The following is a 144,179-nucleotide window of genomic DNA, read 5'->3' as shown; positions in this document are numbered from 1 at the left end:
CTGTGAAAAGCAGTTTGGCAATCACTCAGAGAACTTCGAGCAGAACTAGCATTTTACTCAGCAATCTAGTGGGTATACTCCCAAAGGAATATGAACCTTTCTGCCATAAAGTCCAGTGCATACATATGTCCCTCACATTACTATTCACAATAGTAAAGACATGGAATCAATGTAAGTACCAGCAATGGTAGACTGGATTTTAAAATGTGGTACATAGACACCATGAAATACCATGCAGCCATACAATAGAATGAGATCACGTCTTTTGGGGCAATATGAATAAAGCTGGAGGTCATTATCCTAAGCAATCTAATGCAGAACAGAAAATCAAATACTGTATCTTCTCACTTATAAGTGACAGCCAAACAATGAGTACACATGGACAGAAAGAAGACAGGAACAGACACCAGGGCCTACTTGAGGGTGGAGTGTGAGAGGAGGGTGAAGATAATAAGACTACCTGTCAGATATTATGTTTATTACCTTGGGAATGAAACAATCTGTACAGTAAACCCCTGAAAGACTCAACTGACCTATATAATAATCCTGCACATGTACCTCTGAAATAAAAGTTTAAAAAAAAACTTAGGCCAGGTGTGGTGGCTCACGCCTGTAATCTCAGCACTTTGGGAGGCCGAGGCAGGCGGATCACCTGAGGTCACGAGTTCAAGACCAGCCTGACTAACATAGGAAAACCCTGTCTTAAAAAAAATAAAACATAAAAATAAAATACCAAGAATTTTCTAATCAGAAAAATTTTCTCTCAACTTAAAGGTGATCACTGGGAAAAGTGACTCTTGCCTGTAATTGCAGCATTTTGGGAAGCCAAGCAAGTTAATCGCCTGAGGTTAGTAGTTCAAGACCAGCCTGATTAACATGATGAAACCCTGTCTCTACTAAACATACAAAAATTAGCTGGGCATGGTGGCAGGTATTTCAATGACCAACTCACCTTAACAAGGTCACAGAATATGAAGTCAATGCAAACAATGAACAACTGAAAAATAAAATTTTAAAAACAGTCCCATTCAGGCTGGGTGTGGTGGTTCATGCCTGTGATCTCAGCATTTTGGGAGGCTGAGATGAGTGGCTCAAGAGGTCTGGAGTTTGAGACCAGTCTGGCCAACATGGTGAAACCCCGTCTCCACTAAAAACACAAAAGCTATCCAGGCGTGGTGGTGGGGTTCTGTGATACCAGCTACTGGGGAGGCTGAGGCAGAAGAATTGCTTGAACCAAGTAAACTGAGATCATGTCACTGCACTCCAGCCTGGGCAACAGAGTGAGACTCTATCTTAAAAAGCAACAACAACAGAGTTTGCTCATCTCCCTTTCTGTCTCAGCTGCCACCATGGCTCCCATGAAAAAGCCTGTGGCAAAGGGGGCCAAAAAAAAGAAGCAGGTTCTGAAGTTCACTCTTGATTGCACCCACCCTGTAGAAGATCGAATCACGGATGCTGCCAATGTTGAGCAGTTTTTGCAAGAAAGGATCAAAGTGAACGGAAAAGCCGGAAACCTTGGTCGAGGGGTGGTGACCATCAAAAGGAGCAAGAGCGAATCACCATGACGTCTGAGGTGCCTTTCTGCAAAAGGTATTTGAAATATCTCACCAAAAAATATTTGAAGAATAATCTACGTGATTGGTTGCGCGTGGTTGCTAACAGCAAAGAGAGTTAAGAATTACGTTACTTCCAGATTAACAAGGACGAAGAGGAGGAGGAAGGTGAGGATCAAATGTCATTTATCTGGAATATTTCGTATGCGTTTTTGAATAAAACTTAGGAACAAAAATGGTGGTTTATCCTTGTATTTCTGCAGTGTGGATTGAACAGAAAATGAAAATCATAGTCTCACTTATTCCCCACTCACTTATTTGTCACTTCTTTTTTTTTTCTCCTTGAAAATTTCAATTCTTGAGGTAATACCAGAGTAGGAGGAGGTGACTTGATGGAACTGACAGCCTTGGGGAGGCAGATGAGGCTGTGGAGGTGTGGGCTGAAGGGAGTGGCTGTTATTTTAAAAACTGTGACTGTCAATTGTATCTGTTGCTGTTCGCAATGATTCAGGATACGAGTGTGCTCCTCTCATTCATTAAAAGAAAACGTGTCATCTTTCTAAGATTCTCTGTGGGGAAAATTGTCAATAAAATACGGGTTTTGGGGTCATTCGTCTTCAGTTTTTTGATTACAAATTTCTCTTGATGCACACAATTATGTCTGCTAATCCTCTACTTCCTAGAGAGAGAAGCTGCACTTCTTCGGCATTGGTGCGTATTCTGTCACTCTCCATAAAGGCGTTGGGGGAATCGACTGTAAAAGTCCCCGGTTCTAAATTAACTACATGTGTACAAAAATGAATGTGTAAGTAATGTTTCTAGAAGTCTTTGCAACAAATTGTCACTTTGCTCTCCTGCAGAGGGAGCTGTAGGAATAGTGCTTCCAGATGTGGCCTCCTGTGTGGGGCCCAGCCATGGGGACCCCAATGCCCACAGCTGTGGAGGCTCTGGTGAAGGGGGCCACAGAGGCAAAGTGACTGGGAAGCCTCCCATACTAAGGAGATGGGAGGTGCCTGGGAAATAGCTGCCCCATGCCATTTAGGCCAAGACTAGATGGAATGTCAGAAGTCATCTACAAACTGGTGTGATGCAGTGCACAGGTTAGAGAACTGGGAAAGGGGCTGCCAAGGTTGGGAAAAGAGTCGCAATTGTTGCTGTGAGTGACTTTGAAAGAATTTTTTTTTTTTTTTGAGGCAGAGTTTCGCTCTTGTTACCCAGGCTGGAGTGCAATGGCGCGATCTCCGCTCACCGTAAACTCTGCCTCTTGGGTTCAGGCAATTCTCCTGCCTCAGCCTCCTGAGTAGCTGGGATTACAGGCATGCACCACCATGCCCAGCTAATTTTTTGTATTTTTAGTAGAGACGGGGTTTCACCAGGATGGTCTCGATCTCTTGACCTCGTGATCCACCCGCCTCGGCCTCCCAAAGTGCTGGGATTACAAGCTTGAGCCACCGCGCCCGGCCCTGAAAGAAATTTTTAAAGGAGCTTACCTTGGCTCCAATTTAACGTTTGGTGCTCTGTGGATTAGTTGAACATGTTGAGGTTTTGCAATTTCACTTGTGTTAAAGGCTCATGTTGAAGCTTTGCAATTTCACTTGTGTTAAAGGCTCTAGCATTTCCCATTGCTATGCAAGTTTCTTTGAAGCAGAATTGCTTGCATATTTCTCTGCCTTCACAGAAGGCAGTTTCTTTCAAACTTCACTGAGGAATCAGTTGTTTTTTGGCAATGCCCCTCACGGTGATTATTAACTGTGAGTTTGTGATTTGAGTTTACAAATTTTACTTGTTTGTTGCATTGATGTTCCCATGTAGAAAGTAATTTTTAGTTTGGTTGTGAAAAACCCTGGGCTGAAGTTACCATTTAAGTTAAAAGAAAAAAATTAGTCCCAGATTTGAAAACTTGTAATAAAATTGAAACTCGAAAAAAAACCAAAAACAAAAACAACAACTCCCATTCACAATAATATCAAAAACATAAAATATTAGGGATAAGTTTAACAAAATACGTGTAAGTTCTGTATACTAAGAACCTCAAAACAACTGCTGAGAGAGATTAAAGAAGACCAAAAATAGGGGGCCGGGCGCGGTGGCTGAAGCCTGTAATCCCAGCACTTTGGGAGGCCGAGGCGGGTGGATCACGAGGTCAATCCTCGTCAACATGGTGAAACCCCGTCTCTACTAAAAATACAAAAAATTAGCTGGGCATGGCGGCGTGTGCCTGTAATCCCAGCTACTCAGGAGGCTGAGGCAGGAGAATTGCCTGAACCCAGGAAGCGGAGGTTGCGGTGAGCCGAGATCGTGCCATTGCACTCCAGCCTGGGTAACAAGAGCGAAACTCCATCTCAAAAAAAAAAAAAAAAAAAAGACCAAAAATAAATGGAGATTAAAGTAGCATATTAATGGTTTGGAGGTTTAAAAATTTTAAGATGTGAATTGTCCCCAAATTGATCTACAGGTTTATCAACACAATCAATATCCTTTTTTTTTTTTTTTTTTTTTTTTTTGTGACAGAGTTTCGCTCTTGTTACCCAGGCTGGAGTGCAATGGCACGATCTCGGCTCACCGCAACCTCCGCTTCCTGGGTTCAGGCAATTCTGCCTCAGCCTCCTGAGTAGCTGGGATTACAGGTATGCGCCGCCATGCCCAGCTAATTTTTTGTATTTTTAATAGAGACGGATTTCACCATGTTGACCAGGATGGTCTTGATCTCTTGACCTCGTGATCCACCCACCTTAGCCTCCCAAAGTGCTGGGATTACAGGTGTGAGCCACCGCGCCCAGCAAACTTTTTTTTTTTATTGCACTTTAGGTTGTGGATACATGTGCAGATCATGCGGGATTGTTGCATAGGTACATACATGGCAATGTGGTTTTCTGCCTCCATCTCTGTCACCCATATCTGGCATTTCTCCCCAAGTTATCCCTCCCCAACCTCCCTACTCCTCCTTTTCCTCTCCTAGTCCCCTCAACAGACCCCAGTGAGTGATGCTCCCCTCCCTGTGTCCATGTGTTCTCACTGTTCAACACCCACCTATGAGTGAGAACATGCAGTGTTTGATTTTCTGTTCTTGTGTCAGTTTGCTGAGAATGATGGTTTCCAGATTCATTCATGTCCCTACAAAGGACACAAACTCATTATTTTTTATGGTTGCATAGTATTTCATGGTGTTGGCCTGAGGGCCCTACATAATCTGCTTACTCTCTACTTCCCTGACACTACCTTAACTACCAACCCAATCTCAGACTATAACCAATGTAGTTACAGTGGCTTTCCTCTTGTTTCAATCAAGGCATGTGTCTTCCTGACTCAGGGCTGGTGCACCTGCTATCTCAGCTTCCCAAGATGCCATGAGCCTATTCCTTATAAAACTGGCCCCTTGAGGCCGGGCACGGTGGCTCAAGCCTGTAATCCCAGCACTTTGGGAGGTCAAGGCGGGTGGATCACAAGGTCAAGACATCGAGACCATCCTGGTCAACATGTTGAAACCCCATCTCTACTAAAAATACAAAAAATTAGCTGCGCATGGTGGCGTGTGCCTGTAATCCCAGCTACTCAGGAGGCTGAGGCAGGAGAATTGCCTGAACCCAGAAGGCGGAGGTTGCGGTGAACGGAGATCGTGCCATTGCACTCCAGCCTGGGTTACAAGAGCGAGACTCCGTCTCAAAAAAACAAACAAAAAAAAACTGGCCCCTTCTCAGTATTGGGTCTTAGGGACAAAAACCACTTCAAAAAGTGTGTCCTGCCTGCCTACTTGAGTTAGGTTCCAAGTTACTCTCAACTGTATCACCCTATGTGCTTACTACAGAGCTCTTGCCATGATCTACACAGTTTTGAGTATTTATTCACTTGTCCTCCCCACTAGAATATAAGCTCAATTAGATAAAAGAACTATTTTGTTGTTGTTGTTGTTCATCACAATACTCCAAAATTTTTGAAAAATGCCTGGCTCATAGCAAGTACTCAATATGTATCTTTTAAGTGAACAAATGATTCAACAATTGAAAGAAATAACTTTACGGCACTCTCTAAAAATACAATTGCCATTTGTTGAAAACATTATGTACTGAGTATTAAGTCTTTTACAAACATTATTTCATTCTATTCTTACAATGAAGTTCTTAGTAGATATTATTATTGTAAACTCAACATACAGATGAGAAAACTGAGGCGTAGAGACTTTTAGTAGCCTGACTCCATAAAGGTTATGCTCATAAGAACTCTGTATTTTTCCAGCCAATACCCTAATATAAAAGAAGTGTTGCGTGTTTGTGATATACCCTCTGACTCAGCTTTGCTCAAGTAGATTTTGGCTGTGTGGCCTTGTAAAAGACACTTCACCTTTTTGTACCTAAGGTTCCTGTTTCATACCAGGAAAGCTAAGGCAACCACATCATATGCCTGGCCTTCCGTGCTCGTTTGCATTACCTTGACCATGCTGACACTATTAATCATGGACCACATTTTGGAACAGGCAGGTAATGCAAATGAGTGAGGAAGGCCAGATGTAAGGTAACAGGGAGAGGAAAGGAATGTACAAGCTGGGAAATCCTCACTTTATCAGCTTAAATGGGGAAACCATTGTACTTCCCTTTCCAATTACTGCCACAGGGGAACATACCTCTACAGCCACAAGAGCTTTCAATTCTACAAATAAAGGCAGTAATCTAGATTTCTATTTAGTGAAATTTCAGAATTTTTTCAAAGAAAGCAGCTAACTTTTAAAATAAGTTATATTTAAGCAAAACAAAACAAAACAAAAGTTGCTATCCCTGTAGCAAATGATGGATGAGGTCACTTACTGTCTCTGGTTTTATGACTCCAGAGTGATTCAGAATCCTAGAGAAGCTGTACAGATGACACAGAGAAACCCAGTAAGTGTCTGGGGAGATAAGAGCTTTCTAGAAGAATTTTGAGATTTTGGAAGGAATTGGAAGATTGAATGCAAAAAGCATTTCACTGGTTAGATGATTGTATTTGAAGGCTTGGGGGTCGGGGGTAGGCTAGTCAACAGCAACCATCAGCTGTGAACAGAGGCGGGTGGTAGATTTCACGTAGGAGTTTAATTTTCATTTGTGGAGTAGTAGCAGCTTTCTAGCTAAGACACAAATTGGTTAAACAATGCTCTATGTGTATGGTCATTTAGTGCTGTCTTATTTGACTTCTACTATTTTAAAGTAACCAGGCATATCTAAAAATAAAAGGTGAATCACCACTGTGGTTTGTGGAATTGTGAGTGTGTGTGTTGCATATGTGTGTGTGTGTGTTGCTAAGAATTCAACAGTCATAGGACTGAATTCCATCTTCATGGAACGCAATATCTAACTAAAAAACTGTTCTGAACTCTAGAAATAAAAAATACAGCAACTGAAATTTGTTAAAACACCAGAAGATAGATACCCAAATAAATTATCCTTTACACAGTGCAGAGGCAAAAACAAAAAGGAAAAGAAAAAAAAAATGACAAAAACCCCTACCTGCCTGTGTAGAATAGTATACCCAGAAAAACTACCTTTTAAAACTGAGGGTGAAATAACAGCTTCTTCAGACAAACAGAAGTGTATCACCTCTCTATAAGGACATTCTAAATGACTTGTTTCAGGCAAGAAAGAAACAATTTCGGGAAGAAAGTTTTTTGACTTAAGAAGGTAGGAAACAGCCAACTTGTGAAGTAGGATTAGTGAAAAGTAAATGCACTAATCATGTGCAAGTCTCAGAAATTTTTTTCAAGGTAGCAGTACCAGCACCTGCTTTCTACTTCAGCCCATGTATTTACACCATGGCAATATCAATCACCAAGGCCATGGACTGCCAGTGTGAGTGTGCAGGGGGCACCAGCTCGAAGTGCAAGCTCCTGCCCTCCACAATCCAGAGATTCTTTTTTTTTTTTTTTTGAGACGGAGTTTCGCTCTTGTTACCCAGGCTGGAGTGCAATGGCACGATCTCCGTTCACCACAACCTCCGCCTCCTGGGTTCAGGCAATTCTCCTGCCTCAGCCTCCCTAGTAGCTGGAACTACAGGCATGTGCCACTATGCCCAGCTAATTTTTGTATTTTTAGTAGAGATGGGGGTTTCACCATGTTGACCAGGATGGTCTCAATCTCTTGACCTCGTGATCCACCCGCCTCGGCCTCCCAAAGTGCTGGGATTACAGGCTGCGCCCGGCCTTTTTTCTTTTAATTGCATTATAGGTTTGGGGGTACATGTGAATAACATGCAAGATTGTTGCATAGGTACACACGTGGCAGTGTGATTTGCTGCCTTCCTCCCCATCACTTATACCTGGCATTTCTCCCCATGCCATCCCCCCCCAACTCCCCACCCAGCACTGTCCTTCCCTATTCCCCCCCAGCAGACCCCTGTGTGTAGTGCTCCCCTCCCTGTGTCCATGTGTTCTCATTGTTCAACACCCGCCTATGAGTGAGAACATGCGGTGTTTTATTTTCTGCCCCTGTGCAGTTTGCTGAGAATGATGGCTTCCAGGTACATCTATGTCCCTACAAAGGACAGGAACTCATCGTTTTTGATGGCTGCATAATATTCCATTGTGTATATGTGCCACATTTTCCCTGTCCAGTCTATCATTGATGGGCAAATCAAAACTACATTGAGATACCATCGCATGCCAGTTAGAATGGCAATCCTTAAAAAATCTGGAGACAACAGATGCTGGAGAGGGTGTGGAGAAATAAGAACACTTTTACACTGTTGGTGGGAGTATAAATTAGTTCAACCATTGTGGAAGACAGTGTGATGATTCCTCAAGGACCTAGAAATAGAAATTCCATTTGACCCAGCAATCCCATTACTGGGTATATATCCAAAGGATTATAAATCGTTCTACTATAAGGACACGTGCACACGAATGTTCATTGCAGCACTGTTTACAATAGCAAAGACCTGGAACCAACCCAAATGCCCATAGATGATAGTCCAGAGATTCTTTTTTTTTTTTTTTTTTTTTTTTTTTTTGAGACGGAGTTTCGCTCTTGTTACCCAGGCTGGAGTGCAATGGCGTGATCTCGGCTCACCGCAACCTCCGCCTCCTGGGATCAGGCAATTCTCCTGCCTCAACCTCCTGAGTAGCTGGGATTACATGCACGCGCCACCATGCCCAGCTAGTTTTTTGTATTTTCAGTAGAGACGGGGTTTCACCATGTTGACCAGGATGGTCTCGATCTCTCGACCTCGTGATCCACCCGCCTCAGCCTCCCAAAGTGCTGGGATTACAGGCTTGAGCCACCACGCCTGGCCCAGTCCAGAGATTCTTAAACATGTTTCAAGAATCCGCTGTTCTACCATACACCCCAGGTAACTCTGATAAAGATCTGAAGAACACTGCATTGTTCTCTGACTACTTATGGGAAGGAATTATTCAGTGAACCCCCAGGGCTCAGTCCTGGGAGGCTCCACCTAAGAACACTATCAAATCTTTGTTCTTTCCACTTCACTGCAGCCCCAGGAGTATCTTGGCCCAGGAGGTCAGCAGTAACCCTGCCTCAACCCTGCTAATCAAGAGCTGCAATAAATTAAAAGTGCATTAAAATATTTCAGAGAAAAGCCTAGAGGTGCTGAAACATTAACTGTGCCACATTCAATCTGTTTTCCTAGAGATTTGAAAAGCCAGATTACCATTCTGGGGGTCATTAGAAAGAATGAAGCTTTCTTCCTTTTCAATTTACATATTTTAAAATGCATGCATTCTGGCAGGGGCTACTAGGTCCTTTTCAATGCTTTCCAAGTCCTGTGGCTACACCAAATGCCACAGTCTAGCCATGGAGTGAGAAGCGTGGAATGCTACCTGGGCCTGCCTTGCTTTTGTCAAGCAAAGGAACCCAAATCCCAGGGCCTGTGGTTGCAAAACAGCTCTGGGAAAACAGGTAGGGGCAGCAACAAAACAACAAGTGATGTTTTCCTGTTTTGTTGTTCCATGTTTATTTTTCCCTGAAGCAAACCCTGCTCCCTACAGAAGTCTGCAGGGAGCTGGAAAGAGCAGCTGTGGTTCCCTGAGGCCTGGAGGTAGCAATCAAGTTGTTTACCAAACACTGCCAGGCACCCGGGAAACAACAGCACTGACAGCATTTGCATCTATTTTTCAAAAAGAACCTCCAAAAGTCTGCCCTGAAACTTGCCTGCATAGCTGAGAGAAGAACTAAAAAATTAAAGAAATGCACTGCACTGAGTATTGGCCCCCATGGCCTAAATATAATCAAGCCTTCCATTTCTATTGAAGAATATCTATCCTAAAAAGAAAGCATTGAGGAACTGCAGAATTCCAAGCAGTGGATTGATATGGACATCATGCTCATCATGGGCATTTCTGAGCATGCCAACAAAGGCTCTCTCAGCAAACTGACATCATAGGCTGAGCTTCCAGCAACTCACAGACATCTTGACCAAGCACCAGAATCTCCAGTGGGGGTTGTAAAACACAGATTGCTGGGCCCCTCCTCCAGTTTTGCGCTCCCGTCGGTCAAAGGTGGGGCCTGAGAATTTCTAGCATGTTCCCAAGTGATACTGATGCTACCATCCTGGGCACCATTCTTTGAGAACCAGTGCTCTAAAGCTAGAAGCTCTGTAGCCACCCTGAAGATCTAGAAAGCAATTCATTTTCCACATTGACCATCCATAGGTTACCTCGGTGAGTTGTGGGAGTCACCTGGCATAGCTGTTTCTAGAACAAAATGCATTGGATGGTTTCCATCTGCTTCTCCAGATGCTCTGCCCACTCTGCCCACCCTGCTCTGTGTCCTGGAAGGCTGCTCTCTGTCCACCCAATGGGAGCTCTCTTCACAGGAGGCCAGAGAAGATGGGGTTCTGATTCCCTCTTTGACCTGCCAGGCAGCTCTCTCCACACAACTACTCTCTCTGGGTTCTATTTTTTTTTTTTTTTTTTTTTTTTTGAGACGGAGTTTCGCTCTTGTTGCCCAGGCTGGAGTGCAATGGCGCGATCTCGGCTCACCACAACCTCCGCCTCCCGGGTTCAGGCAATTCTCCTGCCTCAGCCTCCTGAGCAGCTGGGATTACAGGCACGCGCCACCATGCCCAGCTAATTTTTTGTATTTTTTAGTAGAGACAGGGTTTCACCATGTTGACCAGGGTGGTCTCGATCTCTTGACCTCGTGATCCACCCGCCTCGGCCTCCCAAAGTGCTGGGATTACAGGCTTGAGCCATCGCGCCCGGCCTAGAGGATAGTTTTTAAAAGAATTACTTATATTTTATTCTTTTCAAATTTGCCATTTTGTTTCCATCACTTCTCTTTTTTTGGAATATTGTGCTTCTTTAAAATCACAGTAGAAGAGTGGTGGGGTGGGAGATGGAACTCTCAGCATAAAACATAAAATTAGCTGGGTGCAGTGGCTAACTCCCATAATCCAGCATTTGGGGAGCCTAAGGTGAGAAGATCACTTGGGGCCAGCAGTTTGAGATCAGCCTGGCAACATAGTGTGACCCTGTCTCTAAAAAGTAAACATAAAGGCCGGGCGCGGTGGCTCAAGCCTGTAATCCCACCACTTTGGGAGGCTGAGGCGGGTGGATCACGAGGTCAAGAGATCGAGACCATCCTGGTCAACATGGTGAAACCCCGTCTCTACCAAAAATACAAAAAATTAGCTGGGCGTGGTGGCGCGTGCCTGTAATCCCAGCTACTCAGGATGCTGAGGCAGGAGAATTGCCTGAACCCAGGAGGCGGAGGTTGCGGTGAGCCGAGATCGCGCCATTGCACTCCAGCCTGGGTAACAAGAGCGAAACTCCGTCTCAAAAAAAAAAAAGTAAACATAAAATCTTAGCCGAGTGTGGAGAGACACACACTCTGGTCCCAGCTACTCAGGACGCTGAGGCAGGAAGATTGTCTGAGCCCAGGAGTTAGAGGCTGCAATGAGCTATGATTACACCACTGCACTCCAGCCTAGAGACAGAACAGAGCAAGACCCTGTCTCAAAATAAAGAATTGTAGCACACTCAGAATCCTGGAGTCTTGCTCTGGGTGTCAAAATTGGATAAAGGATCTTTAGCTGAAGTTGCAAAGGGAATTATAAAATAGACCTGGAAAGTAAAAAACAAATGGGTGACTTTACAACTGGTAAAGACTGGCTTAAGTAGGATGCATTTAGCTGCAAATGAAAGAAAACTCTGGCTGGGTACAATGGCTCACACCTGTAATCCCAGCATTTTGGGAGGCCAAGGCAGGAGTATTGCTTGAGACCAGGAGTTCAAAACCATCCTGGGCATCATAGTGAGACCCTGATGCTAAGAAAATTTTTTAAGTGAGCCAGTGTGGTGGCAGGAACCCGTAGTTCCAGCTACTTGGGAGGCTGAGGCTGGAGGATCACTTGGGTCCAGGAGGTATGGCTGCAATGAGGTACGATTGCATCACTGCACTCCAGCCAGGGCAACAACAAAAAAAAAATGAGAGAGAGAGAAGAATAGAAACTATAACCCTGCCAGAAAGAGAGAGAGAGAGAGAGAGAGAGAGAGAGAGAGAGAGAGAGAGAGAAGAAAAGAAACCACCACTAAGAATGGAGTGCCTTAAGAAATAAGGACTTTTGGCTGGGCACGGTGGCTCATGCCTCTAATCCATCACTTTGGGAGGTGGAGGTGGCAGCTCATCTGAGGTCCAAAGTTTGAGATCAGCCTGGCCAATACAGCAAAACCCTGTCTGTACTAAAAATACAAAAATTAGCCAGGTGTGGTGGTGCATGCCCGTAATCCCAGCTACTCAGGAGGCTGAAGTATGAGAGTCACTTGAAACCAGGAGGCAGAGGTTGCAGTGAGCTGAGATCCGCCACTGCACTCCAGCCTGGTGACAGTGAGACTGTCGAGAGAGAGAGAGAGAGAGAGAGAGAAGAAAAAAGAAAGGAAAGGAAAGGAAGAAAGAAAAAGAAAGAGAGAGAAAGAAAGAGAAAGAACTAAGAAAAAAAGAAAGAAAGAAAAAAAAGAAAGAAAGAAAGAAAAAGAAAGAAAGAGGTGATGGGCGCCTGCAGACCCAGCTACTCAGGAGGCTGAGGCAGGAGAATCTCTTGAACCCAGGAGGTGGACGGTGCAATGAGTTAAGATCGTACCATTGCACTCCAGCCTGGACAACAAGAGCAAAACACCATCTCAAAAAAAAATTAAAAATTAACCACACACCTGTGGTCTTGGCTACTTGGAGGCTGAGTGGGGAGGATTGCTTGAGCCCAGAAGGTTGAGGCTCCAGTGAGCTATGATACCACTGCACTCCAGCCTGAGTGACAGAATGAGATCTCCTCAAAAAAAAAAAAATAATAAAAATAAAAATAGATTGCCCATAAGGGGAACCACCCATAGGGCCCAGAAGAATCTCTGTTGGCCTCACCTGCAAGTCCCACATGACAACCACTGTTTCCCACCTCCCTGGCTTTACCTGTGCTGTGCCCTCTGCCTGGCACAGTTTTCACATTTTAGGGACAAATTCCTAATTGTTCTTTGAGACTCATGTTGGGAGTCACCTCCAGGAAGCCTTTGGGTGCCCAGCCTGGGCCAGGTAGGCCTTGGTACCCTGATGGTTCCCTCTCTATGACACATTGGGAACTTTTTTAGAGTCGGAGTCTTGCTCTGTGCCCAGGCCGGAGTGCAAGTAGCCTCAGCTCTCTGCAACCTCCACCTCCTGAGTTCAAGCACTTCTCCTGCCTTAGCCTCCTGAGTAGCTGAGATTACAGGTGCACGCCACCACAACCAGCTAATTTTTATATCTTTAGTATAGCGGAGGTTTCACCATGTTGGTCAGGCAGGTCTCAAACTCCTGACCTTGTGATCTGCCGGCCTCAGCCTCCCAAAGTGCTGGAATTACAGGTGTGAGCCACCATGCCTGACGACACATTGGGAACTTGATGCTCTTTGCCTGCCGCTGTCTCCCTGAGGGCCAGGAGTGCACCCAACTCTTCTCTTTGTCCCTGGCACCCAAGACAGAGTCAGGGTCAGAGTCAGGCCCAGCTCCTGCCTTTGTGGCAGCCTGTACCTACAGGCCCAGCCCCAGCCTCCCAGTGGCCTCTTTAGGCCAAGCCGGTACCTCCCGGTGGCCCTTCTGGGCCCAGTGTTGACTTTCTGAGGATTCAATGAGGCAAGAGGATGCCACTGCATTCCAGCCTGGGCAACAGAGCAAGACACTGGCTCAAAAAAAAAAAAAAAAAAAAAAAAGCGAAAGCCTGAAAAAACACCTCCAAAGGCCAATCTCAGGTTCTGCAACATGATGTAACTTACAGAGTGATTGGGAAAGTTGCAAATCTTGTGACCTCTGGAATAATGGATGAACTCAGGCCACTCTCACCCTCCTAGCTTGGTAGTCTTTTATTAGTTTTAGAGGGGTAGCTTGGGGAAGGGCTTCATTATTTAAACTATGAACTAAATTTCTGATTTCTGTATCTCTCTCAATTTTGCAAAGGCAGATTTGTCAGAGAGGTTAGAACCAGCACAACTCCATCTTGAATAGGGTCTGGGTAAAATGAGGCTGAATCCTGCTGGGCCACATTTCCAGGAGGTCGGGCATTCTTTTTTAAGACATAGCCTCACCCTGTCACCAGGATGGAGTGCAGTGGCACAATCTCAGCTCACTGCACTCTCTGCCTCCCAGGTTCAAGCCATTCTCCTGCCTCAGCAACCTAAGTAGCTGGGACTACAGGCATGCACCACCACACTCAACCGAGTTTTAGTATTTAGAGATGGGGTTCCACCATGTTGGCCAGACTCGTCTCGAACTTCTGACCTCAGGTGATCTGCCTACCTCAGCCTCCTAAAGTGTTGAGATTACAGACATGAGCCACTGCTCCTGTCCCAGCCATTCTTAGTCACAGGATGAGACAGGAGGTTGGCAGGATGGGTGTCACAAGACACAAGTCAGAAAGACCCTGCTGTTAAAACAGGAGGAAGCAAAGAAGCTGCCACATCTCACCAAAATCAAGATGGGGATAAAAGTGACTTCTGGTCATCCTCACTGCTCACTGTACGTTAATTATAATGCATTATTAGCATGCTAAGAGACACTCCCACCAGTGCCATGACAGTTTGCAAGTGTCATGACAATGTCAGGAAGTTTGCTTATATGGTCTAAAGAGGGGAGGAACCATCACCTCTGGGAAGTGCTCACTCTTTTCCTGAAAAACACAAATAATCCACCCCCTGATTAGCATATAATCAAAAATAACCATAAAAATATCCAGCCAGCAGCCCTCAGGGCTGCTCTGCCTACAGAGTAGGAAGATGCTGGCATCTGCCCCCCGGGGTTTTCTCTTTGTCCCTCGGTCCCTATCTTTTTAGAAAGTGAATTATGAAAAGTTGTGAATAAAGGCTTCTGTCTAGTTTGTAAAAAACAAACAAACAGGAATGCTGGGAAGATGGCCGCCTAAGAACAGCTCAGGACTTCAGCTCCCAGTGAAAGTGCAGAGGGTGAGTGAACGCCGCATTTACAGACGAACTCTTATTGCCCACAGACCAGGAGATACCCAGGCAGAGGGGTCGCCAGTGTCGCAGTCCCAGCCAGTGTGGCTGTTTTGGCCCCTGTGGGGCTGATTCCGCCCGCGCGGCTGCTGTGACCACTCCCTGTTGCTGCGGTTCTCCGTACAAAAACCACTGGTCTGGGAGCCCTCTTAGCTGACGAGCAGAGCCCTGAGACGGCAGAGTGGGCCACTCATCTGAAATAGCGAGTCAGGCCAGGAGATTCCTAGGCAGAAAATCCACCAGGAGCCGGCGCCGCAGTTCGAGCCGACTCCCTGAGTCGCAGCACGGGAGATCCCGGCGCCTTTTCAACAAGCGACCGGAACTCGGGGTCGTTCAACTTAAAAGAAAAGACTCGGAGTCAGGGAGCCAGGTGATCAGGCTCGGTTGGTCCCACCCCTCCACCCCCAACAACAATGAAAACAAAAACAGTAATTGGAAACCCTCTGGGTTGAGCCCTTCAAACCAAGCACAGCTGAACCTGGACGGCCCGGCTCGGTGGGGGAGGGGCTTCCGCCATTACTGAGACTCTCCACCGCTAAGGAGGCAGGCTGCCGTTGCCGAGGCAACCTCCCACAACAGAGAGAGTCCGCCATAACAGAGGCGGAGCCACCGTTGCCCAGACAGTTCTAACTACTCCCATATAAAAAGGACCTCAGGGAAGAGCTCAGGGCAGCTGGGCGGAGCCCACAGCAGCTCAGCAAAGCCCCTGTGGGCAGGCAGTGGCTAGGCGTGCTGCTAGCTGGGCGGGTCAGACCTGAAAGAAAAATCAAAAAAAGGCAGTAGTGCAACGGAAACTCATAAAGCTCCAACTCCCTGGGACAGAGACAGACAACAGGTGAATAAACCCACAAAAATGGGAAGAAACCAGCGTAAAAAGGATGAAAACTCCCGAAACCAGAACACCTCTCCTCCTAAAAGGGATCACAACTCCTCACCAGCAAGGGAACCAGACTGGATGGAGAAGGAGAGTGATGAAATGACAGAATCAGACTTCAGAAGGTGGGTAGTAAGAAACTACAGCGAGCTAAAAGAACATGTTCTAACCGCACGCAAAGAAAATAGGAACCTTGAAAAAAGATTGGACGAACTGCTGACGAGAATGGACAGCATAGAGAGGAGTATAAGTGAATTGATGGAGCTGAAAAACGCAACACAAGAACTTCGTGAAGCATGCACAAGCTTCAACAGCCGAATTGACCAAGCAGAAGAAAGGATATCAGAGGTCGAAGATCAACTCAATGAAATAAAAAGAGAAGGCAAGAACAGAGAAAAAAGCGCAAAAAGGAATGAACAAAATCTTCAAGAAATGTGGGACTATGTGAAAAGACCTAATCTACATCTGATAGGTGTACCTGAATGTGACGAAGAGAATGAATCCAAGCTGGAAAATACTATTCAGGATATTATCCGGGAAAACTTCCCCAACCTAGCAAGGCAGACCAATATTCAAATCCAGGAAATACAGAGAACACCACAAAGATATTCCGCAAGAAGAGCAACCCCAAGGCACATAATCATCAGATTCACCAAGGTTGAAATGAAAGAGAAAATGCTAAGGGCAGCCAGAGAGAAAGGTCGGGTTACCCACAAAGGGAAGCCCATTAGACTCACAGCAGATCTCTCAGCAGAAACCCTACAAGCCAGAAGAGATTGGGGGCCAATATTCAACATCCTTAAAGAAAAGAACTTTCAACCCAGAATCTCCTATCCAGCCAAACTAAGCTTCATAAGCGAAGGAAAAATAAAATCCTTTGTGAACAAGCAAGCGCTCAGAGATTTCATCACCACCAAACCTGCTCTACAAGAACTCCTGAAAGAGGCTCTACACTTATAAAGGAACAACCAGTACCAGGCACTCCAAAAACACACCAAATGGTAAAAGAACATCAACACAATCAAGAATCTGCATCAACTAACCAACAAAACAGCCAGGTAGCATCAAAATGACAGTATCAAAATCACACATAACAATACTATCCCTAAATGTCAATGGACTAAATGCCCCAATCAAAAGACACAGACTGGCAAACTGGATAAAATGCCAAAACCCATCAGTGTGCTGTATCCAGGAAACCCATCTTACATGCAAGGATACACAAAGGCTCAAAATAAAGGGATGGAGGAAGATCTACCAAGCAAATGGAGAGCAAAAAAAGGCAGGAGTTGCAATTCTCATCTCTGATAAAATAGACTTTAAAGCAACAAAGATCAAAAGAGACAAAGAAGGACATTACATAATGGTAAAAGGATCACTGCAACAAGAAGAGCTAACGATCCTAAATATATACGCACCCAATACAGGAGCACCCAGATACATAAGGCAAGTTCTCAATGACCTACAAAGAGACTTAGACTCCCACACAATAATAGTGGGAGACTTTAACACCCCACTGTCAATATTAGACAGATCATCCAGACAGAAAATCAACAAGGATATCCAGGACCTGAACTCAGACCTGGAACAAGCAAACCTAATAGACATTTACAGAACTCTCCACCCCAAATCCACAGAATATACATTCTTCTCAGCACCACATCACACCTACTCTAAAATTGACCACATAATTGGCAGTAAATCACTCCTGAGCAAATGCAAAAGAACAGAAATCATAACAAACAGTCTCTCAGACCACAGTGCAATCGAGTTAGAACTCAGAATGCAGAAACTAACTCAGAATCACACAGCTTCATGGAAACTGAACAACTTGCTCTTGAATGTTGACTGGATAAACAATGAAATGAAGGCAGAAATAAAGATGTTCTTAGAAACCAATGAGAACGAAGACACAACATACCAGAATCTCTGGGACACATTTAAAGCAGTCTCTAGAGGAAAATATATAGCAATGAGTGCCCACATGAGAAGAAAGGAGAGGTCGAAAATTGACACCCTATCATCAAAATTGAAAGAGCTAGAGGAGCAAGATCAAAAAAACTCAAAACCTAGCAGAAGACAGGAAATATCTAAGATCAGAGCAGAACTGAAGGAAATAGAGACACAAAAAACTCTTCAAAAAATCAATAAATCCAGGAGCTGGTTTTTTGAAAAGATCAACAAAATAGACAGACCACTAGCCAGATTAATAAAAAAGAAAAGAGAGAATAACCAAATTGATGCAATAAAAAACGATAAAGGGGATATCACCACAGATTCCACAGAAATCCAAACCATCATCAGAGATTATTACAAACAACTCTATGCACATAAATTAGTAAACCTGGAAGAAATGGATAAATTCCTGGACACCTGCACCCTCCCAAGCCTAAACCTGGAAGAAGCCGAAACCCTGAATAGACCAATAACATGGTCTGAAGTCGAGGCAGCAATAAAGAGCCTACCACCCAAAAAAAGCCCAGGTCCAGATGGGTTCACAGCGGAATTCTACCAGACATACAAAGAGGAGCTGATACCATTCCTTCTGAAACTATTCCAGACAATCCAAAAAGAGGAAATCCTTCCCAAATCATTTTACGAGACAAACATCATCCTGATATCAAAACCCGGCAGAGACTCAACAAGAAAAGAAAATTTCAGGCCAATATCCATGATGAACATAGATGCAAAAATCTTCAATAAAATACTGGCAAACCGATTGCAACAGCATATCAAAAAGCTCATCCACCATGATCAAGTAGGATTCATCCCGGGGCTGCAAGGCTGGTTCAACATACGCAAGTCCATAAACGTAATTCACCACATAAACAGAACCAAAGACAAAAACCACATGATTATCTCAATTGATGCAGAGAAGGCTTTTGACAAAATTCAACAACCCTTTATGCTAAAAACCCTGAATAAACTAGGTATTGATGGAACGTATCTCAAAACAATAAAAGCTATTTACGACAAACCAACAGCCAATATCATACTGAATGGGCAAAAACTGGAAGCATTCCCTTTGAAATCTGGCACTAGACAAGGATGCCCTCTCTCACCACTCCTATTCAATATAGTACTGGAAGTTCTAGCCAGAGCAATCAGGCAAGAAAAAGAAATAAAGGGTATTCAAATTGGAAAGGAGGAAATCAAATTGTCTCTATTTGCAGATGACATGATTGTATATCTGGAAGACCCCATCATCTCAGCCCAAAATCTCCTGAAACTGATAAACAACTTCAGCAAAGTCTCAGGATACAAAATCAACGTGCAAAAATCACAAGCATTCCTGTACACCAGTAATAGACTTCAAGAGAGCCAAATCAAGAACGAACTGCCATTCACAATTGCTACAAAGAGAATAAAGTACCTAGGAATACAACTAACAAGGAACGTAAAGGACCTCTTCAAGGAGAACTACAAGCCATTGCTCAATGAAATAAGAGAGGATACAAACAGATGGAGAAACATTGCATGTTCATGGTTAGGAAGAATCAACATTGTGAAAATGGCCATACTGCCCAAAGTAATTTACAGATTCAACGTTATTCCCATCAAGCTACCAATGACCTTCTTCACAGAACTGGAAAAAAACACCTTAAACTTCATATGGAACCAAAAGAGAGCCCGCATAGCCAAGTCAACTCTAAGCAAAAAGAACAAAGCAGGAGGCATCACACTACCGGACTTCAAACTATACTACAAGGCTACAGTAATCAAAACAGCATGGTACTGGTACCGAAACAGAGATATAGACCAATGGAACAGAACAGAGGCCTCACAGGAAAAACAACATACCCACAACCATCTGATCTTCGACAAACCTGACAAAAACAAGCAATGGGGAAAGGACTCCCTGTTTAATAAATGGTGTTGGGAAAACTGGCTAGCCATGTGCAGAAAGCAGAAACAGGACCCCTTCCTGACACCTTACACCAAAATTAACTCCAGATGGATTAAAGACTTAAACATCAGACCTAACACCATAAAAACCTTAGAGGAAAATCTAGGCAAAACCATTCAGGACATAGGTGTAGGCAAGGACTTCATGACCAAAACGCCAAAAGCAATGGCAACAAAAGCCAAAATAGACAAATGGGACCTAATCAAACTCCACAGCTTCTGCACGGCAAAAGAAACAGTCAGTAGAGTGAATCGGCAACCAACAGAATGGGAAAAAATTTTTGCAGCCTACCCATCTGACAAGGGGCTGATATCCAGAATTTACAAAGAACTAAAGCAGATCTACAAGAAAAAAACAAACAAGCCCATTCAAAAATGGGCAAAGGACATGAACAGGTACTTTACAAAAGAAGACATACAGGAGGCCAACAAACATATGAAAAAATGCTCATCATCACTGGTCATCAGAGAAATGCAAATCAAAACCACATTGAGATACCATCTCACCCCAGTTAGAATGGCGATCATTAAAAAATCGGGAAACAACAGATGCTGGAGAGGATGTGGAGAAATAGGAACACTTCTACACTGTTGGTGGGAATGTAAATTAGTTCAACCATTGTGGAAGACAGTGTGGCGATTCCTCAAGGACCTAAAAATAGAAATCCCATTTGACCCAGCAATCCCATTACTGGGTATATATCCAAAGGATTATAAATCATTCTACTACAAGGACACGTGCACACGAATGTTCATTGCAGCACTGTTTACAATAGCAAAGACCTGGAACCAACCCAAATGCCCAACGATGATAGACTGGATAGGGAAAATGTGGTACATATACACCATGGAATATTACACAGCCATCAAAAATGATGAGTTCACGTCCTTTGTAGGGACATGGATGAACCTGGAAACCATCATTCTCAGCAAACTGACACAAGAGCAGAAAATCAAACACCATATATTCTCACTCATAGGCGGGTGCTGAACAATGAGAACACAAAGACACAGGGAGGGGAGCACTACACACTGGGGTCCGTTGGGGGGAAATGGGGGAGGGGCGGGGGGTGGGGAAGTAGGAAGAGATAGCATGGGGAGAAATGACAGATACAGGTGAGGGGACGGAAGGCAGCAAACCACACTGCCATGTGTGTACCTATGCAACAATCTTGCATGTTCATCACATGTACCCCAAAACCTAAAATGCAATAAAATAAAAAAAAAATAAAAATAAAAATAAAAAAACAAACAAACAAAAAGAAAGAAAAAAAAATTAGGCCAGGAGGTACTGGCTTGGCCTAAAGAGGCCACTGGGAGGCTGGGGTTGGGCCTGCAGACACAGGCTGCCACAAAGGCACGAGCTGGGCCCCTGACCCTGACTCTGTCTTGGGTGCTAGGGACAATATTTTATTCCTTTTCTTTTCTTTTTTGAGATGGATTCTCACTCTGTTGCCCAGGCTGGAGTGCAGTGGCTTCATTTCAGCTCACTGCAACTTCTGTCTCCTGGGTTCAACTGATTCTCTTGGTTCAACCTTCTGGGTAGCTGGGATTATAGACACACACCATGATGTCCGGCTAATTTTTGGATTTTTAGTGGAGATGGGGTTTCACCATGTTGGTGAGGCCGGTCTTGAACTTTAAACCTCAGGTGATCCACCCACCTCAGCCTCCCAAAGTGCTGAGATTACAGGTGTGAGCCACCACACCTGGCTTTTCTTGAGACAGGGTTTTGCTCTTGTTGCCCAGGCTGCAATGCCATTGCCCAATCTCAGCTCACAGCAATCTCCACCTCCCAGGTTCAAACGATTCTCACCCTCCCGAGTAGTTTGGATTACAGGCATGCACCCCATGCCCGGCTAATTTTGTATTTTTAGTAGAGACGAGGTTTCTCCATGTTGGTCAGGCTGGTCTCAAACTCCCAACCTCAGGTAACCCACCTGCCTCAGCCTACCAAAGTGCTGAGATTACAGGTGGCAGCCACCATGCCTGGTTCCTTTACTTTCTGAATAATCTGGGTTTCACTCTGTGAATGTCCACCAAATTCTTTCTTGCATGAGATTGAAGAACCTTCTCTTGGGGTCTGGATCAGGACCCCTTTCCAGTAAGGGATTCCCCATCTCTCTAGTCCCATCCCCAGAAACAAGCCTGTCTGGTGATTACCTTGGATTACCTTCCAAAGATGCTGTGTGTGGCCGGGCATGGTGGTTCATGCCTGTAATCCCAGCACTTTGGGAGGCTGAGGTGGGCTAATAACCTGAAGTCCAGAGTTCGAGACAATCCTGACTAACATGGTAAAACCCTGCCTCTACAAAAATACAAAGATTAGTTGGGTGTGGTGGCACATGTCTGTAATTCCTGCTACTCGGGAGGCTGAGGCACGAGAAGCACTTGAAACTGGGAGGCAGAGGTTGCAGTGAGCTGAGTTCACACCCCTGCATTCCATCTTAGGCGACTGAGTGAGATTCTGTCTCAAAAATAACAAAAAAGGCCAGACATGGTGCCTCACACTTGTAATCCCATCACTATGGGAGGCCAACATGGATCAATTAGCTGAGGTCAGGAGTTGGAAACCAGCCCGAGCAACATGGAGAAACCCTGTCTCTACTAGAATACAAAAATATTAGCCAGGCTTGGTGGTACATGTCTGTAATCCCAGCTACTGGTGAGGTCGAGGAAGGAGAATCACTTGAACCCAGGAGGTGGAGGTTGCAGTTAGTTGAGATCATGCCATTGCACTCCAGCCTGGGTGACAGAGCAAAACTGTCCCAAAAACAAACAACAACAACAACAAGACGTTGCGTGCATATGCAAAAACGTGTGCCTATTGTTTAATACATACTCATAAAGCATCTCCTACATTTCAGACTGTTTTCTGCACTGACGAACGTAGCAGTAAATAGCACAAAAATTCTTCCCTATATTCTTCAGATTCCAGTAGGGAGGGAAGGAAGTCAGCCATGTTAACAAATAGCATATATAATAAATATATCCTAGCAGTGTGCGGTGGCTCATGCCTGTAACCCAAGCACTTTGGGAAGCCAAAGAGGGCAGATCACCTGAGGTGAGGAGTTCGAGACCAGCCTGGCCAACATGGTGAAACACTCTCTACTAAAAACATACAAAAAATAAAAATAATAAGCTGGGCATGGTGGCACATGCCTGTAATCACAGCTACTCAGGAGGCTGAGACAGGGGACTTGCTTGAACTCAGGAGGAGGAGGTTGCAGTGAGCCAAGATTGCACCACTGCACTCCAGCCTGGGCAACAGAGCAAGAGTCCATCCACTCCAAATAAAAAAGGTAAAATAAATACATCCCAATGTGATGGTGCACTCTAAGGAGACAGTAAGTAGGTAAAGGACAGAAGAGTGGCTGTGGACACCTGTGCCTCTCCCAGGTCCGCTGAGCACCTGTAGAAGGTGTGCTGTAGGTGGCAGCCCAGGAAGGGCTGGGGCAGTGGCTGGAATTACATTAAGTTTGGCAGGCTCCATTTAGGAAGAACTGGACATTCCTACTGATCTTCCCTTTCAGAACATGTCTGTCTCTGCAGAATCCATCCTCTCATAATACAGTACAGAGAAATAAACTCAATGCAAGTTACAGACCTGAATGTAAGAGCTAAAATTATAAAACATCTGGAAGAGGCTGGGTGCAGTGGCTCATGCCTGTAATCTCAGCACTTTGGGGGGACAAGATGGGCGGATTACAAGGTCACTTGAACCCCAGAGGTGGAGGTTGCAGTGAGCCAAGATCATGCCATTGCACTCTGGCCTGGGCAACAAGAGTGAAACTCCTTAAAAAAAAAAATCTGGGGCCGGGCGCGGTGGCTCAAGCCTGTAATCCCAGCACTTTGGGAGGCCGAGGCGGGTGGATCACGAGGTCAAGAGATCGAGACCACCCTAGTCAACATGGTGAAACCCCGTCTCTACTAAAAATACAAAAAAATTAGCTGGGCATGGTGGCGCGTGCCTGTAATCCCAGCTACTCAGGAGGCTGAGGCAGGAGAATTGCCTGAACCCAGGAGGTGGAGGTTGCGGTGAGCCGAGATTGCGCCATTGCACTCCAGCCTGGGTAACAAGAGTGAAACTCCGTCTCAAAAAAAAAAAATCTGGAAGAAAATATTAGAGAAAAATCTTTGTGACCTTGGGTTAGGCAAAGCTTTCTCAGGTAGGATGCAAAATGTAACCAACACTTACACAAAATAATGGGAATTGGGCCGCTTGAAATATTTAATTTGTGACCGGACATGGTGGCTCATGCCTGTAATTCCAGCACTTTGGGAGGCCAAGATGGGTGAATCATGAGGTCAGAAGATCAAGACCATCCTGGCCAACATGGTGAAACCCAGTGTCTACTAAAAATATAAAAAAATTAGCTGGGCGGGGTGAAGTATGACTGCAGTCCCAGCTACTCAGGAGGCTGAGGCAGGAATGTTGCTTGAACCCAGGAGGCAGAAGTTGTAGTGAGCCAAGATTGCCCCACTGCACTCCATTCTGGTGACAGAGCCAGACTCTGTCACACACACACATATACACACGCACAAGTTTAATTTGCTTTCTAAAAGCAAATGTGCAGAAAAGAAGAAGATAAGCAGCAACACGGAGAAAACATTTGTGAAATGTATCTATGCAGTTGTCCCTCAATACCTACAGGAGATTGCAAGATCCCTGCAGATAACAATGTCAGGGGATGCTCAAGTCCCTGACATAAAATGGTGCAGTAACTGGGCTCAGGCCTATAGTCCCAGCTCTTCGGGAGGCTGAAGTGGGAGAATTGCTTGAGCTCAGGAATTTGAGGCTGGCTTGGCCAACATAGTGAGACCTCATCTCTACAACAAATAAAAATATTAACTGGGTGTGGTGGCTGGGGCTTGTGGTCCCAGCTACTCAGGAGGCTGAGGTGAGAGGATCGCTTAAGCCCAGGAGGCTGAGGCTGCAGTGAGCTGAGAGCACACTATTGCCTCCTACCCTGGGCGACAGAGTGAGATCCTGTCTCAAAAAAGAAAATAAATAAAATAGCAAGGTGTTTGTGTATAACGTCCACACATCCTCCCAGAGACTGTCCATCAGCTCTAGGTCACTTAGAATAACTAATGCAACATTAATGCTATGTAAATAGCTATTATACTGACTTTTAAACTTTGCATTCTTTTTCTTGTAGTGTTTTTGTTTGTTTGTTTGTTTTTTTGAGACGGAGTTTCACTCTTGTTACCCAGGCTGGAGTGCAATGGTGCGATCTCGGCTCACTGCAACCTCCGCCTCCTGGGTTCAGGCAATTCTCCTGCCTCAGCCTCCTGAGTAGCTGCGATTACAGGCACGCGCTGCCATGCCCAGCTAATTTTTGTATTTTTAGTAGAGACAGGGTTTCACTTTGTTGACCAGGATGGTCTCGATCTCTTGACCTCGTGATCCACCTGCCTCGACCTCCCAAAGTGCTGGGATTACAGGCGTGAGCCACTGCACCCGGCACTTGTAGTGTTATTTTTATTGCTTTTTAAAAATGCTTTTTTTTCTCTTCTTTTTAAAATTTTTATTTGGATTACAGGTGCATGTCACCACACCCAGCTAATTTTTGTATTTTTAGTAGAGATGGGGTTTCATCATATTGGCCTTGATCTTCTGACCTCACAATCCACCTACCCTGGCCTCCCAAAGTACTGGGATTACAGGCATAAGCCACCACACTGGGCCCTAAATTTTTTTTTTTTTTGAGACAGGGTCTTGCCCGGTCATCCAGACTGGAGTGCAGTGATGGGATCATAGTTCACTACAGCCTCAACCTCCTGAGCTCAAGCAGTCCTCCTGCCTCAGCCTCCCATGTATCTGAGACCACAGGTGCAGCCACCACATTGGTTTTAGATATGTATATATGTATATGTATGCATTTGAGCCAAAGTCTCGCTCTGTTGCCAGGCTGGAGTGTAGTGGTATGATCTCAGCTCACTGCAACCTCTACCTCCCAGATTCAAGCAATCCTCCTGCCTCAGCCTCCCCAGAACCTGGAACTACAGGCACATGCCACTATGCCCAGCTAATTTTTTTTTTTTTTTTTTGTATTTTTACTAGAGACTGGGTTTCTCCAGGTTGGTCAGTCTGGTCTTGAACTCCTGACCTCAGATTCTCCTGCTGTGGCCTCCCAAAGTGCTGGGATTACAGGTGTGAGACACCGTGCCCAGCCCAAATATTTTCAATTCTGCGGAATCCACTGGTATGGAGCCAGCAAATACAGAACCCAAGGACAATGAAACTGCAGATTCTGAAAACCAATTATACTAATTGTCTCCAGAATAGTTAATTACTTCAATGGGAAAAAAAGCATGATCACCAGAGGGTGCCCTTTTACTCTCAAAATATCCCACTTTGCTGTTCTTTGAAAATATTCACAGGAAGCAAAGAAAATATTTGCTCTGAGTTAAGTGAGGGAATATGGATAAATTAAACACACATGTCTGTACACACACAGAGAACAATAAAGCAACAGAGGCCACAAAAATAGCATGGAGGAAGCACGGGAAAGATACATTCAGGAGTTCTTCGCACTATTCCTCCAACTTTTCTTTAAGTTTGAAGTTATATCAAAGTAAAAAGTTGGGCTGGGTCCAGTGGGTCACACCTGTAATCCCAGTGCTTTGGGAGGCCGAGGCAGGAGGATCGATTGAGCCCAGGATTTTAAGACTAGCCCGAGCAACATAGACCCCATCTCTTAAAAAATAAAATAAAAAAGCCGGGCGCGGTGGCTCAAGCCTGTAATCCCAGCACTTTGGGAGGCCGAGGCGGGTGGATCACGAGGTCAAGAGATCGAGACCATCCCGGTCAACATGGTGAAACCCCGTCTCTACTAAAAATACAAAAAATTAGCTGGGCATGGTGGCGCGTGCCTGTAATCCCAGCTACTCAGGATGCTGAGGCAGGAGAATTGCCTGAACCCCGGAGGCGGAGGTTGCAGTGAGCCGAGATCACGCCATTGCACTCCAGCCTGGGTAACAAGACCGAAACTCCGTCTCAAAAAAATAATAATAATAATAAATAAAAAATAAATAAATAAATAAAATAAAAAATTAAGGCTGGGCGCAGTGGCTCAAGCCTGTAATCCCAGCACTTTGGGAGGTCGAGGAGGGTGGATCACGAGGTCGAGAGATCGAGACCATCCTGGTCAACATAATGAAACCCCGTCTCTACTAAAAATACAAAACATTAGCTGGGCATGGTGGTGCGTGCCTGTAATCCCAGCTACTCAGGAGGTTGAGGCAGGAGAATTGCCTGAACCCAGGGAGGCGGAGGTTGCGGTGAGCCGAGATCATGCCATTGCACTCCAGCCTGGGTAACAAGAGTGAAACTCTGTCTCAATTAAAAAAAAAAAAAAAAAAATTAGCCGGTGTGGCAGAATGCACCTGCATCCTCATAGCTCACTGCAACCTTGACCTCATGGGCTCAAGTGATCCCCCTACCCTGGTCTCCTGAGAAGCTGGGACTACAGGCACATGCCACCATGCCTGGCTAATTTTTCAATTTTTTGTAGGTTGCCCAGACTGGTCTCAAATTCTTTGTCTGAAGCAATCCTCCTGCTTGGCCTCCTGAAGTGCTGAAATTAGAGGTGTGAGAGTCACTGCACCTGGCCTTTTGAGGAATTTTAGAATAGTCTGTTGGCAGTTGAAGACAAGTATTTCAAACAAGGCTGCTAACCTGAATCTCTCAGAAGCGTTTTTTTTTTTTCTGTATTTAATCCTGGATGTTATTCTCAAATTCACTGCAGTACACATTGTAATTGGACAACAACAGGGAAACTCATTCATTTCTCTTTGAATGACCACTGCTTGCAAGCCGCAGCCACTGTATTCATTTATTTCCTTGTTCTGGTTTCTAATGCTATTAGCATCCCCATCTTGACACTGTTTTCCTATTTTATGTCTCTTTCTTCACTGAAATTGTTATTGAGATAATTGTAGAATCACATGCAATTCTAAGAAACAATATAAGCTTGGCACGGTGTCTCACACCTATAATCCCAGCACTTTGGGAGGCTGAGGTGGGTGGATCACCTGAGGTCAGGAGATCTAGACCATCTTGGTCAAGACGGTGAAACCCATCTCTACTAAAAAATAAAAAAATAGTTGGGCATGGTGGTGCCTGCCTGTAGCCCCAGCTACTTGGGAGGCTGAGGGAGGAGAATCACTTGAACATGGGAAGCAGAGCTAAGATTGCTCTGCTGCAGTGGCTGGAGTGCAGTGGTGTAATCATAACTCAAGAGATCCTTCCACCTTAGCTCAAGGATCTCTTGAGTAGTCCCAGCTACTTGGGAGGCTGAGGGAGGAGAATCACTTGAACCTGCAGTGAGCTAAGATTGCACCACTGCACTCTAGCCCAGCAACAGAGCTAGATCCTGACTCAAAAAGGAAGACAGAGAGAGAAAAAGAGAGAGAGAGAGAGAGAGAGAGAAAGGAAGGAAAGAAAGAAAGAATACAAACTAGGTACAGTGGCTCTCATGCCTGTAATCTCAGCACTTTGGGAGGCCAAGGTGGGTGGATCACCTGAGGTCAGGAGTTCAAGACCAGCCTGGCCAACATGATGAAACCTCATCTATACTAAAAGTACAAAAGAAAAATTAGCTGGACGTGGTGGCAAGTTCCTGTAATCCCAGCTACTCAGAAGGCTGAGACAGGAGAATCCCTTGAACCCGGGAGGTGGAGTTGCAGTGAGCCAAGATAGTGCCACAGCACTACTGTACAGCCATGAGGACAGAGTGAGATTCAATCTAAAAAAAATAATGATAATAAAATAATAGTAATAATATTACAGACAGATCTTTTCTATACTTGGCCCAGATTCCTCCAGTGGTGACATTTTGCAAAATTAAGTCCACTACCACATCTCTGATAGTAACACTGTTACAATCTATCCATCTTCTTCCCATGGCCCTATTTTACTTTCTGTGTGTGTGAAGTTAACCTGGGTAGGTTTGTGTATCCATAGCAGTCGACATACAGAAGTTTGTCCACACCACAAGCATGTGTCCTGTGATCCTTTTATAATCACACCCACCACCCTCTAATGCTCCCATCCCCAGAGCCAATCAGAAAGCTTTCTAAAAAGCTATTAGTCTCCTAGGGATCCCCAGATTCTACTCCGCCATCTGCTGAGCAAGAAGCCCAAGGGTGGGGTCAGATAACTGCATACTTAATACGATGCTTAATTGACTCCAGTGCTGAAGATAAGACTGATACAAAAATTGAGCCCAGCTGACTGGACGCAGCGGCTCATGCCTACAATCTCAGCACTTTGTTTTGTTTTTGTTTTTGTTTTGAGACACAGTCTCACTCTGTCACCCAGACTGGAGTGCAGTGGTGCGATCTCAGCTCACTGCCACCTCCGCCTCCTGAGGGTTCAAGCAATTCTCTGCCTCAGTCTTCCAAGTAGCTGGGGATTACAGGTGCCCACTACCACATCCAGCTAATTTTTGTATTTTTAGTAGAGACGGGGTTTCACCATCTTGGCTAGGCTGCCCTTGAACTGCTGACCTCGTGATCCACTCACCTCAGCCTCCCAAAGTGCTGGAATTAACAGGCATGAGCCACTACACCTGGCCTAATCTCAGCACTTTGGAAGGCTGAGGTGGAAGGATCTCTTGAGCCCAGACAGCAAAAGTTCTAGTGAGTTATGATTACACCACTGTACTCCAACCACTGCAACAGAGCAAGATCCTGTGTCAAAAAAAAAAAAAAGAAAGAAAGAAAAGAAAAGAAAGAATAAGCCAGGTATGGTGGCTCAGACCTGTAATCTCAGCACTTTGGGATACCTAAGCGGGTGGGTCACCTGAGGTCAGGAGTTTGAGACCAGCCTGGCCGACATGGTGAAACCTCATCTCTACTAAAAATACAAAAATTAGCTGGGCATGGTGGCAGGTGCCTGTAATCCCAGCTACTAGGGAGGCTGAGGCAGCAGAATCACTTGAACCCGGGAGGCAGAGGTTACAGTGAGTTGAGATCATGCCATTGCACTACAGCCTGGGTGACAAGAGTGAGACTCCATCAAAAAAGAAAGAAAGAAAGAGAGAGAGAAGAAAAGAAAAAGAAAAGAAAGAGAGAAAAGAAAGAAAGAGAAAGAAAAAAAGGAGGGAGGAAGGGAGAAAACCAAGGAGCCTTCAAAAGCCCTCAAATTCCAAAAATTTTGGTTTTACCTCTGGGCGAGTGAGGCCATAGGAGGAGTATCAGCAGAGGAGGGGTGGGATGTTACACCCAATTCTTTTTTTTAGTCTCTACAAAAAATACAAAAATTAGTGAGCATGGTGGTGCGCACTTGTTGTTCCAGCTATTTGGGCGGGGCTGAGGCAGGAGGACAGCTTGAACCTGGGAGGTCGAGGCTGCCGTGAGCTAGGATCATGCCACTTTACTCCAGCCTGGGTGACACAGCAAGACCTGTCTCAAATAAAAAGACAGGGAGTGGGCAGGGAGCCTGGGGGATGGAAAAGAGCTCTGTCCTCTATTATCACATGGAATCACAAGTGTCCAGCATGGTAAATCCAAAAATAGAACGCTGAGCTTTAGTGGGTTTTTTTTGTTTTTTGTTTGTTTATTTGTTTGTTTTGAGACAAGGTCTTGCCCTGTCACCCAAGCTTGAGTTCAGAGGCACAATCTTGCCTCAGTGCAACCTCCGCCTCCCAGTTTCAACTGATTCTCCTGCCTGAGCCTTCGGAATAGCTGGGATTACAGGTGTGCACCACCATGCCCAGCTAATTTTTGTATTTTTAGTAGAGAAGGGGTTTCACTATGTTGGCCAGGATGGTCTAGAACTCCTGGGCTTATGATCCACCATCCTCGGCCTCCCAAGTGCCGAGATTACAGCCAGGCGTGAGTCACCGCAACCGGCCTGAGCTTTAGTACTGAGAGGAGCAACTCTCAAATTGTGGTTCCCAGAGGGGTGGCAGCAGAAGCACCATCACCTGGGAGCTTGCCAGGAATGCACATTCTCAGGCCCGGGCCCAGATTTGCTGCCTTCGAAACTCTTAGGTAGGGGGCCCAAAATCTTAATGACTCCACCCCAGGTATTCTGATGCACGCTCAAATTTAAGAACCGCTGAGCTGGGTGCAATAGCTCACACCTATAATCCCAGCACTTTGGGAGGCTGAGGCTTGTGGATCACCTGAGAACAGGAGATTGAGACCATCCTGACCAATATGGTGAAACCCGGTCTCCAGTAAAAACACAAAACATTAGCTAGGTGTGGTGGCAGCTGCCTGTAATTCTGGCTACTAGAGAGCCTGAGGTAAGAGAATTGCTTGAACCTGGCATATGTTGCAGTTAGCCAGATTACTCCACTGCACTCCAGCCTGGGAGACAGAGCGAGTCTCCATCTTGGAAAAAGCAATTAAGAATAATTGACTTAAAGATATGAAGGTCTCTACCCCATCTTTACAAAAAAAAAAGAAAGAAAAACAGACGATGGACATTCTCTTGGCATTGAAAATTTTCTAAAATTAGATTGTGCTGATGGCTGTGCAATTAGACAAATTGACTAAAAATCATTGAAAGGTATGCTTGAAATGTATAACCTCACCTTATGTAAATTATGTCAATGAAGCACTCATATAACGTTTCACCTATAGAGGGCAGCAGAGATCATAAATTTTATTCAGAACAGATCCTCCCTGCCTTGAAGAATTGGCCAGCTGGGAATTTCCCCTCAACGGCATAAAATGCCTGTTTATCCAACTGTGGCCAAGCTTTGTTCTAAATTTATACCAATTGGCTGGGTGGGCGGGTCTCTTGAACCACAGAACCAGGAGAAGCCACGTCACCCTCCAAGTATCTCTCTCTCTCTCTCTCTCTCTCTCTCTTTCTCTCTCTTTCTCTCCCTCTCTCCTTTTTTAGATGGAGTCGTCTTCCTCTGTCACCCAGGTTGGAGTGTGGTGGTGCAATCTTTGCTCACTGCAACCTCCACCTCCCAGGTTCAAGCGATTCTCCCGCCTCTGCCTCTTAAGGAGCCTGGATTACAGACATACACCACCTCGGCTGGCTAATTTTTGTATTTTTAGTAGAGATGAAGTTTCACCATGTTGGCCAGGCTGGTCTTGAACTTCCAACTTCAGGTGATCTGCCCACCTCCACCTCCCAAAGTTCTGGGATTACAGGAATGAGCCACTGAACCCAGATGGAAGGGATGGTTCTCGCAGGGTAAAAAATGTAAACTAGGATCCATAGCTTGACCTTCAAAAGACCCCAATTCTTCTGGGTACGATGGCTCGTGCCTCTAATCCCAGCACTTTGGGAGGCCAAGGCAGGCAGATCACGAGGTCAGGGATTCAAGACCAGCCTGACCAATATGGTGAAACCTCATCTCTACTAAAAATTCAAAAAGATTAGCCAGGTGCGGTGGCAGCCACCTGTAATCCCAGCTACTCTGGAGGCTGAAGTAGGAGAATCACTTGAACCCAGGAGGTGGAGGTTATGGTGAGTGGAGATCGTGTCACTGCACTCCAGCCTGGGTGACAAAGCAAGACTCCATCTCAAAAACAAATTTTTTTCCTTCTTCCTTCCTGCCTGCTTGTCTCTCTTTTTTTTTTTTTTTTTTTTAAGAGATGGGGTCTTGCTATGTTGCCCAGGCTGGTCTCAAACTCCTGGGTTCAAGTGAGCCTCCTGCCACAGTCTCCAGGGTAGCTGGGACTGCAGGTGTGAGCGTGTGAGCTACCATGCCTGGCCTTGATGGAAACAAGTGCCCCGAGAAAGTGCAGGGCCCTATCAGATCCAGGCATGCCACAGGGCAAAGACAGCGTAGAACTTCCCAACTGAGGAATCCAAGGAAAACAAACACCAAAAGCATGCAGATGGACAGGTTAAAGTACCACCCACTCAGTCATCTCCCAGCATTAATTTACGGAGCATGTCCGGGATAGACAAGGAAGAATGAAACAAGAAAATATCACAGGGTGGTGGGGTGATTAGGAAAACTCAGGAGAGATGGAGTGATTTAAATCCCAGAAGTGTTGGCTGGGCCAAGTGGCTCACACCTGTAATCCCAGCACTTTGAGAGGCCGAGACGGGTGGATCACCTGAGCTCAGGAGTTTGAGACCAGCTTGGCCAACATGGCAAAACCCCATCTCTACTAAAACAAAAATAAAAAAATTAGCTGGGTTTGGTGGTGAGCACCTGTAATCCCAGCTACTCAGGAGGCTGAGTCAGTAGAATTGCTTGAACCCAGAAGACAGAGGTCGCAGGGAGCTAAAATCTCAGCACTGTACTCCAGTTTGGGTGAAAGGGCAAGACCCTGTTTCAAGAAATGAAACTAAAAATAAATAAATAAATAAGAGAAGCATCACTAAGAATTTTTTTTTTTTTTGAGACAGAGTCTTGCTCTGTTGCCCAGGCAACAGAGATCTCGGCTCGACCTCTGCCTCCTGAATTTAAGCAATTTTCTGCCTCAGCCTCCCAAGTAACTGGGATTACAGGCACCTGCCATCACACCCTGCTTGTGTGTGTGTGTGTGTGTGTGTGTGTGTGTGTGTGTGTGTGTGTGTGTTTAGTAGAGATAGGATTTCACCATCTTGGCCAGGCTGGTCTTGAACTCCTGACCTCGTGATCCGCTAACCCTGGCCTCCCAAAGTGCTAGGGTTACAGACATGAACCCAGCCAAGAAGAGATTTGTCACCGCACCCAGCCAAGAAGAGATTTGTCAATTGAGTTCTGAATGACAGAAGGTGTTTGATTGAAGGGGGGCTAAAGAAAGACTCAAATGCCTAGGAGTTCGATATCAGCTTGTGCAATATAGGGAGACCTTGTCTCTACAAAAACAACCAACCAACCAAAAATTAGCTGGGCATGGTGGTAGGGGAAACTGGTGCCAGTTACTCAGGAGGCTGAGGCCAGAAAATCTCTAGGCCCTGGGAGGTTCAGGCTGCTGTGAGTTGTGATCACCCCACTGTATTCGGCCTGTGAGTCTGAGACCCTGTTTAAAAAAAACACACACACAAAAAAATAGAGGCCTGAGCATGAATATTCATCAGTGACCCTATGTTGAACCAACAAAGCTGCCCCCAGATCCTGAACCATCAGAAACTGTAAGATAATAAATGTTGATTGTTTCAACAATTCATGTAAATGGCCCACTAAGTTTAGGGTCAATTTGTGACACAGCAATAGCTAACTAGTATCTCTAGATTTTTTTTTTCTTTGAGATGGAATCTTGCTCTGTTGCCAGGCTGGAGTGCAGTGGTATGATCTTGGCTCACTGTAACATCCACCTCCTGGATTCAAGTGATCCTCCTGCCTCAGCATCCTGAGTAGCTGGTACTACAGGCACACGCCACCACACCCAGTTAATTTTTGTATTTTTTGAGGAGAAGAGGTTTCTCCATGTTGGGCAGGATGGTCTCGATCTCTTGACCTCATGATCCACCCTCCTCAGCCTCCCAAAATGCTGGGATTACAGGAGTGAGCCACCATGCCAAGCCTACCATTGCTACTGATCTTTGTAGCCAAGGATAATTATCTCAAAACAATTATGTCATCCTCCTCAATTCTCCTTTCAAAATCTCTGTCTTCCATTCCCTCCCTCAATATGCACATGGTTTATTTACTATAGCACTCCTTTCCCACTGCAAAGCCTATTTCCAAATAAATATTCCTCTGTTTTAGAAAGCTTCTCCTTGTTTGTTATTTAGGTTGACAATTTCCTCTTTGAGCCTTGTATGGGGTAGAATTTCCTCCCACTAAAGTATCTGTTGAAGGCCAAAAGCCCCCTCCATCCGCTGTACCTGGGGATGTGACGTGATTTGGAAATAGGGTCACTGCAGATATAATGAGTTAGGGCTGATTACAGTGGCTCACACCTTTAATCCCAGCACTTTGGGAGGCCAAGGTGGGTGGATCACTTGAAGCCAGGAGTTTGAGACTAGTCTGGGCAACATAGAGAAACTCCTCTCTACAAAAAAAAAAAAAAAAAAAAAAAAAAAAAAAAAAATAGCCAGCTGTGGTGGTTCACACCTGTAGTCCCAGCTGCTTGAGAGGCTGAGGTAAGAGGATCACTTGAGCCTGGGAGGCAGAGACGGCAGTGACCCAAGATGGTGCTCTGTCACTCAGGTGTAGCCTGAGTGACAGAGCTAGACCCTGTCTCAAAAAAAAAAAAAGATCAGTTAAGATGAGGTTACATTGGACTAAGGCAGGCCACATTGGATTAAGGCAGCTCATAAATCTTTTTTTTTTTTTTTTTGAGATGGAGTTTTACTCTTGTTGTCTAGGCTGGAGTGCAATGGCACAGTCTTGGTTCACAGCAACCTCTGCCTCCCAGGGTCAAGTAATTCTAGGGCCCATCCTCCTGAGTGGCTGTGATTACAGCCACCCACCACCACACCTGGCTTTTTCTTTTTCTTTTTTTTGTATTTTTAGTAGAGATAGTGTTTCTTCATGTTGGTCAGGCTGGTCTCGAACTCCCAACCTCAGGTGATCCGTCCACCTCAGCCTTCCAAAGTGCTGGGATTACATGCAGAAGCCACAGTGCTCTGCCTTTTTCATTTATTTTTATTTATTTATTTATTTATTTATTTATTTATTTATTTATTTTGAGACAGGATCTAGCTCCCTCACCCAGGCTGGAGTGCAGTGATGCCATCTTGGCTCACGGCAATCTCCACTCCCCAGGTTCAAGCAATTCTCGAGGCAGCCCCTAAACCTAATGATTAACATTCTCTTAAGGAGAGGGAAATTTGGACACAGATACAGAGACAGGGAAGAAAGCCATGCAGTGATGGAAGCAGAAACTGGAGTGAAGCCAGGCCACACCAAAGCCTGTCGGCCACCACCAGAAGCTGGAGGAGACAGGCAGGATCCTCCCTGGAGCCTTCAGAGGGAGCGTGGTGGCCCTGCCCACACCCCGATTCTGGCCTCCAGCACTGGGCAAAAATACATTTCTGTTGTCTGAAGCCACGTGGTTTGTGGTCATTCCTCACAGCACTACAGAAAACAAATATCAGCTTCTTTCTACCAGGTGGCAGGAAGCAAACCTCGTTAATCCCAGCCAATTCCGGAAACCCACTCTTCCTGCGCTGGGGGTTGGTATGGAGCCTGAGGGTGGGGTGAAGCTGTCCTCACAGCGTTAACAAGAACTCTGGACAGACATAGTTGTAATTAAGCATTAGGCCGGGCTCAGTGGCTCACACCTGTAATCTTAGCTCTTTGGGAGTCCAAGGTGGGCAGATCACCAGAGGTCAGGTGTTGGAGACCACCCTGGCCAACATGGTGAAACATCCATTTCTACTAAAAACACAAAAAGTTAGCTTGGCATGATGGCGCATGCTTGTAATCTCAGCTACTCAGGAGGCCGAGGCAGGAGAGTCACTTGAACCTGGGAGGTGGAGGTTGCAGTGAGCCAAGATCGCACCACTGCACTCCAACCTGGGCAACAAGAGTGAAACTCTATCTCATAAAAATAAAAATTCATCATTGACAGGGCACAGTAACTCACGCCTGTAATCCTAGCACTTTGGGAGGCTGAGTCAGGTGGATCACTTGGGGTCAGGAGTTCAAGACCAGCTTGACCAACATGCCAAAACCCCATCTCTACTAAAAATACATATGCCTGTGATCCCAGCTACCATGAAGGCTGAGGCAGGAGAATTGCTGGAACCCAGGAGGCAGAGGTTGCAGTGGGTAGAGATCATGCCACTGTACTTCAGCCTGATGACACAGTGAGACTCCGTCTCAAATGATAATAATAAATAATAAAAATTTACAAACAATAATGGGACAGTGGAGGGTTCGTGGGTGGGAAGCTTTTCTGCAGCCCTTTCATGACAGCCCCTCCCTTTCTTCTCACTGACCAGCTGCAAAACCCAGGTTATGTGTAGACATTATCACCTTCAGTGTTTGCTTGACCCAGCATGGAAACCCTCAGTTCCCTGCAGTGACAGAGCACAGAACAGAAAACAGGAGAGTTTCTCTGGCTGGGTTTACAACTCAAGTCAGCAGACCTACCCGGGAGCTTGTGTCACATGGGGAGGCCAGAGGATGGGAGGGTCTCTGTAGGAGAATCCTGACGGCGTTCTCTGCACTGTGAACGTGCAGGGTTTAGAGCCATTGTGGGAGGCTCTTGCCACAGGAGCCACTGAGATTACAAGATTTGCTGCATCCAAACCACATTTGGAGAAAAGTAAAATAAGAAAGAGAGATACAGGCCTGGCAGTGGCACAGTGGCTCGTGCCTGTAATCCCTAGGACTTCGGGAGGTGGAGGAGGGAGGATTACTTGGGGTCAGGAGTTCAAGACCAGCGTGGGCAACATACTGAGACTCCCCTCCACCTCCCCCTGCCTTAAAAAAAAAAAAAAAAGGAAAGCAAAGAAGATATAGGGAAGGTAAAGGAAGAAAGGGTTGGGAGCTGGGTTTGACAGGCGAGGTGATTTCTCTCTCTTTTTTTTTTTTTTGAGATGGAGTTTCACTCTTGTTACCCAGGCTGGAGTGCAATGGCGCGATCTTGGCTTACCACAACCTCCGCCTCCTGGGTTCTGGCAATTCTCCTGCCTCAGCCTCCTGAGTAGCTGGGATTACAGGCATGTGCCACCATGCCCAGCTAATGTTTTGTATTCTTAGTAGAGATGGGTTTCACCATGTTGACCAGGATGGTCTCAATCTCTTGACCTTGTGATCCACCCGCCTCGGCCTTCCAAAGTGCTGGGATTACAGGCTTGAGCCACCGTGCCCGGCCTCTGCTATCCCTTTTATCCCTGTCCTTGGCATCACTGACTCCTCCCTCGGGTCTCAACTCCAGGCCCTTCCTGGAAAGGCCTTCCCTGACATCACAGCACACGTGCCCTTTCCTTGTCTGTTTCTCCCTGGCAGGCTGTGAGCACCAGCAGGGCGGGACCTCATCCAGTCACTGCTGCACGAGCAGTGCCAGAGACAGCCTGGCTCTCGGCCACACTCAATAGCTGCTTCACCCAACCCAGGACCGATCAGGTGCCACCAAGCCCTTGCTCCCTGCTCCTCCACACAGCCCAGCTCACCTGGCCCCAGGGCCCCACCACCCACTGCGTGCAGGGGTGAGTGTTACAGGGCAGCGTGTCGTTGGGTCTCAGTGCCTCCTCGCAGAGGCCTGGCTCCGGACAGGTCACCAGACACTGCTGTTCACCACCGCAACAGGCCTCAGAGCACTGGGGTGCAGGGAAGGAGTCTGGGCACAGCCAGGGTCTGAGGGCACCCCCTCCCCACAACTGGACCCCCAGGCCTCACCTCCCTCCAAGAAGAGATGTACCAGCTGAGGCAGGGCTGGGCCCCACAGGGCCGGTGCGCGTGCGGCTTGGCTGGCCCCGGCTGACAATGGAAGGGTCGCAGCGGCCAGAGGGCCTGTGTGTCCACACACTGCACATCCCGCACTGAGGAGCCTCACCGCAGCTGCGGGAGCACTGGGGATGGAGAGACACGTGTGGACACCTCCCACGTGCAGGCTCACACGTGCAACAATGTGGGGTGTGTGGCAGTGAAGGCATCAGGCCCACGCTCCAGGCAAGGGCAAATCCTTGAAGAGCCCCAGTGAGAGGCCAAGGCTGACAGGCCCCAGGCAAAAGGTGCCCAGCCAGGGGCTGCCATGGGCAGGAACAGACGGAGAAAAGGAGGAACAAAGGCAAGCTGGTGAAAGACAGTCCAGATGGGGTCAGAAATACAGAGAGGAGGAGACAGGCCAAGCCAGACAAAAATGGACTCCCAGGAGATTCAGATCCAGTGCCCTCGGGTGCCCAGATGTGCAGCCCGCAGCCCTCCCCTGCCCTGCTGCTCTCGGAACACAGGCCGTGGGGACCCAGGGCTCCGCCCCGTGCCCTGGGGCTCCCTGCCCTGGCTCCATACTCATGCACCTTACTCCAGCCTCCACCGCAGCTGTGGGAGCACTGAGGATGGAGAGACACGTGTGGACACGAGTGCCAGGTGGCACAGGGCTGCAGGTGGCAGTGATGGACAGGCTGGGGTCAGCCAGCAGGGGCACAGTCCTCATCCCGGCTGGAGCTACAGCGCACCGGCCTCTAGATGGCACCCAGGCCGCAGGTGGTGGAGCACTGCGGGGCATAGACCCGTGAAAGCCAGGCAGACCCCATCCCCGCCAGGCCCCCACAGCCAAGAACTACCCACCTAGGCTAGCAAGACCTCAGCAAGACAGGCCCCTCTCCTGGGCCTCAGTTTTCTTATTTGCAAAATAGACTGCTCCAACCACCTCCCAGGAAGACCGTGAGAATGAAAAGTCAACCTCCACCCCCCAGCAACAAACTGACCCTGCCCACAAAGGACAAAGGGCCTGTGCTGCAGTGTCGCTGGTGCAGAGGTGGGGGAATGGGACCCTGTGGGCACCCCTGACCAGCTATCCTGACCAACCTGCCCCTTCCCACACCCACATTAGGGATCTGAACAGAAGCTTGCTTCTCCTGCAGTGACCATCTGGGGATCCAGGGAGGGGGCACTGGCCAGCTTCTTTCATGCATCACTGCCAAAGGAGGGTGGAGCCATTGAGGGCAGAGCCAGGTGGCAGTGGGCTGAGCCCAGCGTGGAGGAGCCAGGCTGAGCCTCAGGGAAGCGTGCTGCTTTCTGGGCAGGACTGGGCCTGCGGGCCATGAGAGGACCCTGCCCTCTGCACAGCTGTCTGAGTGACTCTGTCCTGGGGTGTGCTGCAGCACTTGCCTCGCTCGTTTCCAGCTTGCCAGCTGGCGTTCCTGGCAGCCAGCAGGTCCACAGGGGGCCCCGTCTCAGCCAGGCTGGGGGCCAGGGGCTGGGTCTCAGGGGCTCTGCGGCTGTTTGCAGGGCTGTCCCTAGCTGGCGTGGACAGCAGCCCAGAGTTCAGGGGCACCTCAGGGCTGAGGGACTCAGGCTGGCCCTCGGGTCCCGGGCTCGGGGCAGGCTCAGGCTCAGGTGTGTGCCCAAGGCCAGTCAGGGTCGTGGGGAGGAAGGTGCCCCACACTGCCACAGTCCACAGGTTCTAGGACCCTGGTCCTGGGGTTGGGGAGTTGGGAGTTCCCAGCTGCAGGGGGCTGTCCCTGCCTTCCATCTCTGGTGGAAGGGCTATGGGAGGAGGAAGGGGAGGAGCCGCCTCCACAGTGGGCCACAGCTTACTGTCCCCTGGTCCCAGGCCACCCTCCAGAGCTGGCTTCCAGGCTACAGTTTCTCCTGTCCACAGCTCCACTACATCAGGACCAGGAGAGGAGTGGGTGCTGCCGACAGGGGACAAAGGGGGCAGCATGGGACTGGGTCTCAGGGGCAGGTGGGGGGCTCTGTAGCCCCTGGGTTTCTCATCATCCTTGGAAACCTCACTGGTCCTGTCCCACCATGGAGGGGGCAGCTGGCGCTGGCTGTCCTCACCAACCAAGTCATTTTGGCTCCCAGGGCGACAGGCGTCTGCACACCATTAAGGGAGACCCTGGGCCAGGGTAGGCTGGGGAGCCCAAGGTCTGGAGCCCCTATGGGGGTGTCTTCCTCAGGCAGGAAATTGACCAAAGAGTTCCCAGGGGTCGGCTCTGAGGGTGGGGGTGGGGAGAGGCCGGCCTGGCTGGGCCAAGGGCTAGGGGACCAAGATCCCAGGGCCCCCTCCTCCGTGGCTGCAGGAGGCTCTGTGGCAGACACGGGGCTACCTGTGGAGGGCACAGCAGGACGGCCGCGTGGTCTGGGCATCCCATCCCCTGTCCCCACCAGGTCTAGATCTGGCTTCTCAAAAGGCCCGTAGGACAGGTCCTCATGGAAATGGATGAAATTGCAGTCGTAGTAGAAGTCGTCCACAAACACGGGCCCTGGCGGGTCCAGCTCCAGGGCCTCCTCGTCGATGGCGTTGCCCATGCTGGCTGGCCTGGGTGCTGAGGTGGGTGAAGGGCATGGGGCCAGGTGGCACGGGATGATGTCAGCCTCGTTGAAGAGCTCGTGGCTGGAGGAGCCGCTGCCTGAGCCTTCAGGCACCAGTGTGTCCAGGGGCCGCAGACAGGGTGGCATAGAATAGGTGACTTGGTGGGCTGGCTGCTGGGCCTTGTCATGGGGGACACCAGTGTCATTGTTGCAGAGGACACTTCGGTGCTGAGTGCCCTCCCCGCATATCACTGAGCACTGTGGGGGAAGCCAGGGTGAGGGGTTCAGGCTGGGAGGTGGGCTGCCAGGGGACGCTGGGGCAAGGCGGGGGCAAGGCACTGTCCACTGCCCAGTGTCAGAGTAGCAGGGACCCCAGCCAGTCCTCTCTGCCCTACCCAGCTCAAGGTCATGGCTGTGGCCATGGCTTTGCAGGGGCTTCCTGATCCCTGAGACTTTAGAGTCAGGTTGGACCCTGGAATGCCCCAGACTCCCTCCCACCCACGGTACCAGGCAGTAAGGGCTGGAGGAAGGCTGTCTGCCTCCCTGTAGCCTGAGACCAAGCGTGGCACTGGAAGTGGCCCCTCCCATCCTGCACTCACCTGAGACCAGTTCCCCACAGCCCAGGTGGCCAGACAGGGCAGGTGGCAGTTGCAGGGTGTTTCAGCCGGGGGCCGGGGAAGGTGTTCACAGGTGGGCAGCTCCAGGGCACTCTGCTCATCCAGCCCCATGCTGAGGATGTAGAGCACGGCCCAGCGGGAGAGGCCCCCAGGCCCCCAGGAGCTGGAGCACAGCTGTCACTCACCTGCCCACCATCTGGCAAGGCCACACAGGTGGCATCAGCAGGCTTACCAGTAGGGATGGCTAGGTCAGGCTCCCAGGCCCTCAGGGTTTGGGCAGAGCTGGGACCAAGGCCAGTTGCTGCTTCTCCAGAGCTCCAAGTCCAGGTAGGTGTCCTTCCCCCTAAGTCTGGTGACAGCCCCTCTGCTCCTGCCACCCTCCCCTCAGGGGAAGTGAGCATGACCTGAGGCCTATTTCCATATCCAGGGACCTAAGGAGGAGGACCACAGGTATCCAGGCTGGCCCAGACTGGAGTAAGGGGTGACCGGGAGCTGGGGCTTCAGCCTTGGGAAGACCCGTGAAAACCTGGCTGCCTGTGCTCTTCCCTGGGGCCTCTGGGGCCCAGAAGTAGGGGTCTGTGGCAGACCCAGGCCACCTGGGGGTGGGGAGTTGGCAGGGGCATAGTGGCGGCTTACCTGGCAGGGCAGGGCTGCTCACTGCACTTCCTCTGGCAGTCATCGGGCTGTCCCAGGGGGGTCACACTGCCCCTCGTCCACAGGCCCTGCCTGCTGCTCCAAGCAGTACACACTCTGCCTCTACACACCTAGGGGCCGTGGGGCTCAGCCTGGGCCTGGTACCCAGGTGCCCACTGCCCAAGACCCAAAGACACCATTTCTGCCAGAACCCTCCCAGAACAGCGCCTCACGGCCCGTGTCAGGATGAAGGCAGATCTCCACGGCTGCCTCCTCCTTGCTGTCCTGCTCTCACCCACCCTCTCCTATGTAGCCTCCCTCTGACTGTCCTTGGAGAGGTGGCACAGTGTGGAGGTTTAGTGGGTTGGGTCCCCAGACCCTCTGCTTCCTAGCTGAGATGCCTGGGTGGCTCATTTGGCCTCTCTGAACCTCAGCGGCCTCCTCTGTGTAGTTGGAGTGACAATCCTGACGTCCTCCAAGCCCCGGAGGGAGGACTGCTTGTGGCCTTGCGTGTGCAGGCTCAGCCTGTGCCAGGCACATCCTAAGAGCTCGATCTGTGCCAGCTGCTGCTAGCATGCAAACCCAGCCATGATGTCAAGGCTGCCCCACTGTCCATGCCCTTCTCAATGGCTCAGAGAACATCTGGAGAAGAAATGCATCTAGGGGCAGGCCCCGCTCCCCCCCCAACACACCAGCCTTGGCATTGCTCCTGTCCTTCATACCTTCTGCCACTGCCTACCCCGGGCTTTTCCACAGCCACACTCCTCACTTAAACTCACTTCCATACTGCCTGCTGAGGCCCAGACTCAGGACCCCCTCTGCTGGTGGCTCTGCTTTCTCTGCTCCCCTGGGGTCTCAAAAGAAAGCTGTCCCCCACTGAGCTGCCAGTCCCATGCCCATCCCCCTTTCCACACCAACAGATTCGGATATTGCTCAAGGTTCCAACTACAGCAATGGGAGCTGCTGAAAACACCCTGAGGCTGCCCCCTCCAAACTCGGGTTTCTGGGACACAGTCCTGGCTGGGGAGAAACAGGCACAAGTCCCTCACTGGGGGTCAGCCCTTTCCCCCTCCTTCTTCCTGCCCAGAACATGGCAAGAGGCCTGGAAGGGAGGATGCCATCTGTGACAAGCAGGAGGGGATGGCTGCCGTGGCTGCAGCTGAGGGACAGTCAGCTCCAGGTCCCGCCAACCTGGACTGTGCACCTGGGACTTCCTGCCCGTCTGTCCCGGCCACTGCAGGGCACTTGCCTCTGCATACACTCCTACACAGTCCACCTGCAAGGCAGCCGATTTGCTGAAAGACAATCCCCCAAATGTCTCGTGCTGCACATGTATTTGTTGGTTTCTCACGTTTGTCTATTTAAAGACACCTGAATTATGCCAGGTGCGGTTGGCTTATGCCTGCAATCAATCCCAGCACTTTGGGAGGCCGAGTCAGGTGAATCACCTGAGGTCAGGAGTTCAAGACCAGCCTGGCCAACATGGTGAAACCCCGCCTCTACCAATAATAAAAAATTAGCCAGGCATGGTAGCGCGTGCCTGTAAAATCCCAACTACTCGGGAGGCTGAGGCAGGAGAATCAGTGGAACCTGGGAGGCGGAGGCTGCTGTGAGCCAAGATCGCACCACTGCACTCCAGCCTGGGTGACAGAGCCAGACTCTGTCTCAAAATAAATAAAATAAAATAAAATAAAGATAGCTGTATTAGATAAAACGGGTTTCCTGGCTTTGAAAGGCATCTACCCAGCTCTCCAGCTCTCATGCTGTCATCACAACAGCATTTTAAGGTTCCCTCTCTTCCCCTGCACGCCCACCCCTTCCCTCACTTCTCCTTTCCCTCCTCCCCACTCCCTCTCCTTCCCTCACCTCTTTCCTCCAAAGAGTAATCATAATTTTTAAATAGCATTTTAAGGAATGCTCAAGTGTCTCTATCTCAGATTCCCGATTCTGAGACCCTGAGGACACTGGGTGTCAACGATGGAAAGACTGAGGGGAAAGGGGAGGACTAAGAGAGCGGGAGACAGAGGCAGGGGGAGACTGAGGGGTGAGCAGGGAGACCCAGGGGTGGGGGAGAGACCGAAGGGCCGGTGGGGGGAGTCCAAGGCGGAGTGGGGGAGATCGAGGGGTGTGGGGAGACGGGGAGGGGGGAGACTGAGGGGTGAGTAGGGAGACCCAGGTGTGGAGGGGAGACGGAAGGGCCGGGGGGGAAACCGAGGGGGGGTGGGGGCGATCGAGGGGTGTGGGGAGACGGGGAGGGTGGAGACTGAGGAGTGAGCAGGGAGACCAAGGGGCTGGGGAGACCAGGGGCGGGAGGGGGGAGACCAAAGGGCGGGGGGTGGAGACCGAGGGGTGGGGGAGACCGAGGGGCAGGGGGGACTGAGAGGCACAATAGGGGGGAGACTGAGGGGTGGGGGGAGACCAGGAGGGGGGAGACCAAGGGGTGGGGGGAGACTGAGGGGCAGAAGGGGAGACCAAGGGGTGGGGGGAAGATGGGGGGGATTGAGGAGCATGTGGGGGAGACCAAGGGGCGAGGGGGAAGACTGAGGGGTTGGGGGAAACTGAGGGGCATGGGGGGGAAGACCAAGGGGCAGGGCAGGAGACCTGAGGTGGGGGGATTCTGAGAGGCAGGGAGACCGAGGGGTGTGGGGGGCACTAAGGAAAATATGGGGAGGAAGAGTCAGAGTTAATGAAACCATCATACTTTTTATATAGTTCAAAGAAATAAGTTGGCATGGTGAGGGGCCACTGGGCTGGCCTCAGAGTGGGGTGGGAAACCTGGCTGCCCCCTTCCCTGCCACCTTCCACTGTTCCCCCTCCTTCTGTCTGGGAAGCCCCTCCTGGGACGGCCACCAGGGAGCCCCAGGCTCTGGACCACTGGAGGGGCTGGAGGAGGGGAGCAGCCCGCCCCGACAGGCCCACGGCTAAGGCTCTGTTGGGGTGGGGTGTCGTCTCCAGGACACAGCAGAAATGCAGGCACGAGACCTGCCGGAGCTGAGCCAAGACAAAATCGAGAGGGAGCTGTGCCCCCTGGATGGAGAACGCTGAGAGCTGGGGCACACTGAGCCCTTGCCGCATGCTGCCCCCACCTGCCTCATCTATTTACCTCCCAGCGGGCATGGGACATGGGGCAATTGCCAGCCTCATTTCACGATGGGGAACTGAGGCTCAGAGAAGCAAACTTCCAGACCCGTGGTGGCCCAGCAGTGAGCTGGAGGCTGAAGCCAGTGTCCCTGTCCAGAGCCAAAGCCCCTGCTGGCGGGGCTGTACCTGCCCCTCTTCTCTTCTCACCTGTGCCGCAGGTGAGCGTGCACTTGGTCCAGGGTCCGGAGTGCCAGGAGAACTCAGGCAGCGGGACCTCGCCATGGCCATCTGCCTCCCTGTGGACGGTGTACTCATAGCGCACCCCGGGGTCGCTCTCCTGGAACAGCAGCTGGGCGGGCGGGCAGGCGGGGCCCCGTGAGCATGAGGCATCCTCTCTATCCACCCAGCCCTAGAGGAGCTGACCCCAGCCACCTCTGAACTGCAGCTACATTATGGGGCCATTTTAAAAGATGGGGAAACTGAGGCAGGGGTTGCAGCAGGAGGGCCTGGCTGAGAGCCAGGTTCTGTGACTGCTCCAGGGCTTATTCCTTCAGGATGAGACCCTGCCATGGCCCTGGGGTCTCCGCCTCTGCTCCCCACTCCTGGGCCTCGGGAAGCGGGCACCTGAATCCAGACAGGCTCGTTGGTGGGCCCTGGGGATGTGAGGTTCTCCCAGTTGCTCCTGCGTGCGTATGTGAAGGTGGTCCCTGTCATCTGGTAGTCCCCGTCCCACTGGATGGTCCAGCCGCCATTGAGGAAGTACTTCTTCGGGTCCTCGCTCCGCAGTGCCAGGAAGTCAGCAGCCTCGGCCACCTCCTGGATGAGGATCTCATGTGCACCAGCTGGGATCAGCCCCACGTCCACATACCCTGCCGGGCACGGGTTGTGTATAGGTCATGCTCGGGGTGACAGGGTTGCCTATCCCCACCTGCTGCCCTCACCTCTCTCCCCACTTGCCCCCCGCCTGCTGATGCCAAAGATTCCACCGGTACCTTAAAAGTCTGAGCTCCCCCTATTGCTCAGATATGTCGTAGGTCACCAAAACCTCACAGAGGCGCCCCAAATCCTGACCCCATGGCCATGCCCCGTCAACCCGCTCCTGGGGACCTAAACTGGTCTCATCACAAGGCTGGGTCCACCCAACACTCAGGGCCAGCTGGCATTCTCTTTCTAAAATGCCAGCATGCTCAGACCTTTCTCCTGGGTCACCCTCCTCAGCCCACACAGCTACTTTTATTCACCTGCTTCTGTAACGCCCATCACGCGCTGGGCACTGCTCACATGTAAACTGAATAACCACCCTAGGATGTAGGTACTATTGCTGTCCCCATTTCACAGATGAGGAAAGTGAGGCAGGCAGGGATAGTAACGTGAATGAGCGTCTTGCTGGGATCTGAGGACAATGGGGTTTTCCTCCCACGGGAAACCTTTCCTGACTTCCCCAGGCCAGGAGCATCTTCCTCGGTGCTCCCAAAGCCCTCTCGGCCTCCCTGCACTGCACTGGCCACACAGAAGGTTCTGTCCCCTGCGGGACTGAACGATTCACCTGCATGTCCCCATCACCTAGCACAGTCAGCACTCGAACGTGTGCAAAGCAGACCCGAGGTGAGGGCGTGGAGCTGGGGGTCTTGGAAGCTTCAGGAGGGGACCCGCATCCTCCCAGAGGCCCAGGCGCTGCACACAAGCCGAGCTGGCCCTGCCTGGGGTCTCTGGGACAAGAGGACTCCCCACAGGGACAGGTCTCTGCGCTTGGGTTAGGGGTCCCTGACTCCTACAAGAATTCCACCCCAGCAAGGCTTCCCTGCTTAGCCGTCTATGGCAGGGTGAGGACCACGAGGCCAATGGGGGGGACCCGGAGCAGATGGGGAAGCGGCCATCGGGTAAAGAGCACACCCCTCCCCCACAGTGGTCCCACCCCATACCCAGGCCCTCGGCCTCCTCGAAGGTCCCGCTCACGGTGTGGCAGGTGGAGCCATTGCCGTGGCGCACGCCACAGCGGTCCTCCATGGCACTGGAGTCAATCTCGAAGTCACAGCCCACATTCTGCAACACACAAGGGAGGAGAGGCCCGTGGTGCTGGTGGCCAGCCAGCCCTCTGTGGCCCTGGCCCCGGGGGCTAGCCAGAGTCAGGAGGAGACGGCTGGGAGTGGGGGTCAGGAGGCCTCTCTCTGGCCCTGCCCCACCCCAGCTGTGCCTCTGACCCAGGTGAACTTCTCTACCTCCCTGAGCCTCGGCGTCCTCAGATGTGAGAAGGGGAGACCCGCCCCTCCCTAAAGGCATGTCTCGAGCATCACACACGACAAGAGAAGGGAGTTCTGCAAAGGCTGCGGGCAGGCAGGGACCTGACTCACCACGGGCTCCTGACCAGCGCGTGCAGGGAATCTGAACATCAGAGGTGCTGGGGTTGGGCCCCTCCCTGCTGGTCCCCCTCTGAGCCCAGGCCCGGACACCCTAGTGGCTTTTAGGGGGCTAGAAGCAGGGCCAGGTAGGTGGCTGGGGAGATGGGCAAAGACAAGAGGCCTTCGGGGCTAGAGCCCTTCACGTCACCTGTGTCACCTCACTTGACCCCTTCTATCAGGGAGGAAATCACTGCCTGGGGTCAGCCAGCTGGCAAGAGGTCAAGCCCCTGCCTGGGCTCCAGTGTCCCGGCTGTGGCGGTGCTGGCGCAGCATCCAAGGAGACAAGGGGCAGCGAGCCCTGACTGGCAGGGGTCTCCAGTGCCAGGAGGCCTAGTATGGGCTTTGCCTTAGTGGTATAGAGGGTGGGGTCTAGGAAGCCCAATGGCAGAGCATGGGGAGGGTGGCCAGAGGACCAGGAGAGACCCAGGGGAGAACCTGGGGCCTGCCAGTGGGGCTGGGGGCGGGCAGTGCTGAGAGAGCTGCTTCCTGACCAGGCACACCTTGCAGATGTCATTGATGCAGAGGTCCCGGCTGACCCTGCCCTGGTAGCAGGGGGTGCCATCAACCACAGCGTCCCGCAGCTTCTAGGCAAAACACTCATTTGAGGGCTGGCAGTGCAGCTCACAGGGGTTCACCGGGGGCCAAGTAGAAGAGCCATCAGTGACAGCCGGGGCAGGAGTTACGGAGGCCACCAGGAAGACCCCTCTGTGACACACATCCATGGCAGGCTGAAGGCTCCGGCTGGGCTGGTAGTTATCTGCAAGGCTGCAGACTGGGGAGCTGGGGGGAGCAGCAGCCCCAGGGCACCGTGGCACGGCCCAGGTTTGGGGTAGAAACTGAGCCTCCTGCTGCATCACAGGGTAGCCTTGGGCACACACAGCCCCAGCCCTCTGAGCCTCAGTGTCCCCGTGGGAGGCAGCACTCACCGTCATTGACCACAGGAACCCATGTGTGCAGCTAGCCCTTGTAGAGCATAGCGTCAAAGTGGATGCACTAGACGTGGCAGAAGGAGGGGCGGCCAGTGGGGCAGGCTTGCAGGTTGCAGAGGCGGAAACGCTTCTGCTCGCCCATGCAGTACTTGCCTTTGTATTTGGGCCTGTGGGGAGACGCAGGGAGGGTCCGGTGAGTGCTACTGCATGGCCACAGCCCGGAGCGAGCGGCCTCCTCCTGTACCCACACCCCGAGATCCCTGCCACCCAGCTCTGCGCACATGCTCTCCTCCCGTGGGCTGCCCCCGCTCTGGCCCAGACACACCCTCCCTGTTTGTAAGGATCTGCAGGAAAGTGGCGGCAGGAAGCCTGAGCTCTGTCCCCAACCTGCTGTGTAACTGTGGGCAAGTCTCTGGCCAACCCCTGGGCCTCAGTTTCCTCATCTGTAAAATGGGGGTGGGGCTGACTCTGCAGAGGGCTGTTGAGAAGCTGCGACAAGCTGCAGGCATGACTGGCACTTACTGGAGGGACTGCTCTGAGTCCCCAGCCCATGACACCTTCGTCCTAATGAGCCCTTGAGTCCTCAGCCTCTCTCCTGGTGGCAGTTCCCCCAGCCCGGGTGTGAAAAAAAGCCCCCAGGGCCCCAGCCAGCTGAGAGGTCTGCCAAGTCACAGCTCCTGAAACCCTCCCCATCTAGGCCAGGGTAGCTGGACCCAACCCAACTCAGATTTGGAGGTCAGGAGGTAGGGAGCACAGGCCAGTCTTACCCAAGCACAGGGCCCTGGGTGGGGCTGGCTGTGAACCCCATGCCTTCCCTGGGCGGCCTCGAGAAGAGGGAATCAGCTGGGCAGTGCCTCGGTCTAGGGTACTGCTGGGCTCTGCGCCTCACCACATCCTCACATCCCCCCGTTTAAACAGGGAAACAGAGGCCGAGAAGGGGTGAAGAGAGGATTCAAACCCTGAGCCATTTAAGGTCCAGGGCCCACGGTCTTCCCCACTGCCCTCTCTGTCCTCCCTCCAGCCGGTGGCTGCTTTGCCGTGTGGCCTCTGATGAGTCTCTCTAGTCTCTGGGCCTCAGTGTCCCCCTCTCTGCAAAAGGGTCAGCGGTGGGGACCTGTCAGCCCCAGAACTCTCCTTGAAAGTGACTCAAGGTGGCCTGGACACTCGGACTGACCATTATGAGGACACTTCTAAGAGCCAGGGGCTGGGACAGAGCCAAGCTCCTGCAATCGGCTGACTGCTTGGGTGTCACTGTCCCATCGCCCAGGGCACCCTGGGCCCCACACTCACGCAGGCTGCGTGCACTGCCGCTCAGCGCTCTGCATGCCCATGCCACAGCTCTGCGAGCAGATGGACCTGGTGCTCCAGCCGGACCAGCCACCGTCCACGGCCTCGGGCCGGAAGCCCACAGGTATGCTCTCCCCATTGATACACCGCTACTGAGACAGATGGAGGTAGAGCCACCCCACCCCCAAGCCTATCAGTCATCCTCACCCTAGTGAGAACAAGGTGGGTGAGAAGGCCACAAAAGGTACAGAGGGGAAGGATGGAAGGTGAGAGAGGCCCCTCCCAATCATCACCATCACGTGTGGCCCAGGCCGAAGGGCAGAGCTGAGCAGGGAGTAAAACAGCCCACGTGCCGACTCAGCTGAAGACACCCGGGGAATCATGGAATCAAGCCCTGTCCCCAATGCCTCCATTTTGTAGACAGGGGCTTGGGCTGCAGAGAGTGGGGGTCTGCTAGGAGCACAGCAAGACTGTGAGCTGGGGCTGACCCCCGGGCCCGGACACAGCAGGAGGTCTGGCCTCTCCCTCCCACTGCTGGGACTGGGCACCTCCTACCTTGTTCTCCCTACCATGTGCCATCCATGGCTGCATCCAGCTTGGAATGACAGGTGGTCCCGACGGAGCACCAAAGTGTGTGGAAGACATTCTACAAGGAGGGGGCAGAGGCCACACCCTCACCCCACCCCACCCCCCCGTGCCACCAGCCGCCCTGCCCCCACCCTGTCCCCAAGGGCCCCCTGGACACCCTTCCACCTAGCGGGGGTCCACAGACCTCCAGAGGTCCCTTCTGTGTCTGCTCCCACCTTCCTCGCCAGACCCCGTGGTGGTGTGGGGGGCCCGGGGCTGTGCTGCTCACAGCACTCCGCAGCTCTCCCACCCGTCTCCCGGCCCAGCCCCGCCTCTGGTTAGAAGATCACTCCAGGCAGTCTTCTCCAGAATAAACAGACCCTCCCCACACAGGTTCCTTTTCCCTTTTTTTTTTTTTTTTTTTTTGACACAAAGTTTCGCTCTTGTTGTCCAAGCTGGAATGCAATGGCGCATTCTTGGCTCACTGCAACCTCCACCTCCTGGGTTCAAGCCATTCTCCTATCTCAGCCTCCCAAGTAGCTGGGACTACAGGCATGCCCAGCTAATTTCTTGTATTTTTAGGAGAGACGGGGTTTCACCATGTTGGCCAGGATGATCTTGATCTCTTGACCTTGTGATCCACCCGCCTCGGCCTCCCAAAGTGCTGGGATTACAGGCGTGAGCCACCGCGCCTGGCCCTTTTCCCTCTTAAAAGCCAGACCCAGGGAGGCTAAGGGACTTGTCACAGTGGATCCGTGGTTGACCCAGAATTCAGAGCTGGGTCTGTGGCTGCCCATCCTTGGCCCCTCCCACAGGCGTCTGACGTGTCACAGTGTCATTTGGGGGCGCAGCCCAGGCCAGGCGAGGTTCCTCCCAGGCCGGCATCCACGGGCTGGTGAGGGCTGCCCCCTGAGCCCTCCCACCGGCTCCCCACACCCTCTTACCCATCCCAGCCCACTCACATCCATGTCGTCGCAGAAGGCAGAGTAGGACCTGTACTGGAGGCGGCACTGGTGGCTCACATGATAGAGGATGCCGGGCGGCACCGAGGGGAAGTCGATGATGTCCTTGGCAGGAGGGTCATCCAGGCACAGGCCCCACCTGTGGCTAGAGATGGGACGGGAGGGGGGCGAGCGGGGGCAGCCTGTGAGACCCATCGGAGAGGCCTCGGCTGGGCTGGGAGGGGAGGAGGGAGTGGCACAGAGCCCCACCACTGTAGAACTCCGGCCCCCCGCTTGGCTCACCCATCCTGCAGCCAGCAGCAGAGGCCCTCCCAGCCACGCTCATCTCACCTCCTGGGCACTCCAGATCAATGACCCCAGCCCCAGTGCCCCGCCTCTGCACACGCTGCCACCTCCACCCCGCTCCTCCTGCCCTACCGCTGCAGCCTCCCCTCCAGATGCAGCCCCAAGGTCCTTCCCTCCAAAGCCTCCTGGATCAGCAAGCCCTCTTGTGGCCCTGCTCTCCAACCCTGAAGGCTGCATCCCTAGGCCTAGACCCTGGAGCCAGGCCCGACAAGGATCTGGAGAACATCACATCACAGTTGACACAACAGAGCCTCCGATGGCCCCACCCAGGCAGAGACCTTGGGTCATCTATGGAAGGACGAGGTCTGGAAAGCAGCTCTTCCCTGGGAGAGAGCCCAGGCAGCAGTGCCTGTCCCCCTGCAGGGCTGGCCTCAGCCTCTGTCACACCCTATCTACTCCCGCCTTCCTCCAGCCGCATTCCCTGGCAGCAGTGGTGGGGAACCGGGCAGAGGAGAGCAGGCACAATCTGTACCCACCAGACACTCCTGCTGCCAGGGGCATGCAGGCGGGGAGCCTTGGGGAGGGCAGCTCAGGCCCAGCTGGCACCTGCTTCTGCCCCTGCCTCACTCTGCGTGGCCCTCAGGCATGGCTATTGTGTCTGGGCCCAGTGTCCATTGTGCTGCCCCTGCTGGACCTTAGGCTGACACCACTATGGCTTAGCAGCAGGAGTACCCTGGCTTGCTGACCAGCCCGATCCTCGACTCCTAGCTGTCCTGGAGGAATTGGAGGAAAGTTTGGGAGGCTTCTGGGGGCAGCAGTTCTGGGGAGAATTGAGCCACACAGACAATCAGGGCTGAGATGACCCCGGCAGCCACGACTTGGGCAGAAGCAACAAAGGGAGGCAGGACCCATGGGACCTGTGGCTTCTTGCCAGGCAGGGACGATGGGGAGGCACAAACCCTCCAATCTCCTGTCTGGGAGGTCTCAGGGCAGGTGGTGCCAGGTCCGAGGGCCAGGATGAGCCACAGTCCTGGGTGGGCTAAGCAGAGATTGCACAGGGATAAATCCCGGAGTCCAGCAGGGAGAGGAGGAGGAAACACGACAGATGTGGAGAGGCTGGAAGAACATGAAAGAGTCAGGAACAGCCAGTACCGCCGAAGGCAGGTGTAGGGTGAGGCTGGGAGGGTGGCTCAGACCGTAGGACCCCAAAGCCCAGATTTCAGAGGAGGGGGCCTGGCAACTGGGAGATCCAGGCTGAGTGGGTGGTCTGTGTGGTCTCCTAAGTCCCCTGGCCAGTGACAGGTCCCTGGCTGTGTCCAGAGCTGCAGAGAAGAAAGCCAAGGTGACCAAACTCCTACTGAGGGCCCTGGAGTCCTCCTGTAGTCACCCAGACTGCCCTGCTGGCTGGAAACAGATCCCTCTAACATGGGAGTGGGCAGAGGAGCAGCTGTTGCATGCAGTCCTAGTGCTCAAGGCCACGTGCCAGGCTGGTCCTGGGCACCGGGTGCACACCCTCTCATTTGCTCCTCACAACCCTGAGATGACCACATGCCAGGCTGGCCCCGGGCACCAGGTGCACACCCTCTCATTTGCTCCTCACAACCCCAAGATGGCCACGTGCCAGGCTGGTCCTGGGCACCAGGTGCACACCCTTTCATTTGCTCCTCACAACATCCCAGGCAGACTGTACCATCATCTCCCCTCATACACTCAGGACTCATCCGTCACTTGCCCTGGGATACACACAAGAGGAACGTGATGGCCAGGATCTCAAGCCAAGTCCAGCCTGCCTGCACCAGGCTGTGTCTGCTCACTGGGCTGCCCTCAGGTGAGCAGACTCCCATTCAACCGTGAGCCCGGCCTCAAATACTTCACCCCAAATACAAGTTTAAAACCATGGCAGCCGAGGCCTGACGGGGAGAAAGGAGTGTCCCAAGTGCTCCAGCAGCTTGGGGCTCCCTGAGCCTCCCAGGGCAGTGTCAGCAGAGGGTGATGGGGTCAGCTGGCCCTGGGATCCTTCCTTCCTCTAGCATTCCATGGTTTGAGGACATAGGTGGGGGCTCACCCATCCTAGCTAAGGGGTCTTCTGACCTGGTGGCTGAGGGGTCCAATGCTCCTCACCCCAGCACCAACAGTCCGGGAGAAGTCAGGTGCACGAGGCGACCCTCACCGAATCCACTGCAGGAATCAGGCCAGCTGCTGTCTTGGGAGTCAGAAACCCAAGTTTTTACTCTTTGACTGGCTGTAGATACTTGTGGCCTTGGGCCTTCACGTCCTCATCTACAACAGGTCGATCCCAAGCTACAGAAGTATAAATAGCAGTGTCTTCTTGGAAAAAATCACCCAGGCGGCCGGCAGCCAGCCCTTCCTTCCTCTGACAGGCTCACTACCAGGTCCTCTGCGCGGCAGACACACCCAGATCCCCAAGCCCTTCAGCCCTTCCCCTCCACGCCCCTCCTCGAGCTAACTATAGCGGAGCTGGGCAGTCCCACAAGAGGTTGGAGCAGACAGTATGTGACTTGGGTCAGAAGCCTCACTGTAACCTGGAGACAGCAAAGTGCTGCCCACCACCAACAGGAGAGACCTGGGGGCCCACTCCCCTGCCCCCTACTCCGGGACCTGGTCATAGAGTCGTTGGATGGGGGGGTCTATGGGGTGAACTAGAGGACCCCACGTGTGACCCAGCCTCCCTCTCTCCCTGTAGAAATGCTGGCTTTAAAGGAAGCTGGGAGCAGAGCCTCCCCTCCTCCCCGCCTGGTCCAAGTTGACACTGGTGAAATGCTGTGACCGCTCCCCAGAGCCCCTAAAGCGCCTGTCAGCCTGGAAAGTCTCTTAGAGTTCTTCAAGCCAACCCTCTTGGACAGGCTGCAGAGGCTACCCTCCAGCCCATCCCCCACCACCTCCTGAGGGCTCTTCTGCCCCACCCTACGCTGGCATGGCCCTGGCCTCTGCCCCGCCTGCCCTCCACCTACAGCACCCTTCTTCCTTGCGGCAGAAGTCGGCCTTTAGAGGCAGCTCCAGGACTCCTTCTCTGAGTTGCTGTTCCTGACCCCAGGAGGGTTGGTGCCCATCCCCCCATTCCTACAGACTCAAGAGGACTGTGTGCCTCAGTGCTAATCATCTCCCACTCCCATCTGCCTGTTCCCCTGGTGTGAGGGCCCGGAGGACAGGTACCACGTCTGGCTCCTTTACCACTATCCCCACACACAGGGCCCGATGGACATGGGGGTCTGTGGACACAGCCAGAACGAGTTTGGATTCAGCCCTGTGGGTCTGCTTGGCTGATAAGTAAGCATCTATATGCAGGAGGCCAAGGGGCTTCAGGTCCAGCCAGGATGAGGGGGTGGTCTGAGTGCCTCTGAGACACCAAAAGTGCTGGCAACACTCCCAGACCATTTGGCACTTCCGGTGAATCTCACTCATTCTGTCCCCAACCTGACTGGGCGGAGTCCATCCTCTCTCTCTCCTGTCCCACCCCCAGCAAGGAGACCACAGGCTGGTGCCCCGCCCACCTCTGCCCCTCCACACATCCTCTTCTGCACTTTGGGAGCACCCTGCTGCGTGACTCCCAGGATGCAAACGTGAAAGTGTGAAAGGACCTTAGGAAGATGGGGTTCTCCTTCTCCCCGAACACTCCTCCATTGGTGGGGCATGTATTGTCCTGCTTCCGTCTGGCTCTCCCCAGTGCCAAGGCTCCGGGAGGCCCCGGCTGGCTCTGATTTCACACTGTCCTCCCACCCTCACCCCAGGCCCCAAGCCAAGTCCCTCAGGCATTCCAGCAGCTGGATGAGGACAGAGACTGTCTGTCCTAGAGCCGTTGGGTGGCACCCTGGGTCAGGGCAGCTGGGAACAAGCCCTGGGGCTGTGGTGGGCACAGCTACTATTCTGATTTGCTGAAACCATTCTCTCATTCTCTGCCACTCTCTGAGGAAGGAGACACACCCTTCTCCCCACCTTCAGGCCACCTCCCTGGGGAAGTCCATACTTCACTTGGTAACAGTGGAAGTAACAGTAGTGCACATGTATGAAACGCTCACCGTATAGCAGGCACTGTGCTAAGCACCCCACGTGTTTTCTCATTTACTCGTCAGATCGCATGCACAAGGGGCTCCCATCATGATTTCCATTTTTTGAGGCTTAAGGGATAATATAACTTGTCTGCCAACACAGTCAGAAGCCTGGGCCACACTCTAGGTTTTTTTTTTTTTTCCCCAAGATGGAATCTTGCTCTGTCACCCATGCTGGAGTGCAACATCATCTCAGCTCACTGCAACCTCTGCCTCCTGGGTTCAAGCAATTTTCCTGCCTCAGCCTCCCAAGTGGCTGGGATTACAGGCATGCGCCACCTCGCCCGGCTAATTTTTTTATTTTTAGTAGAGATGGGGTTTTGCCATATTGGCCAGGCTGGTCTTGAACTCCTGAACTCAAGTGATCTGCCTGCCTCGGCCTCCCGAAGTGTTGGGATTACAGGCGTGAGCCACCGCCCCAGGTCAGTCTAGGTTCTTAACCACCAAACAAAACTCTTCTCTGCTTCCAATCCCACTCCCCACCCCAGTAATCCCTCTTCCATTGAGGCCGGCATCCCTGCTCTTACATTGTAATGGACCTGATCACATCCCTGCTTAAACCCCAGCGAGCGGACTTCTAGAAACACATGGCACATTGAGCAGACAGATTTATCACTGCTCCTTCCAAAACGCCACTGTGATGACAGCAGAGGAAATAAACAAGGCATAAATCCATAAGGGGTGATGACGGAAAACGAAGGATGTCAAAAAGACTGTGGAAGCTGGAAAGCAGATGGCCACGCAGTAGCTGACTTGGTAGAGCGATGAAAGCTGAGAGCCAAGTGCCTGCAGGGAGGAACCATCCAGAAACAGAACCCTGGAAAGGCTCAGGAATTGAGTTTCCAGGGACCCCTCAAGGCCTGAGGCCCAGCAGAACTGAAGACAGTAGGGCTGAAAGTCTGTAAGAACTAATCAGACCCTAGATCCCCTCCCCAACCCTGAGTAGCCAAGTGACTGCCACCTCCCCACCCAGCAGGGGGCCAGGGACCCTTGGAGAGGGTGAACCAACAGGTTCTGGCCCAGGAACACTGGACATAGATGAAGGCCCAAGGCAGACGGACCTACAGAGAAAAGGGGACGAGCAAAAGTCTATACATTGAAGGGTAAGAAACACGCCAAGCCCCTTCCCCACTTGGATGCTGGTATGCTGCAGCCAGACAGACATACACTCTCCCAGGAAAAGTCTAGAGGATTCTGCTCTGGGGAAACTGAGTCACTCAGAAAAATGACTTCAGATACTTGACATTGCAGAAACTCCCAAAAAACAGCCCCATCCGAACCAGTCCTTCAGCAGTGACTTGGAAAAGTCCTGCCCAAGTCCACATGCTGCCCAATTAGTGTCTCTGCATCTCCTTGCTATACTTAAAATACAGTCAACACATTTTAAGAGAATCTTTTTTATGACACAGAGTCTCGCTCTGTTGCCCAGGCTGAAGTGCAGTGGTGTGATCTTGATTCACTGCAGCCTCTGCCTCCCAGGTTCAGGCGATTCTCCTGCCTCAACTTCCTGAGTAGCTGGGATTACAGGCACCAGCCACCAAGCCTGGATAATTTTTTTGTATTTTTTTTTTTAGTAGAGACATGGTTTTGCCATGTTGGCCAGGCTGGTCTCAAACTCCTGACCTCAAGAGATCCACCTGCCTTGGCCTCCCAAAGTGCTGGGATTACAGGCATGAGCCACCGTGCCCAACCAAGAAAACTGTTGACATGAAACAAATATACATTTTTTTAAATAACCCAAAGAAAAGAAAAATAAATTTAGGGAACAGAAGTAAAAAGTAAAATCCATGTAAGCAGTAACCTCACAAAGATAAGAGAACATACTGTACCCATGAAACAAGAATTAAATAAAAAAGTGTACAGGTTGAGCATCTCCAATCCAAAAATCCAAAATGCTCCAAAATCCAACACTTTTGAGCACTAACATGACACTCAGAAGAAATGATCTTTGGAGCACTTAAGATTTCGGAATTTCAGATTGGGAATTCTGAACTGGTAATTCAAGATGGCATGGCCCGCCATCCTGAATTCTTCATATCTTTGACCTTGTACCTTGTAAGCAAGGTCTATTTATTTATTATTATTATTTTTTGAAACGGAGTTTCACTCTGTCACCCAGCTGGAGTGCAGTGGCGCGATCTCGACTCACTGCAACCTCCACCTCCCAGGTTCAAGCAATAATGCAAATACTCAAAAAAAAAAAAATCCAAAGTCTGAAACACTTCTGGTCCCAAGTATTTCAGATATGGGACACTCAATGTGTATTTAGTGAACGAGAAAGTTTAAGAAATTAAAAGTACAGGCCAGGTGCAGTGGCTCATGCCTGTAATCACAGCACTTTGGGAGGCCAAGGCGGGTGGATTACGAGGTCAAGAGATCGAGACCATCCTGGCCAACATGGTGAAACCCCATCTCTACTAAAAACACAAAGATTAGCTGGGCGTGGTGGCGTGTGCCTGTAGTCCCAGCTACTCAGGAGGCTGACTCCAGTCTGGCACCTGGCAACAGAGTGAGATTCTGTCTAAAAAAAAAAAAAAAAAAAAAAAAAAAAAAAAAAAAAAAAAAGTACAATGGAAAAAAAGCAAAAATTTAATAGAAAGACTGCAAAGTACAGAAAAATCAGATGCCTCCAAGAAAATATAAAGAGATGGCTGGGGACGGTGACTCACACCTGTAATCCCAGAAATTTGAGAGGCTGAGGGAGGAGGATCACTCAAGTCCAGGAGTTCAAGCCCAGACTGAGCAACATGGCAAGACCCCATCTGTACAAAAAATTAAATAATTAGCTGGGTGTGTTGGCACACACCTGTAGTCCCAGCTACTTGGAATGCTGAGGTGGGAGGATCATTTGTGCTTGGGAGCTCAAGGCTGTGTGAACCATGATTGTGCCACTGCACTCCAGCCTGGGCAACACAGCAAGACCCTGTCTCAAACACAAGAAAAAAGAAAAGAAAATAGAAAGATATAAAAAAGAGTAAAAAAAAAATTTTAAATAACAAAATGAGAGAATAGCTGAATATTAAGGGTTCCAGAAAGAGAAAATTATCAAATAAATAATACAAAAACATTTCAAGAACCGAAGGACACAACTTTCCAGATTAAAACAGTCCAATGAGTGCTCCCTCAAATTAAAATAGACCAAAGGCCTATACTGTAAAATTTAAAATCACCAAAAAGAGAGAGAGAGAGAAAGAGAGAAAGAAAGTCCTAAAAGCTTCCAGATTTTTTAAAAGGTCACATTCAAATCAGAATGGTAAGGGACCTTCAGAGCAATGTTGGAAACTGGAAGACAACAGAAAAATGCCTTCGACATTCTAAAGAAGAGCAACTTTCCAACCCTGAAGCTGGTATCAAATTAAAATATCAATCAGAAGTGAGGGAAGAATAAAGACACTTTAATAGGGGCAAACCATTTACCTCCATGCACACTTTCTCAGAAAGCTACTTGAGGATGTGTTCCACCAAAACAAATTGAAAAAAAAAAACCAGAAATGTACCTCCCCACACTGAATTATCTGGTAGGGATTACCTTTGGGAAAACTGGATTAAGAGACATTTTATAAAACTGTTAAAGTATTTGAAAGGCCTGGAGAAACAAAGAAAAACCAAGCAAATGAAAAGCTTGTTCTTAAAAAGAAATGCTGTCTAGGTGGAGCACGGTGGCTCAGGCCTGTCATTGCAGCACTTTGGGAGGCCAAGGTGTGTGAATCACTTGAGGTCAGGAGTTCAAGACAAGCCTGGCCAACATAGAAACCCCATCTCTACTAAAAATACAAAAATTAGCTGGTATGGTGGCGGGTGCCTGTAATCCCAGCTACTCAAGAGGCTGAGGCAGGAGAATCACTTGAACTCGGGAGACAGAGGCTACAGTGGGACAAGATCATGCCACTGCACTCCAGCCTGGGCAATGGAGTGACACTCTCAAAAACAAAAACAGAAAAAGAAATAAAAGAAATGCTATCCTATTACAATACTTAGTTCAACCATAAAGACTGAGAGTCATAATAATGAAAATGTGGAATATGGACTTAATCATATTCCACATTTTTAGTGACAAATGTCACTAAACTGGGATGGGAGGTAGGGGGAACAAATGTATGTGTAGGAAGTGCTGTAAGCGTGTTAAATCCCAACATTCCAGATAATATCTAAACCGGAAAATCAATAAATGAGAGTCTAGCAATGCTTTTTGGAAATAGGAAGGTAAAAACAAGGAAAAGCTAAAGTGTTAAGTTTGCAGGTGGTTGCCAAGAGGAAAGCAGGGGAGGGTGGAGAGGAGTGGGACAGAGGTACAACGCTCTGCTGTTGCGTCATGAAGTCTTCGCTTTTTATTGAGACGGAGTTTCTTTGTTCTTGTTGCCCAGGCTGGAGTGTGGTTCTTGGCTCACTGCAGCCTCTGCCTTCTGGGTTCAAGCAATTCTCTTGCTTCAGACTCCTGAGTAGCTGGGATTACAGGTATCTGGTACCACAACCAGCTAATTTTTTGTATTTTTAGTAGAGTCGGGTTTTTACCATGTTGGCCAGGCTGGTCTCAAACTCCTGACCTCAGGTGATCTACTTCCGTCAGCATCCCAAAGTACTGGGATTACAGGTGTGAGCCACCATGCATGGCCTACCATCTTGAATTCTTCATATCTTTGACCTTGTGCCTTATAAGCGAGGTCTGTTTATTTTATTCTTCCTTTTTTTTTTGAGACGGAGTCTCACTCTGTCACACAGGCTGGAGTGCAGTGGCACGATCTCGGCTTACTGCAACCTGCACCTCCGAGGTTCAAGCAGTTTCCTGCCTCAGCCTCCCAAGTAGCTGGGATCACAGGCACCTGCCAGCATGCCTGGCTAATTTTTGTATTTTTAGTAAAGATGGGGTTTCACCATGATGGCCAGGCTGGTCTCAATCTCCTGACCTCAAGTGATCTGCCCGCCTCGGCCTCCCAAAGTGCTGGGATTACAGGTGTGAGCCATGGTGCCCAGCCAGTAAGCAAGATCTGATGGGACAAAGGAGCCTGTGTGTGAGCAGAGGAGACAGCAGTGTCTGCATCCACCATTCCTTGCTCCCCCACTTGCATCTAACGTTGACTTTGCTCCATGAGCTCAGAATCTATAACGTGTAGGAGTTGGTGAAACTCAAAAGCAATTAGAAGATAAACACATTATGTCTGTGACCGAGTAAGGGGCAGGGGGCACTGACAAGCCCAGAGGTGACATTTTCCATTTGAACCAGACTTAACTTCAAACGCAGAAAAAAGACAGTGACCAAAGAGCCCCATCATCCCTTCTCACTCACGCCCCTGTATTAGCCAACCTTTACGCAGAAAATAAAGACACAGGAGGAAAGAGAACCCCACAGTGCCTCTGTCTTTCAGTCTTTCCTTCCTCACTGCTAAGCAAAAGCTAGACAGACTGGATAGAATGTGCACATATCCAGGAGTGAGATGAAACCATTGAGATGGTTTTATTCTCTCTCACCATCTGGTAAATATGAGCTACGGCCAGGCACGGTGGCTCAAGCCTGTAATCCCAGCACTTTGGGAGGCCAAGGCAGGTGGATCACGAGGTCAAGAGATCGAGACCATCCTGGTCAACATGGTGAAACCCCGTCTCTACTAAAAATACTAAAAATTAGCTGGGCATGGTGGTGTGTGCCTGTAATCCCAGCTACTCAGGAGGCTGAGGCAGGAGAATTGCCTGAACCCAGGAGGCGGAGGTTGCGGTGAGCCGAGATCGTGCCATTGCACTCCAGCCTGGGTAACAAGAGCAAAACTCCGTCTCAAAAAAAAAAAAAAAATATGAGCTATGAAAGATGAACTGTGCAATTTTGGTGATTCTGCATACACATTAATACAACTGACCTCTGAACAACATGGATTTGAACTGTGGGGATCCACTGACGTATGACTGTCTTCCACCTCGGCCCTGCTTGAGACAGCAAGACCACCCCCCTACCCTGCCTTTCTCCTCCCTCCTCACCCTACTCAATGTGAAGAGGATGAGGATGCATACCTTATGATGAGCCACTTCCGCTGAATGAACAGTAAACATATTTTCTCTTCCTTATGATTTCAATCACATTTGCTTTTGTCTAGCTTGCTTTATGGCAAGAATACAGCACCTATTACATATAACATGCGAAATAAGTATTAAGTGTTTATGTGATCAGTAAGGCTTCCAGTCAACAGTAGGCTATTAGTCGTTTTGGGTTCATTGAAAGTTATACGTGGATTTTCAGTGTGCAGGGATCAGCGCCCCAACCCCTGCATTGCTCGAGGGTCAGCTGTACTCTTATATTTGTATTTAAAATAAAGATGAATGGTAATACATATGCTATAATATAAATTTAAAACTTTTTCTTACTTAGAACGACATTAAATAGCGAATTAAAAAAAAAATTCTAAAACAGGCTGGGCGCGGTGGCTCACGCCTGTAACCCCAGCAGTCTGAGAGGGCGAGGTGGGCGGATCACCTGAGGTCAGGAGTTCAAGACCAGCCTGGGCAACACGGCAAAACCCCGTTTCTAATAAAAACACAAAAATTAGCCCGGCATTGTGGCGCATGCCTGTAGTCCCAGCTACTCAGGAGGCTGAGGCAGGAGAATTGCTTGAATTCTGGAGGTGGAGGTTGCCGTGAGGAAAGATTGTGCCAGGCACCCCAGCCTGGGCAACAGAGCAAGACTCTGTCTCAAAACACAAACAAACAATAACAACAAAAACCCATCAGAACAAATTAAGAAAACACGAAAGAAAGGAGAAAGCTTCGTATTTGAGTTCCCTTAGTGGTGCGTTCTCCCTGCCTCGCACTGGACCGTGGGGCTGGCCCTCGCCTCCTCTGGCCTCGTTTCCTATGCAGAAGCCTCGGCTCCCACAGCCTCCCCCAGGGTTCTGCTGTCCCCTGAAAGCTCTCCTGCTCCTTCGTGGCTGCAGGCCTTTCTCAGGCTTCCTCCACCAGGAAGACCATTCTTCTACCTTCTGCACATATGTGAACTCTTGTTCCTCCTCCAAGTTCAAGCTCAGGTGTCGCCTCCAGGAGGACATCTGGGACACCAGCACCTCCCTTGGCCAGGTGCCCCTCTGCTTCCCTGTACCCCGGCCTGCAACGTGACTGCACCTCTCCCATTAGACCTTGATCTCATGGATCAAGGCGCAGGGGCCCGGGGCTGGGGGCGGGACTTACTCAAGGAACCTGGCGATGTACTCCCAGCTGCATCGGGACCAGGTGAGGGGAGCGGCGTCGTACAGGAGCTGTGGAGACATGATGAAAGGCCCTTTCCCAACCGGCTTACAGTCATTGCCGCTTCCTTCATGCTGAATGCCAAAACTGTGTGAGAGCACAGACCCCAGAGGCGGGTGAGCCAGCGGGACGCTTCCAGCCTGCCCTCCCTGAGAGACCTACAAAGCGCACTGTCCTAGTTCCCAGGCCTGTTTCTGCCACCCAACAGCCGTGGCCTTGAGAAAGTCACATTCCCTCTCCAAGCCTCAGTTTCCCTTCATGTAAAATGGGGGAATGAAAGCCAGTATCCCAAGTGCTCCTCCTCCAGCCTAAGCCTGAATGAGGGTCAGGGACCCAGAGCACCCCTGCTCCTGCCCGGGCGCTGGCCAGCAGTGGCAAACCAGGTGGCACAGATGAGGGCCTGTGATGGCCTCTGTAAGCTCGCTGGCCTCAAGAACAGTTTGACAGAGGTTCTCCCTCACAGGTCCTTGTCCCAAGGCCGTGGACTTGAGTTAAGGGATCTGAGCTGCTGCATCACGGCAAGGCCTCCTGAGACGATCCTTGGGAAGCACATGAGAAAAATGATTTCCTGAGCATCTACTATGTGCTGGGAGCCATGATAGTTCCTTTCAGAAACAGTGTCACACGGTTCTGATTGTTACCCCCAGGAGGCTCAAGGTCTACGGAACTAGCCAGGATAACAGAGCCAGGAAACGATGGTACTGCGGCAGGCTGTTCCTTCTGCTGCCGTAAGCGGCTTCAGGCACGGCCACCACTCACAAAACTCGGATGTCTGAATGGATGACCCCAAAATGCCTTTGACCTACAGAACCCTCTGGGAACCTGCCCTTGTTGGTTTGCTGGACAATCTAAGATGCTGCCATATTCACCAGCCCAACAGCCTGGGCACAGGTGGCTGGGGGCATGTGAAGACAGGAGCCTCAGGTGGCAGCAGCAGACAGAGGGACCTTGGACATCACTGACTCCAACCCCTTTGGGGAAGCACACAGAGGCCCAGAGAGGGCAGGCACTGGTCTAGCCCACAGAGCAAACAGGAGCAGGGAGGGGGATCACAAGTGAAAAATACAGCACTAAGGGCAACAGGGAGGGAGAGCCAAAAATCTACAACGACTTGCCCACCTATCACAACCTGTCTTTAAATAAGACACCCTCCAGGCCAGTCCAGAGGTGCCCAGGCGGGCCTCTCTTCTGCTTAACAGGGAGGTGGAGGGGACAGAGCAGGGCAGCAGAGTGTTTCCTTTCCCCCAGACTCTGTGACCCACAGGCTGGCTGCCCGGTGCCCCCAAGTTGGGAAGGTAAGGCTCAGCTCTCAGTGTAGCAGCGGGAGTGGGCACGGTACCTGTGCCAGAGCTCATGGGCCACCGTGAAGGCCAGCGGCAGGCCCGTGTCCTCGTTGATGCTGCAGCTGTGGTGAGGCTGGCACATGCCCGCTGTGCTACCCGCAGAGACCCTTCCCGAAATAATTCAGTCCAAGGAACCGCTGGGCCGAGTCCAGGTTTATTGGGGTTTACGGGCAACTCGGGCGGGAGAGGGAAGAGCTGCACCCAGCAGCTGCCGGAGAGGGTTTTTATAGGGAGGGGGGCCCGTGTAGGTGGGGTGTCGTGGAGTGATTGGTGGAGGTTGGACATGGGCGGAGTGGGAATATCGTGGGGTGCAAGGGTTGGCTTAGCTTTGGCGGGCTAAAGTGAGGAGATGATTGGTGGAGGCTAAACAAAGAAGAGGGAAGAGCCCCGTGGCTAGGTTTTGGCTGGCTGCTGTCGGGGCATGTACGGGTTTTGGCGGGCTGACACGGGAAAGCAATTGGCTAGTCCTGTTGCTGGGCAGACCAACCTCCAGAGGCAGCCTGCTGGATGTGGGCCCCGGATATGGGGGATGGGCTATTTCTACCCAACACCCGCCACGTGGGACAGGAACAGGGTCTCACATGGCTGGTTCATGGCTGCGCACAAGTCCTTCCTACACAGGCAGAGAAGTGGCCTTCAGGCTAACCTGGTCCAGTGCCAGGCGCACCTGAGCTCAGGCCGGGGAAGGGTTCCCCCGACTGACCCCGAGCGAAAAAGATGTCCCTCCCACTGTTCTGTGACATCGGGCCAGCACAGTGACCATTCGGGAAGCAGGTGCTGTCATTCACACATCGCCCACTGGACATCTATTTGGAACTTGGGAGCACAGGACCACACAGAACAATTCTGGTTACTGTCCCAGCAGGGGCGCTCACAGAAGCTACCAGAGTCCAGCAGAGGGAAAATAACAGACTCCGGACAGATGGGCAGGTGCTGGAAGGTAAGGGAGGAGGGAGGAAGGTGGCTGTGACTATGAACACATGGCAGAAGACATCCTTCCGAAGGGACAGGTCTGTACCTTGACTGTGCAGGTGGGTAGGTGAACCCACAAGGGATGACACCGCATAGAACTGAATACACAAACACGCACATACACACAAAGGGAAGCGTGTGTGGAACTGACAAGGTCTGATGACGTCTGTGGATGGCATCAGTGTCAGTTTCCTGGCTGGGATCCTGTATTCTAGTCATGCAAGCTGTTACCGCAGGGGGAATGGGTGGAGGCCATACAGGCCCTCTGTCTGTATCATTTCCGACAACAGCATGAGAATCCACAATTATTTCGAATAAAAAGACCTTCCCAAGTGCTGACAGAATCCAGCCTTGGGCCAAAAGTGTGCAGACTCCCGTCCCACCACGGCTTCTCCCTCGGGGCCAGGAAGCACCTCCCTGAGCTGCAGGCTCCCACCCTCCTGCGGTTGGCGGCACCTGCTTGCGGTGTCGTGGTGCAGGGGGTGGGTGTCCCCCTTCATGTTGATGCTTTCCTGCCACTTGCAAAAGCTCTTCAGGGTGTTGTCTGCATGGTGCGTGATCTTTAGATCCTCCTGGGGGCAGAGAGAGTGACTGCTCACGCCTCCCCTGAGTTCCAAGAGGGTCGAGCCCAATTCTCCATACAAAGGCAGGAGACAGAGGCCCAGCAGGGCAGTGGGAGTCCCAACAGCACTAGTCCCGCTTCTGGCCTGACCACCCCTCCTGTAGGAACCTCCTGCAGGGGACCGAAGAAAGGGTCAGTCAGGGGCAAGGGGGTGGCAGGGGACACAGTCCAGGCCAAGGCGGGCTTCACTGTGCCCTTCCATACAGAGCAGCACAGGTCATGGGGCAAGAGGAGTCTGGCAGCCATGGCACTGCCGGGCACCATGGGACCACATGGCCACTCACCTCCTCATCCTCCAGCAGGACCAGGCACACAATGGTGATGTGGATGGGGTTCCTGATGCTGGGGTCATAAAATAGGCTGGCCACCTGCCCAAGAGACGGGAGCGGGGGGTCAGTCAGGCTGCTGTCAGGATGAAGGATACAGGCAGCCAATGCCCACCCCGATCCACACAGCACGACACACACCCATGCTCACACACAGGGATGCTGGCATGGGTGCACGCAGGGTGCGCAGCTGACAGGCAATGCACAGGCACCAATGCACGAGTGTCCCCACACCTCATACACACTGCCCCAACCTGGCAGTGGCAGAACCTGGAGAAGACAAGAGGTCTTCGAGGCCCCTTCCCAGGCCTGCAGCCTGCCCTGAGCACACAGTTTGGGATCTGCTTTCAAGTACCAACTCCATGCCCATCCCACACAGGCGACAGCAGCTCAGGCCTCCAAATGCTGGTTTCGTGGCCTGTCTCAGGGCCCCAGTCTTCCCACTGCCCCTGGGCTATGACAGCAGCGCTCTCCTGTCCTGGGGATGCCAGGAGCATCATCCCAGGAGTGTACCTTCCAATGACGCACAGACCTGGGCAGAGCCCTGAGGGTAGAGTGAGGGTAGGCAAAGGCCTGTGGAACCTCTCCACTGCTCTGCTATCCCATCCCCCAGGACTGACAGCCAGGGGACCAAGAGAACAGGTGTGCACATCTGTCAGAGGCCCCATGGCTACAGGGGGCTCCCTACTGAGCCCCAGGAGAGGGGGCTGTCCCCAAAGATGAAAGATAAGCCAAGGTGAGGGGAAATGGGTGAGGAAACCCATCTGCTCCTTTAAAACTCCCTCAGAACACATGGACAGCCGGCAGGTTCCCAGAGGGCCGGGATGGCAGAACAGGCCAGTTGTGAGTTCACTTCTAGCAATGCATCAAGAAAAAGAATAGTCAAATAGGAAGGGACCAGGCCAGGCGCGGTGGCTCACGCCTGTAATTCCAGCACTTTGGCAGGCTGGGGAGGGCAGATCACCTGAGGTCAGGAGTTCGAGACCAGCCCCACCGACATGGAGAAACCCCGTCTCTACTAAAAATACAAAATTAGCTGAGCATGGTGGCAGGCGCCTGTAATCCCAGCTACTTGGGAGGCTGAGGCAGGAGAATCTCTTGTACCCAGGAGGCAGATGTTGCAGTGAGCCAAGATCGTGCCATTGCACTCCAAGCTGGGCAAGAAGAGTGAAACTCCATCTCAAAAAAAAGAGGAAGAGACCAAACACTGTTAAGAGGGCACCAAAGCCCCTGATTATGTGGATGAACAACACTCTCAGAACCACAGGTCAGAAACGGGGAGATAAACAGCGCTATCGTGTACCCCTGTTGCCCCCACGCTCAGGCTGGGAGCCCGGCAAGCCGGAATCACCTTTCTCCACTCAACCAACCAATTCTGCCTCCCCAGTTTTACCTGACTCTGTCTGTTCTCTCCATCTCCAACACCACTGCCCCGTCCAAGCTGCCATCATCATCTGCCATCATCGTCTGTTCAGCTGCTGCGGTCTCCTGCAAGTGTCCCCATACTCTGCGGCCCCTCCAGGCCACCTGCAGCCTAGCAGCTCGATCATGTGCCTTTGAAATGCAAACCCAGGGCCAGGTGTGGTGGCTCATGCCTGTAATCCCAGCACTTTGGGAGGCCAAAGTGGGTGGATCACCTGAGATTGGGCGTTCGAGACCAGCCTGACCAACATGGAGAAACCCCATTTCTGCTAAAAATACAAAATTAGCCAGGCGTGGTGGCACATGTCAGTAATCCCAGCTACTCGGGAGGCTGAGGCAGGAGAATTGCTTGAACCCAGAAGGCAGAGGTTGCGGTGAGCCAAGATTTCGCCATTGCACTCCAGCGAAACTCCATCTCAAAAAAAAAAAAAAAAAAAAAAAAAGTGAAACGCAAACCCAATTATACCACACCCTTGCCTAAAGCAGTAAGTGGCTCTTACTGTCCAGGAAAAGGACAGGAGTCCCTAGCCTAGCCAACAGGCCTGTTGGATCTGGCCCCTGCCTTCCTCTCTGACCTCCCTTTGCCTCCCTTTCCCCTCCCACTGTCTGGCTCCAACCCTTCTGTCTTCCTCTTAGAATCTCATGATTCTTCCTCACACAGGGCCTTTGCAGATGCTGTGACCTCTGCCTGGAATATCTTCCCACCTATCTTCCCCCAGTTACCTCCTATCCTCTCTCCTGCCCTCCACCCCTCGTCATGTCCTCTGGGGAGCCTTTATTTGAGCTAACACTCCTAAAACACCATGAACTTGCCCTTCCCAGTGTCTCTCTCCGTTGCTCCTTCGCAAGAAGGTAATGGTTTCATTAACTCATGTCTGTTTCCTTCACCAGACCACAAGCTCCTTGAGGGCAGGGGCCAGATCTATGTGAACTCCCTCTCACAGCCCCAGTGACACGTCTTGTACCTGGCATATGATGGGCAGTCAAGACATATTTGTTCAATGAATGAATGTGCCTTGGGTACTGGCTCAGTATTTCCAATATATTATCTGATCAAAAAGAAACAGTGGAGGCCAGGAGTGGTGGCTCACGCCTATAATCCCAGCACTGTGGGAGGCCAAGGCAGGTGGATCACCTGAGGTCAGGAGTTTAAGACTAGCCTACCCAACATGATGAAAACCTGTCTTTACTAAAAATACAAAAATTTTCTGGGTATGGTGGTGTGCATCTGTCATCCTAGCTACTCCAGAGGCTGAGGCGGGAGAGTCACCTGAACCTGGGAGGCAGAGGTTACCGTGAGCCGAGAATGCACCACTACACTACACCCTGGGAGACAGAACAAGACTCCATCTCAAAGAAAAAAGAAAGAAAGAAAAGAAAAGAAACAGTGGAAAATGAGAAAGGCAGATCAAAAGAACAAATCTTTCCTAGACCACAGACAGGTAAGCGTGGTATCAGTCCACAGCAAAGTGGCTCCAGAGGACCAGAAGCCCCTGAGGGTCTGCTCAGCCTGCCTGAAGACTGACCCATCTTATATTCTGGGTCAGGGCTGGGACGGATTAGTGCCACCACAAAGGCCTTCCCTCAGCATGTACAACCTCACTATCTCCCAGGAGCTACGGGAGCAAGGCAGGCATTGGGAGATGTCAGAGGGAGGCAGGGTCTTCAATAGCTAATCAACTCTACCAAGTAGCATTGGTTAATGGCCTAAGGTCATTGTGGGGTGTTTCAGCTGGATAAATGATACGCAGGGAGGCCCGGCCTTGTTCTGCTGCAGACCTGGAGAGTATACCAGAGGTGTGTAGTGTTTGTGAAGGTAAGATCTGGAGGTTACAGGTAACCACAGGCTCCTGCTGAGCTGAAAGTGTGAAAAAGCCCCTTGAAAAGGGCCTGTGGCCTTAGAGAGCAAGAACAGAATTGAGGGTGAAAATGGGGTAAAACTGGCTAGGTGCTGTGGCTCACGCCTGTAATCTCAGCACTTTGGGAGGCCAAGGCAGGTGGATCACAAGGTCAGGAGTTCAAGACGAGCTTGGCCAATATAGCAAAACCCCATCTCTACTAAAAATACAAAAAAAATTAGCCAGGCACGGTGGCGTGCACCTGTAGTCCCAGCTACTCAGGAGGTTGAGGCAGGAGAGTCATTTGAACCTGGGAGGTGGAAGTTGCAGTGAGCTGAGATCACGCCATTGCACTCCAGCCTGGGCAACAGAGCCTGTCAATCAATCAATCAATCAATCAATGGCGGTGAGGTTTAGAGGAGGTGGTGGGTATTGAACACCGGACAAAAGGTAGACAGATATTCACAAGGCTCCTTCCTCAGTCTCCTAGGGGGTCCAGCACTGTTACAATCTTAGATGCCCCCACCTTGTCCTGGCCAACACTGGGCTCACCAGCTCAGGAGAGCTTGATATTATCAGAGCAGGTGAGTGTGAGAACCAGGCCCAACCCTGTCCCTGGAATGAGACTCACAAAGTGAATGCATGGGTCCTGTGAGCCAGGGCAAGGCAACCAGGAAGGGGCCCGGCCCTGCAGCAAAAAGACCTCAATCCTGTCACCCAGGTCAAGTCATGGGGACCTGTTGGGCTGGGTGGATCTGTTTTTGGTTTTGTATTTTTTTTGAGATGGGGTCTCACTCTGTCACCCAGGCTGGAGTGCAGTGGCATAATCTCAGCTCACTGCAACCTCCACCTCCCAGGCTCAGGTGATCCTCCCACCTCAGCCTCCCAAGTGGCTGGGACTACAGGTGTGCACTACCACACCCAACTGTTTTTTGTATTTTGGTAGAGATGGGGTTTCACCATGTTGGCCAGGCTGGTCTCGAACTCCTGATTTCAAACAAGTGATCTGCCCACCTCGCCCTCCCAAAGTGCTGGAATTACACCTGTGAACCACCACACCTAGTGGGGTGGTTCATACTCTGCCCAGAATCTGGAGCACAGGAACACTCAGAAAAGTGGGGGTGAAATGAACCCAATTAATCATCAGTGGCTCCAGCCAGACTCCTGGGTCTTTCAGGCTGAGCCCCCAAAGTGCTGAGAATGAGCGGGAGGGGACCTCAGGGACTGAGAACCTGGCCTTGCCCCTTGCTCCACCCCCTTTAGTCCAGGGCCTGGGCCCCGCTGTCCAGCAATAGTCCCTGCTGAAGCCTAGCTGTTAATGGCTCCCCTCCCTAGGCAGATGAGGCTTGAGCTAAGGCCTTCAAGGCCTCAAATGCCAGGCAGAAGGCTGTGACTTTTATTCCATATGGAACAGGGAGCCAATGAGAGTGTCCTAGTCAGAGAAGAACTGGCCCTGAGCTGCACTGGCTGCTGTGGACTCAAGCAGTGGGGAAGTGGTGGCCAGCAGGTAGAGAACACCCCTGGACGCAGCCTCTTCCTCTCTCTCTGAGCCTCAGGCTTCACAGCTATAAACTAGGGGGCCAGACACTGGACGATCTCAGAGGATATTTCCTTTAGGGTTGAAGGTGAGGGGCTGGCAGGGGAAGTAGCAGCGGAGGATCCTGGCACCGGGGCTCCTTTAGATGTCATCTTGCTCACAGCACACACCCTTACCTTGCCCCGATCAGCCAGCCCAGGAGAGAAACAGGGTAATATGCTGGCCTGACCACCCGGTGGCTGCTAAGAATGCCAGGGGCAGAGAGCTTTCCTCCCAGGGGCTACAGGAAGCAGCTTGGAGCCTGAGGCCTCCCACTTGTCCCCACAGGGTGGGAGAAGGAAGTGCCCTTTCTGCAGTAGCCAGCTCCAGGAATCACCAGCTGCTATTAGTCACAGTGCCCCCAGTGCGACTTAGGACACCTAGGCTCCCATCCACCTCTGCCCTGCCTGGCTGTGTGACCCGGGTAAGTCACTCACCTTCTCAGGTCCCCTGATATCTCATCCATGGTGTGGGCTCAAGAGCGGTTTGCCAACCCCACAAGGTAGTATCGTCATGCCCAGTTCACAGACGAGTAGCTGAGGCTCAGACAGGGACAGTGCCTTGCCCAAGGCTGCCAGCTAGTAGACCACAGAACTGCACAGATCCTCCTAACTGTAACATTGCTGATGTCTCAGGCAGGGTCGCAGGCAGGGCATGGTCTGATCAGACATTTGTGTTTCCAGCATCTAGCACAGGTCCTGACGCAAAGTAGGGAGGTGTCTGTGCAGGGAGGCAGGAATGAACCAACTAGTCTACAAAACTCCAGCAGGCACAGGGCTGTGGCTGCCTCTGTCTCCCCATCCCATGCCCCCTCCCAGTGACATGACACCCTATCACATCCCCACAGCAGTCCTCTGCCCAGGCGCTCTCCTTGTGACTTGCTGCCAAGCCCCCCACCCCTTCCTGGCCTCAGGAGCTTGGAGACCCTTCATTCTGCCTGGGGCCTGGACCTGCGTCTGGGGTCCAGCCTGCCAGCCCTCCTGCCCTGCACCCACTCTCTGCACCCCATCCCCCAACACCATTTCCGCCACCCCCTCACTGCCCACAGCAGACTCGCCATGTTCATGATGGTCAGCACATAGCTCTCAACATGTGGCTGTCCATGGTACTCCACCATTTTGGCATCAGCCACCACCAGGGTCTCCACCTACTTCTTGCTGACTGAGCACTGGTGTAGACACCTCGGCCATTGCCACCGCCACTGCTGCCGCTGCTCCCAACGCTCCTGTTGAGGCTCCAGCTCTGGGGACACTGGAGGCCAAGGTGGGGTGGGGTTAGCTGCCAGCGGACTGGCCCAGGGCACGTGTCTCCAGGGCCTCTCAGCGAGCTCTTTCTGGGGCACTGGGAATGGCACTGGGAACAGAGGCGAGGGTCCTGGATTCCCCTCCTAGCTCTGCCCCAGACCTGTGCTGTGTGGCTCTGCCTGGTCCCTTTCCTTCTCTGATCTTGAGATTCTCTGACTGAAAATAGGAATAAGGTCATCTGCCTCAGAGGGTGACAAATGAAATGGTGGATATAAACATGGTAAAGTCATGTGTCCATGGGAGGGGAACTCCTGGGCCTGACAAAGCTGGCACCTGGGCCCCTATCGTCCCGTGTCACTTCTCCCACCCTGGGGGTTAGTGTATCCCAGCACAGTCAGATCCCACCCTCAAAACCCCAGCCTGGGGAGGATGGCCACCACCCAGCCCAGCTGGCCCTACTGGGCCAGCTCCCCTCACCCAGGCTGCTCCAGATCAGAAGAGAAAGCACATTTATGAAGGTGGGGAAACTGAGGCCAAGAAGCATGCTTCTGTGGATCTGTGCTCCAGCAAATAGAGTATCAGAGCTGTGGGCAGCTTGAGGTTGGCATGCCAAGCGAGCATTTCTCAAGGCTCAGCAACCCTTAGCGGGCAGCTCCTCACCTGCACTGCCTGGCACTGCTGCCATTCTGGGTACTACACTCCAGGTCCCAGTAATAGAGGTCAGTTATTCTGGGTGGGAGCAGGGTGCAGGGGAGGGAGGTTCCTGGCTAGTGGCCCTGTTGGAGCTGGGCAGGGCCCACCCGGCCTGGGCGCTGGAGGAAGAATGGTTGGCAGAGCCGAGTGCTATAGGCTATGGGCGGGTGGGGGCAGAGGGAGGTCAAGCCCTCTGGGAGAGGCAGGTGACATGGAGCCAGGGAGGTCAGATGAGGGATTAACTGTGGCAGGCCCGAAAGGCAGAGGACACAGTCTTGTGACATAATTAAGGGCACAGGCTATGGTGACAGATCTGTCTTTCTGTGTTCTCTGGTCTAAGGGACACTGGGCATGGGGATGCTCGGAGGGGCTTCTAGAAAGGGCCCTTCATGTCCCCAGGCCCAGCACCTGGCTGAGAACTGGGAGCAGAGGAGCATACCTGGCACCCCACAGGTGCTTGTAGCAATGGAATCACCCCGCTGTCCCGGTCTCTCCAAGGTCTGACGCTTGTACACCATGTGGAGCTGGGTGTGGCCAAGCCGAACCGGGGCACTGTCCAGGGGCTCAATGAAGTAGTCCTCATTGGAGACCTGGAACACACCTTTCTGGGGAAGAAGAACCAGGGTGACGCAGGGAGGGCTGCTCTTCCTGCATGTCCCAGAGGTCCATCCCATCGAGCTGAGCCCCCTCTGTGCACACCACCTGTGACTGCTGGGGATACCCTGTGCTTTCCTCTCACTGGAGCATTGCTCACTCTGCGGCCTCCATCTGGAATGCCTTCTCTGCCATTCCACACACAGCCAAACCTTCAAAGCAGAGCTCAGAAGCCTCTGACCCTGGGGATGCTGCCCCACACACCCACCCCATTTGGAGAGGCAAACAGGTCTGCATCCAAATCAGACAAAACGGTGTCTTCCAGAGTCCCACAAGCCACCCTGCATGGGGCAGCCTGTGCCCAGGCCTCCAGGCTATTCTGCATTTCCTCTGCATGCCAGCCATTTCCAGCACTGTGCCCCCTCCCAGCTGGCCAGGGCCTCTGATGGTCCCTCTATTTCCCTAAGGCAATGAATCACTCCAAAAGCATCTACACCCACACCTGCATGGAGGAGATGTCCACGACCACCAAGACATCCTGTTCTCTGGGCTCAGGGCTGCCCCCAGAAGGAAGCTGGCAGGAGTGTCTAGGGCATGACCACTAGCATTCAGAGTCCAGGGAAGGGAGGGGCCCTGGGAAGCATCTTTGATGCCCACTACCTCCTGAGGATGCTCAGGGCGCCAGGGAAGAAGGTGTACGTCCCGCGGACTGGCCCTCATAGGCAGCCATTCTGCCCCTTGGACCACACAAGACCAGGGAGCCTGGAGGGCTGGAAAGTGCATCAGCTCTTAGTTCTGGAGACCTGGGTTTGAATGTGGACCCTGCCACACACACACAGCACCCACTAAATGACTAGGTGACCCTGGGCAAGTTCCCCTCTGAGCCTGTTTCCTCGTCTGTGAAATGGGAATGATCCCCCATATGCACAGCTGCTCAACAAGATTAACTGTACATGAAGGGAGAGGCACGGTCTCTATAAATGAGGATACCATGCGGGGCAGATGGGCCTTCAGTGGCCCAGACGTTCTGCAGCTTGTGTTGTGGGTTGACCTCCATTAGCCCTCTACAGCTGCAGCCTGTGGTTTCTGCCTGAGCAATCTCAGCCATGGGCCTCCTGGGAACAGAGGATGTTGAATGTGTGCACATCCCCTATCCCTCCAAGGACCCACCCTCAGAGCTGGGAGAGTGGGGCTGGTCTCCTGAACACGAACAGAAAGGACCCCACTCTGCCTGAGTGGAAGCTGCTCTAATCAGTGCTCACTGGGGAAGCAGGCAGTAGCCAGCACCACCGTCCAGCCAGAGGAAGCCAGAAAACTGAGGCTTGCTTTTCCCAGAGCTCGGATCGGGGCAGAGGGGCTGAAGGGGGCTCCTCCCTGTGCCCTGCAGAATGGCTGCAGGGTGAGGGGTGGCTTTCCTGGAGAAGAGCAGCCTAAAGGGACCTGTGAAGGAACAGTCATAACTGATGCCCACAAAAGAGAAACCAACTGCTTTTGCAGTTGCTTAGTCCAGTCAAACAGAGCTTCTCAAAGTGGGGGTCTCCGGGCCTGGATCTTCAATATTACCTGTGACGTTTTCAGAAATATAAGTGTTTGGATGTCGTCCCAGACCTTCCCTGCAAACATTCTGTTTAAACAGGGCCTGCAGGTGATTTGAGCTCACATGATTATTATTTTGTTTTTGAGAGTGCCTGGAGTCTCACTGTGTCTCCAGCAAAGTGCAATCGTCACACCCCATATCCTCGAAATCCTAGACTCAAGTGATCCTTTGCCTCAGCCTCCCAAATAGCTGGGACTACAGGTGCACTGCCATGCAGCTTTCATGTTAAGCTTTCAGACCTGCTGTCCCAGAGATCAACGGGGCCTGCGCTGTCACTCCCATTTTACAGGCGTGAATACCGAGGCTGGCAGAGGAGAAGTGCGCTGGGCAAAGCCACTGGACAAGTGGGTGGCAAGGTGAGAGCTCCTCTCCACATCCCACCATGTGAGACTGCCCCGAGCACTCGTGTCCCAGCGCACTCATCAGGCCGTCGCAGGCAATGATGGCCACGAGGCCACCCTCGAACTCGGGGTCCTGCACCTCGCAGAGCAAGTGGCAGGCAGGGGTGTGGGCCTGGATGTGCACGTGACCCAGGTCGCCGCACCGCTGTGTCTCGCTCACAAAGCGGGGCGCCAGCAGGTGCGCATTGGCGGTCAGGTTGAAGAGCAGCTCACGCCTGCGGTACTGCAGCTGGTAGAAGGCGGGCGCGTCGCAGTGCCCAGACAGATCCCGCTTGCGCAGTGCGAGAGGTCACAGCTCATAGGACAGGAAGGAGCCCCCCGCATCCACGCGAACCTGGTGTACAATGTCCAGTGCCGCCCGACCCTCCATTTCACGCCCTGCAGGGAGAGAACCACGAATACCAGGCCTAGGCCAGACCTGGGTCCTTGCCAGTGGCCAGGAACCAGAACGGCCAGGAGGGGGCAGCTGGAGTCAGAGTATCTGGATTCAAATCTTTGCTGGGCTATCTACTAACTCTGCTATTTTATCTTTCCATTCCTCAGTTTCTCCATCTGGATCGTTGCTGTAAATTCTTTTGCTGTTGTTGTGTTTTGGGCTGTTTTGAGACAGAGTCTCTCCTCTGTCTCCCAGGCTGGAGTGCAGTGGCACGATCCTGGCTCACTGCAGCCTCCGTCTCCTGGGTTCAAGCCACTCTCCTGCCTCAGTATCGGAAGTACCTGGGACTACAGGCACATGCCACCACACCCAGGTAATTTTTGTATTTTTAGTAGAGACAGGATTTCGCCATGTTGGCCTGGTCTGGTCTCAAACTCCTGAACTCAGGTGATCCAGTCACGTCGGCCTCCCAGAGTGTTGAAATTACAGGTGTGTGAGCCACTGCACTCGAGGTAAATTGCTACAGCAACTTCTTTCTTCACCAGCCCTTTGGCCTCAGTGCCTTGATGCCTTCCTTTCTGCTCAGGGGGTCCTTTGGGTTCCTGTTTAGGTCACTTATTCTATCTGACTTAAGTTCAATACTTGATCACACTTTCAAACTTAATGAAAACATAACATTCCCAAACTGGTGAGAGGCAGCTGAAGTGGTGCCTGGGGCAAGTTTAAGGCACTGAATGCTCACGTTCAGAAATGGGGAATGGCCCCAGTCGCCTCATGGATAAGGCGCTGGCGTCCTAAGCCAGGGATTCTAGAAATAATAATTTCTTTTTTCTTTTGAGGCAGAGACTTGCTCTGTCACCCAGGCTGGAGTGCAGTGGCAAGATCTGGGCTCCCTGCAACCTCTGCCTCCCAGGTTCCAGTGATTCTTATGCCTCAGCCTCTCCAATAGCTGACTTAAGCCCTACAATATCAATCGCCACATTAAATATCAATGGCTGAAGTATACCAGTTACAAGATACAGATTGGTACAGTAGATTAATGGACCTGATCCAGTTACATCCTGGCTACAACCAGACTACCTTCAAATACGATGGTACAGGCAAGCTGAAATCAAAAGGATGGAAAAAGATATATCATGCGAATGTTAGCCAAACAAATGCAAGATTGGCTCTATTAATGAGAGATATAGTATATTTCATAACAAACTAATTAGAGACAGACAGGGACATTACATAACGATGAAAGGACCAGTCCACCAACCCCTTCCCTGACTAAAGTCATAAATGTCTATGCAAAAACTGAGAGTATTGAACAGAGAACTAGACAAAGCCACACATAGAGCTGTTCGCTCCAATATCCCCTTTCTCAACAATTTATACAAGAACCACACAGAAAATCAATAAGAATAAAGAAGAACCCAACAATATAATCAAGCAGTGGGACTTTAATTGACGATTGTAGAACACCCAACCACACCAGAATACACATTATTAGGGGATACATTTTGCTAGCTCTCCCAAATTCGTATGTTGAAATTAGAATGTTATTAGCCGCTAGTAATATACTAACTAAAGCCACGCTGAGAAATTGCTACATACCTGTCAGAATGGTCAAAATAAAAGCATGGTCTCGATCTCTTGACCTTGTGATCCACTCGCCTCGGCCTCCCAAAGTGCTGAGATTACAGGCTTGAGCCACCGCGCCCGGCCTTATTTTACATCTTTTAAAAGCATAGAGAAAAACAGGCAACTGGCATATATTACTATATTACTCCAAGTTCTCCAGAGAAAGAAAATGAGCAGGACACACACACACACACAAACACACATACACACACACACACACACACACACACACAAGTAGAGAAGTCTAAGGTCTTCACTGAGTAAGCTCTAGACCCAGGAGAGTTGAATATAGTTAAAGACCAAGTCCAAGGCCCAAGGCAGAAGATTAGTGTCTCAGCTCAAAGACAGAATGACTTCCTTATAGCATTTCAATCTATTCAAGCCCTCCATAGGTTGGATGAGGCCCACTGACACTTAGGAAGGAAATCTGCTTTACTCAGTTTACTGATTCAAATGCCAGTCTTGTCCAGAAATACTCAGAGATGCAGTGAGAAATAATGTTTAGCCAAATATGTTTAGCACCCCCTGGCCCAGGCAAATTGACAAAAAAAATTAACCTTCACAAATACCCTCAATAAAAGTGACTAGTAAATTTAGCATTATGTCCTCCCTATTTATTCCATGACAATTAATATATTTCAGCATAACATTGGCCTCCTTTCAATTACAGTAGCAACATACAGAAATTTCATTTAAAGAGAGGCTAATATCGACCTTATAGAGTTTCTCCCCACCCCTACCTATTATTGCCACTTGTGGATTGACATTTTTCCATAGCTTTCTTTTGTAAAATATCAATAACTTGTATACTTTGCTAATATAAGTTTGAATTTTATCCTGGCTTCATGAGTCACTTTTCATTTTGACAAGGCCTGGAAATATTTGTGTCCATCTCCTTGAAAACGGGTAATAGACATCTATTGTGGGGCCCACTCTCAATCTCGTGGTTTTCTTTATTTTCATTCAGGTCTCAACAGATATGCCCGGGCTGCCTGAAAGCCACTGAAAATGGCCTGTGGCCTTGTCCACCTAATAGAGTCCAGTAAAATCTAGGCCATGGAATGGGGGAATGGAAAGTGAGAACCACCAAATTCAGCACACAATAATTCATTTTAAATCTCTGGGCTAAGAGATGACCAGACTCTATCGTGGCTTCTAGCAGCATAAGACAATGTCCCACAGATGAGCAGACACTTCTGTTACATTGTACACCCAAGAAAGCTCAAGGCTGTCAGGGGAAATAAGTTTAGTTCTAGCCAATACCTGCTGATGATGGCAGGTTCAGGATTTCCTTTCTTATGGCACTTACTAAGAAGGGAATCATTCCTGCATCCCTTTGAGATGTGTGTGTATCTCCTGGGAGCTCCAGTGTGTCTTTCCCCAGGATCTGAAAGCCATTTCTTTAAACCGTAGTCCTCGGGAAAGACTGGAGTTTCTGTCTTCCAGTCTCTGTGGGAGGTTAGAATCCTGTCTTCTAATATTGCCAGCAGGCAGACATAGCTGTCCTGATGAGGCAGAAGTTTATTATAAGCAATGTTTTGTAATGTTTTACATGTGCCCTGTCCCCTGCCCTCTCCCCCACCTTCCTCTCCTCATAGAATGCCATCACCTCTGCACAAATGGGAACTGAGCTCAACTCCTTCCCCTATGGTCAGTAGTTACTGAATCAAATCCGTTTTCACTGCTTTGACTAATGTCTGGCTTTATGTTTGACCAAATCAATTCAAGTAATTGTTTTTATTGACATAGCAGCTGCAAAGAGAGGCACAGACATGGCAGGACAGGGATGAATTACCTGACCCTCTCATTTCGTAGCCATCTATTCCTGCCTGGTGTTTACGAGCCTGACACTGGGCTGGGCTGCCCTGAGGTGTCTCTCCGTGACTCTGCAGTAAGACTTGAATAGGGTGGTGGTGACAATTGGTGTGACCATAGCCACCTTCAAAGATGCCATTAAGGGTTCAAAGGAAAATGAAGGGAAACACAGAAAAACTGATTTTGAAAGTTGTTGCCTCTCCCCTTCCTCATCCAGAGTGTGTGTGATTTGCCGTGTGATGTTGGTTGAGCTGCAGTTCAGCACAACACCTTTTCTAGTATTTGGCAGTTTCTCACTGAGTTAAGCCTATCCTATGCAAAAGCAAATTTCCTTTCATTGATTACCCCCATAAAATGAACAATACAGCCAATAAGGCTTCTTCCAAAAATGCTCTTAGTAACCTCATTTTTATACTAAGAAAAAACTGGGTGCAACACAAATCTTAATTCTCAGAAGAATTTAATACTGACTGTTAAACAGTCATAAAAATATCCCAGAAGTTCATTCTATAACATCAAAACCAGAAACCCACACTGATGCCACTACTGATGGAAGAAAATCATGATACAAAAATAAGAGAGAGAGAGAGGCAGGGAGAGGGAGAGAGAGAGAGAGAAACTATGCTATAGCCACAGTGGGTAAAAGCCAAAGGGCTCAATTTCTATCATGACATTCAATAGAAGAACCGAAGGAACGTGAACCAATAGCTCTAAGGGTCCAAATCTGCACAAGGTGCCTGTTGGGTGCAGGGTTCTGTTGGCTCCAATGATGCATCTCAGATGGGCTAATTGTTATGGACATGGCCCCTGAAGAAATCTATCAAAGAATAAAAATGTGCATGCTGATCTACCATTGTATAGGAGGGAGAAAGAGTGTTAGTTTGGTTTCATCAAATAAAAGCAAAACCAAGATTTATGAAGAAAAGAGGAAGAGGGAGAAGAAAAATAATCACCTGGGACCTTTGTGATTTTGTTCCCTTTGGATAAGTGACTTAACAGAAAGCTTTCAAAGAGGTCACTGTGACCCATCGTTCCAGATCCACGTGAAAGATAAATTTGTAGAATGTGCTTAAATCAGAAGTGTTACGTTAGTGCTGTGATGTAAAAATGGCAAATCCTTTCCTCTACATTATAGAAATATCTGCAGGAGTGACCAAAGAAATGTGTACGAGAATGTTGGTGATTGCAGCATCATTTGTAATCCTGAAACATGAAATACACCTCATTTCAAAAACACTTTGAAAAGGGTTAAATAAATCATGCACAAACTGAGGAAGAAAAGCTGTTTTCACAAACACTGGCAAGAATCACCATGAGGATGACTGATTCCACTGGTCACATTATTGATAGAGCAATCAGTAAACCCAGGAACTTCATGGGGATAGGATACCACTGTAATAGGTCTCCTATTATTATAAATTAAAAACTTGAGGTACCTTACTCACCCAAGCCTTCCATGGGAGCAAAGAAGATTTTTTTTACACCAGAAGTGAATTACTGTCTACCTGCTCTGGGATTCCTCTGTTTGACAGGTATAAGGCACGTTGGTCCTTCTCAAGCCTCAGACCTAAAAAAGTGAGGAAGAGGACACGAGTGTATCCTGATTAACTTGACTGATTGTGTATCAACAGAAACTAGTTAAAACGTAACACGAGGCATCTCTGGGTGGACTCGAACCACCAATCTTTTGGTTAACAGCCGAATGCACTAACCAACTGTGCCACAGACACCACAATCACTGGATCTACAGGGCCCCAAAGGCAGGGCGCGCTTATCAAACTACCCCCACCTCTTGGGTCCTCAGTCCTCTCCTCCCTGCCAACCCGCTAGACAACTGTGAAAGGCCTTGGAAAACCTGAGAGTTTAGAGCCCTGAGTCGCTCTGGTCACGCTGCACACCTGCGCTGGGAGATCCTGGAGCCAGAAGAACAGCCAAATGGCCTTCGCCCGCCTTGCCCCTGGCCTGCTTCAGAAGCCTCCAGAAACACCCCGGTCAGCGGCCTGAGCCACCTGGAGCCCAAGGGAAGCTGAACGCCCAGCCAGGAGGGCTCTTCCCATTCTTTGTTCTTCACCCAGTGAGGGAGGGAGCCTGGGCCCACCCTGCCCAGTCTCTCTCCGGGCGTCTGTGGAGCTTCCGCTGCCATCTTCAAATTTTGTGTCCCGCATGGGGGCTCCACTAGGGCAGGGACGGTGGTGAGGGTTGCTGGTGGGTCCCCTTTTGGGAGCAGGGTCTGGCACTCACCAGGGCGCACACCTAGGACTTGTCAAATGAATCTTTTAGCTTTTATTCCTTTGAAGAGCCCTGAAAATAGAAATCATCAACTGTTTTTCCAGGGGGAAGTTTTGTTTTGTTTTGTTTTGTTTTGGAGACAGGGTCTCACTTGGTCACCCAGGCCGGAGTGCAGCAGTGCAAACACGACTCACTGCAGCCTTGACCTCCCGGGGACAAGCGATCTTCTTGCCTCAGCCCCCAATAGCTGCGACAACAGGTACAGGCCACCTCGCCTGGCTACTTCTTGTATGTTTTGTAGAGATAGCATTTTGCCATGTCGCCCAGACTGGTCGTGAAAGGGAAGTAAGTTCTTTTTTAAAAGCATTAATTCCCATTGATTTATTGTTTCCCGTGAGGAGGGCAAGGGGCGAGGCCCTCTGGGGGCAAATGGCAAGAGAGGGGTCCTACCCCTCTCAAACCACTCTGCGTGTGGAGCTGAGGAGCTCAGGTGTGCGCCGGGGGCCGGACAGGGGCTGGGTCAAACAGGGAATTGCCAGGAGGCGGGCAAAAAAGTCGGCAGAGGCGGGGACCCTGGAAACAAAACTTTGCAGTGGCTTTGTGCAGCGGTGAGGACTGCACCAGGGAGAGATGAGAATTGTGTGTGTGTGTGTGTGTGCGTGTGTGTGTGTGTGTGTGTGTGTGGTTTTCGTAGCAGAATGGGGGAAAGGGGGTGGAGAATGGATAGACACCAAGAAAGAACAAAATCTATGCAGACCTTTAGGTCTCCAAAACAAAAGCAGCCGAATACATTAAGTTTAAAGAAGGAGCTGGGCAGGCTTCAGCTCCAGTAGCTCCATGTGATGGTATTGTGGTTAGAACTCCCCTGTGGCTGCAGCAATCTCAATTCCAATCCCTTTTAGGGTGGAGCGTTCTTCTTTCCCTTTAGCCTCCAGCCTTAGCCTAGGATGCCCCATTTAGCTGCGACTAGAGAGGTTACAACTTTCCTGTGGTTTCGGAGCTCTCTGTAGTGGCGAGAATAGAAGGAACCCCTACGCTGCACATCGGGGCGCATCATCTTGAAAGGCTAGACTTTTGCCCCCTCTCCGAGCAAGTGCAAGCTCCCTCTCAGCCAATCTTATTGGAATCTTTTGCTGTCAACATGATGTGGCCATACCTGTTTCTCTAGCTTAGTTATTTCGAATATCCGTGGGGCCTTTTCAGACCAAGTCAGAAATGAACAAGAGAAGATGAGAGTTCTCACTTGGACTGGGTATTTTAAGTAAAACCTAAAGAATACAATAAAATAGAAACTTAATGACATTCTCCAACCCCAATTTTTATTTATTTATTTGCTATCAGTGAATGACCAAAGTGCACCAATCTTGAATTCGCAGCCCAGTGCATTTAGACATAAGAAACTATCACCTAGATCAAGTTATGGGACGTTTTCACCAGCCCAAAAAGTCATTAGAGCCCCTCTTCAGTCAATCCTCACCCCATCCCCACTTAGGCAGTCACCATTCTAATTTCTATCTCTGTGATTTACTTTCGCTTCTTGAAATCACATAAAGGAGTGTACTGATTTTGCCTTTTATTTTTTTAATGCAACAGCGGTTATGAGATGCTTCCATTATATGGCATGTATCTCAACTTTTTGGTGTTATTAATAAGTGTTACTCTAATGTGAATACACCACAGTTGATGTGTTCATTGGCCTGTTTGTAGTCTTGGCGACTGTGAATAAGGTGTTTACAAATATTCTACTATGGGCCTTTTTAAGGACCTGTGCCTTCATTTCTGTTAAGTATAAACCTAGTAATGGAATGGCTGGGTCATGAAGTAGGTGTATTTTTAACTGTATTGAAAACTACAAGACAGTATTTTAGAATGGTTACACTATTGTATTCTCTCTCTTTCTTGAGACAGGGTCTCAATCTTTCACCAAGACTGGAGTGACTTCTGCCTCCTGTGCTCAAGCAATTTTCCTACCTCAGCCTCCCAAGTAGCTGGGATTACTGCACCCACCACCATGCCTGGTTAATTTTTTTGTATTTTTAGAAGAGATGGGTTTTCGCCGTGTTGGCCAGGCTGGTCTCAAACTCCTGACCTCAAGTGATCCACCCATCTTGGCCTTCCAAAGTGCTGAGGTTACAGGAGTGAGCCACCATGCACTATTCTATTCTCTTGCTACTAATAAGAGTTACAGTTGCTCTGCATTCTTAGAAGCCAGTGTGTTTTTCCCCGTCTCTTAAATGTTACCCAATCTGATGGGTGAGTAATGGTGTATCATGGCATTTTAAACGTGTGTTTCCTGAATGAGTAATGATGCCAAGAATCCTTTCTTATGCCATTTGGCCATGAAGAAATTCTCTTTTGTTAACAAACACCATTCAAATGTTTTTCCCATTTTAAATTGGCTTGACTCTTTTTTTCCTACCCATCTTTATACACAAACTTTTCTGTTAGAATAGAAAAGTTGAGAAGATGGAACACAGAACAGAGTAAAGAGAATGGAATGGGTTTTGAAGGAAGCAATTCACACTTTAAAGCTGTTTTAACCCTCCCCCTCACTCAAAGAACAATGTAAGTTTTCCAAAGATATCCCCTTATTGAAATAAACAGAGAAAGGGTGAAATGAAAGAGCATAGACTATACTCTTCCAAACGTATTTCTGGAAGTGGACAGGGCAATGAGAGTGGGATAAATATGGAAGGCAAGGACAGTAAAGGGCCTTGCTCAGAGCAGCCACTGTGATGTGCCCTGAGCTAAGGTACATGATTGCCTTCTTCCTGTGCACTTGAGAACTAAGAAAACATATTGACTAATCAGGGACACGGAATTTCAAAATGCTATAGGAAAACAGACCATTTACCCAAACAGATGAGTCTAGTTAAGAAAGGCAGGAAGATACTTTATAAACAAAGCAAAAACACAGAAATCATACAATGAAGTGATGGGAATGAGACTAACTATGCCCGTCATCTCCAACGTGACACTAATTACTGCTCATTATAACAGATTGAAATCTCTCAGATCAGATAGAAAAGGAATCTCTTGAACCTGGGGCTCAAAGACAGAAGTTGCAGTGAGCCAAGATCCTGCCACTGTACCCCCACCTGGGTGACAGAGGGAGATTCTGTTTCAAAATAAATAAATAGCTGAAAAGAAATTATTCTGTGTTTATTCTCACTTTGTTCTTGTTTTATTGTATTTAAAGAAAAGGAGATTACTTATACTCATACTGAATTTCCTAAACTGATACTTGAATTTACCATTTGTCCAATGATGGAGAGAAAAGTTAATTGCCTTACTTTGAGAAGTTTGGCATAGGTTCTGTTACGCTTTTTATGCTTTTGATCATGGTTCTATCATTAGAATGATGGCAACTAGGTACATGCAAGGAGTATCCTAACCACTTTAATACAATGTTTTGAAGTGCTTCGCGCAGTGACTACTGGACACCAAGTCACAGTATTTTCCTTTGTGATGTGTTAGAGAGAAACAGGACTTTCTTCAGTGCAAATGTCCTATTAACTAATTCCTGTGCTGTTAACTTACAGGGCTTTGACTCCTGGGTCTGAAAAAGGAAACTACTGCTGCTAAATCTTGAACACTGATGCCAATCAATGCCTCATCTTCAGACCCTGTATAAGATGACAATCAAAAGGAACTGCTTTCATGAGACACGGAACCAGAAATTAAAACTCTTCCCTCTAGGGATTGCCGTGTGCCACAGAAACAACTGAATTTCCTTGTCAACTGTGTCTGTAACTATGGCTGTCTTGAGGCTTTTGTCCTCCACAACAATGCCACATGTCGCCTCTTCTACCTTATGCCCTCCCATGTTCCTCTAGGCAGAAGAGGTTGGCACATGAGAATGTTAAGGCCGCAGTTTGAGGGATAACTTTAGTTCAGAGACTTTCTTTTCTTTCTTTCCTTCTTTCTTTCTTCCTTTTCTTCTTTCCTTTCTTCCTTCTTTTCTCTTTCATTCTTTCTCTTTCTCTTCCTTTTTCTTTCTTTTTCTTTTCGTTCTGTCTTTCCTCTCTGCCTGCCTGCCTTCCTCCCTCCCTCTCTTTCTTTCTTTCCTTTTCTTTTTCTTTTTTTTTTGTTGTATTTTTGGTAGACATGGGGTTTCACCATATTGCCCAGGCTAGTCACACACTTCAAGTGATCCACCCACCCTGGCCTCTCAAATTCAGAAATTTTCTATAAATTAAGCATTACTCTCAGAGGCACACTGATGCAATGCCAGCATCTGGGCCCGTGTTTTGAAATAACAGGGTTTTCTTAGAGCATTCATCTGCTCTTTAATAGAAAGTATAAAAGGCTACAAAAGGTTTATGGAAATCTTACATTATGGTAAGACTGATTATAATTAAATTTGTATACAAGGTTTTATTAAAATTAGCTTTAACATGGTAATAGGTGATATAAAGGTAAAATGTAGTTTTCTCTTTTGAACAAAACGATTGTATAAGATTAATAATAAATGAAATATTTTTGTTTACCTTTAGAGTACACTGCAGGGCAAAAGAAAGAAGGGGAGAGACAAGTGCGGCTGGCCTTGTGGTGTCTTCATTAGGTCTGACTGTTTAGGACACTCAGTCTCTTGTCTTTCAAAGGGGGAAAGTTTCTGTTTTATCATTTTGGCTAAATGACTATTTTTTTTTTAAGATGAGGTTTCACCATGATGGCCAGGCTGGTCTTGAACTCCTGACCTCAGGTGATCCACCCATCTCGGCCTCCCAAAGTGCTAGGATTACAGGCATGAGCCACTGCACCCAGCCAATGACTATTTTAAGGTGACCTGTGATCCTATTTTGTGATATCAAGTGTCTCAAAATGTTGATATTTGGCAAACTTTCTAAGAGTAAAGTTTATAAATTCAGCCTTTTGGACCTCAAACTAACTTCTTGGATACAGGTTCTTTGAAGTCCAAGAGAGACATATCAGGCTTCTTAGACTGATGTGTTATGTTAGAATTATACAGAAAGCATTGTCAAATCTGAGGTGGTTTTTAACTTCCTTTGGGTTATATTGACATAGATGTGTTGTCAATGTGTGTTCTGGGATTGTGTGAGATCCCGAAAGTTCTAATATGTTGTCGGTAATAATTGTGAATATTATGCTAAATTGTCATGTGCCACAGAAACAATCAAATTCCCTTGTCAACTGTGTCTCTAACTATGACTGTCTTGAGGCTTTTGTCATCCACAATTGTTGTTTTGCTTTGATTTTTCTCAAAAAGTGACTTCTAATCAGCTACAGTCCAGGCCTTGCTATTTTGGAAAAGTCCGTAAAAGGGACTCTTGCATGCAGGTTTCTGATAACTTTGGAGGTCGTGCCATTGAACTAAAGAGATAATTCTCAGGGCACTACTGCAAAGGCTGATGTGTTCATAAAGGTTGCGAGCCCAATATGAAGCAGAGCAGGAGTTGATTGATTGCATGGGTTGAACTCATGGAGGACTGAAATCAGTTTCTGTGGCATTTGTTTGTTAGTTTGAAACACTGTTCATTCTTCAGAGTCTGGTGACCGTTTTATCTTTTGCGCTATTTATAGCCTGTAACAATTGAGTCGAATAGTCTTATAAACAGAATTTGAGGCATATTTTTCTCTCTCTGCCTAATTTCTCCCGAATTTGTAAACCGAATATTCTTAATTCATGGCAATGTGTTTGTGTGCATAAGTTCAATAAGCATCTGCTTTGTTTTATCATGGGACACAGGTGAAGGAATTGGTAATTTCCCCAGAGCTTTGACTGAAATGGTGCTGTGAAATGTTCCAGCAAAGTCAATTTACAAGAGCCTATATGAACAATGATTCTTGCTGCACTTTGTGTGGGTAATCAGGACACGTATATGAGACTGAAGCTTCTTTTGCAGCTAGGTTGATTCTGCTGTGTTTTGTCTTTACTGGAAATGGGCAACTGGAGAGAGGAAGATTGTATTTCAGGAGAAACTACAGTATTAGGTGAACCTTTGATTCCTGGGTGGCCATGCAGTCACCCATGGTATGGCGCCACCCATGATGCCCCTTCTCCACATTGCACAGCCAGAAAGATCAATGACCAGATTCTGCATGATTCAGGAACTGAAAATAGAAAGTGGGGACAGAAATTTACCCAACAGTTCCACAGATAGTGTTTTCAGACAGGCATAGAAATGGACCCTTCTGGCCTTAAAGCTTGAAATTTACATTTGTTTTATCAGAGTTCTTTCCTCAGGAAAGAACCCTCAGGCCTCTCAAAAAGCATCATAGACCTGGAACTTAACAGATCACAGCATCCCAGACAGTGAGATGCCCAGACCCATCATTCATCATGAGTGCTTCCTCACCCCTCCCTAGTTCCTCTGTTCCCACACACAGTTACGTCTCTTTCCTGTGATATAAACCCCTAACTTTAGTTGATGAGGGAGAAGGATTTGGAACTGATCTCCCATCTCCTCATCTGCAGCACCAGATTAAAGCTTTCTTCCACAACAACACACAATGTGCTAATGACTGGCTTTCAGTGTGCTGAGCACCAAGGCCTAGACCGAACTCCAGGGGTTTTGGCAACAATATCTACACACTTTTAACAACCACAATTGATGGGTCATTGTATATTGAGAAATTGGAATGACATCAACTTGACCAGTTCAGGGAAAACACACTGTGCTTAAATGTCAGGGCCCTGCCTCCTGAACCCGACAGTATATGGTTGATTTTGAGTCACAGCTGGTGAGTGTGGCCTGGGTTGAGCATTTTATAGAAATGTAAAATGTGGCTGATTGCTTTTTATTTTAAATCCAACATATCTCCGTTTCTGATGAAAAAATCTTGTTAAAACCAACCAACCAAACAAACATAGAAGTGTATGAAAAAGGAAACAAAGAATTCCCTGCTGCCCAATCTCACTTGATTGCTGTCATCCATTATACACTAAATGGATGAAGAGGGGAAGCCCTCAAGAAGTCCTGAGTCCTGTTTTGACCATCATCTGGCCTCCTCGGGCAAACGGAAAAGAGCGAAAACAGGAAGAAAATAACAGAAATTTTGCAGAAATTTCGTCTCCAGGCTTGGCACAGTGGCTCTCACCTATAATCCTGGCACTTTGGGAGGCTGAGGTGGGAAAATCACTTGAGGTCAGGTGTTCAAGACCAGCCTTGCTAACATGGTGAAACCTCATCTCTACTAAAAAATATGAAAATTAGCCAGGTGTGGGGGTTTATGCTTGTAATCCCAGCAACTGGGGAATACAATCACTTGAACCCAGGAGAAGGAGGTTGCAGTGAGGGGAGATCACCCACTACCACTGCATTGCACCCCAGCCTTAGCAACAGGAGACTCTGTCTCAATTTATAAAAAAGGAAGAAAGAAAGAAGGGAAGAAGAAGAAAGAAAAAGAAAGGGAAGAAAGGAAGGAAATGGAAGGGAAGGGAAGGGAAGAGGGGGAAGGGGAGGGGAGGGGAGGGGAGGAAGGGAAGAGGAAGGAAGGGGAGGGGAGGGGAGGGGAGAAGAGGGGAGGGGAGGAAGGGAAGGGGAGGGAGGGAAGGGGAGGGAAGGGGAAGGGGAGGGAAAGAAGAAAGAGGGAAGGGAGAAAGAAAGAAAACAAGGAAAGAAAGAAAGAAAAAGAAAGGAAGGAAGGAAAGAAGAAAGAGAAAGAGGAAATGTTTAATCTATCTGGAATTATTTTAGATTATGGCATAGGGTGGGAAATTGGTTCTATTTTTTCAAAGCAGGCCAACTATTCCAGCACCATTGCTAAGTAATATACATATTTTCTCATTGTTAATAAAGGTCACTTTAGCATATATTAAATTCTTAAGTATACTTGAAATCCTCCTAGGATTTTTGTTCTGTTTCTTTGTTCTATCTATTCCAGAACCATTGTTTTAATTGTTATATTTTGATAATATATTTTGAAAACCATTAGAGCAAATCTCTTCTCATTCTTAATTTTCAAAAATTTAATTATTGCAGTTTGTTTATTTTTCTAGTTGAAATTTGAAATCATATTACATTTTTTTAAAAACTCACTAAACTTCTGACAACTTGTAATTAATTTAGAGAACTGATGTTTGAACAATACTGAGTCTTATCTGCAGCATCATTTTTTTGGAGTTGTCTACGTCCCTTGGAAAATGTTAATGTTTTCTAATGGATTTTAGGCATTTCTAATTAAATAAATGGCTAGGCAGTTGATATTAATTGCTAGAAAACTGTTTTAAAATTAATGTCTGTATGATTTATAAATGGCCATTTTATTGAACTTTTGTATTCAAAGAACAGCAAACATTGATACTTCTTTATTTGTGTATTTTGAAACTTAATTAGCTTTTTCCATTATATTGGCCAAGATTCACAGAACAGTAGTAACTATTTACACCAAGTATTTATGATTTCCACAGGAATACCTCTGACAGAGAGACAGAGAGGTCCATTTTCATATGTATGTATTTATCTACGTATATATGAAATGTTGAAGGAATTTTCTTTCTAATTAGTTTCCTTAAATGCTCTGTCAAACATGGTTGTTAAACTAAGTTGGGTACTTTTGGAGGATATCTGTCGACACTATCTTCTTAAAAATCATTTGTGTCTATTACATTAATAGATTTATTTATACTAAACTATCCTTGACTCCAGGAATAAACTTTAGCATGGGGGTAATTTGTTGCTCTTTTAATACATCTGGGTTGGTAATTTTATTTAGAAATTTTTATTCTCTATAATAATAAGTGAGATTTAGCTATAGTTTTCTTTCATTATGATAATTATATCAGGTTTTGGTATGAGGTGAAAATAAACTGGGAAGATTTCCATCTTTCTTTATTCTCTGGAACATTTTAAATTGCAAAATAAATCTATAATTTCAGAGTCTAAAATAACATCCATAAAATCATCTGGTTTTGGCAAATTTGAAGGGATAATTATCATCTTTTTCAATTTTATTCATGGTGGATCTTTTACATTTTGAGCCAGTTTTGGTTATTCATATATTCCAGGCAGACAATCTATTTCATCAAGATATTCTCACTCAGTTGCCTAAGTTTTATAGAGAAGTAGCTCCCAATGTTTTGTTCTTGCCTCCTATCAGTTAAAAATGCGTGAGTAGGCACCCCAATTTACTTATTTAACAATGGCATGTATTTACTACTAGACTCATGGATTATTTAAAATATAAAGCAACTTTGGAAATAGAAGAATTTTAAAGATAAGATAAAATAAACTATTTAAAACTAATTTATATTGAGTTCAATCATGAAATAAAAAAGTTTTTTGCTTCTCTACAATAGCTTTAATATTAATATTTTAATAAGAATCATGTCATTAAATAGATTTTATTCTTTTTTTTATTGCCTTTTAGGTTTTGGGATACATGTTATGAACATGCAAGATTGTCGCATAGGTACACACATGGCAGTGTGGTTTGCTGTCTTCCGTCCCCTCACCTGTATCTGTCATTTCTCCCCATGCTGTCTCTTCCCACCTCCACACCCCCCCATCCCTCCCCCATTTCCCCCAACGGACCCCAGTGTGTAGTGCTCCCCTCCCTGTGTCCATGTGTTCTCATTGTTCAACACCCGCCTATGAGTGAGAATATATGGTGTTTGATTTTCTGCTCTTGTGTCAGTTTGCTGAGAATGATGGTTTCCAGGTTCATCCATGTCCCTACAATGGACGTGAACTCATGATTTTTGATGGCTGCGTAATATTCCATGGTGTATATGTACCACATTTTCCCTATCCAGTCTATCATCGTTGGGCATTTGGGTTGGTTCCAGGTCTTTGCTATTGTAAACAGTGCTGCAATGAACATTCGTGTGCACGTGTCCTTATAGTAGAATGATTTATAATCCTTTGGATATATACCCAGTAATGGGATTGCTGGGTCAAATGGGATTTCTATTTTTAGGTCCTTGAGGAATCGCCACACTGTCTTCCACAATGGTTGAATTAATTTACATTCCCACCAACAGTGTAAAAGTGTTCCTATTTCTCCACATCCTCTCCAGCATCTGTGGTTTCCAGATTTTTTAATGATCGCCATTCTTACTGGTGTGAGATGATATCTCAATGTGGTTTTGATTTGCATTTCTCTGATGACCAGTGATGATGAGCATTTTTTCATATGTTTGTTGGCCTCCTGTATGTCTTCTTTTGTAAAGTATCTGTTCATACCCTTCACCTATTTTTGAATGGGCTTGTTTGTTTTTTTCTTGTAGATCTGCTTTAGTTCTTTGTAAATTCTGGATATCAGCCCCTTGTCAGATGGGTAGACTGCAAAAATTTTTTCCCATTCTGTTGGTTGCCGATTCACTCTACTGACTGTTTCTTTTGCCGTGCAGAAGCTGTGGAGTTTGATTAGGTCCCATTTGTCTATTTTGGCTTTTGTTGCCCTTGCTTTTGGCGTTTTGGTCATGAAGTCCTTGCCTACACCTATGTCCTGAATGGTTTTGCCTAGATTTTCTTCTAGGGTTTTTATGGTGTTAGGTCTGATGTTTAAGTCTTTAATCCATCTGGAGTTAATTTTGGTGTAAGGTGTCAGGAAGGGGTCCTGTTTCTGCTTTCTGCACATGGCTAGCCAGTTTTCCCGACACCATTTGTTAAACAGGGAGTCCTTTCCCCATTGCTTGTTTTTGTCAGGTTTGTCGAAGATAAGATGGTTGTGGGTATGTTGTATTTCCTCTGAGGCCTCTGTTCTGTTCCATTGGTCTATATCTCTGTTTTGGTACCAGTACCATGCTGTTTTGATTACTGTAGCCTTGTCGTATAGTTTGAAGTCCGGTAGTGTGATGCCTCCTGCTTTGTTCTTTTTGCTTAGAATTGACTTGGCTATGCAGGCTCTCTTTTGGTTCCATATGAAGTTTAAGGTGTTTTTTTCCAGTTCTGTGAAGAAGGTCATTGGTAGCTTGATGGGAATAGCATTGAATCTGTAAATTACTTTGGGCAGTATGGCCATTTTCACGATGTTGATTCTTCCTAACCATGAACATGGAATGTTTCTCCATCTGTTTGTATCCTCTCTTATTTCGTTGAGCAATGGCTTGTAGTTCTCCTTGAAGAGGTCCTTTACATTCCTTGTTAGTTGTATTCCTAGGTATTTTATTCTCTTTGTAGCAATTGTGAATGGCAGTTCGTTCTTGATTTGGCTCTCTTGAAGTCTATTACTGGCGTATAGGAATGCTTGTGATTTTTGCACGTTGATTTTGTATCCTGAGACTTGGCTGAAGTTGTTTATCAGTTTCAGGAGACTTTGGGCTGAGATGATGGGGTCTTCCAGATATACAATCATGTCATCTGCAAATAGAGACAATTTGATTTCCTCCTTTCCAATTTGGATACCCTTTATTTCTTTTTCTTGCCTGATTGCTCTGGCTAGAACTTCCAGTACTATATTGAATAGGAGTGGTGAGAGAGGGCATCCTTCTCTAGTGCCAGATTTCAGAGGGAATGTTTCCAGTTTTTGCCCATTCAGTATGATATTGGCTGTTGGTTTGTCGTAAATAGCTTTTATTGTTTTGAGATATGTTCCGTCAATACCTAGTTTATTGAGGGTTTTTAGCATAAAGGTTGTTGAATTTTGTCAAAAGCCTTCTCTGCATCAATTGAGATAATCATGTGGTGTTTGTCTTTGGTTCTGTTTATGTGGTGAATTACGTTTATGGACTTGCATATGTTGAACCAGCCTTGCATCCCCGGGATGAATCCTACTTGATCATTGTGGATGAGCTTTTTGATATGCTGTTGCAATCTGCTTGCCAGTATTTTATTGAAGATTTTTGCATCTATGTTCATCATGGATATTGGCCTGAAATTTTCTTTTCTTGTTGAGTCTCTGCCGGGTTTTGGTATCAGGATGATGTTTGTCTCGTAAAGTGATTTGGGAAGGATTCCCTCTTTTTGGATTGTCTGGAATAGTTTCAGAAGGAATGGTATCAGCTCCTCTTTGTATGTCTGGTAGAATTCCGCTGTGAACCCATCTGGACCTGGGCTTTTTTTGGGTGGTAGGCTCTTTATTGCTGCCTCGACTTCAGACCATGTTATTGGTCTATTCAGGGTTTCGGCTTCTTCCAGGTTTAGGCTTGGGAGGATGCAGGTGTCCAGGAATTTATCCATTTCTTCCAGGTTTACTAGTTTATGTGCATAGAGTTGTTTGTAATAATCTCTGATGATGGTTTGGATTTCTGTGGAATCTGTGGTGATATCCCCTTTATCGTTTTTTATTGCATCAATTTGGTTATTCTCTCTTTTCTTTTTTATTAATCTGGCTAGTGGTCTGTCTATTTTGTTGATCTTTTCAAAAAACCAGCTCCTGGATTTATTGATTTTTTGAAGAGTTTTTTGTGTCTCTATTTCCTTCAGTTCTGCTCTGATCTTAGTTATTTCCTGTCTTCTGCTAGGTTTTGAGTTTTTTTGATCTTGCTCCTCCAGCTCTTTCAATTTTGATGATAGCGTGTCAATTTTCGATCTCTCCTTTCTTCTCATGTGGGCACTCATTGCTATATATTTTCCTCTAGAGACTGCTTTAAATGTGTCCCAGAGATTCTGGTATGTTGTGTCTTCGTTCTCATTGGTTTCTAAGAACATCTTTATTTCTGCCTTCATTTCATTGTTTATCCAGTCAACATTCAAGAGCAAGTTGTTCAGTTTCCATGAAGCTGTGCGGTTCTGAGTTAGTTTCTGCATTTTGAGTTCTAACTCGATTGCACTGTGGTCTGAGAGACTGTTTGTTATGATTTCTGTTTTTTTGCATTTGTTGAGGAGTGATTTATTGCCAATTATATGGTCAATTTTAGAGTAGGTGTGATGTGGTGCTGAGAAGAATGTATATTCTGTGGATTTGGGGTGGAGAGTTCTGTAAATGTCTATTAGGTTTGCTTGTTCCAGGTCTGAGTTCAGGTCCTGGATATCCTTGTTGATTTTCTGTCTGGTTGATCTGTCTAATATTGACAATGGGGTGTTAAAGTCTCCCACTATTATTGTGTGGGAGTCTAAGTCTCTTTGTAAGTCATTAAGAACTTGCCTTATGTATCTGGGTGCTCCTGTATTGGGTGCATATATATTTAGGATCGTTAGCTCTTCTTGTTGCAGTGATCCTTTTATCATTATGTAATGTCCTTCTTTGTCTCTTTTGATCTTTGTTGCTTTAAAGTCTATTTTATCAGAGGTGAGAATTGCAACTCCTACCTTTTTTTGCTCTCCATTTGCTTGGTAGATCTTCCTCCATCCCTTTATTTTGAGCCTTTGTGTATCCTTGCATGTAAGATGGGTTTCCTGGATACAGCACACTGACGGGTTTTGGCTTTTTATCCAATTTGCCAGTCTGTGTCTTTTGATTGGGGCATTTAGTCCATTGACATTTAGGGATAGTAGTGTTATGTGTGAATTTGATGCTCTCATTTTGATGCTACCTGGCTGTTTTGTTGGTTAGTTGATGCAGATTCTTGATTGTGTTGATGCTCTTTTACCATTTGGTGTGTTTTTGGAGTGGCTGGTACTGGTTGTTCCTTTACATGTGTAGAGCCTCTTTCAGGAGTTCTTGTAGAGCAGGTTTGGTGGTGATGAAATCTCTGAGTGCTTGCTTGTTCACAAAGGATTTTATTTTTCCTTCACTTATGAAGCTGAGTTTGGCTGGATAGGAGATTCTGGGTTGAAAGTTCTTTTCTTTAAGGATGTTGAATATTGGCCCCCACTCTCTTCTGGCTTGTAGGGTTTCTGCTGAGAGATCTGCTGTGAGTCTAATGGGCTTCCCTTTGTGGGTAACCCGACCTTTCTCTCTGGCTGCCCTTAGCATTTTCTCTTTCATTTCAACCTTGGTGAATCTGATGATTATGTGCCTTGGGGTTGCTCTTCTTGAGGAATATCTTAGTTTTATAGAGAAATAGCTCCCAGGGTTTTGTTCTTGCCTCCTATCAGTTAAAAATGCGTGAGTAGGCACCCCAATTTACTTATTTAACAATGGCATGTATTTACTACTAGACTCATGGATTATTTAAAATATAAAGCAAATTTAGAAATAGAATAATTTTAAAGATAAGATAAAATAAACTAAAACTAATTTATATTGAGTTCAATCATGAAATAAAAAAGCTTTTTGCTTCTCTACAATAGCTTTAATATTAATATTTTAATAAGAATCATGTCATTAAATAGATTTTATTCTTTTTAAAAATCTTGGTTTAAAAATTTATGACATAGTGATCAAGGATATTTTTCTAAATTCAATTTCTTTTTGCATTTCTTTTAAAAAGTGACCTTCCCTCTAAAGATACTTCACAAATGCACATAGGTCCAAACTGGAAAAAGTAAGTACATCATTGTCAGTCTTGCTAAGTCATTAGATACACTCTTTTTAGTCCCATTTACTCATCATGTAGGTATTGCTTGAAATATTAGAAAACGTTTGCTTTTCCTGATGTCAGTCAGAAGCTGTTGAATTTTTAAATTTTTAACAAATGAGTTTAAAACCCACTGGAACAAAGCAGGTAATATATTTTATGGTCCTGTTTTTAGAGTATGCAGATTTAAGAAATTTTATAAGTGACAAACATTGTTCTCAGCAGCAAAATCACATAATGATGGGAACATTTCCAAACAATTCTCAAAATGCTGTCTCCATTGCAGAAATTTGTTTGAAAAGCAGTTATTTTCTATTTTCTTGTAAAAACATATCACTGTTACCTTTGAGTGGCAGTTTGTGATGATATTTTTTTAGTGTTGGCTGGGTTGATAGCCATTTACCTTCACAGAAATGATCAGCAAATTTGGAACACTTGTCTCTATAAAGGACACACAGATAATTCACCAATAGCTTAAATCAGTAAACAAAATAGCTTAAAATTATTTTTCAAATTTAAATTCAAGATATCCTGTAAGAGGAAATGAAATTCTATTTATTCTTCATTGATTTTTTTTTTTAGGTTGACATCTCATAATTGCTATCAGAAGTTTATAAGCTTGCAAAGATATAATTTGTGGCATTGGATAACCACAGACAGTAAAAAAATAAAACTTAAATCCCGTCATACCCAATGGCAATTTGACACTCACCACTGTCCACTCTTAAAATATTATGAATCAGATTTGATTTAACAATGGGAAATTGTACTTTATCTCTTTTTCTTCCTGGACTTCTATTCCTATCCCCCTTCTGGCCCCCCTCCCCAAGAATGTATTTAGTATATATTTATTTTTTAAGCTCTGCTAATCACCATTATTTTCTATGATAAAAAATATGCCTATAAATTGAAATTTTAATCTTTTAATTACCTGTGAACATAGGGCTCTAAGCGTTAATTGCCTCTTAGAGAGAGCTATCATTGCGACTGTTAGTAGTACATAATTAGTCAAAACTACGTAACTACATTACAGATTTTCACAGATAATCATTAAACAACAATTTTTAAATTATCGAAAAGAAAGCTCTTAATGAGATTAATGGGGTCAGGTTATTTTCAGGAGCTTCTAGATAAATATTGTTCATGTTTTGAATGAGACAGGGCTCACATCAATTCTGTTCATACATTTCCAGACGTAAGAAATCTTGTTCATATAAATAGACAGAGATGGAAGTTCTGTCACTGTTCAATGTGTTTTGCTCACGTCTGGATTATTTACCAAGAAGTTACCGACTGATGAAATTAGTTCTAATAATCTATCTTTTGACAATACTAATTCATTCTTCAATTGTGACAAAAGCAAAGAATGAATGTGTTTTCCAGCAGTTAGAGTTTATTGCTTTTTATTGCTTAAGCTTCGTTGAGATTTATCAAGAGATTTTTATATGAGTCAGCATTTTCTGTGTAACTAATGAACAAAATTTCACTGGCATGTAAAAAAAAAAAAAAAAAAGCAGTTATTTTTCTCCCTAGCAAGTATGCAGGTGGACCGGGGCAAACCTGGATTCGGCTGCCAGTCAGTTCCAGCCTGTTCTATTTGTCTCATTCTGGGATTCAGGATGAAGTCACAGTGACTCACTGAGGCATACGCTCTTTGTGTCAGGGGGTCAAAGCACAGGGTACATCTTAAAGCCTACACTTCTTAGAATGAGTACATGGCCACTGGCCAAAGAAACTCAGAGACCATGCCCAGCATCAATGGGCCGATGAATATTCTTACCATGGACGTGTGAGAGAAGGGAGTGAATGCTTGCTGAATAATCTAATCTACCACATGTATTAGCTATTATTCTTGTTGTATATATTGTTTTACTTTGAATATAGTTTTCATTTAGCAATAACTTTTTCAAATCAACATATTAAAAAGAATTGGCAGATTAAGAAGAGAGATGAGGAGGGTTTCTGAGATGCTATTAAAGTTCTTTTATGTTTTTACCTGTGTGGTGAATACATAGATGGGTTCACCTAGTGATAATTCAGTGAACTGTACATTCATAATCTGTGGATTCTTTCTGTATGTTATACTCCAAATAAAAGCTTATTTTTAAAAAGGATGTTATACTCCAAATAAAAGCTTATTCTTAAAAAAAAGTTGAGAAAATAAAATTTTTATTTTAAAACTTTCCTAATGCAGTATCTTTATAATGATTCTTTTTACCTTATTAAATGCTTTAAATATGTATTTTTACATATTGATAACTAATAACGGAACCAATTTATTGAAGGCTATAGATTTAGAGCATTCAGTTTATGGAAAATGTCTGCTATGAAATCTAATTAGCAAAGCTATTTCTTATTTTGAAATCTATCAACTAATAGAGACCTACTTTGCATCAGAAAATCACTCACTGCATTTTGAATTCAAATAAATGTCAATATTTATTTACAAGTATTATAAATAACATAAATAAGGCCGGGCGCGGTGGCTCAAGCTTGTAATCCCAGCACTTTGGGAGGCCGAGGCGGGTGGATCACGAGGTCAAGAGATCGAGACCATCCTGGTCAACATGGTGAAACCCCGTCTCTACTAAAAATTAAAAAAATTAGCTGGGCATGGTGGTGCGTGCCTGTAATCCCGGCTACTCAGGATGCTGAGGCAGGAGAATTGCCTGAACCCAGGAGGCGGAGGTTGCAGTGAGCCGAGATCGCGCCATTGCACTCCAGCCTGGGTAACAAGAGCGAAACTCCGTCTCAAAAAAAAATAAAAATAAAAATAAATAAATAAATAAATAACATAAATAAATATGTTAACATTTCAAGGAATGTGATGAAAACACTGCAAAATAAATTATGGAGTGCATTTTGTAATACAGTATACCAAAGGTGATTAAGATTAAAATTTTGTAGATTTCAATATAATGAAATTCTCCACTTTGCAAGTTAAAAAGCAAGAGTAAATCTATATACTATTTCTTATATATTAATTTCTAATAACACAATGTAATGTATAAAGTGACGTTATTATGAAGGGAGGAATATAATACAAACATGATATTTATTATATGTGTGTGTATCCTATGTATTGAATTTTGGTATTTGGCTTTTTGGAATAATTAACTAAAAATCATATCTAAAAATCCAAAAATTGCTTCCTTAATTTTATTTGCATTACTAGCAAACTTTTTTTTGTAATCAATGGAAGGTTTTATAAACTGCTAAGCAGCTATTACATAATATAAAATGTTTAATAATAGAAAATGTAAACAATTTAGAAAACGACCAAGATATTTTAAGATCTGACTTGATGAGATATGTTTTAACCAATAATTGAATAATACATATCAAATCTAAAAAAAAAAAGTTAGTATCATTTGAAACACTTGGATCCCAGTTAGTTTTTTTTTTTTTTTTTTTTTTTTCTTTTTAAATTTTATTTTATTTTATTGCATTTTAGGTTTCGGGGTACATGTGATGAACATGCAAGATTGTTGCATAGGTACACACATGGCAGTGTGGTTTGCTGCCTTCCGTCCCCTCACCTGTATCTGTCATTTCTTCCCATGCTATCTCTTCCCACTTCCCCACCCCCCGCCCCTCCCCCATTTCCCCCCAACGGACCCCAGTGTGTAGTGCTCCCCTCCCTGTGTCCTTGTGTTCTCATTGTTCAGCACCCGCCTATGAGTGAGAATATACGGTGTTTGATTTTCTGCTCTTGTGTCAGTTTGCTGAGAATGATGGTTTCCAGGTTCATCCATGTCCCTACAAAGGACGTGAACTCATCCTTTTTGATGGCTGCGTAATATTCCATGGTGTATATGTACCACATTTTCCCTATCCAGTCTATCATCGTTGGGCATTTGGGTTGGTTCCAGGTCTTTGCTATTGTAAACAGTGCTGCAATGAACATTCGTGTGCACGTGTCCTTGTAGTAGAATGATTTATAATCCTTTGGATATATACCCAGTAATGGGATTGCTGGGTCAAATGGGATTTCTATTTTTAGGTCCTTGAGGAATCGCCACACTGTCTTCCACAATGGTTGAATTAATTTACATTCCCACCAACAGTGTAGAAGTGTTCCTATTTCTCCACATCCTCTCCAGCATCTGTTGTTTCCCGATTTTTTAATGATCGCCATTCTAACTGGTGTGAGATGGTATCTCAATGTGGTTTTGATTTGCATTTCTCTGATGACCAGTGATGATGAGCATTTTTTCATATGTTTGTTGGCCTCCTGTATGTCTTCTTTTGTAAAGTACCTGCTCATGTCCTTTGCCCATTTTTGAATGGGCTTGTTTGTTTTTTTCTTGTAGATCTGCTTTAGTTCTTTGTAAATTCTGGATATCAGCCCCTTGTCAGATGGGTAGGCTGCAAAAATTTTTTCCCATTCTGTTGGTTGCCGATTCACTCTACTGACTGTTTCTTTTGCCGTGCAGAAGCTGTGGAGTTTGATTAGGTCCCATTTGTCTATTTTGGCTTTTGTTGCCAATGCTTTTGGCGTTTTGGTCATGAAGTCCTTGCCTACACCTATGTCCTGAATGGTTTTGCCTAGATTTTCCTCTAAGGTTTTTATGGTGTTAGGTCTGATGTTTAAGTCTTTAATCCATCTGGAGTTAATTTTGGTGTAAGGTGTCAGGAAGGGGTCCTGTTTCTGCTTTCTGCACATGGCTAGCCAGTTTTCCCAACACCATTTATTAAACAGGGAGTCCTTTCCCCATTGCTTGTTTTTGTCAGGTTTGTCGAAGATCAGATGGTTGTGGGTATGTTGTTTTTCCTGTGAGGCCTCTGTTCTGTTCCATTGGTCTATATCTCTGTTTTGGTACCAGTACCATGCTGTTTTGATTACTGTAGCCTTGTAGTATAGTTTGAAGTCCGGTAGTGTGATGCCTCCTGCTTTGTTCTTTTTGCTTAGAGTTGACTTGGCTATGCGGGCTCTCTTTTGGTTCCATATGAAGTTTAAGGTGTTTTTTTCCAGTTCTGTGAAGAAGGTCATTGGTAGCTTGATGGGAATAGCGTTGAATCTGTAAATTACTTTGGGCAGTATGGCCATTTTCACGATGTTGATTCTTCCTAACCATGAACATGCAATGTTTCTCCATCTGTTTGTATCCTCTCTTATTTCATTGAGCAATGGCTTGTAGTTCTCCTTGAAGAGGTCCTTTACGTTCCTTGTTAGTTGTATTCCTAGGTATTTTATTCTCTTTGTAGCAATTGTGAATGGCAGTTCGTTCTTGATTTGGCTCTCTTGAAGTCTATTACTGGTGTACAGGAATGCTTGTGATTTTTGCACGTTGATTTTGTATCCTGAGACTTTGCTGAAGTTGTTTATCAGTTTCAGGAGATTTTGGGCTGAGATGATGGGGTCTTCCAGATATACAATCATGTCATCTGCAAATAGAGACAATTTGATTTCCTCCTTTCCAATTTGAATACCCTTTATTTCTTTTTCTTGCCTGATTGCTCTGGCTAGAACTTCCAGTACTATATTGAATAGGAGTGGTGAGAGAGGGCATCCTTGTCTAGTGCCAGATTTCAAAGGGAATGCTTCCAGTTTTTGCCCATTCAGTATGATATTGGCTGTTGGTTTGTCGTAAATAGCTTTTATTGTTTTGAGATACGTTCCGTCAATACCTAGTTTATTGAGGGTTTTTAGCATAAAGGGTTGTTGAATTTTGTCAAAAGCCTTCTCTGCATCAATCGAGATAATCATGTGGTTTTTGTCTTTTGTTCTGTTTATGTGGTGAATTACGTTTATGGACTTGCGTATGTTGAACCAGCCTTGCATCCCCGGGATGAATCCTACTTGATCATGGTGGATGAGCTTTTTGATATGCTGTTGCAATCGGTTTGCCAGTATTTTATTGAAGATTTTTGCATCTATGTTCATCATGGATATTGGCCTGAAATTTTCTTTTCTTGTTGAGTCTCTGCCGGGTTTTGGTATCAGGATGATGTTTGTCTCGTAAAATGATTTGGGAAGGATTCCCTCTTTTTGGATTGTCTGGAATAGTTTCAGAAGGAATGGTATCAGCTCCTCTTTGTATGTCTGGTAGAATTCCGCTGTGAACCCATCTGGACCTGGGCTTTTTTTGGGTGGTAGGCTCTTTATTGCTGCCTCGACTTCAGACCATGTTATTGGTCTATTCAGGGTTTCGGCTTCTTCCAGGTTTAGGCTTGGGAGGATGCAGGTGTCCAGGAATTTATCCATTTCTTCCAGGTTTACTAATTTATGTGCATAGAGTTGTTTGTAATAATCTCTGATGATGGTTTGGATTTCTATGGAATCTGTGGTGATATCCCCTTTATCGTTTTTTATTGCATCAATTTGGTTATTCTCTCTTTTCTTTTTTATTAATCTGGCTAGTGGTCTGTCTATTTTGTTGATCTTTTCAAAAAACCAGCTCCTGGATTTATTGATTTTTTGAAGAGTTTTTTGTGTCTCTATTTCCTTCAGTTCTGCTCTGATCTTAGATATTTCCTGTCTTCTGCTAGATTTTGAGTTTTTTTGATCTTGCTCCTCCAGCTCTTTCAATTTTGATGATAGGGTGTCAATTTTCGACCTCTCCTTTCTTCTCATGTGGGCACTCATTGCTATATATTTTCCTCTAGAGACTGCTTTAATGTGTCCCAGAGATTCTGGTATGTTGTGTCTTCGTTCTCATTGGTTTCTAAGAACATCTTTATTTCTGCCTTCATTTCATTGTTTATCCAGTCAACATTCAAGAGCAAGTTGTTCAGTTTCCATGAAGCTGTGTGATTCTGAGTTAGTTTCTGCATTCTGAGTTCTAACTCGATTGCACTGTGGTCTGAGAGACTGTTTGTTATGATTTCTGTTCTTTTGCATTTGCTGAGGAGTGATTTACTGCCAATTGATCCCAGTTAGTTTTAAATCAAATGGTATCACCAATCTGCACTGCTTGTTCCTTGAAGACGTTTTTCTTCCCAATCAATGGCACATCCTTGGGAGGAGAACTGAGAGTAGCTGAAGAAAACTGCCTACATTTAAATAAGAAAAAAAAGGCCGGGCGCGGTGGCTCACACCTCTGAGCACTTTGGAAGGCCGCCACAGGTGAATCACGAGGTCAAGAGATCGAGACCATCCTGGTCAACATGGTGAAACCCCGTCTCTACTAAAAATACAAAAAATCAGCTGGGCCTGGTGGCGCTCGCCTGTAATCCCAGCTACTCAGGAGGCTGAGGCAGGAGAATTGCCTGAACCCAGGAGGCGGAGGTTGCAGTGAGCCGAGATCGCGCCATTGCACTCCAGCCTGGGTAACAAGAGCGAAACTCCGTCTCAAAATAAATAAATAAATAAATAAATAAATAAATAAATAAATAAATAAAAAGAAAAAGAAAAGAAAAGGAAAAAAAGACGGACGTTTTTGGCATCAGCATGTTTTACCAATACCCCCTTTGCTTTGCAGGTGCAAACTCTCCCTCAGAGAGCAATGCACTTTCTGCCAGTCCTTTTGAGAAGTAAAAGGAGAGGTTGTAAAAGACAGTTGCCATTCATTACCCACTTGGAAATGTCAGGTTTCAGGGCGGTCCACCACTGGCAAAAGACTCTGCTTCTAATACACCACTGTATTTTTAAAAAGAAATATGTATAAGAGAGTGAAATGCTAGAAACCTTGTTGACTTGTATTGATCCATGGATTAGTCATGACAGGAAGCTTCCAAGAAAACAATATTTCCAGAACTCCCTTAGTTTGGTTCTCCAGAGGTGCTTCACATTATGGGCCAGATACCATTATGGTAAATCTAGGAGAAGTGAGGAGTAAATCTTTCATGATGATCAGCGATGCTGTTCACTGAACCTTCCCAGGTTCTCTGCCTTCCAGGCTCAGGGCAGACTCTGCGGGACCAAGGGACTGCATCGTAAAGACAAACAAAGACATTCTAAAGTGGTTGGTTTCCCACAACATCCTGACAAATTCAACTTTCTTTTGTAAAATGGGACAAAGTTTACCTTGAAAGGTGAGCTAAGAAGAAAGAGAGTCAGCGTTATGTGAGGGAAGAGTATATACCAAAGTTGTACCATGCATATTGACACCTTTAAACTACTCACATTATATACCTTTTTAAAGAGTCTCTTTAGCCCAGTTTGAAGATCATTTGTCTACAGGGGAAAGCATTCTTCTTTTTCTTTCTTTTTTTTGAAACAGGGTCTCGCACTGTCGCCAGGGCTGGAGTGCAATGGTGTGATCTGGGCTCACTGCAACCTTCGTCTCCTGGGTTCAAGGGATTCTTCTGCCTCAGCCTCCTGACTAGCTGGAATGCCCGAAAGCGCCCTCGTGACACTTGCGGCCTCCCAAAGTGCTGAGATTACAGGCGTGAGCCACCGCGCCCTGCCAACATTCTTTTAAATACTTTGCCAAAACATAGCTAAGGAATCTCTGTGGAAAATACATTCGTGATAATTCCTCATCTCATTTCAGAGAATTGTAAACATTCTTTTCTTTCTTTTTTTTTTTTTTGTTTTTTTTTTGTTTGTTTTTTTTTTTTTTTGAGAAGGCGTCTTGCTCTGTCATCCAGGCTCTAGGTTCACTGCAACCTAGCCTCCAGGGTTCAAGAGATTCTCCTGCCTCAGCCTTCCAAGTAGCTGGGATTACAGGCACGCATCACCACGCTCAGCTAATTTTAAACATTCTATTATTTAAAATAATCTAGTCTGCATACTATTTAGCTAAGTATATATGTCCTAACAAACTAAAGAACCGAGAGCATAAACATCAACTCCTCAGGAAAGTGAAACCCTCCCCCTCCCTCCTCTACCAAGGAGAACACAGGCCTGGCCTAGGAGCTGAGCAGAAGTCCAATGGGAAACAGTAGTTTCTGTATCTGGACAGATTATTTTCCATTTTTAAAATAAAAAAAACATAAAAATACGTGTCCCAATATTTTATTTGCATATTATTCTGGCATAGATCATCTCTTAGGATGCATCATCATCATTTCAGGAAAGAAAAAAAAAAAAACCTAAGAGAATACTATCTTCTACATTCTCATTAAATCACCTGTTAATCTGTGGCTAAATATTATCATTCCTAATTTTAGGTCTTTATGATTTTGTTTTGGTTTTCTTAATCAAACTTGGTAGATAAATATTAATTTTATTGGACTGTTTAAGTAATGGTCTTTTGCATTTATCACTTTTTTTGTCCTTCTAACTTATTATACTTCTATATTTAATAATTATTTCCTCTTTCTTTTCTTAGATTTATTTTATTGTGATATCAGCTTCTTGAGTTAAACACTTATTTTTTTTTTTAGTTTTAATCTTTCTGGTTTTGTGATTTAAAAAAAATTTAAGATGCTTTTTTGGTTAAGCCATAATTGACAAATACAAATTGTATGTACTATATTTACTGTGTAAAATGTGAGTAATGTTTTGATATATAAGTACACTGTGAAATGTTTAAATCAAACTATTGAATATATTCCTCACCTCACACACTTATTCTTGGTGGTGAGAATAAAGATCTACTCTCTCAGCAATATTCAAATACACAATACATGTTTGTTAGCTATAGTCACCATGCTTACAATACTAGATCTCCCAAACTTATTTTTTTATTAAGAAAGTAAAGGAATGAAATAATGACTACTCCATAGGCAGATTTGTGGTTATTTCTTGATGATATGCTAAGCAAGGAGTGGATTCTTCATGCCTCCCTTTTTTAGATCATATAAGGTAACTTCCTGGTGCTGCCGTGGCGTTTGTAAACTTAGACCTCCCAGCCTTATTCATCCTGCCTAACTGAAACTTTCTATCCTTTGACCAACATCTTAAAATGGTTTTTCTCTGAATTTGGCTTTTGTTATATTGATAAGAAATATTTTCCTGAATATATCCACTGTCTGAATATATTAATAATGTTTAAATATGTAACAGCATATTTGATGTCTTTTTTGACTTAAGTCTTATTTAGGAGAGTATCTTGATATTTATAAATAGTTGATTTAAAGGGAGAAAGAACAGTTTTGAAGTTTTTTTCTATTTAAAGTTTTTGATCACATTTATAGCACCATGGTCTTCAAAATCTGTCTATAACACTTCTGCTTTAGGAAGTGTATTACAATTTTTCTCTGAAACAGGCTGTCATGGGTTCTCTGAATGGGTCCTGGCTTCCAAATTTAATCTCTAGTTCTTCCTCACTAGCCTTATTGGAAAGTATATAGCCACTTTAATTCTATAGGTAGTTATTTTAAAGATGAATTTCTACTTCTCTGTGTTCATGAGCAAGATTGGCCTGTACTTTTTTCTTTATATTTCCTTTGTTTTTGTTTTGAGGTTGTTCAGACTTCGTAAAATAAAATTTAAAAAAACTCTTTTTTCTATTCTTCCTTAAAGTTTGGTAAAAATTTCATCGTTTTCTTATATGATTGAGAGCTTTCTATACAGGAAGGCTTTTTTTTTTTTTTTTTTTTTTTTTTTTTTTTGAGACGGAGTTTCGCTCTTGTTACCCAGGCTGGAGTGCAATGGCGCGATCTCGGCTCACCGCAACCTCCGCCTCCTGGGCTCAGGCAATTCTCCTGCCTCAGCCTCCTAAGTAGCTGGGATTACAGGCACGCGCCACCACGCCCAGCTAGTTTTTTGTATTTTTAGTAGAGATGGGGTTTCACTACGTTGACCAGGATGGTCTCGATCTCTCGACCTCGTGATCCACCTGCCTCGGCCTCCCAAAGTGCTGGGATTACAGGCTTGAGCCACCGCGCCCGGCAGGAAGGCTTTTAACTATAGATTCAATTTCTTTAATGGAAAAAGGGCTATATAGGTATTCTATTTCTTCTTGTATCTATTTTACTTTTTTCTCTAGAAATTTTTCCACTTCATGTACATTTCCAAAAGTTTTGGGATAAAGTTTTTCTTAATGTTCCCATAATCCTTGTCATTTTTCAAAATTAAATGATGTTACCATTTTTTACTTTTGATATTGGTTACTTCTATCTTGTTTCTCTTATTCTTGATAAAATAACTTTTGGCTTTGTTAATTTTCTTTATAGCATATCTGCTTTCCATTTCATTAATATCTGGTCTTTCTTTTATTATTTGGCAAACAAAATATGTCAGAGTAATGTACGTTTCCAAGACAAGGCACTATCTTGTACATTTGGTTCTTTCTCTTGAATTTGCCACCTCCACCAAATAAAGATTAGCCTAGCCTACTAGAGGAATGAGAGACCATGTGAAACTATCAGGCCATCCTAGAGGAACAAACCCCTAGCCAACCCAGCAGCTAACCATACACAAAGGTGAACCCAGCCAAGACCAGAAGAAGTCCCAGAGGAAACCACCCAATCTGCCAATCTGCTGCACTGTGGGCTACATAAATGAATGTTATTTTAAGCTGCTAAATTTTGGGGTGGTTTGTTATGCAGCAAAAGCCAATTGGCATAGTCCCTATTCAAAACTTCTAAACTCAGGAGAAAGGGGAAAGAAAATGTTCGTATTTTTTTCAGTTTTTTTTTTTTTTTTTTTTCTTGGCAGCTTAGTATTCTAGCAATCTGTGGGCAGGTAGGCATTCTTGTAGGTGGGGAATTTCATCAATATGCTAAGGCTGCGCAGTGTTAGCTGACTTTATACCCAACTAGTAATAACAAAGTGGTAATTAAGAGAAAGTCTGTGGGTCTGTGTTTATGGCATGTGGCTTTGCTAGATGCCCAGAGAAAGATTCTCTGTAGCACCCAATTACTGGAAGGTATGGAGATAAAACTGGATCAAGGAACTGGTAGCCCATTCCACAGAAGCTACACCTCTACAGTGATCCATAAGATCAAATGGGAGAAGAGAGTTTTGGAATTAGTTCAAGCTTGCAGCATGAGAGATGTCCAGTGCTGAATTCTGTTTGGACAATAGGTGACCTTAGGACACCCCAAGAAAAGAAGAGAATAACTTACTATTGATAAAGGCACCATAGACAGTTTTGTATAATTATGTTACACATATTCTAATAGAAAATGACACATATAATTGACTTGACCTATTATGCTGGCAAGAGTAAAGGATTGCAAAAGCATGAAATTTCCAAACAAAAGAATTGTAAAAGAGGATGAACTTTCAGATAGTGATTCTTTGTGCGACAAACACCTTAACCGTGAGTTATCACTACAATGCGATATAGCAGCAAAGTCTGACAGGTAAAGGTTTGCAGTTGCTCATTCAACAAGTTTTATCGAGTGCCTGATATCTATAAGTGGTTGCAAGAGATACAAAAATAATCATAATAAATCAGAAACAGGAGCTTTCTTGTAGGGGTAAGTAGAATAGTAGAAAATAGTATGTTAGTGATACTAATACCTTCTTAAAAGTGATAGGGACCACTGAAAGGGTGAATACGGTTTTATAGGAATTCAGAGGAGAGCGGGATCAGGCAATGCTTCAGCCAAGGGGCATCATCTGATCCTCAAGGAAAGGCAGAGTTTGAATAAGAAGACATTCCAGGGCCAGGCGCCGTGGCTCAAGCCTGTAATCCCAGCACTTTGGGAGGTCGAGGCGGGTGGATCACGAGGTCAAGAGATCGAGACCATCCTGGTCAACATGGTGAAACCCCGTCTCTACTAAAAATACAAAAAGTTAGCTGGGCGTGGTGGCGCATGCCTGTAATCCCAGCTACTCAGGAGGCTGAGGCAGGAGAATTGCCTGAACCCAGGAGGCGGAGGTTGCAGTGAGCTGAGATCGCGCCATTGCACTCCAGCCTGGGTAACAAGAGCGAAACTCCGTCAAAAAAAAAAAAAAAAAAAAAAAAAGAAGACACTCCACTGAGGGGGTGGAAGGCGATGGAGGCTATTTCATTCATTCATTCATTCATTCATTCATTTATTCATTCATTTGGCCAGGCAGGGGATGGAGTTTCGCTCTTGTTGCCCAGGCTGGAGTAAAATAGTGAAATGGTGGATCCCGGGTCACTGCCATCTCCACCTCCTGGGTTCAAGCTGTTCTCCTGCCTCAGCCTCCCAAGCAGCTAGGATTACAGGCATGCGCCGCCACACCCAGCTAATTTTGTAGTTTTAGTAGAGACAGGGTTTCACCACGTTGGTCAGGCTGGTCTGGAACTCTTGACCAAAAGTGATCCAACCCACGTCAGTTTCCCAAAGTGCTGGGATTACAGGCATGAACCACCATGCCTGACCTAAGATGGAAGCTATTTCAACAAGAGACACTGGCCCAAATATTGAGTCCGAGCCAGCAGATCGTTTATTTAGGAGGCAAATGAAGACTGAAAGAACACCAAGCTGAAAGTGGATTGTGTGACCGAAGAAAGTTCCCCAGTCAGGGTTTCCATTTCCTCACCTGTGCAATCCAGGTATTAAGTTCTCATTATTTCTAAGCTTCCTTCTGGTTCTAAAATTCTGTAGAGGTTGGAACAAAATATGATAGTATTTTAAGTCATTAAAGAAAGCTGTAGTCATGGTTTTCTTTTTACAGCATATTGTTAGTGATATCCTTGCTTTATTTAACATCAGGTCTTTGGGAATGCAATAGCTAATTACGACACTGAAACTATAAAAAAACAGGATTTATTGACAGCAGTGTTTTTGACAGGATCTCTTAGAAGACTTTGTGTAATAAAATAGAAATGTTATACATTAGTAATGTGTACAGTAGTAATTTGAAAGACATACCAGGAGAAAACAAATCATTAGCTCTATCTATAAAACAAGAATTAAAGGCTCTAGGAAGATGTACTTATAAATAGCAGGAAAAAATGAGGATTTTTAAAAAATAAAATGATTCATTAAATGTAAAAATGAGAGATATTACAGAAAGAATAATGAAGGAAAGAAATAAAATTTTCTTCAAAATTTATCTAATGGTTTGATTATACTGAAAATAAGGACATTTTGAAGCATGGTAATCATCTATAGTTTTGCCCAAATAAGAATAAAATCAGAAAAAAGTGAAACTTTGAACTTGAACTGAAGAAGAACAGGTCTTCTTCCATCCAAAATGATTGAATAGTCTGCCCTAACTACAGTAGTCTATAAAACCATAAATCATTATTATTTAGTACAAATAATTTTAAATCTTAAAAGTATTTATGGTGTTTCTGATATTTCTAAGAGTGCAATTTAAATCTACATTTATGTCTTTCTTTTTTTCATTTTTAATATGAGACAGTGGTCTCACTGTGTTGCCAGGGTTGATCTTGAACTCCTAAACCCAAGAGATCCTCACACCTCAGCCTCCCAAGTAGCTGAGATTACAGGCATTCATCACCATGCTTGGCCCTAAACCTACATTTATATTTAAATGCAGATCATTTATGGTTTAGCTAAGGTAGTGGTCATTGCTGTGACTTTCTCCAGAGATTATATAGGTGTATCATATATTGGCCAGGTACAGTGTCTCACTCCTATGATCCTGACACTTTGAGAAGCCAACACAGGAGGATCACTTGAGACCAGGATTGGAAACCAGCCTGGGCAACATAGCCAGATCCTGCCTCTACAAAAAATAAAAATAAAAATAAAATAGCCAGATGTGGTGGCACATGCTTGTAGTCCCACTACTCAGGAGGCTGAGGCAGGAGGATCACTTGAGCCCAAGAGCTCAAGGCTGCAGTGAGCTGTGATCACATCACCACACTCCAGCTTGGGTGACAGATCAAGATCCCATCTCTAAAAAACAAACAAACTAATAGATAAGTAAATCAGTTAGTTAGATCAACCTAAATTAAATTAAATTAAAATATTACCAAGTCCACATGTACGTTAATGGCAAAAACCACAATTGCCTATGAATCAACTTAACATAAAGTATGATGTGTTGTACATGTTCTCGCATGCTCTCCTGAACCATGCCCAGGAAGTCTGTTGTTAAAGCTAAAAATGTTGTCATTTCACATTAAAATGTAGGTTATTGATTTTTCTTGTTTCTTCCTGTATTGTTACTGACCCATATCCTGTAAAGCAGCAAAAGTGCTTTGACATCAGAAGGTGGGTAAGGATAATAGAAAATCACAAACATTTGGTAATTCTGTGCTGAAAAAGCGGATTGACCAACATGTAACTGATTAAAGGATAAATTCCTGGACTGAATAAGATAGTATTTTATTCCAACACAAGTCAAACAGTACACAAAGGAGGTGGACTCATTTTTTAAAAAATCAGACATAGATTTTCTATCCTAAAGCACATTTGCGATGCCTAGCAGACAAATTGCCTCCAGGTGGTTGCCTACAGGAAGTCACTGAAATTTGGTGCTTGTAATGACAGTTTTCTGAGCAGCAAAAACTAACCTGCCTCAGAGGTACAGGTATATTTTAGAATAGCAATGCCAGCCATCTGAAAGGCCATAGATGCAGAATGTCCAGTTTAACAGGACACAGATTAAATCAAACAAGAATGAAGCTATGTTAATGAATAACAAAAATTTCAGATTATAAAAAAGTTTTTCTTTTGCTTTAAAAAAATTTTAAACATTATTTTTTCTTACATTTTTACTCATTGATGGTAACTGCCTAGCAATCATTTTTTCTTCCAGACAAAATAGGAATTACAAGAAGAGTTACATTTTTCTTAAAGTTCTGTTTTTATGAAAGCTCATGTTAAAAATTTATTTATTATTAAACAATAACCTAGGAATTTTTTCCACTGTAAGTAGACACTCCAGGATATTTAACTAAAGATGGCAGATTAACTGTTAGAATTTAGCTCATTGCTACTGCTCAAATGATGGTAAATTTTTTTGAAAGACACAGCATACAAAGACAAAATAAACAAGAATGACAACAACAGCAACAGAAATTTGGAAGCTGGGAGCAGATCTGAGAAAGTTGGATTCTCAGCCAACTGCAGAGAGAGCTGAGAAGCCGACTAATTTTTTTTTTTTTTTTTAATTTCAAGTACAGATCCAGGAATGGACATCATTGGATATCTCTGGAAGTTTTGTTGCAAGTAGGGTTGTGGAAGAAGCAGCTGGACTTCTGATTTCTTCCCTACTTCATGCATCAGGTCAACTACCCATCTTAGCAGAAGATCTAAGAGATTTATTTCCTGGAGACAGACACGTGGAGGGTTCAAACTAAAAAGCAGGGAGTTGAGCTTGCACACTAAGCGCAAAAACTCCTCATATTTCTTAACCTTTTCTAGGCTGGAACACTGGTTGCTAAGTACACTCACTCTTGTGAGTGCATACACATGCATACACAGACACATACGCCCTAGACAGACAATTACAAGTCTTCTCTGGGGAATTTGACCACCCCAGTAGAAAAGATCTGAAACTACTGCCAATGAGGGCTCCACTAGGAAGAGCAAAGACAGGCCACTAGACAGTGAAGACCCCGGTCAATGAAAACTAGTCACACACTCCTCCTTCAATCAGCATATATATATATATATATATATATATATATATATATATATATATTTTTTTTTTTTTTTTGAGACAGAATCTTGCTCTGTTGCCCCCAGGCTGGAGTGCAGAGGCACAACCTCAGCTCACTGCAACCTTTGTCTCCCGGATTCAAGCAATTCTCCTCTTTCAGCCTCCTGAGTAGCTGAGACTACAGGCATGTGCCACCACACCTGGCTATTTTTGTATTTTTAGTAGAGATGGTGTTTCACCATATTGTTTAGGCTTGTCTTGAACTCCTGATCTTATGTTATCCACCCACCTCGGCCTCCCAAAGTGCTGGGATTACAGGTGTGAGCCACCATGCACAGCCTCCAATTGGCTTTACCTGCACCCATGCCTACTTGGAGTGGCCAACAAGGATCACTAGGCTAAGACTCTAATCTGAGAGACTCTGAAACAATCAGGGGAAAAAGCAATGGGAGAAAACAGAGGCAGGAGGGAAGGATAACATTTGAAAACAATCCTTAATACATTCAGGTAAGATATTGCATATATGAGCCGGGCGTGGTGGCTCAAGCCTGTAATCCCAGCACTTTGGGAAGCCGAGGCGGGTGGATCACGAGAGCAAGAGATCGAGACCATCCTGGTCAACAAGGTGAAACCCCGTCTCTACTAAAAATACAAAATATTAGCTGGGCATGGTGGTGCGTGTCTGTAATCCCAGCTACTCAGGAGGCTGAGACAGGAGAATTGCCTGAACCCAGGAGGCGGAGGTTGCGGTGAGCTGAGATCGAGCCATTGCACTCCAGCCTGGGTAACAAGAGCGAAACTCCGTCTAAAAAAAAAAAAAGATATTGCATATATGAGACAAGAAAAGGGTGCCATTTTAGAAAAAAACATATTTTTAGGAGGAAGAGCTTTAAAATAATTAAAAATAGAATTGTGAAAGTAAAAAAATCAATAGAAGAGTTGGAAGATAAATTAGAGAAAATCTTCTAAAAGCAGAGGAAAATAAAAAATAAGAAATAAAAGATAAGAAAAAATACAGGACATGTCTAGGAGGTCCAACGTCTGTATGACAGAAGTTCCACAAAGAGAGAACTCAAGAAATAGAGAATAGGGACTGGCTGAGGTGGCTCTCACCTGTAATCCCAGCACTTGGGGAGGCTGAGGCAGGCAGATCACCTGAGGTCAGGAGTTCAAGACTAACCTGACCAACATGGAGAAAGCCCATCTCTACTGAAAATACAAAATTAGCTGGGCATGGTGGCACCTGCTTGTAATCCCTACTTGGGAGGTTGAGGCAGGAGAATTGCTTAAACCAGGGAGGCCGAGGTTGTAGTGAGCTGAGATCATGCCATTACACTCCAGCCTGGGCAACAAGAGCAAGACTCCTTCTCAAAAAAAAAAAAAAAAAAAAAGGAAATAGAAAATGGGAAATCGTCAATGAATCAACACAAAAACATTTCCCCCAAATGAAAGAACATGAGTTTTTAGGTCAAAATAAGCCACACAGAGTCCAGCACTAGAAATAATTTAAAAAACAACCTCGGCCGGGCGCGGTGGCTCAAGCCTGTAATCCCAGCACTTTGGGAGGCTGAGGTGGGTGGATCGCGAGGTCGAGAGATCGAGACCATCCTGGTAAACATGGTGAAACCCCATCTCTACTAAAAATCCAAAAAAATTAGCTGGGCATGGTGGCGCGTGCCTGTAATCCCAGCTACTCAGGAGGCTGAGGCAGGAGAATTGCCTGAACCCAGGAGGCGGAGGTTGCGGTGAACCGAGATCGCGCCATTGCACTCCAGCCTGGGTGAAAAGAGCGAAACTCTGTCTCAAAAAAAAAAAAAAAAAAAAAAAAAAAAAAAAAAAAACAACCTTAAGGCACATCATTGGAAAGTTTTTTGGAACTCTTGAATGAAAAGAATATATTATGAGCTTCTAGAAAGAAGAGATTTTATTAGAAGAATCAAGATTCAGAGTGGCTTGACATTTCTTAGTAGAAATGCTAGAAGCTAGAAGACAATGAATTTAGTGCCTTCAAAATTATGTGGAAAAATTCATTTTATTCTAGAATTCTCTATCCAGCCAAACTATAAATTAAGTGTGAAAGTAGAATAAAGACATTCTTAGATTTGCAAGACCTCAAAATCCTTTGTTTGCTGTGGATCCTTTCTTAGGAAGCCCTGGAGTATGGGACCACCCAAAATGCCAAAATAAACTCAGAAAGAAGAAAGGCATGGGCTCTGGGAAATTGTGACCCATTCGACAAATAGAAGTCAACCCCGGGGATGATGGTGAAGGGGATCTCATGAAAACTGGTGGGTCAGGCCTAGGGTCTGACTCTTGAGAATACAGGACAGAAAGCTCTGGGTGAGAGCTATTGGATAGGACTAATGAATACTATATTAGATAAATTTCAATGTGTTGAGATAACATTTACCCATCTTAGGTTGAATTCATAAGTACAGTCATGTGTTTTTCAATGACAAGAATACATTTTGAGCCATCTTGTTCTGCTAACATCATAGACTCGGTGGAGCCTAATATACACCTAGGCTGTATGTGACAGCCTATGGCTCCTTGTCTACAAACCTGGACAGCATGTCACTGTACTGAATACTGCATGCCACTGGAATACAATGGTAAGTATTTGTTTATCTAAACATATCCAATCATAGAAAAGATGCAGTAAGAATATGGTATAAAAGGTTTTTAAAATGATACACCTGGATAAAGCACTTCCCATGAATGGAGCTCACAGGACTGGAAGTTGCTCTGGGTGAGTCAGCGAGTGAGCGGTGAGTGAATGTGAAGGATTCACACCACTCACTCACTGTAGTGACACCACTGTACACTACTTCAGACCTTTAGAAACACTGGACACTTAAGCTACACTAAATTTATTTTTTAAAATTTTCTCTCCTCAGTAATAAATTAACCTTGCTTACTGTAACTTTTAAAATTCACTTAGCTTAAAATACAAACACAAGACAGGTGCAGTGGCACATGCCTGTAATCCCAGCACTTTGGGAGGCTGAGGCGGGTGAATCACCTGAGGTCAGAAGTTCAAGACCAGCCTGACCAACATGGAGAAACCCCATCTCTACTAAAAATACAAAATTAGCCGGGTGTGGTGGCGCATGCCTGTAATTCCAGCTACTCGGGAGGCTGAGGTAGGAGAATTGCTTGAACCCGGGAGGTGGAGGTTGCAGTGAGCTGAGATCATGCCATTGCACTTCAGCCTGGGCAGCAAGTACAAAACTCCATCCCCCCAAAAAATACACATTGTACAGCTGTATAAAATATTTTCTTTCTTTATATTCTATAACCTTTATTATTTTTATTTTTATTTTTTACTCTTTAAACATTTTTGGTAGAAACTAAGATATAAACACACACATTAGCCTTGGCCTGCACACAGGCACAATCATCAAGACGTCACTAGACGGTAGGAATTGTTCAGCTTCATTATAATCTAATGGGATCACTGTCATATATGCATTCTGTTGTTGCCTGAAATGTCATTGTGCAGTGTATGACTGTCCACAGACAGCCAAGCAAATACACAAACTGCTAAGCAATGATGTTCTTTATGGAAGCACAAATAGGGAAAAATAATCACAGTGTACTGTACGGCTTTGCTGTGAATAGTGTTCTTAGTCTCATTGATAATGCACCTGTAAACACCAAAATTATGATCTACGTGGGCACAGAGGGGACAGCAATGTAACTGTGTGTGCTCAGGGACAGAGGGAGTGGCACAAAAAGAGAACTAAAGCTCCACATTTCAGAGTGAGAAGGAAATAAATAAGGTCTAGATTGAAAAGGCCAAAATTACATTTTATTTAGAGATGCAAATGTAAATATTAAAAAATTGGTAAAAGCGTTGAAAATATTTTTGCCTAGGGAGTAGGATATAGTGACAGCAGAGATGGCAAGAAATGGCTTTTTTTCTTAATATGCTATAAAACAATCTGACTCTTTAAACTCAGTATTTTACATTGATGTAAATTTAAAAACAAAAGAAAACATTGAGATGAAAAGATAGGCCGGGTGGGGTGGCTCAAGCCTATAATCCCAGCACTTCGGGAGGCTGAAGTGGGCGAATCAAAAGGTCAAAAGATTGAGACCATTCTAATATGGCGAAACCCTATTCCTACTGAAAATACAAAAAAAAAAAAAAAAAAATTAGCTGGGCGTGGTGGCAGGTGCCTGTGGTTCCAGCTACTCGGGAGACTGAGGCAGGATAACTGCTTGAACCTGGGAGGTGGAGATTGTAGTGAGCCGAGATCGCCCCCCTGCACTCCAGCCTGGGCGACAGAGCAAGGCTATGTCTCAAAAAATTAAAAAAAAAAAAAAAAAAAAAAAAAGAGAGGTGAAAAGATATATTCCTAAAATGTTTGGGTGAATCATTTTAGGTGAAATGGCTAAGGTAAATAACTTATCTGATAATGATTATACCTTTCTACTTGTTAGTTGATTCATAGAGTCATATGAATAATCATTTATTGAATGATTACTACATGCAGGGTTCCATGGGAAAGGTAAATAAGGAAGAAATACACCATAATTTTTTTCCTTATGTTGCTTGCAAGTGAATGTGACATATATTTAAAATATTTGTGTGTGTGTGTTTATATGAATAAATAAAAAAGAACTAGGGCAGACAGAAAGGACAGTACATACATATGACAGTATAAAAGAAACAAGATCCAGAAATCTGTTTGTTGAATATGGAAATTTGAATTGACCATTGAAGGACGAGGTAGACCAGAGAGCTGGGACTAAAGAGAAAAATTATGAAGACAGGAAGTGTCTCAGCATGATTGGATGGTTGCAATTTGTTAATTATAATGAAGAACAAAGAAAAGAATGTTAACTCCAAGAGAGCAGGCATCTTGTGTGTCTTGTTCATCGTTCCCAATACTAGAACATTGTCTGGCATATAACAGATACTCAGTAAACATTTGCCCAGTAAATGGATGGGTAAGACTGTAGAGATAGTTAGAGGTTGATAACAGAGGATTTTGAATTCCATGTTAAATTTTGAATTTAGACTGTAAGTAAATAGGAAAATATTTTAGGAGAAGATCGTGACAGCTCTAATTAGACAGCTGAGTTTAGGACAAGTTAGGAGCATGCGAGGTGTCAGGTCAGTTAGGAAGAAATGAAAAATAAAGGTCTGTTTGGGAGGCTGAGGCGGGTGGATCAAGAGGTCAAGAAATCGAGGCCATCCTGGTCAACATGGCGAAACCCCGTCTCTACTAAAAATACAAAAAAATTAGCTGGGCATGGTGGCACGTGCCTGTAACCCCAGCTACTCAGGAGGTTGAGGCAGGAGAATTGCCTGAACCCGGGAGGCGGAGGTTGAGGTGAGCCGAGATCGCGTCATTGCACTCCAGCCTGGGCAACAAGAGCGAAACTCCGTCTCAAAAAAACAAAAAACAAAAAAAACAACAACAACAAAAAAGAAAAATAAAGGTCTGAATTTTTAGCAACTAAATTAGAAAGGAAGAAACAGATCAGTTATTGCAGAAGCTAACCATGATTTTATGGAAATGTAGTAAATTTGAAGTTAGAAAAAATTGAGTTAAATCCTGTCTGTTATTTAATGGGTGTGGAGATCTGGACAAGTCCTAGGACGCCTTCTATGAATATCAATTTCCTCAGTAAAGTCAGGAATACAGTTTGCAAATACTTCACCTGTTGTCTAAAGCGTATCGGGTAACTCTCAAGGATATGTCAATACTTTAACCCAGGATAAATTGACGTGAGGATAAAAGAAGAGCGAGTACAAGAGAGACATAACACATAGCCAGGAGCGGAGCTAAAAATCCATCATCATACACAAAGTTATGTGAAAGCATTTTGGAAAATGAAGAGTTATATAGATGTACGATGTGGTTGACCTATGACATTTCTGATGTAGTGGAAGCTTGAAAGACATTATCACTGTGTCAGAGGAAAGGGCATTACATTGACGCAGAGGGAATGGGAGCCATTATAGATTAAGCTTTTAAGAAGTTTGGAGATCAAGAGACAACTGCAAAGACAAGTAAAATCTAAAAAGGTAAGTTTATGATTACGTTTTATATTCTCAAAGTGTTTGATGAAAATATTCACCAATCTTTGAAGGAGAACCAAAGATTCTTTAACCTAGAGTGGACTTTAGTGAGCTAGTCTAACGTAGACACCTTGCAGGTAGGAAGTAAAACCCAGTGAGGTGTCAATATTAGCAGTAGAAGATATCACTTACCTGTATTTTTCAACAGAAACAAAACAAACATGCACATTTTTAAAACCCTAAATACAATAATCGATAGACTATGGGTCGCATTTCCCTAGAAGGATGATTCATGGATAGCGTGTAGAGTTGATTAGTAATTAATGAATAAGGGAGACTTAAGGGAAGGTAAGGCTATATGTATAAGATAGAATTGTGTTTTCTTTTTTTAAAATTTTATTTTATTGAATTGCATTTTAGGTTTTGGGGTACATGTGAAGAACATGCAAGATTGGTGCATAGGTACACACATGGCAGTGTGATTTGCTACCTTCTTCCCCATCACCTATATCTGGCATTTCTCCCCATGCTATCTCTCCCCAACTCCCCACCCACTGCTGTCCCTCCCTTATTTCCCCCCAACAGACCCCAGTGTGTAGAGTTTGTGTTTTCTAAACAATTTAGGTCAGAAAATAGAAACCTAGAAAAAGTAACACAATAGCACTTAAAGGGACAGGCCTGATTAATTAACTAATTGGGAGTATGCCAATTTTATTTTATTTTTTATTTTTATGTTTTGAGACAGGGTCTCATTCTGTCACCCAGGCAGGAGTGCAGTGGCGTGATCACAGCCTATTGCAGCCTTAACCTCCCTGGGCTCAGATGATTTTTTCACCTCAGCCTCCCAAGTAGCTGGGACTACAGACACACCCAGCTAATTGTATTTTTTGTAGAGATGAGGTTTCATTCACTAAGTTGCCCAGGGTGGTTTCCAACTCCCGGGCTCAGGTGATCCACTCACCTCGGCTTCCCAAAGTGTTGGGATTACAGGCACAAGCCACCGCGCCTGGCCTGCCAATTTTTTATGAGCCTTGTGGATCATTTCATGAAGTGGTCCTAGAAATGGTGCAATCCAGCTAGATCTTAGAGAGATTGGCCTAGAGCATTTGGATAAGCAACGGGGAGGAAAGCAAGCATTCTGTGCCACGATGGTGACTGAAACAGAAGCATGTACAAAGGAAGTGCCTAACTTTTTGCAGGAACAGTGAGTGGACCCATTCAGCTGAAGTGAAGGCTTCGTTTAGGGAAGTAGGTGAACACAATGTTTTGGGGTGATCGCTTGCATCATATCGAGGTTTAAAGCCAGCTAGGGAATATGTATCTTGTAGTTAGAGGGAAGCGACTTGGTTTCTTCAGTGAGGAAGTTACATGATGACAGCATTCTTTTTAGGAGATAATTAGGGCAATGCTTGATTAACAGGAGCTAGGAATGTTTGGACTTCAGCCCTATCTTTTCCAAGCTGATGTCATGGTAGACAACTGCATTCTCTCCCCAGACACTCTTAGATGTTAATATTGGCAATGCTGGAAGAATCTGTTGAGCAGTTTTTATGAAATGTAATATGAGAGGTACTTGCTTTTCACCTTCAGTAACTTTTTCGAAGAAGAGTGAGGAAAAGTTTTAAAATATGTCACATTGGACCTCTACATTTTAGAGTAATAACAATAGAATCCCACATTTTCTAAATGAAATAAAGCAATGAGTTAGAGTTGAGAAAATAGGCAGAAAGACCTTGGTTAAGACAAAAACAGAGGATTATAAAAATGTTTTGGGTGATGTCAGAATCGTAGGTTATGGGTAGTTGTAAAGAGATAATTCTGATTTTAACCAGTCAGGTAGGTCATCTATATTCAAGAAGCCAGGTGTCCAAGCAACGCAAACTAGAGGGAAAAGAGAGTGTAGAGTAGTTTTCATCCAAGAAAATCAAAGCCATTGTAACTATTAATAGAAATAATTGTAAGTGAATTTAGGAGGGTAGATATCCAATTCACCACCTTCATAGCATCTAGAAAAATACTGTCCTGAGTTTAAGATAAGTCATTCATTTCAAATTAAGAAACAGAGAAGAAAAAGGAAAATAGAGCAGTAGCATGGCAAGTAGTTACAAGTAGGTAAATAAATGCTTAAAAAGAAATCCAATTACTGATCAGTGAAAAAAACGAGGATGTAATGAGGAGACATGGAAGAATAAGATGAAGGAGACTACACAGAGGGGAAAGTATAGAGGAAAGGAGCTATTTAGTTAGATACTCACAGAAGCAGATACTTTCAGATTACTTAATAAGCACTCATTGCTCTTTTGCAAGGTATCCCTAGTAACTACTTATTATCAGCCCATTTTACAGATAGGGACACTGTAAAATGTCCTATGGTACTTTAGCATAAACTTAGGTGGCTAATTAGCAATGTATCTGAGATGGAATTTGGCAGTGGTAAGAAGAATTAATATTTCTTTATTTTCAGGACCTTTAGTGTTACTTAGAAGAATCATTCCTTTGACTTATCTGCTGTGCAGCTGGTCAATATTGCATGATGGACTTCTCAATATTATCATTGATTTAGGTTGCCAGCAAAAAATCAAGCATGCTTCAAGAAGATTTTAGTAGCAAGAAATCCATGCTATTTGACACCTGCTATTATTTCCACAGCATCCCAGAATTTCTTTTAAGTACTGCCCAATATTATTCTGGCTTTCTTTGAATTTGGGAACACACACAAAAAATGTTTTGTTCTAATTTGTTGCAGAATGGCAGTTTGGCCTTTTGGAAATATGAATCATGGGTCACTGACATCCAACAACTTACATTTGGAAACTTTTTTGAATAATAATTGGTTTGGGACAAGTCTTTTTTTCCCTTAATAAGAAATTGGGAGATTTCTAAATAAGAAATATTATTAGAGTTTCTAATTTTAAATTGCATAAATTTGTTTTAATTGTATGAAAAGTAATACAAAATAATCAGTTGCTCAAAGTAGATACCAAAAGGAATGGTTATTAAGACAGTAAAAAAATATTTTCAAAGAACATCCATAGGATAACAATCCTCCTCCCCCAAATCAAACCTGAGGCAATAGAAAACTATGCTTTCAGGATAATAAAACAGCAGAAAAGCTCCTGTGAGAGAATGTCTGATTTATCTTTCTGGAAATCACTTTATTTTGTTCCAGAAGCGTGGACTATGGAACTTTGGGTGACTGCAGTTTTGTTGAGTTCAAAAAAACTTTGTGGACTATGGGTGACTGCAGTTTTGTTGAGTTCAATCTCTTCACCCTTGGCCTAGTAAACCAGATAGAATCAGTTCTCCATGCCTACTTCCCGTCTGTGGGAAACAGCATGGTTGCAGTTTTAACACCGACCTACATCCTTTGTGAGGTTGAAGAATTTTGAAGGAGGATGAGAGAAGCACTCGGTGTTCAGAAGAAAAGTTTAGCATGTTGTCCTAGGTTCCGTGGAGAAGGATCACACCTGACTGCACGGGGTGGCTCCTCCGCATTGTCTTGGTGAGTTGACAGCAGGGCAGTGGGGCAGTGTCAACTCACCATGTCACCCAGCCATCATTCCTTACTCATTGTTGCTCTCTGGAGGGGTTGTCTCCACCACCTTCTCAGGTCTTTGCTTGGACTGTTGGGGAACGTGGAACGGAAGAGTTGGTGACTTGCAGGGGGTTGCATGCCAGTTCTGTTGTGATAAAGGGGTCTGTTTGTGTTCTGACACTCATTATTGCGGATATGTTTCAAAACTTTGAAAAAAAGGAAAACGAGTGTTACCTATTTTAATTGTATTTGGGCCTGAGGTTTCAAAGCCTCATTTCCTTTAAGATGGGAAGCCAGTGTGGAAAATACTAAGTATTAACCTTTTGCAAAACTTATTTTGAAAATTTGGTGTAGCTGTTTTTCATTTTTATTGGTTGAGTTCATTTGCTTGTGAACACCCTGACAAAAATGAGGACTCTTTTCCGGTCCAAGAAGCAGATTTCTTTTTCTTTTCTTTCTTTTTTTTCTTTTCAAGACAATCTCATTCTGTCGCCCAGGCAGGAGTGCAATGTGTGATCCTGGCTCACTGTAACATCTGCCTCCCAGGTTCCAGTGATTCTCCTGCCTCAGCCTCCTGAGTAGCTGGGACTACAGGCATGCACCACCACAGCTGGCTAATTTTTTATATTTTTAGTAGAGACAGGGTTTTGCCACGTTGGCCAGGCTGGTCTCGAACTTCTAACATCAGGTGATCCACCTGCCTCGAAAAGTGCTGGGATTACAGGCACGAGCCACCGTCCCTGGCCCAGATTTCTTAAAATGTGAGAAGTAGTGCTGAGGAAGGTGATCAGATCATGGCCTTGATGGACACGTGGGGTCACTTTCCACAGTTGACCTTCTTGTTCTCCATGGCATCTTGTGCATAGTTATTTGCCATTTCAGGAGCTCAGAGTGCAAATCCAGTATTTCTCTGCTTGGTCATCTTTCTGGAAGGTACCTCTTCTCCGTTTCCATTTCCATTTCTGCTGTTTACTTTGTATGGGAGCTGTCTCTGCTAAAGATTTCACCTCTTCTTTGAGTTTTTTCCCCCATTTCCTGTTCTCTTCTCTTGTCAGATACCGTCCTCCCCTCCACAGACGTGCCCTGGGTCTCCTTTGCTTGTGTCCACATGTGCCTTCTTGTACTTACGATATTACATTATAATAATTCTTCTTCAGGTCTGTTATCTTAGTGGGATGATAATATGTCAGAAGAGACCATTTTGGTCATCTGTGCACAACAAAAGTATATTTAGTTGTGTTAACTTTTTTGTTGGGACAGAGTTTCGTTTTTGTTGCCCAGGCTGGAGTACAATGGTGTGATCTCGGCTCACTGCAACCTCTGCCTCCTGGCTTCAAGTGATTCTGCCTCAGCCTTCCAAGTAGCTGGGATTACAGGCGTGTGCCACCCTGCCTGGCTAATTTTGTATTTTTAGTAGAGACAAGGTTTCACCATGTTGGCCGGGCTGGTCTTGAACTTCTGACCTCAAGTGATCCACAAGGATCACTTGAGGGTGTAATCTATAATCTCAGCCTCCCAAAGAGCTGGGATTACAGGCATGAGTCACTTTTCCCGACCTGGTTGTGTTAACTGGTTGTGTTGTGCCCCTTTAGCAAACTAGAGGGGTTGAGATGATTTATACTCAGGAAATTTGTTTACATTTTTGAACTTGAGTAGGAAATGCTTCTTCCAATATTTGGTAGCTTCTGATTAAGAACTTGTGATAATTTTAATTGCCTGAACAGATAAATCAGGTGGTTATTATTAACGTTTATATGAAATTTTACTTCGTATACAGATTTTCTATAGTTTATGCCTTTGGTACATTTAATTGCTATAAAGATAAAGAGTTTGGCTTCATGCTGTCACTGGCTCACTATGTGGTTTGTTTCCTTGTGTGTAAAATGGAGATAATGTGTGAAGATGAGATGACATGGCAAATGTAAACATTTGCCACAGTGCCTGACACAGGGTACACGCTCAATCAGGAGATCTACTACTTTCTATTAAAAACTTGTTTATGTCAAACTCCTGGGTTCCATATGCTTCATAAACACAGGAAACAGGAATATCTACATACAATCTGTAAATGCATAGTAGGCTGCACATGTGCTCAACATTGATTACTGACACGTCACATTCTTGTTCTGACTACTCAAGGCAGATGTGGGGAGAGAGAGGTCAGTGTAGAAAATAATTTGGGAAGGAATATTCTTACCCAATGTGCTGCTCCTTCCATTTTTCCACTTAAACTCATTCAAGCCTCACTTCGTTTTTTGACAGTGTTAGATGAGGTTAAGCAGAGTATTTGTCTTCATTTAGTTCTCAAGAAAAAGGTTCTGAGGGCTTCTATTTTATTGTGGAACTCTTTTTAAAAAAATATCGGTGTCACAGATCCTGCGGGACTGAAGTGAAGTGCTCTCCTTAGGTTCCAAGATGGCAGCCATCTCTCTGTCCCCTTCTCCGCTTCTGTGTGACAGAAGAGAAGCTCAGCTGGGGTCGCAGATTTAATCTGATTAAGATGAATGTTTTCATTTGCTATCAATTGTGGGCCTACTCCAGTGGTTGTTTTACAAAGTCTACTACCATGAATAAAATCTTAGGTTTACTTGTTATGTAGGGATTATCTTGCTTAGCTTATAAGTGGAGTAAGTTTAATTTTGATGATTTTCAGATGGGATTCCAGCTGTTTAAGCATCGTTTTTTTCACATTTGGATGTTAGGTCAGCAGTTCCATGCTGACAGCCTTAAGATTTGAAAAATCAGAAATCTTGTAGTGGAAACAACCCCATGGCTTATTTCAAAAACAAAAACAAGAGAAATTCTCTGTACTGTAGCTAGAAAGGAAATAAGTGATATTTAAAAAATAATTTTTTTGTTTTGAGACGGAGTTTCACTCTTGTTACCCAGGCTGGAGTGCAATGGCACGATCTCGGCTCACCACAACCTCTGCCTCCTGGGTTCAGGCAATTCTCCTGCCTCAGCCTCCTGAGTAGCTGGGATTACAGGCACGCACCACCATGCCCAGCTAATTTTTTGTATTTTTAGTAGAGACAGGGTTTCACCATGTTGATCAGGATGGTCTCGATCTCTCGACCTCGTGATCCACCCGCCTCGGCCTCCCAAAGTGCTGGGATTACAAGCTTGAGCCACCGCGCCCGGCCTTTAAAAAATAATTTTTGTTAATATGGGTGAAAAAGCTATTAGGAGCTATTGTGTAAATCACTGACATTATTTAGTTTGAGGATAAAAATATGAAAATGGAGTTAACATAGCAAGCCTCCTCTTTTTTTTTTTTTGCAGATAATTATTTTCAGCTCATGTTGAGAGCTTATTTGATGCTTTCTGAATGCTTATTAATGTTAGCCAAATGCTTGTTTCTTTTTAAAAGCAAATACAAAATGTAATAATATGATTAACCAGAGTAATGATTTTATTTTAGAACATCTTTGTACAAAATATGTTTTGATGAGGTACAATCTTATCTTACCAGAGAATAGAAAAATACACAATTTGTGTAAGATCTCCTATCGTAGAAAAACATTTTAAGCTTCACATTTAAACTGTTGATAATTTAAGCCAGTCTAGACTAAAATTGATTCTTGTATTATGCAGAAAAATATTTTATGAATCAATAAGTGCTTTACTTTCTCATTTACAAGTTTATCTCTTTAAAAACATTTTTTTGCAGTGCGCTTCTGCATATTAATACTTGGCTCATTAAAGGTAATGCTGTTATACTGTAACCATTGTTCACTATAGCACAAAAACTTATAACCGAATAGAGACCTTCTCAGTGCTCAAGTCATTCTTTGAGAAAGAAACTCTTTTTGACCATGAGGCTTTAGGCTTACCTTTGGTGCAGAATTACATTGATTTTCATTTTTTTTTAATTGTAATGAGAAGTGGCCAGAAGGTTCTTAGAAATTCTCTATGATGAATTTTGTTCTAGAAAATATTCCAAGGCTGTGCTGTGATGCAAGGTATTGAAAAAATAGAAAGTGATAACAAAATGGTTGGCTACTATTGTAATTAGATAGCAGTTCCTAAGCATGAAACGGAGCCATACTGTTTAAGAGTTACACCCACTTAATACTGAGCTTAATTTCTGTGGTCCTTACCTGTTTCTGTCCACAGTATTTCTGTGTGCCTATGTGAGTAGAGTATGAATTTAACCATAGTATTTCGTACTTTGAAGTGTGCTTATATATGTTTATCTTCAAATTCTTTCAGATTTGCCAGTGAAGAAAAAGATAGGATGAGCATACGACTGCTCAATAGTTACAGTATCCAGATGGAAATAGTTTAAATATGTAATTAGGGTAGTATTTGACAGTTTTAAGATAAATTAAAGAGAAAAATTAACTGGGCTTGGAATGTGGTTGGGTTAAGCCATACCAGTAGTGAACCAAGGCGCTCCCGTATGCTCCCGTATGTTGCTGGCTTCTTAAGCGCCTCTCTGAGAGAATTACACGCATTTTACAGCAGGAAGGATGATGGATCATTTAGTTCAGCTGCCTCATTTTACAGATGGGAAGGGCCAGTGGCAAGAGAAAGGTGCTTTTTTTTTTTTTTTTTTTTTTTTTTTTTGAGACAGTCTTGCTTGGTTGCCAGGCTGGAGTGCAGTCACACGAACTCAGCTCACTGAAACTTGGGAGGTGGTTTTATGTAGGTTTTAAGATGATAAAAAGGGCAAACCTTTCCACAGATCTCTACTAGGCTCTGTTCAGAGTGCTTTTGATGTCTGCTCGTTGGATTCCTACAGCTACCCGAGATAGGTACTATTATGATTCCCATTTTATAGATATGGGAATGAGGCACAGAGATTGCTGTTTGCCCAGGGTTACTCAGCGAGGAGTCTGCAGTGCTTTTGCTCCTAACAATCATGCTTATACCTGCTGATGTTGATAGTACAAAGTTCTTTCTTGATTAGTAAGAGTTTGAAAATGCTCTCCATCCCAGTTAATGAAAAAAAAGCTTGCTAAGTCTAGCACATAGAGCTGAGGTTAGTTAGGAGGTCAAAATTTGAAAGATTTTTTTCCTTAAGACCTTAATTGTTCAGAATCTATTTCAAGTTGTATGTGTATATATTACTCCAAGTCAGATTTGCTATCACAAACAGACTAGGGAATTTCCAGGCTCCTCAAGAGAGAAAGAATCGTCATCTCATCCAAGACGTTTGCTTACGTGATTTGCTTTGTTATATAGTTAAAAGTAGAAATGTTTTACTTAAAATGGAGAATGCCAGTGTTTAAGTGGGAATCTCTGCCTAACAGTTGAAATTTTGCACATGAAGGCTTAGAAAATATTTTGGGGAGGCCAGGCGCGGTGGCTCAAGCCTGTAATCCCAGCACTTTGGGAGGCCAAGGGCGGGTGGATCACGAGGTCAAGAGATCGAGACCATCCTGGTCAACATGGTGAAACCCCGTCTCCACTAAAAATACTAAAAATTAGCTGGGCATGATGGCGCGTGCCTGTAATCTCAGCTACTCAGGAGGCTGAGGCAGGAGAATTGCCTGAACCCAGGAGGTGGAGGTTGCGGTGAGCCGAGATCACGCCATTGCACTCCAGCCTGGGTAACAAGAGCGAAACTGCGTCTCAAAAAAAAAAAAAAAAAAAAAAAAGAAAGAAAGAAAAAGAAAAGAAAATATTTCAGGGAAGCTAATGTGAAAATATTAAAATTCTAAGCAAAATAATTAACATTCTATAATTTGTCTTCGTGTGGTAGATACAGTAGAATCTAGGAAAAGCGTCCTGTTCAGGTGTATGGGCACACTTCTTCCACACTGCAGGTAAAGGTCAAATACAGAATCATTTTTGGCCAAGGTCAGTGGCTCATGCCTATAATCCCAGCACTTTGGGAAGCTGAGGCAGGTGGATCACCTGATGTCAGGAGTTCAAGACCAGCCTGACCAACATGGCAAAACCCCATCCCTACTAAAAATATAAAAATTAGCTGAGCTTGGTGGCGGGCACCTGGAATCCCAGCTACTCGAGAGGCTGAGGCAGGAGAATCGCTTGAACCTGGGAGGCATAGGTTGCAGTGAGCTGAGACCGTGCCATTGCACTCCAGCCTGGGCAACAAGAGTAAAACTCCGTCTCAAAAAAAAAAAAAAAAAAAGTATCATTTTTTAAGGGATCAGAGTTGGGAATTCTATTTGTACTCCAGGAGCAGTGAAAATGCTAGTAGACTGTGGCTAGACAAAAAAGCTTGTAACTGCCCTCTTAAAGTTTTTAATATAGTGTGTTTCCAAATACAGGAAAATAAATCTAGGAGCAACATAAAGGAACAAATATAATTTCAGGTCGGTATGTGCAGTATGGAATTCCCCAAGGGCAAGTGGAGCAAAAAATAATTGGAGTGGAGTAAAGCAATGAGGAAATACCTCGTGGAGGAGTCAGCCTTCTTCTCAGCTAAAACCTGAATGAGGAGGAGTTTTCAGATGGGTTTTTAAAGACCATGGGAAGGATATATTGGTGGAGAAGATAAGTTGTTTTTAGACTTTGGTAGAAGAATGAATGGGGAAAATTTATGCAGAAGTGATTGTTGGTTTAGTTTGCTTGGATAGAGTAGATTTTTTTTTTTTTTTTTGAGCGAATATCTTTATTTCTCCTTAGAGAACAAGGTGGGCAGGGGTTGGTGGGGTGATGTTGATCTGCAATTCACTTTTTAGTTCTAAATGGCTGTTACTCCAGGGTAGGGGTCAGTAAACCGCTGACTAAATCCGATCCTCCACCTGTTTTTGTGAATGAAGTTTTATTGAAACATAGCCATGCCCATTTATTTACATACTGACTGTGGCTTCTTTGATGCAACAGTGGCAGAGTTAAGTGGCTGCTTATTGGTCATGAAACCCAAAACATTTTTACTATTTAATGCTTTACAGAAAAGTTTGCAGACTCCTGTTTGAGAAATAGAGGAGAATTAACACATTTATTTATAAACCCTTTTCTAGTTGGGAATAAATGAGAATGCTTTATCTTTCCATAGAGGATTGCTGTAGGAATGAATTATTATAGGGGAACATAGGTATACTGCTTTAGTTAGTATGTGAGGGTCTGCTGCCTGCCAGGCATAAAGAAATTCACATTTGGGAACAAGTCTCCTTACTTGTGGTTTTAAAATGAAGGGAATGCCTTAGAAGTTGAATTAGTCTTGAGAGAAAAATTTAGTTCTTAATTTTCTGATACCAAGATCATGGATCTCAACCTAAAAGGCTTAAGATTGTTAGGAGGCCAACTGTTTAGTCAGGTAGAGAACTCTCCTTTTTAAAATTGTACTGTCTCCATCTAGTCATCTTTGTGTTTAACTCAACTTGGCAGAAAACTACTACAGGCAGTAGTTCCAATGCTATTCATCAGACGTCTTGCGAAGGACTGTTCTTCAGCAAAATAGAGCTGTCTTTGAGAGGAGCGCCTTCTAAATGAGCCCTGTGAGGAAAGTCTTCCCTTGTGAGTGGAGTGCCAGGTCTTGAGAATGTACCAAGTCATCTGAGTGATTGATAATTGCTACTAGCACATGAAGCATTGCAATTTGTACGTAGGTTGTGGGAAACATGTTTAAACATCCATTATGTCTGAATTCTGAAAAGTCCCTAAAACACTTCCTGTAATATCCTAATAATTCTTTGTTTCTGGTGGTTTTGGGATAGTGGGATGAGAGTAGGTAAGTGATATTTTTGTATTATGGTTTTGTTTTCATTTATTTTGCTTAAGTTTAAGGATAGGCTCAGTTGACCTCATAACTGTTGTTTGGGGAATACTTTTGAAAGCAATGTTAATTCTCCGCAGATGAATTGGATCGTTAACCTCTTTATTTTGGTACATGCCCACGTTAGCACATGGCTCAAAATAGTATGAGAATCAGTAACTGTTAACATGATTCCTTTCTTAGCAACAGGAAGAACCCATAGTGGTCATGAAATATGGTGGAATCAAAGGGCCACTTTGGGGGCTGTCACTCATAAGCCTGTCTCGACTTCTGTGGCCTGGCTCTGACTTGTTGGACATGTGTGGAGTTCACCACCTCTGTCTCTGTCTTCCAGGAAATTTACAGTTGAAGATATAAAGGCCATAATGGCTTACACATGAAAGTCTAGAAGCTGTACAAATAATTGATGAGTGAGTATATAAGGAAATATTCAGTTAACATATATAAGAAGATGTATGACTGCATAGCCAAGGAGTTGAATGCCTTATTTGTCCTTCTGTATTTTGACAGTTTAGGTTGATCTACAGTGTTTTCATGGAATTCATGCTGTATGTGTGTTGAGTTGTATATTCAGCATTCATGTTAATATCTTCTTGGAAGAGCAGGGGTTTGCAGTAAGTTGTATTTGATGGATCTGCTCTTTGATGGGAAGATTACCTTTTTCAGTCTCCAGGCTATTGCCTAAGTCATGCTACTGAATAGTGTATTTGTTTTACAGCTTTATTAAGATATAATTTACATTCAATAAAATTCACCCATTTATAGTGTACAGTTCAATGTGTTCAGTAAATTTATAGAGTTGGGAAACCTTTACCATAGTTCAGTGTTAGAACATGACTGGCCCCCCAGGATTCCTTGAGCTTACTTGCAGCCAGTCCTTGCTCCCACTGTCAGCTGCAGGCAATTGCTGGTCTGTTTTCTGGTTCTTTACATTTGCTTTTTCTGGATATTATATAGTATCTAGTTTTGACGTGTAGCTTTTTTCATTGACTTTAATGTGTTTGAGATTCATCTGTGTTATAGCATATATCAGGATCTTCCTTAACTTATATTGCTACATAATATTCTCTTATATGAATGCACTAATTGTATTGATGCATTCACTGGTTGATGGACATTTGAATTGTTTTCAGTGTTTGGCTAGTGTGAATAATGTTGCTGTAAGCAAATACTGTACAAGTCTGCAGTTGCGTGGAGTGTTCTATAAGTCTCAGGTCAGCTGGTCATTAACATCTGTTTTACTAGAACTTACTGTAGAGACTCCAGCTCTCTTAGGGTTATTGTATGCATGGCATGTGTTTTCCTATTCCTTCACTTTGGACCTTTTGTTTCTCTGCACCTCGGGTATGTCTTTCGTGGACAGCGTGTTGCTGCAGTTGCTTTTTCATCCACTCCAACAATCTGCCTTTTGGGTGGGTGTTTATTCCACTACATCAATGTAATTTATTATTATTGTTGGATTTATATCTGTGATTTTGCCTTCTCTGTTTGCTTCATACTTTTGTTTCTCTGTACTTCCTTGCCTTTTTCTGTGTTAAATTTTTTAGTGCATAATTTTGATTTCTCTCTTTTTCTTAACTATACTTTTGACTAATTTTTTTAGTGGTTGCCCTAGAGATAATAATATGCATCTTAATATATCACTGCCTGCTTGAGAATCATACTATCAGAACACTGGTAAAATTTAGAAACTTTGCTCCAGTATCTCCTTTTCTTTCTCCTTTTATGCTATTATTGTAATATATGCTTGATTCCTTTGTATTACAAAGCTGGCTATGCAATGTTAAATCGCTGTTTTATACAATCTTTTTAAAAAATAATTTAAGAGAAGAAAGGAGAAAAATACTAATAGGTCTTACATATGCCTACATATTTATTGTTTCTAGCACTCTCCATTTCTTCCTCTGAATTTAGGTTATCATCTTGTATCTCCTTTATTCAACCTGAAAGATTTCATATAGCATTTCTTGAAAGTCAGGTTTTCTAGCAACAACATTGCTTTTTTAATATTCATGATTGAATGTCTTTATTTTTCCTTCAGTTTTGGAGCATAGTTTTCCGGATATAGAATTCTTGGTTGTTAGGGTTTTGTCATTTTTCTTTCTGAACTCTGAACAGTCACTGCCATCTGGCCTCTGTTACTTCTGATAAGTCAGCTGTTTATCATGTTGTTAGTTTTCTTTGCAGGCTGAATTGTTTCTTTCATGGTTCTTTTCATTTTTTTTTCGTCATCTTTCTCCAGTTTGAATATGATATGCTTAGTTGTGGATTTCTTTGTGTTTATGTTATTTGGAGTTTTGTTGAACTTCTTGGATATGTAGATTAGTATTGTTGTTTTCATCAAATTTGGGGAGTTTTTGGCCATTATTTCTTCATATAATTTTTCTGCACCTTTCTTTTCTCAAATCATGCATATATTGATTGGTATGTTTGATGTTTCACAGGTCTCTGAGGGTCTGTTAATATTTCTTTAATTTTTTTTCTCCCTCTTCCTCAGATTGGATACTTTTCATTCAGCTGTCTTCAAATATATGGATTCTTTCTTGTACCAGCTAAGATTTGCTGTTGAGTCCCTTTAGTAAATTTTTCATTTCACTTATTATGCTTTTTAACTCTAGAATTTCTGTTTGGTTCTCTCTTTTTAAAATAATTTCTGTTACTTTATTGAGATTCTGTTTGTTGTTATAATCATACTTTAGTTAATTAAATATGGCTCCCTTCAGTTCTTTGAACATACATATTCATATAATAGCTACTATGAACTCTCAACCTATTATATCCAGCATCTGGGGATACTAGTGATACTTCCTCTGGACTCCTTTTTTCCAGAGTATGGGTCACACGTTCTTGTTCCTCTTCATGTCTCCGAGTTTTTGTTGAATATTTTACATTTAGGGTAATATATTTTAGCAACTGTGGATTCTGATCCTTGTTCCCTTGGGAGTTATTTATTTTCTTTTGTTTAGTAACTTTTCTGGGCTATTTCTCTCATGTTTTGTGGCTGCTGATGGCTCTCCTGAGATTTGCTTTTTTTGTTGTTGTATTTTTTCTTATGTTTTACTTCAAATCCTAGCTCTGAGGGTTGCCCTGTGTAGTTTTGTGTTCAAGCCAAAGGTGGATCAGAGCTCAATTCTGAGTCAATCTGAGCCTTGACTATGGATCTGTGTGTGGGCTGGGGAGCACTTTCTAAGCACAGGCAGTTCTCCCATCTGTCCTGGCTTTAACTTTCAGCTGGACCCTCTTATGTCTTCTTTGTGTGTGTATGCGCAGGCTCTGTGGGCCAGCGGTGTCCAGGTGTTAGCAGCCTGCCCTAGTGTTGGTGACACATGTGCAGAGTTTCTGGTTAACCTGGGATACATGTGGAGAGTTTACCCAGCATGCTGTATGTGGCTCACCTGCCAAAACTCTCTGGTAAGTTCCTTCCTGGCTAGTCTGCTGATCTCTTGCTTGCCTTGAATAGGACCTCGATCAACCTCGGGCTGACAGAGCCATTGATTCTGAGTTCTCTTGCTAATGAGATTGCCACTTTCAGTGACTGTGCTCCAAATCTGGTGAACTGGGCTGGCAAATACAGTGAAGTTGCCAGTTTTCACAGCCTTCCCTTCTCGGTTAAACTCTTGTCACTGACAGAGCTGGGACAGGGAGGCAGTAACAGTCTGGGGCAAAAAATGCCACTGTACTGGTCTTACCTGAAGTTCAGCACTTTTCATGAAGAAATGCCCCTCCATATGTATATGGCTTTGGGTGATTTCCAGAGTGCTGACAGTGGTTGTTCTTGGTAGTTTAGTGTGGCTTTACAGTTGTGTTTTGTGGAGAGGATTTGTCATTCTTCATTTTGTCCTTGCTGCATTTCCTGTGAATGTGTACTAAGTGTCCTCCTGCAGCAGGCAGTGTCCTGGGCCCTGACAACGTCAAGTTGCACAATGTATTTTACCAGGCCTCTTAAGACTGCTTGTAGAGACCCATCGAGCTGGCAGAGAATCTAGATGCAATTTAAAAGATACAAATAGTGTGATGATTGTGTTTTTAAAATATTGTTGCAGACACTCTGGACATTTAAAGTCCATACTACTGATGCAAATGTTAGTTCATTGATAACTTTTATATTTAAACTTCTATAACTGAAAGTGTGGGTTTAGTGGGGGGAAAAAGCAAGAGTTGGAGTTTAGAGTTGTGGAATTGGGATTGAATCCTGGTTCTACAACTTACCAGGTCTGTTATTGACAGAATGTTACTTAATCTCTCTGAACCTGTTTTCTCACCCTGAATTGCATATAATATTTTTACCTTATGGGTTATTTTGAAAATTAAATATGCATAAAACTGGTACTTAGTAGCTATTCAGCAGATGTTCATTTACCCACCCAACAATTTGGTGGTGGTTGGTGTATTTTTGGTAACCTTTTCTTTATCAGATTTATCTTCTCCTTGCTTTACCTAGCTTTGCTTCTTAAGTTTTCTCCTCTTTTTGTAGAATAATTTTGCTATATAGTAACTGAAACATACAGTGTATTTCTTCCAGCATACATTTTGGTTAATGCTCTTTCCAGATATCCAAAGGTTCCCAACGTTTCATAGTGATTTCCTTTCTAAAGTGTAAATTTCATGTGCTTACAAGTGACAATGAAACTTTACTGTCATTTTACAGTGAATGAACTCATATATTTGGGGAACATTCCCGTGTGAGGCCCCCAAAAGGCGTGGGTCTCACTATACGGTGAGCTTGATCCCAAACACAGTTTCCTACTGGAGGCAGTCGAGCTATCGGAAAGAAGGGACTGAAAGATGGATGATCAGTTTCTAATATCAACCACGATATCGTTTGGGCTTAAACTATGCGGTGCTGCTAGACTGAGTGGGTGACTCCCTACCAGCAACCAGTTTCTGCTTTTAATCTTTATGACTCTTTAAGTAGAGCTTTAACCTTTCTTTACTTGCCTGACTGCCTCCTACCCTAGATAATGGTTTAACTGTGGGGATATTTGCAAAGCAAATGCCACTATACGGATGGCTTTGATCCCTGACTCAGAGACTCCTAAATGGGCGAGTTGAGATAAGTTGAGTCAGGAGCAGACAAAGGAGAATCTGGTTAAAAGATATTCTGATGAGCAAAACCAGAAAACTTTTTCACATCTCAGTTCTAAAACAAGATCAAACCAGAGATACCTGCAGCCAGGAAGAATAATGTTTGGATATAAACAAGCTTTGTGATCACAGGAAATTCTGTTACTTTTTACAACCACTGACTGTGTACCTGACTTCTCTATTGTATAGGCCATGTAAGGTATAGATTTGCGTTTCCTCTTGCCATGACATAAACCAGAGCAAAGAAAGTGTATTTATTCCTGGCCTTTGAAAAATAAAGGCTGCTGTTTAGGCACGGCCTATCCAGCCCTCCAGATGACTCGTTTTCTGTCTCCCTTTCTTCCACGCACTGTATCTTCCAGGGATTGGGACCCTCTTGCAGGTCGAGAGACCCCCCGCAGACGTGCCTACCTGTCCCGGACCGGTCCCTGACACACACACACACACATATATATATATAGTCCCTGACTTAACCAATAGTTTGTCTTATGATTTTTCAATCCATACAACCATTCTTTTTTCACTTTCAGTACAGTATTCAATATGCGAGATATCCTAACATTTTATTACAAAAGGGCCTTTGTGTTAGATGATTTTGCACACTTGTAGTGTAATATAAATGTGCTGAGCATGTTTAAGGTAGGCTAGGCTGTTATGATGTTTGGTAGGTTATGGTGTATTAAATGCATTTGACTTATGACATTTTCAACTTATGATGGGTTTATCAGGATATGACCCCATTAAAGTAGAGGAGTGTGTGTGTGTGTGTGTGTGTGTGTGTGTGTGTGTAAAAGATTATCCCGGCTGGGTGTGGTGGCTCACTCCTGTAACCCCAGCACTTTGGGAGGCCGAGGTGGGCGGATCACGAGGTCAAGAGATCAAAACCATCCTGGCCAACATGGTGAAACCCTATCTCTACTAAAAATACAAAAATTAGCTGGGCCTGGTGGTGTGCGCCTGTAGTCCCAAGCTGCTTGGGAGGCTGAGGCAGTTAAACCTGTGAGGTGGAGGTTGCAGTGAGCCAAGATTGTGCCACTGCACTCCAGCCTGGCACCTGAGCAAGACTCTGTCTAAAAAAAAAAAAAAGATTATCCTGTAGAAGATCTATACAATGAGAGAAAATAGCATTGTTATCCAGACATTCTCAGGCCATCAATAGAAGGGGCAAAGCTAGGTTTCTAAGAGAGATTATCAATTTACTGAGAAACGCTCTTCGACCTTGCTGGACCACAGCCCACTTTGCTCAAACTCAGCAGTTCTCTTCTGTGATATTTAAGTTACTATGGAAGAAGTGGTAACTTTGGTTACATCAGATTTTAATACCACCTTTAGTTTTGGGGTGGACATGATTGGACTCTAGTATGTCCAAACCCTCTTAAAAATACCATATTTTTATAGGCTTTTTAGAACTGAGAATTGAATAATTCATCTTACTATTTTACTTAACTGACAGAGTACCTTATTCTAGATTTTTTTAAATATTCATTTTAAGTTTTTGAAAGTGAAATCTCTAGATACTTCCGGTTCCTTGGAAGCCTTATTGTCTCCTGAAGAATACATTTGTTGTGGCTAGTGTGTTTATCAAGAGTAATTCTTACAAATAAAGTAGTTGGATAGGTTTAAATTTCGCAACATAGACAGACATTGCAGAATTGAGATGTATAGAAAATCAGGATTCAGGGTTCATTTGTTGTAAGGTGAGATCTGGAAGTGTCTGGTTAAAGATTGGATGGGATTAAGCAGATGTTTTATAGGCAGTGTCCTCACACTGAACTGTAGCTGTGTGCTGTCTAGAATGCGGTCTGACTTAATAACTCACCCATGCCAGTGACATACGTGATGGAGCCCAAGTGCTGTAGTTAAATAATGGATTTTATAAACATTAAGTGGTCTTTCAGTACCTGCATTTTTTTTTTTTTGCAAGAGTCAAGCGATAAGTTATATACATATGCTTTTTGGTCTGAATCTCTTAAACAGTGATATGAATGTGTCTCTTGAGGCTGGTCTATAACAGATTTATAAAAATGATTACTGTTTCTCAGGCTTTAAAAATCATATTTTTGGCAAAAGAATCTGTGTTTTATTAAATAAAGTAAAAGTTTAGATCTTTTTTATTCTTTGTAGATTGGATAGCTTTTCTTGTATACTTAGCAAAGGTTTGATAAATAGCCCTGCAAGGCACTGTGCCTTCTCAGTGCTGTGGAGGATACCAAGGTGACTCTGGCGTATGTTGTGGCTTCAGCGACCCTGATGCTGCAGTTCAATAGGAAAGATAAGCCCCAAAGTGTAACAAGTGCAAAGTGATAAGGGCCGTCGAGTAACGAAAATTGTCAGGAGAGGCTGGGAAGGGAGACAGCGTTTTCTGATTCTGTGTGAAAGCTATCCCCACAACCCCATTAATTCTCTTTTCTTTCTATGCTCACATTGAACTATTCTCTAAGTCCCAGTTTCATAAAACCTATGCATATATTTCAGATTTCTCCTTATTGTGGGTTCTTGAAAGGGAGGAAATAGAATTTGGGGTCAAAGACTTGGGTAAGGAGAGTAACCTGGCCAAATAGTGTGATGTTTTGACCTGGGCATTGTACCAGGCTGCATGTGGCATCCTAATCTGACATGCTACTGAAACAGCCTGGAAGTGCAGGATCTCAACAGAAATGTAGTTGGAAAAATAGTGTAGGTAAGCTTGGGGCTGACAGCATGTTGGAACTGGGGAAAAATACCATTTGTGTAAATCAAGCCCTTGGTATCAGATGTATGAAGAGCTGCTGACACTTCATGGATGTGAATGTTAATATTTTTGGTTATGAAAAGTGTGTATGTGTACGTACCAGAATCTGTATATGGTGGGAATATACACATGGTCTTGGCTAAAATTGATCTGTGAGTTTAATCTGTGACAGAGAAAGCTGTTCAATATATTCCTCAGTTGCCTGAAAATAAACTTGGAGTGTATCTGTTCAGGAGTCACAGATTAATCTTTGTAAATGTATCCTGATTTGTCCAACAGAATTCTGCAGATAGGACTTACTGGAAGTGAAGACAATGTGTCATTTAAATGATGCATTATCTTTTTCAAATTTAGATGCATACTGTTTTAAGAAAAATTGCAATCATGCTTTTTCTTCTTTTTTAATGAAATAAGAACAGTTCAGAGTGGTGGAGTGTCAGGATCCATTGACAGGTGGGTCTTTCTAGATAAATCTAACTTCAGTGAAAATTTACACAAAGTACATTTTGGTTTTCACATGTGCCTTCCTCTCTGGGCCTTTGTGTGTATATCAGCCAGATTTTTTGTTTCTGAAATCTACTTCTAAAGTGAATCTTATTTTCTAACACCTACCATTTTAGAATTATTCGTATACCCACATGAGCTAACACATAAACAGGGAAGGATCTTTTAAACATGCTGTTGGGATTAACTGAGTGGATGTTTGGAGGGGAAAGTACTGAAACCCATCCCACAAATCAACATACAGTTTTGAGTAGATATGTAGAAAATCAATCTACAGAAAGTAGGAAATACAGGAAAACAATTTGGACCTCTGGAGAGATTACATTTTGAGGCTTAGAGAATTACAGCTCAGAAATAAGAAGCATGACAGATAGAAAAATATGCTTATTTCAGAACTGGTATGAAAAAGGTAGCCTTTTCTAATATGTAAGAAAAGGTGTAATAGGTAAATCAACAAAGGAAATGGAAAAATCATTCTCTGTAATAAAAAGTGAAAATGGAAAACAGTGTGGAGATAATTTTTCTTTACCAACGCATTTGCCATTTTAAAGAAATGGCACCCAGGGCTGCTGAGGTTGTGTGGAACAAGTTTACTCATTTATTGCTGATGACATAGCAGAGCTTTAAAGGGTTTTATGTCTTGAAATTTATCCTAAGGAAATAATTCAGCTAAAGCAAAAAGATATTTGCTCAAAGATCTTGATTTTTGGTGTTAACTTTAATAGCAAAACAGTAGAAATGCCTTAAATGCTCTTTAATGCAGACTAGTAAATTGATGTTATGCTGGCAGACATTAAAAATTATAATTTTTGAAATCCTGTGGAAATGTGAAAAATGCCCACTACATGTAAAAATCCATATGTGTACAGAATGTGCAATGAAATGGTCTTTGTGGAAATACTTTCATTAGGGTGACAGCAATATGAGAATTTTAAGAATTTCGGACATTAATTGAGCATTTGCTATGTAACTGTTTAGTTAATTCATGAGTTTGTGTTCTGGGCACTGCTGTAGGCCTCAGGGATGCCCAACTTCTGGGGTGATCTTCTGTGATCCTGAGATGGACACATAAACAGCTAACAAGACAGTATAAAAGAGCAGCTTTCCAGCCAGGAATGGTGGCTCACGCCTGTAATCCTAGCTTTGGGAGGCCAAGGCAGGTGGATCACCTGAGGTCAGGAGTTGGAGACCAGCCTGGTCAACATGGTGAAACCCCATCTCTACTAATAATACAAAAATTGGCCGGGCGTGATGGTGGGCATCTGTAATCCCAGCTACTCAGGAGGCTGAGGCAAGAGAAACGCTTGAACCCGGGAGGCAGAGGCTGCAGTGAGCCAGGGTTGTGCCACTGCACTCCAACCTGGGCAGCAGAGAGAGACTCTATCTTAAAAGAAAAAACTAAAAAGCAGCTTTCCAGGGAAGAAGGTGTTGTGGGAGCTGGGTCTAGAGAATGAATAGGAGTTGGCCACATCATCTGGGTGGAAATAGGCTGAACCAAGGCAACCATCCAGATAAAGAAGTGATGTTCGATCCGACTTTCAAGATGGCCGCCTAAGAACAGCTCAGGACTTCAGCTCCCAGTGAAAGTGCAGAGGGTGAGTGGACGCCGCATTTCCAGATGAACTCTTATTGCCCACAGACCAGGAGATACCCAGGCAGAGGGGTCGCCAGCGTCGCAGTCCCAGCCGGTGCGGCTGTTTTGACCCCGCGGGGCTGATTCCGCCCGCGCGGCTGCTGTGACCACTCCCTGTTGCTGCGGTTCTCCATACAAAAGCCACTGGTCTGGGAGCCCTCTTAGCTGGCGAGCAGAGCCTTGAGACGGCAGAATAGCCCATTCATCTGAAACAGCGAGCCAGGCCAGGAGATTCCTAGGCAAAAAATCCGCCAGGAGCCGGCGCCGCGGTTCGAGCCGACTCCGTGAGTCGCAGCACGGGAGATCCCGGCGCCTTTTCAACAAGCGACCGGAACGCGGGGTCGTTCAATTTAAAAGAAAAGACTCTGAGTCAGGGAGCCAGGTGATCAGGCTCGGTTGGTCCCACCCCTCCACCCCCAACAACAACGAAAACAAAAACAGTAATTGGAAACCCTCTGGGTTGAGCCCTTCAAACCAAGCACAGCTGAACCGGGACGGTCCGGCTCCGTGGGGGAGGGGCTTCCGCCATTACTGAGACTCTCCACCGCTAAGGAGGCAGGCTGCCGTTGCCGAGGCAACCCGCCGTTGCCGAGGCAACCTGCCACAACAGAGAGAGTCCGCCATAACAGAGGCGGGGCCACCATTGCCCAGACAGTTCTAACTACGCCCATATAAAAAGGACTACAGGGAAGAGCTCAGGGCAGCTGGGCGGAGCCCACAGCAGCTCAGCAAAGCCCCTGCAGGCAGGCAGAGGCTAGGCGTGCTGCTAGCTGGGCGGGTCCGACCTGAAAAAAAAAAATCAAAAAAGGCAGTAGTGCAACGGAAACTCATAAAGCTCCAACTCCCTGGGACAGAGACAGACAACAGGTGGATAAACGCACAAAAATGGGTAGAAACCAGCGTAAAAAGGATGAAAACTCCCGAAACCAGAACACCTCTCCTCCTAAAAGTGATCACAACTCCTCACCGGCAAGGGAACCAGACCGGATGGAGAAGGAGGGTGATGAAATGACAGAATCAGACTTCAGAAGATGGGTAGTAAGAAACTACAATGAGCTAAAAGAACATGTTCTAACCCATCGCAAAGAAAATAGGAACCTTGAAAAAAGATTGGACGAACTGCTGACGAGAATGGACAGCATAGAGAGGAGAATAAGTGAATTGATGGAGCTGAAAAACGCAACACGAGAACTTCGTGAAGCATGCACAAGCTTCAACAGCCGAATTGACCAAGCAGAAGAAAGGATATCAGAGGTCGAAGACCAACTCAATGAAATAAAAAGAGAAGGCAAGAACAGAGAAAAAAGCGCAAAAAGGAATGAACAAAACCTTCAAGAAATGTGGGACTATGTGAAAAGACCTAATCTACGTCTGATAGGTGTACATGAATGTGATGAAGAGAATGAATCCAAGCTGGAAAATACTCTTCAGGATATTATCCAGGAAAACTTCCCCAACCTAGCAAGACAGACCAATATTCAAATCCAGGAAATACAGAGAACACCACAGAGATATTCCTCAAGAAGAGCAACCCCAAGGCACATAATCATCAGATTCACCAGGGTTGAAATGAAAGAGAAAATGCTAAGGGCAGCCAGAGAGAAAGGTCGGGTTACCCACAAAGGGAAGCCCATTAGACTCACAGCAGATCTCTCAGCAGAAACCCTACAAGCCAGAAGAGATTGGGGGCCAATATTCAACCCAGAATCTCCTATCCAGCCAAACTAAGCTTCATAAGGAAGGAAAAATAAAATCCTTTGTGAACAAGCAAGCACTCAGAGATTTCATCACCACCAAACCTGCTCTACAAGAACTCCTGAAAGAGGCTCTACACATATAAAGGAACAACCAGTACCAGCCACTCCAAAAACACACCAAATGGTAAAAAAGCAGCAACACAATCAAGAATCTGCATCAACTAACCAACAAAACAGCCAGGTAGCATCAAAATGACAGCATCAAATTCACACATAACAATACTATCCCTAAATGTCAATGGACTAAATGCCCCAATCAAAAGACACAGACTGGCAAATTGGATAAAAAGCCAAAACCCATCAGTGTGCTGTATACAGGAAACCCATCTTACATGCAAGGATACACAAAGGCTCAAAATAAAGGGATGGAGGAAGATCTACCAAGCAAATGGAGAGCAAAAAAAGGCAGGAGTTGCAATTCTCATCTCTGATAAAATAGACTTTAAAGCAACAAAGATCAAAAGAGACAAAGAAGGACATTACATAATGGTAAAAGGATCACTGCAACAAGAAGAGCTAACGATCCTAAATATATATGCACCCAATACAGGAGCACCCAGATACATAAGGCAAGTTCTTAATGACTTACAAAGAGACTTAGACTCCCACACAATAATAGTGGGAGATTTTAACACCCCATTGTCAATATTAGACAGATCAACCAGACAGAAAATCAACAAGGATATCCAGGACCTGAACACAGACCTGGAACGAGCAAACCTAATAGACATTTACAGAACTCTCCACCCCAAATCCACAGAATATACATTCTTCTCAGCACCACATCACACCTACTCTAAAATTGACCACATAATTGGCAATAAATCACTCCTCAGCAAATGCAAAAGAACAGAAATCATAACAAACAGTCTCTCAGACCACAGTGCAATCGAGTTAGAACTCAGAATGCAGAAACTAACTCAGAATCACACAGCTTCATGGAAACTGAACAACTTGCTCTTGAATGTTGACTGGATAAACAATGAAATGAAGGCAGAAATAAAGATGTTCTTAGAAACCAATGAGAACGAAGACACAACATACCAGAATCTCTGGGACACATTTAAAGCAGTCTCTAGAGGAAAATATATAGCAATGAGTGCCCACATGAGAAGAAAGGAGAGATCTAAAATTGACACCCTATCATCAAAATTGAAAGAGCTAGAGGAGCAAGATCAAAAAAACTCAAAACCTAGCAGAAGACAGGAAATAACTAAGATCAGAGCAGAACTGAAGGAAATAGAGACACAAAAAACTCTTCAAAAAATCAATAAATCCAGGAGCTGGTTTTTTGAAAAGATCAACAAAATAGACAGACCACTAGCCAGATTAATAAAAAAGAAAAGAGAGAATAACCAAATGGATGCAATAAAAAACGATAAAGGGGATATCACCACAGATTCCACAGAAATCCAAACCATCATCAGAGATTATTACAAACAACTCTATGCACATAAACTAGTAAACCTGGAAGAAATGGATAAATTCCTGGACACCTGCAACCTCCCAAGCCTAAACCTGGAAGAAGCCGAAACCCTGAATAGACCAATAACATGGTCTGAAGTCGAGGCAGCAATAAAGAGCCTACCACCCAAAAAAAGCCCAGGTCCAGATGGGTTCACAGCTGAATTCTACCAGACATACAAGGAGGAGCTGATACCATTCCTTCTGAAACTATTCCAGACAATCCAAAAAGAGGGAATCCTTCCCAAATCATTTTACGAGACAAACATCATCCTGATACCAAAACCCGGCAGAGACTCAACAAGAAAAGAAAATTTCAGGCCAATATCCATGATGAACACAGATGCACAAATCTTCAATAAAATACTGGCAAACCGATTGCAACAGCATATCAAAAAGCTCATCCACCATGATCAAGTAGGATTCATCCCGGGGATGCAAGGCTGGTTCAACATACGCAAGTCCATAAACGTAATTCACCACATAAACAGAACCAAAGACAAAAACCACATGATTATCTCGATTGATGCAGAGAAGGCTTTTGACAAAATTCAACAACCCTTTATGCTAAAAACCCTCAATAAACTAGGTATTGACGGAACGTATCTCAAAACAATAAAAGCTATTTACGACAAACCAACAGCCAATATCATACTGAATGGGCAAAAACTGGAAGCATTCCCTTTGAAATCTGGCACTAGACAAGGATGCCCTCTCTCACCACTCCTATTCAATATAGTACTGGAAGTTCTAGCCAGAGCAATCAGGCAAGAAAAAGAAATAAAGGGTATCCAATTTGGAAAGGAGGAAATCAAATTGTCTCTATTTGCAGATGACATGATTGTATATCTGGAAGACCCCATCATCTCAGCCCAAAATCTCCTGAAACTGATAAACAACTTCAGCAAAGTCTCAGGATACAAAATCAACGTGCAAAAATCACAAGCATTCCTATACACCAGTAATAGACTTCAAGAGAGCCAAATCAAGAACGAACTGCCATTCACAATTGCTACAAAGAGAATAAAGTACCTAGGAATACAACTAACAAGGAACGTAAAGGACCTCTTCAAGGAGAACTACAAGCCATTGCTCAACGAAATAAGAGAGGATACAAACAGATGGAGAAACATTCCATGTTCATGGTTAGGAAGAATCAACATCGTGAAAATGGCCATACTGCCCAAAGTAATTTACAGATTCAATGCTATTCCCATCAAGCTACCAATGACCTTCTTCACAGAACTGGAAAAAAACACCTTAAACTTCATATGGAACCAAAAGAGAGCCCGCATAGCCAAGTCAATTCTAAGCAAAAAGAACAAAGCGGGAGGCATCACACTACCGGACTTAAAACTATACGACAAGGCTACAGTAATCAAAACAGCATGGTACTGGTACCAAAACAGAGATATAGACCAATGGAACAGAACAGAGACCTCACAGGAAATACAACATACCCACAACCATCTGATCTTCGACAAACCTGACAAAAACAAGCAATGGGGAAAGGACTCCCTGTTTAATAAATGGTGTTGGGAAAACTGGCTAGCCATGTGCAGAAAGCAGAAACAGGACCCCTTCCTGACACCTTACACCAAAATTAACTCCAGATGGATTAAAGACTTAAACATCAGACCTAATACCATAAAAACCTTAGAAGAAAATCTAGGCAAAACCATTCAGGACATAGGTGTAGGCAAGGACTTCATGACCAAAACGCCAAAAGCAATGGCAACAAAAGCCAAAATAGACAAATGGGACCTAATCAAACTCCACAGCTTCTGCACGGCAAAAGAAAC

At 45.5% G+C, this 144,179-nt stretch overlaps 2 pseudogenes; one reads left to right on the top strand and one right to left on the bottom strand.

Moving 5' to 3' along the window:
- The first annotated feature begins 1,349 nt into the window (after positions 1 to 1,349).
- Positions 1,350 to 1,780, top strand: LOC104650270 (large ribosomal subunit protein eL22 pseudogene; annotated as a pseudogene).
- A 35,919-nt stretch (positions 1,781 to 37,699) lies between these two features.
- On the bottom strand, positions 37,700 to 81,239 carry LOC101042049 (A disintegrin and metalloproteinase with thrombospondin motifs 7-like; annotated as a pseudogene).
- Between the last annotated feature and the right edge of the window lie 62,940 nt (positions 81,240 to 144,179).

Source organism: Saimiri boliviensis, chromosome 14 (genome assembly GCF_048565385.1).
Source record: "Saimiri boliviensis isolate mSaiBol1 chromosome 14, mSaiBol1.pri, whole genome shotgun sequence".
In the NCBI taxonomy this organism is placed as follows: domain Eukaryota; kingdom Metazoa; phylum Chordata; class Mammalia; order Primates; family Cebidae; genus Saimiri; species Saimiri boliviensis.
The sequence above is the reverse complement of the archived record's forward strand: the minus strand, read 5'-3'. Positions and strand labels throughout refer to the sequence as shown.